The following is a 144,179-nucleotide window of genomic DNA, read 5'->3' as shown; positions in this document are numbered from 1 at the left end:
GCTGTCTGTTAGGTACTTAAACACAAAATACAAATGTTTTACGCTATTGTTTTTTATTTCTATTTTTATAGTTTAGTATTTTTGTTGTTGTGAAGGTTATATTTTCTATTTATACTGTTCGAAGTTACGGCCAATGTATCCCCAATATCCCCAAGAGAAGTTATACATACATGGATTTATGGTCAGATCTGTACCATTGATGGTGGTGTGACGTGCATTGATAAATATATGTTTTGCCAATATTTATAGTGTTATAGTGCATTTGACAAGGAGAACTACAATTAACTACAATGGAAAAAGTCGCTATTATAAACCTTTTAAGATCGTGTAGCAAAGACTATTCCTTAGTATTGAGACTAGTTTTGATCATAGATCATAGTTGTAGATTACGTTGCAGTCGAATTGATATACATTGTTAGTTATCATTTGAGATGTTTTCGATAGACTTCTATCAGGGGCAATGGCAGAGGGAGATAGGAGCTTCACAGCAATATTACATAGATAAACTGTGTGATTTGTGATGTCACTTCCTTTGGAGGTATTGGGTTGCCATTCATTTATTTCCTTGTCACCACCATATTTATTACCATCATCATCCATTATATGCAAATGTGTATGTCTTGTGTCAACATAGCTTAATTAAGGTTTTTTTTATTACATTTTTATAATAGGAATGATATTTTACCATAAATTGGAGGAAGACAATTTTACATAGGAAATAAGTATAGATTCACTTTTTCAACTAATCTAAATTTCATTGCTCCTAGAAAGCATGAAGTGTAAACGTGTGTCGACAACTTGTGTTACCTTTTTCAAAATAAGGTACTGTCACAAAATGGCAGACAGAGCAAACATATAACACTATATAGTGACAGTTGTGGTATTTATCAGTGTGTTACGATAAAGACAGAATGAGAGTTAAAAATATTAAAATATCCCTCACACGGAAAACAAATGTTTCTAGCTGACTTTATCCATTTCAGCAGACCTGTGTCACGTATGTACACATTGAACATATATCTGTTTCATCCACTTTATTTTGGAGAATCATTCTCAATATGTAACCGTGTATTTTACATTATATTTATTGTTAAAACCTTGGCAGACAATTGAAATGAAAGGAATGGCATGTGTGTAGATATATTGTCAGTATGGCAGTGCGCTCTGGGTTCATAGTTAGCTTGTATTGCTGCACTGGCTAGCTTTGTATACAGAGCAAATGAGTAGAGAAACTGTAAGATATTGGACAAGTCAATAATGTTGTTAAATCGAGTTAGATACGTTTATGCAAATAGGCTCATCCAAAGTAACTAGAGGATGACAGTTCAAATACCTTACTTAAGTAAATTAAGTGGATCGTCAGAGTACAGTAAAACATCATCAGTTAAGTGTAACGTGGGTTAGGAAAGTCTTACGTGGGTTAGGAAAGTCTTACGGGGGTTAGGAAAGTCTTACGTGGGTTAGGAAAGTCTTACGTGGGTTAGGAAAGTCTTACGTGGGTTAGGAAAGTGCTTCAAGACCAATGCTACAAGAATTCAAGCCTATTTTCAGTCAATTTCAAAGCCAGAATTATTGAATTTCATACTTAACACTGTTTTAATCAAATGCCTGTATAGACATCATGTGTGCCTACATGTTTATATTTAATTGTATATATTGAGTCACAAGAATAAAGGAAATTATGCATTTAACACGGCACTTGTCCTTTTATTAAACCCTATTTGTGTACATGTTTTTGTCTTGATATGAAAATGAATGTTCCATGTATGAGTATGAACGCTACACTATTGGAATACTACACCATTGACCTCAATCTCATGGAAGCAAATGTTCATTGCTAGTGCCAATATTCTACAGCTTACAGGCAGACTAAGTCAGTAAAATAGGATAATACGTTAAAAAAAAAGAAAACTGGGTCAAAAGGTACTGAAAACAGAGACCATTATTAATCACTGAACTGCTAAAACATGAACTGACCTAGACAATATCTATCAAAGCAACTTGATGGGGACATTGTTGTTTTACCTAGGCAGGTCAGTTTAGAACAATTTCTTATTTTCAATAGTGGCCTAACTGCCTTGTTCAGGGGCAGAATGCCGGATTTTTACCTTGTCGGCTCAGGGATTCGATTTTGCAACCTTTCAGTTACAAGTCCAATGCTCTAACCACTAGGCTACCTGCCGCCCCAAATTTTGTTAAGTAATAGAAGTAATGGAAGCTTTTTGTTGCTCTCTGTAAAGTGTGCAACCTTTGAAAATCCCTCCCTCAGTTTTTAGTTTTTTTTACCTGACCTCACTTGGGAAAAGTTCTACTGTTGACTTAGATTTGAGTTCATCACTGTTACTGTTCTCAAACAACCAGCATCTCAGAGTACAAGTGCCAGTCTAGGGCCATGTCATCCCATGTCCATATAAATCTTATTCATTATGATCTCAAAGGCCGAACACTTGATTCTAGATCAACACTCCTACTCTGAGATGCTTTATGAATATGGACCTTGAACCTTGTGGAGATATCTCCATACTTCTTACCGTTCTCACAAACCATGTTACCAGCGGTCAGATGATGACCAGCTAGCCATTTTCCTGCGTGTCCCCAATTGAAAGAGGCAGTTAATTACCGTACTGCATTTAGCCCTGGGAACAGGAGGAGAGCAATAGACACTGAAGTGAGCAGGCAGCAGGAACAGCTGCAGTACTGCCATGGTTTGGTTTGATTGTGTGTGTGTGTGTGTGTGTGTGTGTGTGTGTGTGTGTGTGTGTGTGTGTGTGTGTGTGTGTGTGTGTGTGTGTGTGTGTGTGTGTGTGTGTGTGTGTGTGTGTGTGTGTGTGTGTGTGTGTGTGTGTGTGTGTGTGTGTGTGTGTGTGTGTGTGTGTGTGTGTGTGTGTGTGTGCGTGCGTGGACATGTTTAACTATTCTTGGGACCAGAAGTCACCACAAGAATAGTAAACAAACCACAATTTGACCAACTGGGGACATTTTGTTAGTCCCCAAGAGGTCAAATGGTATTTCTAAGGGGTTTAAGGTTAAGGTTAGAATTCATGTTAGGGTTGGAATTATGTTAAAGGTTGGTTGTTAGGAGCTAGGGTTAGTTTTAGGGTTAGGAGCTAGGGTTAGGGTTAAGGTTAGGTTTTTGGGTTAAGTTTAGGGTTAAGGTTATGGTTAGGGTAAGAGTACGGGTTAGGGTTAGGGAAAATAGGATTTTGAATGGGACTGAATTCTGTGTCCCCACAAGGTTAGCTGTACAATTTAGTTTGTGTGTGTGTGTGTTTGCGTGTGTTTGTGTGTGTGTGTAATCAGAGAGCGAGGGTCATTACAGCAAAGTGAAGTGCCTATGAGGATATAATGGAACACCTGCCAGCACCAAGTGCTTATGCCTGTATTGTGGTGGCCGCTTGGCAGGCAGAATGGGCCACTTTATGTTGGGGAAATGCTAATGCTATGCTAACCCTCTCAGATGGCTCAATATAAGCTATTTGCTGCAGTACAGTAGGTTTTCAATGTGTCCTGATGAAGGGAGAGGAATGAGTGTGTACTACTGATACTGATAAGGTTTTCTATCTGCTTTTGCACGCCCTTGAAAGGAATTGAATGGAACAGCCTTACGAAATGGTTCAATTCACAGTCATTCCAACGGACAACTAACAGAAAAAACATGCCGTTGCTCAATTCAAGATCTATGTATGGTGTTATACTATCTGAAAGTGTCAATCTAAAATGGAATACGTCACTTCCACATCTCAGCTGTTCAAATCAACTCAGGTACACTGACTCGCCATGATTTGATTGTAGTCACATGATCATTTCCTGCCCATGTCTGCATTCAATTCTACATCAATGATTAGGCCCTCATGGTGCTCAGCATACAAACAACAGTCTGGTGTCTAGTGTCTCAAACTGTCTGGTGTCTAGTGTCTCAAACAACAGTCTGGTGTCTAGTGTCTCAAACTGTCTGGTGTCTAGTGTCTCAAACTGTCTGGTGTCTAGTGCCTCAAACTGTCTGGTGTCTAGTGTCTCAAACAACAGTCTGGTGTCTAGTGTCTCAAACTGTCTGGTGCCTAGTGTCTCAAACAACAGTCTGGTGTCTAGTGTCTCAAACTGTCTGGTGTCTAGTGCCTCAAACAACAGTCTGGTGTCTAGTGTCTCAAACAACAGTCTGGTGTCTAGTGTCTCAAACTGTCTGGTGTCTAGTGCCTCAAACAACAGTCTGGTGTCTAGTGTCTCAAACTGTCTGGTGTCTAGTGCCTCAAACTGTCTGGTGTCTAGTGTCTCAAACAACAGTCTAGTGTCTCAAACAACAGTCTGGTGTCTAGTGTCTCAAACTGTCTAGTGTCTAGTGTCTCAAACTGTCTGGTGTCTAGTGTCTCAAACTGTCTGGTGTCTAGTGCCTCAAACAACAGTCTGGTGTCTAGTGCCTCAAACAACAGTCTGGTGTCTAGTGTCTCAAACTGTCTGGTGTCTCAAACTGTCTGGTGTCTAGTGTCTCAAACTGTCTGGTGTCTAGTGTCTCAAACTGTCTGGTGTCTAGTGTCTCAAACTGTCTGGTGTCTAGTGTCTCAAACTGTCTGGTGTCTAGTGTCTCAAACTGTCTGGTGTCTAGTGTCTCAAACAACTGTCTGGTGTCTAGTGTCTCAAACAGTCCTGTGTGGCTCAGTTGGTAGAGCATGGTGTTTGCAACGCCAGGGTTGTGGGTTTGATTCCCACGGGGGACCAGTATGAAAAAAATAGAAAAAAAGAAAAAAAATGTATGAAATGTATGCATTCACTACTGTAAGTCGCTCTGGATAAGAGCGTCTGCTAAATGACTAAAATGTAGAAGAAAAAAAATGTAGTGTCTCAAACAACTGTCTAGTGTCTCAAACAACAGTCTGGTGTCTAGTGTCTCAAACAACAGCCTGGTGTCTAGTGTCTCAAACTGTCTGGTGTCTAGTGTCTCAAACAACAGCCTGGTGTCTAGTGTCTCAAACAGCAGCCTGTTGTCTAGTGTCTCAAACAGCAGCCTGGTGCCTAGTGTCTCAAACAACAGCCTGGTGTCTAGTGTCTCAAACAACAGCCTGGTGTCTAGTGTGTCAGTGATGTATATCTCCAGATGCTTGTCTGGCCACTCGGGTATGTCAAAGCAATGAGACGAGCGTTTGATCATTTTTTGCCTTTCTTCACTCACTCCCGTTTAATTTGATTTGAATAATTCAAGGCAGAGACTGTTTCCCCCCATGGTTACGTAAGTAGATGACTGTGTCAGTGCATACTGAATCATAAGCCTGCGTGTATTGACCTTCAGTGATTGTGTATGAAGGTGAGATTTATTTAGGCTATATTTACTTGTTCTCCTGGGGGGGGGGGATTCCTGCTATCAAAATGTCCGCTACGCCTTTTTTTGTGTGTCCAAGGACAACGTTTGTTATAAGGAAGTTTTTATTGCTTTTGATGTTGGCTCTAAAAAGCAGGAACTGTTTTATTTGTGAAGCTGTTGAGGTTTAGTTTGAGATACATTTCAGCTCATTGATGGTACATTTTCTCATAAAGTCTAAGTTTATCGTAGGTGAGTTGTTTACCTGCAATACAAATAATCCTTCAAAATACTTTTGAATTAGTTTTATTTTAATAAAATTATTTTTTTGAAATAGTTTAATTTTCATCTTCATTTAACCATGATAAAATTCCTTGAGGTTAAAAACCTATTTTCCAAGGAGACCTGGCAATATATAGAAGGAGAATGCGGCATAAAATACAGTGTACATGGCATCAATTATCTCGACACATGGCTTAGATGAGATCAGATTACCAAACAACCCTATGTTGTCTACAGAGGATCAGCTGTGAGCTCTGACGTCCCAGCCATAGCACTCGGCTGACATCGCTATGGCTAATTTCTGAATCCTGCCCACTCTGTCTGTTGCACAGGAAGCGCTAGCTAGCTCGCTCACAGGCGTACAAGGCAGCCAGGACCAAGGGCGAGGCCAAACCCAGATGGAGATTAAGAATGACCATGGAGACCAGTGTGTCCATGCTTCTGGCAGCTCAGAAGGAGAAAGTCATTGGGTAATGTCAGCGGGAGGAGAGCTAGTGACTCAGCCAGTGGTGGTGGTCACTGGTCACACACACAAACAGAAGGAGAAGGCTAAGAGGTTCCCATGCTGCTAGTTGGCAGATGGTCTCAACATGTTATTGCCTTTCTTGGAGCCCCAGAGGAACAGAGGCAAAGCTAATAGATAAAAGCTAGCCATGCAACTAGTCGGCAGATGGTCTAGGAATTTATAATATTTCTTTGACTCTCGTCATATATTCCCTATGCTGAAAAGAGGAATAATTACTACAAGGGAACCTTATATTGGCCCTGTGTGACAGTCAGATCCTCTCCTTTGTGTGATGGAAAACAACTTGAATCTATGCTAATCACACAGCGAGCTGGTTTACTGCTGGGTTACTGCAGTCTAGTGTATCTGTGTAATTCCAGCCACAAAGTAAAGTGATATTTCTCAAACGCTTTAAAAAGATTTGTCAGGGGATTGAGCCCACCCCATTCCTGTGTTAGAACTAACACAAAAATAGAGCAGAGAGCCTGTGACGATCTTCCTCGTTAACTCTTTAATTAGCCTACAGAAGGCAATGCCCACAACAAAAATACATATTTTGTTTTACTTCTTAAAAGGTGCAATTGAATACACTTTAAGCAATTCACTTATGTAGTAGGCACATTGATACAGTACAACCTCTGTAACCGTCTTAAGTGGACATTGCCTTTCAATGAGATGCATATTGTGGGTGGCATATTGATCGGCTTTTGAGTTTAAAGCCGAAATAGCAGTCTTTCTGTGGATGTGATATGAGTATGTGGGAGAGGCTTAATTGTTTCACTCGTTACGGTAAGCAGACTACCGTCTCATTCTACTTTAAGCATCTGAAGAAACCCAAGAGGACAGCAGTACGGTGTGTGAGCTGGAAGTGTACATCACAAGCAAAGTGACGTAACAAGTACATATCCACAACCGCAATTGATAATTGCCCTCAGGTATTAGGGGGGGTAGGTAGACTAGTGGTTAGAGCATTGGGCCAGTGAACAAAAGGTTGCTGGATTCGATCCCTGAGTTGACAAGGTAGAAAATCTGTTGTTCTTCCCCTAAGCAAGGCTGTTGCCGTGGATGTCGATTAAGGCAGCCCTCTGCACCTCTCTTATTCAGAGGGTTTGGGTTAAATGTGGAAGACACCTTTTAGTTGAATGCATTCAGTTGTACAACTGACTAGGTATCCCCTACAGCAGTGGTTCCCAAACCTTTTATAGTCCCGTACCCCTTCAAACATTCAACCTCCAGCTGCGTACCCCCTCTAGCACCAGGGTCAGCGCACTCTTAAATGTAGTTTTTTTGCCGTCATTGTAAGCCTGCCACACACAGACTATACAATACATTTATTAAACATAAGAATGAGTGTGAGTTTTTGTCACAACCCGGCTTGTGGGAAGTGACAAAGAGCTCTTATAGGACCAGGGCACAAATAATAATATAATAATAATCAATAATTTTGCTCTTATTTAACCATCTTACATATAAAACCTTATTTGTTCATCAAAAATTGTGAATAACTCCCCACAGGTTAATGAGAAAGGTGTGCTTGAAAGGATGCACATAACTCTGCAATGTCAGGTTGTATTGGAGAGAGTCTCAGTCTTAAATCATTTTCCACACACAGTGTGTACCTATATTTAGTTTTCATGCTAGTGAGGGCCGAGAATCCACTCTCACGTAGGTATTGGTTGCAAAGAGCATCATTATCTTAACAGCGCGATTTGCCAAGGCAGGATACTCTGAGCGCAGCCCAATCCATAAATCTGTCAGTGGCTTCTGATTAAATAACATTTTCACAGAACCGCTTGTTGCAATTTCGATGAGGCTCTCTTGTTCAGATATCGGTAAGTGGACTGGAGGCAGGGCATGAAAGGGATAACGAATCCAGTTGTTGGTGTCATCCGTTTCGGGATATTACCTGTGTTATTTCACAAACCAACTCACTCAAGTGCTTCGCTATATCACATTTGACAGTGTCCGTAAGCTTGAGTTCATTTGCACACAAAAAAAATCATACAATGATGGAAAGACCTGTGTGTTGTCCTTGTTAATGCAGACAGAGAAGAGCTCCAACTTCTTATTCATAGCCTCAATTTTCAGGTGAGAAAAAACATCACCCAGATAGGCCAGTCGTGTGAGAAACTTGTCATCATGCAAGCTGTCAGACAAGTGAAAATTATGGTCAGTGAAGAAAACTTTAAGCTTGTCTCTCAAATTAAAAAACGTGTCAATACTTTGCCCCTTGATAACCAGCGCACTTCTGTATGTTGTAAAAGCGTTATATGGCCGCTGCCCATATCATTGCATAGTGCAGAAAATACACAAGAGTTCAGGGGCCTTGCTTTAACAAAGTTAACCATTTTCACTGTAGTGTCCAAAACATCTTTCAAGCTGTCAGGCATTCCCTTGGCAGCAAGAGCCTCTCGGTAGATGCTGCAGTGTACCCAAGTGGCGTCGGGAGCAACTACTTGCACGTGCGTTACCACTCCACTATGTCCCCCTGTCATGGCTTTTGCACCATCAGTACAGATACCAACATGAACAGCAGCTACGTTTGGCTACATACAGACCGTTAGTGGAATTCTCGCGAGAGAGTAACAGTTAATGTGATTGGATGTTAATTATTTTATTTTTGCCAGTGAAACGAGGCGACTCAGGCGAGAAAAAAACTCACCCAAATGTATAGCCCCGACGGAAAATATAAATGGACTGTTTGAAATGTTTATAAAAAAAAATAATTCTATCATGTTTTTATTTGGCGTACCCCCGACAGCATTGCATGTACCCCTGGGTGGGAATACCTACCCTACAATAGTGGTCTGCCCAACGCATCACCGGGGGCAAACTACCAGCCCTCCTGTACACCTACATGCACCTGATGTCACAGGAAGGCCAAAAAGATAATCAAGGACACGGCCTGTTCACCCCGCTATCATCCAGAAGGTGAGGTCAGTACAGGTGCATCAAAGCTGGGACTGAGAGACTAAAAAACAGCTTCTATCTTTAAGGCCATCAGACTGTTAAATAGCCATCACTAGCCAGCTTACACCTGGTAACGTAACCCTGCACCTTAGAGGCTGCTGCCCTATATACATAGACTTGGAATCACTGGCCACTTTTAATAATGGAACACTAGTCACTTTAATAATGTTTAAATAAAGTTTACATACTGCTTTACTCATCTCATATTTATATACTGTATTCTATTCTACTGTATTTTAGTCAATGCCACCCGACATTGCTCAATCTAATATTTATCTATTTCTTAATTATTTTACTTTTAGATTTGTGTGTATTGTTGTGAATCGTTTTTTACATACTACTGCACTGTTAGATACTACTGCACTGTTGGAACTAGGAACACAAGCATTTCGCTACACCCGCAATAACATCTGCTAAATATGTGTATGTGACCAATAAAACTTCATTTGATTTCATGTCCTACGGTACAAGCATAATAACTCTTCAAGCTCCCCCAAGGACTACTGGGTATATCTGTCTACTCTTTTGTAGACAGCTACAGGTATTTGGAGAACAGAAAAATAAATCACCTGCTGTTCTCTAAAACCTTTTCCCGATCACGTCTGTAACCTTGTTCAGCTTCTCTCATATGGCTTGTCACTGATCAATAAGTCCTACTGGACTAGAAAAGTGGCTCCATAGCTCAGCTTTTTGTGGACTCTATTTCTCAACCTGTCACTCAAGGTTATGCCAGATGTGAGGAGTCAGCTTGAGATTCTGGTGTCCCGCAAGGGTCGGTGTTGAGACCAATTATTTTTGCCAAAAGATCATCAAGTGGCCAGATCATCAAGTGATGGAGGTGCATTCCATTGTTGGATGTCTACATCCAAATAGCCTTTTAAACCTGGTGCTTTGAATATAGGTCACTGCTTGAAAAAGTTCCAGAACAAAGCTTGGACTGCTGATTCAAATGAGCAGACAAATAGAGTCAAATTGATTGATATGATACAACACAGACGACTGTTCCAACAACAGCCCTATTATTATGACTAAGTACATATTCCTCTTTATGATAACCTAAAAAAGGGATGTTTGAAAATATGAAAAAACCAAGGAAACAGATGGCAGACTGAGCATGCTTCACTGTCAATAAGCACTGGTTTTAAATGAGAGATAAGTGAATTTAGACTGAACCTGTTCTCGAGGATCAACTGAGGGGGCTGGAAAAACATTGTTATTCTGTGGGAGTCATTATCTATTTCTTTCTCTCTAGTCTCTTTTAAATGTTGAACACAGGAGACCTCTAAAATGGCTTGCATGGGATATTAACCTAAGGAAAGAGAAAAAGAGTGCCCCTCTCCTCTTCAGCTGGCTATTTATATATCGCCCATCTACAGTAGCGGCACAGCGGGTTCTGAGCTTTGGCCTTGGGGCTGAAACAATGCACATACACATCACCCCCTCCACAAATAAACTCATCACTGGCCTCCGTGTGTATTCCAAACCCCTGTCCTAACTGCTTCTGGTCAGCTCAGATAAAGAAGGGGTCAGAACAAGAGTCTATCTCTGGCTTTAGAACAACATAGACAGGGAACACAATGGATTCCTGTCAAAGCACCTGACATCCCTGCCCGCTCGATTGCGTCACTCTTTAATTGCCAGAGCAACACCGATGGCAAGGTGATATTTTTATCTGGTGTGATGCACGCTGTGGCGTACTGTACGAGCACAGATCACCGGGTATCGACACTACAGACCAGGGCCAGCGCAATTTAAAATGACACCCGTCCATTCAGAAAATCAACGGCATTCAGTCCATGAAAACAGAGTTCATGTTATTGGTAGTCCTACTAGTTATTTGTGTCCTTTCATAGGAAGGAGTAAACCATTTCACATAATGACAACAGTAGCAGAGATATTGTTTGCTGGCATGTTTCTCATGATTGTGGTTATTATCAGGTAGCTTATGAGGCCGGTATCCTGATAACAGACCATTATCATTTAGGTTGGAAATAAAAGCGAGTAATTCATTGACTGGTATAAGGACAACTTTTGGATATCTGTGATAGTTTTTACATAATGATGTAACCCTGGGCTACTGTACAGTACTTCATTGAAATTCTGAAAGCACAGCCTGACATCATGGAAATTCGTAAGATTTGGCATGTCAATTTGTTTCTCTCCATTTAGTATGATATATTCCGTTACGTTAGGCTACATTATGAATGAAAAATATAGCTTGTACAATATCAAATGAATTAGAGGACATATAGTATCAGTATCATATGTCTTACGCGTTCGTACAATATCAAATGGATTCGATGATGTAACCGAGCGAACGTACATTATTACACGTCTTTCTCTGAGACCAGGCTGCTTGTTGCACAGTAACAGCAGAGGAGTTAGGAGAACAAACCACAAAGGTTAGGAGAATTTATTGTAAAGGTTAGGAGAACTAACAACAAAGGTTAGGAGAATGTACATAGCAGGTTAGGTGAATTAGATTAAGGTTAGGAAAAGGGTTATAGAGGAAGGGTTAGCGAAAATGTTACAGTTGTATGTCCCCCTGATGCGACCTGAACACGCAACCTTTGGATTGCTAGACAGTCGTGGTACACAACTTTAAAAAAAATCTTTATTTAACTAAGCAAATCAGTTAAGAACAACTTCTTATTTACAATGACGGCCTACCCCGGCCAAACCCTAACCCGGACGACACTGGGCCAATTGTGCACCGCCCTATGGGACTCCCAATCACAGCCGTTTGTGATACAGCCTGGAATTGAACCAGGACTGTAGTGATGCCTCTAGCACTGAGATGCAATGCCTTAGACTGCTGTGCCACTCGGGAGCCCCCCCCCCCCCCCCAGTGAGTCCAGTCTGGAAATCAATGTCCACCTGTAGTAGCCTACATGAATAGCCCATTCATACAACTAAATCGGATATATTATTGCTAGCTATATACCTAGATTTTTTTTCCACAGCAAACTCGAAACGTTGGATGAATTATTTGCTGCTATACAGTAAATCGTGGTCTCTTCATTGTGTTTATTTCCTGATAGTTTGCCCTTCCCTCCCCCATAATGTTTCTTTCCCTACCTCCCTTATTCTCTCTCTCCCTCGCTCTTTCTATTCCCTGAGTGGATGCAATAATGATGATACATCCAAAAACTCCTGGTGCTCCTGTGAGAGAGAGAGAGCGAGAGAGAGAGCGAGAGAGAGAGAGAGCGAGAGAGAGAGAGAGAGAGAGAGAGAGAGAGAGAGAGCGAGAGCGAGAGCGAGAGCGAGAGAGCGAGAGAGCGAGAGAGATAGAGAGAGAGCGAGAGCGAGAGAGAGCGAGAGCGAGAGCGAGAGAGAGAGCGAGAGAGAGAGAGAAAGAGAGAGGGGTTTGGTTGTCATGGGGATGTCAGCGAATGGAGACGACCGGCTACACCGTGACTCATACTGTTTGCATCGGCTTCACTTGAAACCGGCGAATGGAGAGGGAATGTCATACACCTGGACCTGGATTGTCTTTTACAACATGTTTTGCATTTCATCACCATATTCATGAGCCGCCTATATAGAGGGTAAATGACCCCTGTCTCTCAGTGTGAGACTGAATAAATTCAAAGTTTGGTTTTAATGACAGACTCTGGTTTCTCGTCGGGGGGGTTTGTTGTGGCTTTCATAAACAACACATCCTGTCCTCTTGTTGAACATGTCTCTCGATTCGTTAGAGATTAATTCATGCTTGCATTAGCAATAACATCTATGAATGTGAATGAGTTTTCTCTAATTTCTCTATAGCACGACAGTGCATATTATGTCTCACATTTGTCACATATGCATGTGACAAAACTTGTATCACATTCTTTTTAAAAACATAGTATTCTTTTTTTTTCTTTCAGTAGGGTGAATTCAGAAAAAGTAGGATTTCATATAAACTGGGACAGCTTAATGCTAATGTGTTTATTTCTTGGTGTGACAAGTGAAAATCAAAACTATTGCTACTAAACCCTTGCAGAGAAACCACATCCCTTCATAGAGGTGGGGCATAGCATGCTTCAAACAGGAAGCTCATCCTAAAAAGCACACAGTAACGGCCGAGATCCTTTTAATGTATACATTCGGATAGCCACGCTTGCTAGAGCCATGCATTGCGGAGTATTTGAATTAGGTTCAGCTTATTCCAAATTTGGTTCCGCCCTGTTCATGTCCTTTGCCCATGCTAGCATCACCCAACGGTCCTCCCGCCCACTTCGCTTCCAACATTGAAAATGAACAGGCTTCCGTTGTTTCATTAAGGGATAATGCTCTCGAAGCCGGTGTTTGGAGGATATATTGGCACGGTGTTGTTAAACCGTGCCAAAATATCCTCCAAACACCAGCTTCGAGGGCATTATCACTTTTATAAAACGGGTTACCAACATATTCAAATAATGATTGACATATTTTCATTAAAATCTTTATTCTGATTAATTTAATCATACTATTTCACCCTTCCACAAGATATAGTCCCAACACAAATCTAGGGTTGCTACCCAGGCCTGCTGGTCGTTCGTTCTATCGGTTCGGTTGCCAGAGACGTGACCCAGTCGTTCAGTCTTTATGTTCTGTATCTATGGACGTGACCCAGTCGTTCAGTCTTTATGTTCTGTATCTATGGACGCGACCCAGTCGTTCGTTCTAAATGTTCCATTGCCATACTGGCTGGCAACGTTTGTATCCCTTGCTTGCTAGCTAGCCAACTACGGCTAACTTACAGTCACGTCAAAAAAGGGCAGCCAGAATAACAGCAAAGTAGCTGCATTTGTTTACGCTGTTTTCTAGTGACATTTATTTGGATACACCCATAACAATGAGCTGAGGAGCGATTTCTCCTGGCATAGAACATGTGCTCACTCGTCAGGACACTGTTGTTCAGAGGAGCTAGCCAACAACACAGCTAACACAATCACTTCAAACTGAAGCTGGAAAGACTGCAAACTACCTGCACTTCATTTCATTTGACCTTTTTTCAGTTTACATTTCTATGTATATATCCATAAAAATGATGCCAGCTGATTCAGGATTTTGACTGGCAGACTGCCTGTCTGTCTTGTCCCGACTCCCGACACATTCATTACTTTCGGACAGCTGGAGATCGAATTTCAATATTGAAAGAATGTTGCAAATGTCGGAGAGACAGACCGCAAGGTCGCAAGGTCTTTAAAACTAAATGTTAGTCTTAAAGAAATGTGAGATAATGTCTAGATGCTTTTTATAGTGGAGATCAAGTTTATAAATTGCCTGGCTGGGCTGATGAGACAGGGTCAGATGGAACAGGGTAAATAGGCATTTTAACATCATACATTAGATTTAGCCGGTGGTAATTTATCGAATAGAAACTGTCTGGAATGCGGTTAAAACACATCAGTATTCAGGATTAGACCCACCCATTGTATAATTGCCCACAACTTGCTATGTGTATCTCTTGTGTGAGATCTGTGACCACTGCCACGTTCATATGCAATCGGAGTTATCGGAAGCTCTTAGTTCACAGTGGGAGATTTCACTTGAACGACCCTCCAAATCGGAATTACAAGTGGGAACCTGAGAAAATGTTGTTACCTTGAGTTGCGTTGTTTTACTGCCAACCTTCTACTTTTTCAACCAATGACAACAACTGTTTTACCATTACAAACGTATCAATATGGAGAATGTAGCTACTCTGACCATACGTCAATGTTAAGCAAGTTAGCTAACTGTACTTTTAGCCGTATTAGCTAGCTTATCAAGCTAGCTAATTGTTTTCTTTTTTTCTGTTTTGATGTTAAGGTTATTAAACTGTCATCACTAATGCACTGTTCAAATTGTGATGTAAATGTGCTGGTGCATCAAAATAAATTCCAAAAAGTTGCCAATATTATGTTGACATTTTGTTGTCCTGCTTTACCAACCATAGCTAACTAAAGTAGGACATCATGGAGTAGCTAAAGTGGGACAGTCTTATAGGCTTTTCCAATGGAGGAAAGACATCCAGTTTACATTAGGGACCCCCCCGTACTTAGGTTAGGTAGGACTCCTGTTCTTGTAGTACTGTTATCCTGTTTTAATTACATGTATTCCAGAGTACAATGGTACTGTACCAAATAGAACTATAGTAGTACTGTTATCCTGTTTAAATGACATGTATTCCAGAGTACAATGGTACTGTACCAAATAGAACTATAGTAGGGTGAATTCAGTTTTTTCCTTTTTTTACACTTTTTGCATTTCCGTCTTCTGTAACCTCTTTCAACATCTATCCAACATGTTATCCTAACACATGATACATTTCTGATACATTTATTATCAAGATGATAATGTAACAACAAAGTGTGAATTTAATTGTCATCGGGGTACAATTAGGACTATAATAATGGTGTCCCAGTTTATCTATCTAACCTGATGTCCCAGTTTACCAAACGTGAACTGAAAATATGGTTTTGGCTCAATGTGTGTGTAATGCCTCCTGTGAATATGATATAATAATTTGTCCCATTTGTGTGATTTAGGAAACATCTTGAATATTTCAGAAATGTGTTGTTGGGCTAATATGTTGGAAAGATGTCAAAAGAGGTTACAGGAGATGGAAATGAAAAAAGTGTCCCACGTTTTTTTTGGCATGGTGGGAGTCTGTCAACGTGCCCTTGAGCAGGGCATTGACCCTGGATGCTTCTGTGTGTCGCTCTGAGTGGGAGTCTGTTGGATGACTGGTATGATGTAGTGGTTGAGAGGCTTCACTGCAAGTATATTGTATGTTTCGGATATAATATATATATATATATATATATATATATATATATAAAGTGTCCCACTTTTTCTGAATTCACCCTACATTTCATACTGTATCTATGTGCAGTAACCTAGAGGGGTGGTAGGCTAACACACTAAGAGTAGTCTTGACATATGGCCAATTACACTGCTCTGGGAGTGTTAGTGTTGCTAGCGTCTCTCTAACATTGCCTTGCCCTGAGAGAACTCTTTCATATCTAATTGTGCCCATTCATAGAGATGTATCTCGTCTGCATGAACGTCGTTCGTTGTTCTCGTTAACACATCCTCAGAGTGATTAATTAACGCTCCAATTGACTTCCCCACTTTTATTGATGACCCTTTTTTGGCAATTTGATTGCATAAGCTGATCAAACCCAGACGGCAGCCTAACAGGGCATCACTGAAGCTCCATTAGCTTTGACCTTGATGTGTCTGGCCCGTCTTTTACGTTCTACAACATGGCAGAGAGGGTGACCTTTTCAAATAATGTCAACTGCCGCCTTGAGCTTTTGTCACAAGAAATGCCCATTGAAGGCAATGACGCCAGAGCTGTCAGTATCCCAGAGCACAATGATTAAAATAAAAAAATGTTACACTACAATAGCAAAATAAAGTGGAGTGGGCAGTCAAAAGCTAACAAATGAGAATGGGTGTTGGTACAGTTACAATATTTATAAAAAAAAGTGCTTTAGCTGTAAAAGGATAATTGAATAGCAAGTGGACTCATCTTGTGTTAGACTCTGCTCTGCCACCAACATGGTGAAATAAAAATAGACTAGGTTATGCACAGCCACATGCATATTTTGATAGTCCAACACTAAGCAAATGAATGCCTGTTAAGCATTATTACCCGATAGGCATTATTACCTGTTAGGCATTATTACTTAGACATTATTACCTGTTAGACATTATTACCTGTTAGACATTATTACCTGATAGGCATTATTACTTAGACATTATTACCTGATAGACATTATTACCTGTTAGTCATTATTACCTGTTAGACATGATTACCTGTTAGGCATTATTACCTGTTAGACATTATTACCTGTTAGACATTATTACCTGTTAGACATTATTACCTGGTAGACATTATTATCTGTTAGGCATTATTACTTAGACATTATTACCTGATAGACATTATTACCTGTTAGTCATTATTACCTGTTAGACATGATTACCTGTTAGGCATTATTACCTGTTAGACATTATTACCTGTTAGACATTATTACCTGTTAGACATTATTACCCGATAGGCATTATTACCTGTTAGGCATTATTACTTAGACATTATTACCTGTTAGACATTATTACCTGTTAGACATTATTACCTGATAGACATTAATACCTGTTAGTCATTATTACCTGTTAGACATGATTACCTGTTAGGCATTATTACCTGTTAGACATTATTACCTGTTAGACATTATTACCTGGTAGACATTATTACCTGTTAGACATTATTACCTGTTAGGCATTATTACCTGGTAGACATTATTACCTGTTAGGCATTATTACCTGATAGACATTATTACCTGTTAGACATTATTACCTGATATACATTATTACCTGTTAGACATTATTACCTGTTAGTCATTATTACCTGTTAGACATTATTACCTGTTAGACATTATTACCTGTTAGACATTATTACCTGATAGGCATTATTACTTAGACATTATTACCTGATAGACATTATTACCTGTTAGTCATTATTACCTGTTAGACATGATTACCTGTTAGGCATTATTACCTGTTAGACATGATTACCTGTTAGGCATTACTACCTGTTAGACATTATTACCTGTTAGACATTATTACCTGTTAGGCATTATTACCTGTTAGACATTATTACCTGTTAGACATGATTACCTGTTAGGCATTATTACCTGTTAGACATTATTACCTGTTAGACATTATTACCTGTTAGGCATTATTACCTGTTAGACATTATTACCTGTTAGACATGATTACCTGTTAGACATTATTACCTGTTAGACATTATTACCTGTTAGCCATGATTACCTGTTAGGCATTATTACCTGTTAGACATGATTACCTGTTAGGCATTATTACCTGTTAGTCATTATTACCTGTTAGGCATTATTACCTGATAGGCATTATTACCCGATAGGCATTATTACCTGTTAGACATTATTACCTGTTAGACATGATTACCTGTTAGACATTATTACCTGTTAGGCATTATTACCTGTTAGTCATTATTACCTGTTAGTCATTATTACCTGTTAGTCATTATTACCTGTTAGGCATTATTACCTGATAGGCATTATTACCTGTTAGGCATTATTACCTGATAGGCATTATTACCCGATAGGCTACATATATTACCTTGAGTCCAGCTGTTCAGCTGTACTGTATCTTACCTCTATTCACAATTCATTATTCGGGCTACCTGTTAGAGTTCAGCCTAATAGAGACAGAGGATCATAATTCTTGACATAATTAGCAATAGTAAATGCCTTATACCTGCAGAGTACCCGCATATGTTTTTGGAAAAAATCCAATTACCACTTCATTTTCTCCTCCTGTGAACTCGCAAGTAATTACTTTGCTTTTTAAGCCCCTTGTGCTATTTAGGGAAGAAGGAAAATTAGCTTGCTCTTCTCAGCCTCTGTATATTTACCACCATCTCCTCTTACATTCCTCTTTAAAGGAGCAATTTGGGATTCAAACAACAACTTTTTGGGGGGCAGCTGAGGTATGGGGCTGGAGAAACGTAACCACTCTCAAATTCATAGACGGAGCTATGGATACTGACCATCCATGAGATCAAAATGATAGTTTAAACCATATTTTGAAGCTATACAGTACTTATATTTTGGGTTCTGATGGAGTAAGACATTTGAAATAAGCTCATTAAGCATTTATGTTATATTCTTCTAGAATCAATAGCTATGAGTAAATCATTCTTTTAAAAGTCTAAAAGGATGTCCCAATTGCAGATTGCCTCCTTTTTAAGGTTTATTTATACCCCTTTTCCTTTGCACGAGCTTGCCACAGCCAATAACCAACAACATCAGAGAAAAGTGGCAGACTGGTAAGACGTTATTTTTCGATTGAAGTATGGAGCTATTTTTGGTCTCGGCAGCAGGCGTAGCGTGCTGGGATTTTAGATGGTGTTTGTTCATGAAAATTAGTGGGAGGTGCTTGAGAGCCCCAGCTGCCCCCATCGTGATGTCAATCTGCTCAACCAAGGAGTCTCTGGCTGAGAGCCCTCCTCATAACTGAGGAGTCTCTGGCTGAGAGCCCTCCTCATTTCGGGTCTCCTGGTGTGGAATATATTTTGTTGACAACGTTATCACCTGTCCTGCTCTACAGAATTCCTGCTATAAGAGCATTATTAAAGCAGAGACCTTGTATCTCATCCTCAACTTGATTGTGTTACTATGCTGAAGAAGTATTAGTTACAATGTTCCAGTACATCAATGTAAAACATGGATGACTTCATATCAGTCATCCTAAATATATATATTTGCATGTTACCGAACCTAGCAGGGCTCAACAACATCTCTGAGAGAGAGAAGTCGGAGACTAAAGTCTTCGATCCCAGGTTTGATAGAGCACATGCATAATATATTTGGCACCATGCTGCCCAAATATCATCAATAAGTAATTCACCATGTGATTCACCATGTTTTCTCCTTTAAATACAATGTCATGCTTGTTATTGTAGCTCGGGGTTACAATTAGGACAATGCTTTATTCCTATCTGCAAAGCCCCATCTGCATCCCAAATGGCACCCTATTCCCTATATAGTGCACTACCTTTAACCAGAGCCCTATGGCACCCTATTCCCTATATAGTGCACTACCTTTAACCAGAGCCCTATGGCACCCTATTCCCTATATAGTGCACTACCTTTAACCAGAGCCCTATGGCACCCTATTCCCTATATAGTGCACTACCTTTCGACTAGGGCTCTGGGACGCACAACCGATTGGAAATGTCAGGTCACCTGCTGGAGGCTTAGCTGAGAACTGTTGGAGATTTTGCCCCTGAAGCTACTCTCGCTGTTCATTTGATCTTGTGATTGGTGGGAGTGTGTGTTCAACATCATGTTCAGTTGCCAATGCTGTTTAATGAGACTAATACTGCAGGGGAGCAACCAAGGCATCTGTGTTTAGTATCATGAAATTATAATGTCCATATAGTGTCCAATACAGTATTATTTTACTGACCAAAACTGACCACTTTTATTGAACTGTTTGTCATAAAAGTCCTATGTTTGTCATAAACATGACAACAAATATGTCTTGTCACTGAGTGTCAAGTGACAAGACAGACATTTGTTATGTTTATGACAATATTGGGAAGCTGTTAAGATGTACAGTTCAAATAAAGTGATAACAAACAAATACCAAACCACTGAACTGTGGAACATGATCTGTTCTTAATATAGTGGGTAGCTGGGTTTTATGTTTGTACGTTTTAGTACTATTTTGAGGCAAAACAAAAACTTTGAAACCTGACTATTGCTTTCCGGTGCGTGAAACATGAATTACTTCCACATGCGGTGATGAGTAAGGCTCTCATTGGCCTCGTGAAGGTCAAGGTTCTCCGTCTAGCTTCAGTAGTTATATGATGTGAACATGTTTAGTCAAACCGGCATTCTATGCAAACAGTGTGTTTATCACCGCCAATCACAATAGTCACCCCATAATACATCATTGAATGAGACAGAATTCTATTAGATTCTTAGAATGTTCTATTTCTGTATCTTCTAATAGGACATTAATTACCAGAGACATCGCTAACCAGCTACAGCCTCCTAAGCACGTACATTTCCCTAGGCATGTCATATTATGTAAGGGGTTAATTACTGAGTTTGTACAATTAGTTATTATACTATTTTTAAACATCGCCCTAATCTCAATCCATCTGTTCAATTTGCTGAGGGAGTGGGGGTAGAGGCCGCATTATTGGGGGGAGTTCTTGGTTTGCCCGGCAATACAAACATAATTTGTCTTCCAAAGGAACATGGCGTAATCAATAAAACATATGGAAATATCAGTGTAACAGAGCTCGACTCAAATCTAATTTCTGAGGAAAAATGACCCGAACAGAGTATTACGAGGAGAAACAAGGACATGAATATTAAAGGAATGACCATATATATTTTCAACCGAGCACTACATTCACCCAAGCTAAATTACATCTTGGGAACAGCCATTTGTATCATAGTGAGGTTCATTGTGTTAGTGTTAGTTTGACCAATATAAATCACTGTCAGCAGATCTGGGATCAGATGAAACAGTAGACCGCCGTACCGTAATGCACTCCACAAAAACACTCCCTTCCCAACATCTCTTAAAAGGTCACCATTTCCATGCACATATTTATCAATGAATCAATTGAGAGAGAAGCCTCTATACTACTAGTAAGCACAAGTAGCCCTCTTAAAACACATTCCTTTTTCAAAACAACTTCAAAAACAGAGCAGCTTTATTACAACATAGCACATAATATAATAATCTACTCCCTCAGGGATGTACAGATGGCAGCGGACGTGTTCTGAAAGTGTGCCATACGGCCCCAGTTAGGTGTGGTGTGTGTGTGTGTGTGTGTGCGTGTGTGTGCGTGTGTGTGTGCGTGTGCGTGTGCGTGTGCGTGTGTGCGTGCGTGCGTGCGTGCGCGTGCGTGTGCGCGTGTGTGTGTGGTGCAGTTGGAGCCGTGAAAATACCATGGAGCTGCAGAGAGGGCGGCAGGTAGCCTAACGGTTAGCGGTTAAGAGCTTTGAGCCAGTAACCGAAAGGTGTGCTGGTTCGAATCCCTGCGCTGACTAGGTGAAAGAAATCTGTTATGGTCTTGAACAAAGCATTTAACCCTAATTGCTCCTGTAAGTGGCTCTGGATAAGAGCATCTGCTAAATGACAAAACATTTAAATGTAAGCTATGCACAGCCAGCAGATTGGCTCAATGTTTGGGGACCCCTCAGGGGTCGCGACTTTGGTGGCCATTTAGGAACATGTGATGTTTGGACCAATAGGGGTTCAGGCTGACATGACAGTGACACACACAGACACACACACACACACACACACACACACACACACATACACACGCAAAGACACACATATATACACACACACACAGACAGACAGACAGACACACATATACACACAGACACAAAGAAACACACACACACAGGCAGACACACACACACACACACACACACACACACACACACACACACACACACACACAGCAGACAGACAGACACACAGACACACAGACACAGACGACACACACACACAGACACACACACACACAGACACACACACACACACACACACACAGGCAGACAGACACACACACACACACACACACACAATAGAACAGACACACATTCACCCCAACACAAACACACACACACACACATATACAGACACACACACACACACACATATACAGACACACACACAGGCAGACAGACACACACACACACACACACACACACACACAATAAGACAGACACACACCCCCCAACACACACACATTTCATCTCGTCGCTGCAGTGCTGATCGCACAGGGGAGAGAGGGGCTTACAAGCTTTTGACACAGCCTCTGAAAGCTGACGTTGATCTGAAACACCTAGTGCTCATTAACTGAATCCAATAGAAATTAAGGCAATGTCGAGTCAGTCCCAAATGGCACCCTATTCCCTACATAGTGCACTACTTTGTACCAGACCACTATGGGTCCTGGTTAAAAGTAGTGCACTACATAGGGAATAGGGTTCCATTTGGGATGCAATCCTTGACACTATGGAGCTGTGGGGCAGGCTGGAGAGGAACAGGAAGTGGAGAGGGGGAAAGGGGAGGGGGCAGGCAAGCAATCGCATCAGGGCAGAATTAATCTATTTTCGTCTGCATAAGCATAAATGAGCGCTGCGAAGTACATCTTTTCTTAAACTGTCACACCCTGATCTGTTTCACCTGTCCTTATACTTGTCTCCACCCCCTCTAGGTGTCGCCCATCTTCCCCACTTATCCCCTTTGTATTTATACCTGTGTTTTCTGTTTGTCTGTTGCGAGTTCGTCTTGTTTGTCAAGCTTACCAGCGTTTGTCCTGTCAGCTCCTGTCTTTTTCCCTGCCTCGCTTTTTCTCGTCCTCCTGGTTTATGACCCTTGCCTGTCCTGACCTTGTACCCACCCACCTGACCACTCTGCCTGTCCCGGACCCTGACCCTGAGCCTGCCGTCCTGTACCTTTGTCCGACCTCTGGATTATTGACCTCTGCCTACCCTGACCCTGACCCTGACCCTGACCCTGAGCCTGCCGTCCTGCACCTTTGTCCCACCTCTGGATTACTGACCTCTGCCTACCCTGACCCTGACCCTGAGCCTGCCTGCCTGCCTTGATCTGCTGTTTCCTGCCCTTGGTGTTACAATAAACATTGTTACTTCACACGGTCTTCACTTGGGTCTTACCTTGATTCCTGATTCTTGGAACAATTCTGTCGATTATCAAAAGAGTTCACAAGACACCAAAATCTGTGGTCTTTTGCAAAACAGTAAATGTAGTTGCCTTCTCAAAACATAAATACATTCATCAAAATAGATATAATCAAAAGAACACGACTGTCTGCAAAAAGATTAACACAACCATACCTATCTCGAGTCCAAGCAGACAAAACAACCATACTTATCTCTTGAGTCCAAGCAGACAAAACAACCATACTTATCTCTTGAGTCCAAGCAGACAAAACAACCATACTTATCTCTTGAGTCCAAGCAGACAAAACAACCATACTTATCTCTTGAGTCCAAGCAGACAAAACAGCCATACCTATCTCTTGAGTCCAAGCAGACAAAACAACCATACCTATCTCTTGAGTCCAAGCAGACAAAACAACCATACCTATCTCTTGAGTCCAAGCAGACAAAACAGCCATACCTATCTCTTGAGTCCAAGCAGACAAAACAGCCATACCTATCTCTTGAGTCCAAGCAGACAAAACAGAAATGTGTCTGTCTTTTAAAAATGCCAGTAGATCCACTAAACATTTGCAGTCACTAAATCATGACGATCAAAATTGGAAGTAAAACTATCCAAAGGTGCAGAATTATTACTTTCCTTCTATGCATATTTCACCAGACAATTTCATACTCATCAAATCAAATATTATTCCTAAAAAATAGGAATTTTTGTGTAGGATTAATTCTTTGGTATCATCACAATCCAAGTCCATGTATTCAAGACATAGGCTGGTTTATTCATTGTTTTGTAGACGTTCGATTGGCGCACAGAAACACAATCCCACAATATAATTTTTTATTCACTAATGACATTTATATTTAAAGTTTTGCAAAAGGTGGTCTAAGATATGCAAGTCAAGTACTAAGGCAAAAGAAAAAATGATCAGAAGTTCTGTAAATGCATTTGAGCGTTGCTGTCCCTGCTATAGATACGTTTCAACACAGATCCAAAATTGCTTGTACGAGAAACGGTAATATGGCTGTTATTTGCTTGGCTGTCACCGGGCTTCTGGCAAGAGAGTTGAGCAGATAAAACAGTCAGCTCAGAAAGAAAAGTTGATTCTCCAATGGCACCCTATTCCCTACATATTGCACTACTGTTGAACAGAATGGCACCCTATTCCCTACATAGTGCACTACTGTTGACCAGGGCCCATAGGGAATATAAAGGGAATAGGTGCCATTCGGTAAGTGATGGAGAGTGAGTGATGGTTGCCAAAGTAATTCCATCCAAAACGGCTTCAGGTGTAATCAGTGAACAAACAGCTCTTCGCCTCCTCTTGTAATTAGCTTTAGGAGCCTTAGGTTGGCGTCAAGCTAGCCAGAGTTTCCAATGGGGTACTACAAAAAGGTTGTGAAGTAATCAGTGTTGGGGAAGCTTCTCTGAAAATATAGCTTACCAAGCGACCAATTACGTCACACTGGAAGAAGTTCAGTTACACTAAAGCTAGCCTTTAATTTTATTTAACTAAAGTTACTTTGAAAAAAGTAGTTCACTACATCCAAACTATTTCGTAAAACATTATCATATCTAAATCTGAAATGTTATAGATGACAAATTGCAAGAACAGGTCACTTTGGGGTCATATGTTAACAGAATGTGTAATTTAGCATATTAAACACAAAAATTATGTTTCAATTGAGAATAAAGCAGGTCTGATGACAAAACAGAAAGGAAATTCTTGCCTACTTCAACCATATTTTATTATATTTTTGCAAAGAAAATTGTGTGTAATTCCAGTATTTAGCTACACCACTACATGGGAAAAAAAGTAATTAACTACTGTAAACAGTACCTAGATTTAAATTTAGTTCAACGACCACCAAGCTACTGCAAAATGGAGTTAAAATACTAGTTGAACTACATGTAGAAAGCAATTAGAGTTTGACCATTCCAAGAATATCAGCAGTCATGGACATCAAAATATTATTACATAGACACTGTATCCAGCCCTAAAGTGAATTTCAGATCAATACATTCCTTCTATATAGTGCAGTACATATGACCAGGACCCATAGGGTGTATATGACCCATAGGGTGCATTTGGGACACAGTCACAGATCCTATGAGAGAGGTCTCCTGTGTACATCATGTTTTTTTTAGCTGCAATGTGAATATCTGTAATGCCATTCTCTGTGGAGGTAATGTATTAGTTCACATTTAGAGTTCATTTCATATCTTTAATCCCGTTGAGTGTGCAATTTGGCAGCAGACCTTGAACACAATCTCTTATTTGCCAACGCAGTTTGCGGCTCTGCAATCTCAGCCCTAATGGCCTAAATGGTTTCCACCGACTCTACTTAAACCCTCGAAATGATGCCAAGCGAGATATGTTATATATTTATACAAGAAAAGCATGAATGTCATCATTTCTAACAAACACACTGTCTGTTGTCAACCTTTCTGGAGCACAGAGGCATTAGATTCTGCGATTCAAAAGACAACAGACCGGCTGCCCCGCCGCTTGTTTTGGTTATCACTCTCAAATTCATAGAAAGGACTGACCATCCATGAGCTCCAAATTATAGTTAAAAATGTTTTTTTTGAAGCTATACAGTGTTTGTTTATAATTTCATTGTTTACAAACAATGGAGTAAAACAAATGTATATTTTGGGTTCGGTTAATAACTAAGCTCATGAGGCATTTACAAGTTATATTCTTCAAGAATCAATGGCTATATATCATTTTTCCAAGCAGCATAAAAATATCCCCACAAGCTGTATAGCAACAGTCTGAAGGCATTCATCTCTAAGATCTCTGCATCTGATTACTCCAACGCAATCCAAATTTAATCAGATGTAAAGCTGGGGTCCTTGATCAAATCAGAGGCTGTACCCTTCTGAGAAACATCTCAGCTCCCAGCATCCATCCCAGCAGAACCATTTACACTTAACAGCTGTGGAGACCCGGTTATACATTAGCTGTGCTTGATATCGAGCTTGCCTGACACAATAGAGATAATGGAATAGTCTCAAAAAGTGCAAACCCCACCCCATCTGGCACTCAGGCACGCTCGAGCAAATGCTTAACATATTAGAAAGATTTCTTCTAATCCTCTGAGTAGGAATGCTGATATAGGATATATTTTGCATCACAATGATTCAGATGATATAGAAAAGGAGGATCTGGTACTAGATCAGCACTCCTACTCCAAGAATATAGAAAAGTAGGATCTGGTACTAGATCAGCACTCCTACTCCAATAATATAGACAAGGAGGATCTGGTACTAGATCAGCACTGCTACTCACAGAATATAGACAAGGAGGATATGGTACTAGATCAGCACTGCTACTCCAAGAATATAGACAAGGAGGATATGGTACTAGATCAGCACTGCTACTCCAAGAATGTAGACAAGGAGGATATGGTACTAGATCAGCACTGCTACTCCAAGAATGTAGACAAGGAGGATATGGTACTAGATCAGCACTGCTACTCCAAGAATATAGACAAGGAGGATATGGTACTAGATCAGCACTGCTACTCCAAGAATATAGACAAGGAGGAAATGGTACTAGATCAGCACTGCAACTCCAAGACGCTTTTTGAATATGGACACAGGAGCGGACTGGGACCAGAAATAGGCCCGGGCATTTCTAACACACTGGGACATTTTTGTCCTTGAGGCCCCCACACTGGCCCATTTTTTCCTTGAGGCGCCGGAGGGGATGGCTGCCGTTTTATGGGCTCCTAACCAACTGTGCTATTTTGTGTGTTTTTTTGTACAGAATGTTGCTGCTACCGCCTCTTATGACCAAAAAGAGCTTCTGGATATCAGAACAGCGATTACTCACCTCTAACTGGACTAATATTTTTTCTTTAATGAGTCCAACGCAAAGGATTGTCACGTCCTGACCATAGTAAGATGTTATTTTCTATGGTAGAGTAGGTCAGGGCGTGACAGGGCGTGTTTTGTGTTTTGTTCTATGTTTTCTATATCTATGTTGAGTTCTAGTTTTCTATTTCTATGTTGTTGTTTTTTTGGGTTGATCTCCAATTGGAGGCAGCTGATCCTCGTTGTCTCTAATTGGAGATCATATTTAAGTAGGGGTTTTTCTTCCTGGGTTTTGTGGGTTATTATATTTTGAGTAGTGTTTGTTTCTCTCTGCGTCATGGGTTTGTTGTTTTGTCATTTCAGTTATTTATGTATTGCAATGTTTCACGGATTAAATAAAAATGTGGAACTACAACCACACTGCACTTTGGTCTGCTCCTTTCGACAGCCGTGACAAGGATATAGTGCTTCTCCTAGACCGAAAAATTCCTGTAATTCACGTGAAGAAAAGATGGAAATACAGGTGACGGAGATCGGGGTGTCTTGTGAGAATTCGTTGGAGAGTGGGTAAAATGCCTCTACCATCCATTCTATTGGCCAACGTGCAATCGCTGGAAAATAAACTGAATGATCTTCGTTCGAGACTATCCTACCAACAGGACATTAAAAACTGTAATATCTTATGTTTCACCGAGTCGTGGCTGAACGACGACACAAATAATATACCGTTTGCTGGGTTTACCGTGCATCGGCAGGACAGAACAGCTACTTCTGGTAAGACAAGGGGTGGGCATGTATGTCTATTTGTCAATAACAGCTGCTGCTCGATGTCTAATATTAAGGAAGTCTCAAGGTATTGCTCGCCTGTGGTAGAGTACCTCATGATAAACTGTACATTACACTATCAACCAAGAGTTTTCATCTAGGTTTTTCGTAGCCATCTATTTATCACCACAAACAGATGCTGGCACTAAGACCGCACTCAACGAGCTGTATAAGGAAATAAGCAAACAAGAAAATGCTAATCCAGTCGTGGCTGGGGACTTTTATGCAGGCAAACAAATCCATTTTACCTCATTTCTACAAGCATGTCACGTGCAACCAGATGGAAAAAACTCTAGACCACCTTTACACCACACACAGAGACGGTTACAAAGCTCTCCCTCACCCTCCATTTGACAAATCTGACTATAATTCTATCCTCCTGATTCCTGGTTACAAGCAAAAACTAAAGCAGGAAGTACCAGTGACTCGCTCAATACGGAAGTGGACAGATGAAGCGGATGCTATGCTAGAGGACTGTTTTGCTAGCGCAGACTAGAATATGTTCCAGGTTTCATCCAATGGCATTGAGGAGTATACCACCTCAGTCACCGGCTTCATCAATAAGGGTATCGATGACGTCGCCCCCGTACATATCCCAACCAGAAACCATGGATTACAGGCAACATCCGCACCGAGCTAAAGGCTAGATCTGCTGGTTTCAAGGAGTGGGACACTATTCCGGACGCTTATAAGAATCCCACTATGACATCAGACAAACCATCAAACAGGCAAAATGGCAATACAGGACTAAGATTGAATCGTACTTCACCAGCACTGACACTCGTCGGATGTAGCAGGGCTTGCAAACTATTACAGCCTTCCCTGAGGCATTCCCTGTGGCTCAGTGGGTAGAGCATGGCATTTGCAACGCCAGGGTTGTGGGTTTGATTCCCACGGAGGGCCAGTACGAAAACAAAAAAACAACAACAACAAAAATGTATGAAATGAAATGTATGTATTCACTACTGTAAGTCGCTCTGGATAAGAGCGTCTGCTAAATGACTAAAATGTAAAAAAATGTAAATAAAGGGAAACCCAGCTGTGAGCTGCCCAGCTGCGAGCCTACCAGAAGAGCTAAATTGCTTTGTGGCAAGCAACACTGAAGCCTGAATGAAAGCACCAGCTGTTCTGGACGACTGTGTTATCACGCTCACCGTAGCTGATGTGAGTAAGACCTTTAACCGGGTCAACATTCACATGGCCGCGGGGCCAGACGGATTACCAGGACGTGTACTCAGAGTATGCGTGTCTTCACTGACATTTTCATCCGCTCCCTGACTGAGTCTGTAATACCTAGCACTCACGTCGGTAGCCATAAAGTGCTTTGAAAGGCTCATCATGGCTCATTATCCTGGAAACCCTAGACGCACTCAAATTTACATACCACCCCAACAGATCCACAGATGACACAATCTCAGTCGCACTCAACACTGCCCTTTCCTACATGGGCAAAAGGAACACCTATGTGAGAATGCTGTTCATTGACTACAGCTCAGCGTTCAACACATTAGTGCCCACAAAGCTCATCACTAAGCAAAGGACCCTGGGACTAAACACCTCCCTCTGCAACTGGATCCTGGACGTCCTGACGGGTCGCCCCCAGGTGGTAACGGTAGGTAAGAACACATCTGTCTCCTGTACTCCCTGCTCACCCACGACTGTGTGGCCAAGCATGACTCCAACACCATCATTAAGTTTGCTGACGACACAACAGTGGTAGGCCTGATCACCAACAATGATGAGACAGCCTATAGGGAGGAGGTCAGAGACCTGGCAGTGTGGTGCCAGGACAACAACCTCTCCCTGAACGTAAGCAAGACAAAGGAGATGATCATGGACCACAGGAAAAGGAGGGCCGAAACACACCCCCATTCACATCGACAGGGCTGTAGTTGAGCGGGTTGAGAGTTTCAAGTGACCACATCACCAACAAACTATCATGGTCTAAACACACCAAGACAGTCGTGAAGAGGGCATGACAACACCTTTTCCTCCTCAGGAGACTGAAAAGATTTGGCATGGGTCCCCAGATCCTCAAAAAGTTATACAGCTGACCGGTTGCATCACCGCCTGGTATGGCAACTGCTCGGCATCCAACCGCACGGCGCTACAGAGGGTAGTGCGTATGGCCCAGTACATCACTGGAACCAAGCTTCCTGCCATCCAGGACCTCTATACCAGGTGGTGTCAGAGGAAGGCCCCAAAAATTGTCCCCAAAGACTCCAGTCACCAAAGTCATAGACTGTTCTCTCTGCTACCGCACGGCAAGTGGTACCGGAGCGCCAAGTCTAGGTCCAAAATGCTCCTTAACAGCTTCTACCCCGAATCCACAAGACTGCTGAACAATTAATCAAATGGCCACCCAGACTATTTACATTTACCCCCCCCCCCCCCTTGTGTTTACACAGCTGCTAGTCGCTGTTTATTATCTATGCATAGTCACTTCACCCCTACCTACATGTACAAATTACCTCAACTAAACTGTATCCCTGCACACTGACTCAATACGGTACCCCCTGTATATAGCCTAGTTATTGTTATTTTATTGTCTTACTTCTTATTACATTTTTTTACTTTTGTTCATTTAGTAAATAATTTCTTAACTCTATTTCTTGAACTGCGTTGTTGTTTAAAGGCTTGTAAGTAAGCATTTCACAGTAAGGTCTACTACACCTGTTGTTTTCGGAAAACATGTGACAAATAAAATGTAGATTTGATTAGATTTTTATTAGACAAATAACGATCATTGCCCTCTGGACTAAAGATGGACCAGCCCATCTGGCATTTATTGGCAGTCCGTTTCTGCAGGCCCTGGTCTGCAACTGTGGAGCCATTTCGGAGTTTGTCCTCCAGAGCTCCCCACACATGGAGTGTGAATGAAATGTAATTAGCATTGATGACACAGCTGCAGGGTGTCTGTTGGAGTGTTAAACACATTCTGATGAAGTTACAGCCTTTCTTTGTTCACTTCTCACAGCCAAACTGCACGCTTTGGTTTGGAGCTCACATTACTGTGGGTACTACATAAAATCGTCTTAGGCCGCTAACAAGTTGAATAAACGTTGTCTCCGTGCTATTATGGTTACACTGATGGGATTATGTTGAATCATTGGAAAAATGAATAGTTCATACATTTTATTTGGGTCTGGTTTTAACCTAGATCCTAACTACACTGCTCAAAAAAATAAAGGGAACACTTAAACAACACAATGTAACTCCAAGTCAATCACACTTCTGTGAAATCAAACTGTCCACTTAGGAAGCAACACTGATTGACAATACATTTCACATGCTGTTGTGCAAATGGAATAGACAACAGGTGGAAATTATAGGCAATTAGCAAGACACCCCCAATAAAGGAGTGGTTCTGCAGGTGGGGACCACAGACCACTTCTCAGTTCCTATGCTTCCTGGCTGATGTTTTGGTCACTTTTGAATGCTGGCGGTGCTTTCACTCTAGTGGTAGCATGAGACGGAGTCTACAACCCACACAAGTGGCTCAGGTAGTGCAGCTCATCCAGGATGGCACATCAATTCGAGCTGTGACAAGAAGGTTTGCTGTGTCTGTCAGCGTAGTGTCCAGAGCATGGAAGCGCTACCAGGAGACAGGCCAGTACATCAGGAGACGTGGAGGAGGCCGTAGGAGGGCAACAACCCAGCAGCAGGACCGCTACCTCCGCCTTTGTGCAAGGAGGAGCAGGAGGAGCACTGCCAGAGCCCTGCAAAATGACCTCCAGCAAGCCACAAATGTGCATGTGTCTGCTCAAACGGTCAGAAACAGACTCCATGAGGGTGGTATGAGGGCCCGACGTCCACAGGTGGGGGTTGTGCTTACAGCCCAACACCGTGCAGGATGTTTGGCATTTGCCAGAGAACACCAAGATTTGCAAATTCGCCACTGGCGCCCTGTGCTCTTCACAGATGAAAGCAGGTTCACACTGAGCACATGTGACAGACGTGACAGTCTGGAGACGCCGTGGAGAACGTTCTGCTGCCTGCAACATCCTCCAGCATGACCGGTTTGGCGGTGGGTCAGTCATGGTGTGGGGTGGCATTTCTTTGGGGGGCCGCACAGCCCTCCATGTGCTCGCCAGAGGTAGCCTGACTGCCATTAGGTACCGAGATGAGATCCTCAGACCCCTTGTGAGACCATATGCTGGTGCGGTTGGCCCTGGGTTCCTCCTAATGCAAGACAATGCTAGACCTCATGTGGCTGGAGTGTGTCAGCAGTTCCTGCAAGAGGAAAGCATTGATGCTATGGACTGGCCCAGACCTGAATCCAATTGAGCACATCTGGGACATCATGTCTCGCTCCATCCACCAACGCCACGCACCACAGACTGTCCAGGAGTTGGCGGATGCTTTAGTCCAGGTCTGGGAGGAGATCCCTCAGGAGACCATCCGGCACCTCATCAGGAGCATGCCCAGGCGTTGTAGGGAGGTCATACAGGCACGTGGAGGCCACACACACTACTGAGCCTCATTTTGACATGTTTTAAGGACATTACATCAAAGTTGGATCGGCCTGTAGTGTGGTTTTCCACTTTAATTTTGAGTGTGACTCCAAATCCAGACCTCCATGGGTTGATAAATTGGATTTCCATTGATTATTTTTATGTGATTTTCTTGTCAGCACATTCAACTATGTAAAGAAAAAAGTATTTAATAAGATTATCTCTTTCATTCAGATCTAGGATGTGTTGTTTAAGTGTTCCCTTTATTTTTTTGAGCAGTATATATTTCAGTCAATGTATAGTTCACAACATTCCTATCAACATTAAAATTGGACGTTGTACTGACGTCTCTAATTGGAGGTGGAAGAGTTTTAGCCACTTTATGTGATGTGCTTTGCTGACATTTAATAATACACATATACTGTAGTTGATAGTGATGCCCAGAGACGGACTGGCCATAGGGCAGTTCTGGCAAATGCCCAGTGGGCCTTTCTAAATTGGGGGTTTTGCACAGAATGATCATCATGCTTTGGCTAATGTGGGACACAATGGAAAAAAATGTTCCTGAAGATGCCTGTGTCAAGCAATCTGATCTTCTCGCCGTCAGGAAGCTGACAAGATGATGACACTAGCTGTTGAACTGTTAGCATGGAATGCTTAACATCTAGTCCCTGTGTAAAGATCTTTGTATTAGCTGACAAAGTGTTAGCACCGTTGTGACTTGACAGGAGCTTAAATAACTTATACGCTTGAGGTGACCGACAAATCTGCATAGCACAGCCGACCACCTTCTGCTGCTGCCGCATCGATGCACCATGAGAAACTATAGTTCTAATGTAACAAAAAATGTACAGTATAATGTATTATTACTGGTTATAAGGATGTATGAGACCTTGTGATGTTTTAATGATCTTTTCTATGTGGAAATGTTTCAATGAACTCAAAACAGCTGATGTTAACTTGTTAACGAGACATTATAAGGGGGGTCTTATGAATATGATGCATTATAACAGTGTTATAGCTGTTGGCCTGCAGTGCGTGTGCAACCCGGCACTCTAACAAGTTTTGAGGGGTCGTGCAATTGGCATGCTGACTGCAGGAATGTCTACCAGAGCTGTTGACAGAGAACTGACCATAAGCTACCTTCAACTACCATATGCCATCTCCAACGTCATTTTAGAGAATTTGGCAGTACGTACAACTGGCCTCACAACCGCAGTCCACGTGTAACCACGCCTCCACATCCGGCTTCTGCACCTTCAGGATTTTCTGAGGGGGTGCTGAGTAGTATTTCTGTCTGTAATAAAGCCCAATTGTGTGGAAAAAAATAATTCTGATTGGCTGGGCCTGGCTCCCAAGTGGGCCCTCCCAGGCCCACCCATGGCTGCGCCCTTGTCCAGTCATGTGAAATCCATAGATTAGGGCCTAATGAGTTAAATTTCAATTGACTGATTTCCTTATATGAACTGTAACTCAGTAAAATCTTTGAAATTGTTGCATGTTGCATTTATATTTTTGTTCAGTATATATTCTATAGGACATACAGTAACTCAGCTGGCTTTAAACTTACTCTTGATAGTAATAGTAGAATGCACAAGGTGTAATTTTGAAATCGGTTGGTGCATCATCAGTTCACCTTGTCATATTAGTCATTGTATACCTTCGAGAGCTATTTATAACTTGTTCAGAAAAGTCCAGATCAACTAGCCCATGTCAGCTAACGTTTTTTTATTTCATTTTCTTTTGACCATAAGTATTATTGTAATTTTTTTGTTGTCACTCAAATATTACGAATACACATTAGACATGGCAAAATGTATAGAATTGCAGGAAATAAGCCTGCACCAACAAGAGGGGTGTGAACAGTTTGTGTCATGAAAAGTGCTTGTGCCCATAGAAATAGACATGGCGCGTGGAAGCGCATGCAGATGGGTTACGGGATGTTCCCCAATGCTGGAATGGGGGCCCAGAGGGAAAATGTTTGGGAACCTCTTGCTTAGAACTATGGCTTAGAACTATGGCTTAGAGATTCGGCATAGAGCTATGGCTTAGAGATATGACTTAGAGATATGGCTTAGAACTATGGCTTTGTGATTCGGCATAGAGCTATGGCTTAGAGATTCGGCGTAGAGCTATGGCTTAGAGCTATGGCTTAGAGCTATGGCTTAGAGCTATGGCTTTGAGTTATGGCCTATAGCTTAGAGCTATAGCTTAGAGCTATGGCTTAGAGCTATGGCTTAGAACTATGGCTTAGAGCTATGGCTTAGAACTATGGCTTAGAGCTATGGCTTGGAGATTTGGCGTAGAGCAATGGCTTAGAGCTATGGCCTATGGCTTAGAGATTCGGCGTAGAGCTTTGGCTTAGAACTATGGCTTAGAGCTATGGCTTTGAGTTATGGCTTAGAGCTATGGCCTATGGCTTAGAGATTCGGTGTAGAGCTATGGCTTAGAGATTCGGCTTAGAACTATGGTTTAGAGCTATGGCTTAGAGCTATGGCCTATGGCTTAGAGCTCCGGCTTAGAGCTATGGCCTATGGCTTAGAGATTCTGCATAGAACTATGGCTTAGAGCCATGGCGTAGAGCCCTGGCTTAGAGCTCTGGCTTAGAGCTTCGGTTTAGAGCTATGGCCTAGACTTAGAACTATGGCTTAGAGCTCCAGCTTAGAGCTATGGCCTAGACTTAGAGCTAATGCATATGGAACAACAGACAGCAAATATTGACTCATCGCGGCAAACAAGCTGACACACGACGGCCTCATGGGGAAAGAAAGTGAGACCACAAAAACAAGTGCATCACAAAGACACATCATCACTTACACAGGAACCAAACCAGAGCTGCTGACGACTCGGGGACCAGCAGAGGCCTTTCATTCACAGCATCAGAATGTTCACAGCGTATACATTTAAACACCAGCCCTGATCAAAAAGGAATGCACTGTAGAGGGAATAGGAGGTCATTTGGGACTCAGACGTAGTACCTGCAGATCACACAAGAACCTGATTACATAGTCATTATTTTTTAAACCAAACCAGGGAATTTAATCAATCAACGAGTGTCCCTCTCCCATTTATGGTATATTTTTTAAACCGAGACTGTCTGAGTAAGAGCTTCCACAACTGCCCTGCTTTGACCTGGGTTATGATCATTAGGGAACGAAGCAGTGGAAAACATTTAAACGAGTCCCTCCTTGTTTGGCTCCCTCTTTTCTTCCGTTAGGTTCCCAATGAACACGACCCAGGACTGTACCGAACATACGGCTAGAGAGAAACCGGTTCCAACTGCTCGGCTCCATGCTGGCAGGTGGAAAAAGTGAGTGATGAGGGAACAAAGCACTCAGCAGCTGGGTGATGGACTGTGCTCTGACGTCTCTCCATCAAGCAAATGTTTTATGTAACACGAGAATGTAAAATCCAAGGAGAGGGGCTCTTTATTTTATGTAACATGAGAGCATACGCCAATTACAATCCAAGGAGAGGGGCTCTTTTATACTTTCTCTTTCATTATTGGCACTGGAGATGCTGAGTAAATGTTTGCCTTTGATGATGTTTATAATGGGCCTATCATCTCTCTATGGTTGGCTGACACACACACACACACACACACACACACACACACACACACACACACACACACACACACACACACACACACACACACACACACACACACACACACACACACACACACATACATACACACATACAGACACACTTAAAGCCAGGTGCTGCGCAGTCTGTGTGTTCAAAAACATTAACAGAGACATTGGTCATGAGGGAGAGTACTCTAAGCTTTAAGCATTAAAAAGATTCTTGAAAATCATTCGAAATAAATGGTTTATTGGTATCAAGTCGTTAAGAATTAGGACAAACTAACATACTCTTGGGATTCTTTCTAGAAATAGGGGATTCTGATACATGGATTATTAGTACAAGTAGCCCTTTCAACAGTACATGTTCAGAAATATTATCTCAAAACAAAGTAAAGTAAGTAAGACTTGTCCAAGCCAGAATGGCCCATAGGGCAGAATCTTATCTCCTGTTTCTGTAGTGTTTGAGGCAACTTGATGTACAAATACATCTCCAAGTACACCTTCTACATCTGCATTGGGTTTCTGTACAGCACTTTGTGACATCTGCTGATGCAAAAAACGGGCTAAATAAATACATTTTACTGGTTGATTGATTACACCTACAAGTACATCCACAAGTACATCTCCAAGTACACCTACAATTACATCTAAAAGTACATCTCCACACACATCTACAAGTACATCTCCATGTTTACCTACAATTACATCTAAAAGTACATCTCCAAGTACACCTACAAGTACATCTCCAAGTACACCTACACGTACATCTCTAAGTACACCTACAAGTACATCTTCAAATACACCTACAAGTACACCTCCAAGTACATCTTCAAATACACTACAAGTACATCTACAAGTACACCGACAAATACATCTTCAAATACACCTACAAGTACATCTCCAAGTACACCTACAAGTACATCTCTAAGTACACCTACAAGTACATCTCTAAATACACCTACAAGTACATCTACAAGTACATCTCCAAGTACACCTCCAAGTACACCTCCAAGTACACCTACAAGTACAACTCCTGGACAGAACCTCAGAACTACTAAGGCATTACCCTGGATTTCACAAGCACATTCATCGACTTCCGTGATCTAGATCGCCGGTCCTGGAGATCTACTGCCTGTGCATGGTTTTGTTTCAGCCCAGCACTAGTCAAGGTCTTGATGGACATTTACTCAGTGGAAGCAGGCCAGTCATTCAGTGCTGGGCCGGAACAAAAGCCTGCGCACACTCTGCAGCTCTCCAGGATCAGGGATATATGAATTGGCCACTGAAATGGCTTTGTTCCAATATCCACTTTAACATTACCCCAGCATGAAGCATGGGTATGCATTCTAATAATGTGAAGCTAGTGTGGACAGCAGAACATAGCCTCCATTCCAGTCCTCAAGGGCAGTAGCATTGTCAGCCGGTTAGCATCCATCCCCTTTAATCAGTGACTTCTTTCACCTTGGGGAAACTTCTGGAAAACGAGTGTGGAACTTCTATCATTGTTCTATTGTGTGCCAGGGAAGAAGAGAAAACTACAAGGTGCACTGGAGGACTGAAGAACTGAAGAGGTTGTAAAGATCTGTCAATGTGGACTATAAAACAAGTCTAATGGATGTAGTGGAAGGCAGCTAGTCGAAGCTAGTTTAGACTTGCCCAGTGAGAGACAGTGAGGCTTGCTGGTTGAATAGGAGGACTAATGGTTTTATGGTGTTATGTTGAGTGGTACTGATGGTTGCTGAGGAGGGATGAGTGCAGAGTGCTGTTGGGAACGTCCCGTCTTATTGAATCTCGGTAGATAGGGTAGGTACCACACATGCTACACACAGACTTCAAAACATCTGTTTGAAACCGAAAATGTTTCACACAAAGCATTGACTACACAGAGATTTTGTGTCCGAAAAAAATATGGACAATTATCGAAAATGAACACAGGTTACATTTCGATCTGAATGTGCAAATAGTCAGGAATGATTTGCAAGGAAGGTGGATCCTTGTGAATATGAAAGTGGACAAAAAAGAGATTTGGCTCATTAATATATATGGTCCAAATCAGGATGATCCACACTTCTTCGAAAACATTTATACCAATTTATCGAACTTACAGGCAACGAATGATCTAATCATTATGGTAGGAGACTATAACACAGTGTTAAGTACCTCAATGGACCATAAAGGTAATCACTCTACAAACTATCATCACCGTGCCCTTAAGGAAATCACAAATATTATGGACACATTAAAAATAGTGGATATTTGGAGACTAAAAAACCCCGACCTAGTGAGATATACATGGAGGAGACTTAATTAAGCTAGTCGTCTTGACTACTTTCTTGTCTCTTTCTATCTTGCATCAAAGGTTAAAAAAGTTTTAATAGGAGACAGAATGCGATCGGATCATCGTCTAATTGGCATTCACATAACTCTTATAGATTTTCCACGTGGACGGGGATATTGGAAATTTTATCAAAGTTTACTGGAGGACAACTTATTTTTAACTAAGACAAAAGAATTTATAACTGAATTTTTCCAGTATAATATAGGTTCAGCAAATCCCCTTATTGTTTGGGTTACCTTTAAATGTACCATCAGGGTTAATTCAATTCAATATTCATCAATAATAAAAAAGCAGTTTCTGGCTAAAGAGACGAGACTAACAAGGGAAATACATGAACTAATAGTACAGGTAGATAGCAATAAAAATGATACTACAGAGATACAAAATAAGTTACAGGAAAAACAAAAAGAACTTGAGGAACTTATTCAAGAATGATCTAATGTAATCTATTACAAAAATAAAGCAAACTGGATGGAATATGGAGAAAAATCCACAAAATTCTTCCTGAATCTCCAATACAGGAACGCTAACAAAAATAATTTGCAGAAACTCGTTACTGAAGACGGAGTCATCTATGATTCTCCGAATGATATTTTAAAAGAGGAAGCTAATTATTTTAGGCAGATGTTCTCTTTTCCGTCTCATCCTTTCCCACTGAATGAAGATTATGGTAAGGAATTCTTTCCAAATAATATAAAACATGGAAAATTAACAAATGTACAGAAAGATCAGTGCGAAGGCCAAATTACAGAGGAAAAACTTTTTGAGGCTATTAAATCCTTTCAGTCTGGAAAAACCCAGGGCTTGATGGCATACCGGTAGAGGTATATCAAGCATTTTTTGATATACTAAAAGCTCCTTTGTTAGATTGTTTTAACTACTCCTATAGAAATGGTAGTCTGTCAGGTACACAGCAGGAAGGTGTGATTTCTCTATTAATATAACAAGACCCAGATGGCAAATATAAAGACCCAGTCTATCTAAAAAACTGGAGGCCCCTTACACTTCAACATTGTGATGCAAAAATACTAGAAAAATGCATCGCACTCAGAATTAAAAGGGTTTATGGAGATGGAAATGGAGAGGTATTGTTCAACCTGATCAGACAGGTTTTTTACATGAACGATACATTGGAGATAATATATGACATCTACTAGAAATAATAGAACATCATGAAACATATAAGAAGCCAGGAATGGTATTTAAAGTGGATTTTGAAAAGGCATTTGATAAAGTAAGACTGGATTTTATTTATAAACGCCTGGATTTCTTACATTTCGGTAATTCTCTTATAAAAGGGGTAAAAATAATGTATAGCAACGCCAGGTGTAAAAAAGTAAATAACGGCTACTTCTCAGAGAGTTTTAAATTGTCATTAGGAGTTAAACAAGGGTGTCCGCTGTCACCATATATATTCGTTATGGCCATCGAAATGCTAACTATTAAAATCAGATCCAATAACAACATTAGAGGATTAGAAATCCAAGGCTTAAAAACAAAGGTGTCCATGTATGCCGATGACTCAAGTTTTATATTAAGTCCGCAAGCTAGATCCCTGCTATGTCTCATTAAAGATCGAGATAACTTTTCTGTACTCTCTGGACTAAAACCTAATTATGATAAGTGTACAATATTACATATTGGATCCTTAAAAAATAAAACTTTTACATTACCCTCCAGTTTACCTATAAAATGGGCTGATGGTGAAGTAGACATACTCGGTATTCATATCACAAAATATATAAATAAGCTCTCCACAACGAATTTCAATAGAAAACTTGTAAAATAGACAAGATCCAGCAACCATGGAGAGGTAAATACCTGTATTTTTATGGAAAAATGGCCCTGATTAACTCCTTAGTCATATCTCAGTTTACTCACTTACTTATGGTGCTGCCTACTCCTGATGATTCGTTTTTCAAATCATATGAGCAAAAAATATTTTTCTTTATCTGGGACACTAAACCAGACAAAATAAAATGTGCCTATCTATATAATGAATATGAATTGGGTGGGTTGAGATTATTAAATATAAAAACACTAAACAACTACAATCTATATTTATATTGGGCAGACAGACCAGTTCCCTACCACCTCCCGCTGCCACCCGCCTCCTCCATTTTTGGGGCAATGCTGTAATCAATTGGTTGTACTCTTGGATTGAGCAGACCTTTCCGTACAATTCTGATAACTCCATGAAGGACATAACTCTACCATTCCAATTTACAATATAATTTAAGAACTGAGAGATTTTTGATGTACCGATTCCATGGTGCAGGGTGTATGAGTTGATATATAAAACAACGCAAGATTCAAGACTTCGTGCTTTTCAATGAAAATTATTATATAGAATTCTTGCCACCAACAAAATGTTGAATATTTGGGGCATAAAATCATCAAAGCTCTGCAGATTTTGTTGTGAGGATACAGAATCAATAAACCATTTATTTTGGTATTGCCCTCAGGTAGCCTGTTTCTGGTCTCAGGTTCAGGAATGGCTGACAATGCATAGCGTTGATCTAAAATTGACCCTAGAAATAGTACTGTTAGGAGATCTGGAGAGACCGGGTCAGTCAATTACTAATATACTAATACTCTTAGTAAAAGTATTTATCTTCAACTCGCAATCTGTGGATTCTATTCGATTAGATAGATTGAAATTGTACGTTAAACATCACAGCATAGTTGAAAGATATGTGTTGCGTAGAAACCCGAAGTGGGTGGCCAGCAGAGATAGATGGGATGGGCTGAGGGAAGCTGAGGGTTGGTTTGTGGAATTGGAGACAAGTGGGAGTGGAGTTGCTGTGTGAGAGAGAATGACGGTCAAAGATAAAAGTCAAAAAGAAAAAAAGTCAAAATAAATCATGATAAAAAGTACATTTGAATGACACTAAGTGGCAGTGTTTTTACAACTTACGCCGGTTAGCCTGAGGCTGATGCCGTGCAGGTTGTTGTCCACATGCATATACAGTCGTGGCCAAAAGTTTTGAGAATTACATAAGAATACATTTTCACAAAGTCTGCTGCCTCAGTTTGTATGATGACAATTTGCATATACTCCAGAATGTTATGAAGAGTGATCAGATGAATTACAATTAATTGCAAAGTCCCTCTTTGCCATGCAAATGAACTGAATCCCCCAAAAACATTTCTGCTGCATTTCAGCCCTGCCACCAAAGGACCAGCTGACATCATGTCTGTGATTCTCTCGTTAACACAGGTGTGAGTGTTGATGAGGACAAGGCTGGAGATCACTCTGTCATGCTGATTGAGTTTGAATAACAGACTGGAAGCTTCAAAAGGAGGGTGGTGCTTGGAATCATTGTTCTTCCTCTGTCAACCATGGTTACCTGCAAGGAAACACGTGCTGCCATCATTGCTTTGCACAAAAAGGGCTTCACAGGCAAGGATATTGCTGCCAGTAAGATTGCACCTAAATCAACCATTTATCGGATCATCAACAACTTCAAGGAGAGCGGTTCAATTGTTGTGAAGAAGGCTTCAGGGCGCCCAAGAAAGTCCAGCAAGCGCCAGGACCGTCTCCTAAAGTTGATTCAGCTGCGGGATTGGGGCACCACCAGTACAGAGCTTGCTCAGGAATGACAGCAGGCAGGTGTGAGTGCATATGCACGCACAGTGAGGCGAAGGATTTTGGAGGATGCCCTGGTGTCAAGAAGGGAAGCAAAGAAGCCACTTCTCTCCAGGAAAAACATCAGGGACAGACTGATATTCTGCAAAAGGTACAGGGATTGGACTGCTGAGGACTGGGGTAAAGTCATTTTCTCTGATGAATCCCCTTTCCGATTGTTTGGGCATGCGGAAAAAATCTTGTCCGGAGAAGACAAGGTGAGCGCTACCATCAGTCCTGTGTCATGCCAACAGTAAAGCATCCTGAGACCATTCATGCGTGGGGTTGCTTCTCAGCCAAGGGAGTGGGCTCACTCACAATTTTGCATAAGAACACAGCCATGAATAAAGAATGGTACCAACACATCCTCCGAGAGCAACTTCTCCCAACCATCCAGGAACAGTTTAGTGATGAACAATGCCTTTTCCAGCCTTGGAGCACCTTGCCATAAGGCAAAAGTGATAACTAAGTGGCTCGGGGAACAAAACATTGACATTTTGGGTCCATGGCCAGGAAACTCCCCAGACCTTAATCCCATTGAGAACTTGTGGTCAATCGTCAAGAGGCGGGTGGACAAACAAAAACCCACAAATTCTGACAAACTCCAAGCATTGATTATGCAAGAATGGGCTGCCAGTCAGTCAGGATGTGGCCCAGAAGTTAATTGACAGCATGCCAGGGCGGATTGCAGAGGTCTTGAAAAAGAAGGGTCAACACTGCAAATATTGACTCTTTGCATCAACTTCATGTAATTGTCAATAAAAGCCTTTGACACTTATGAAATGCTTGTAATTATACTTCAGTATTCCATAGTAACATCTGACAAAAATATCTAAAGACTGAAGCAGCAAACTTAGTGAAAATTTATATTTGTGTAATACTCAAAACTTTTGGCCACGACTGTACACACACCCTCATTCAAATAAACACATACAGAACACACACATACATGTAATAGTGCCAGACATGCACACAAACATATACAGTTGGCATTGCTGTTATGATTTTAGTTGTCCTTGATGTCATTTGTTTTAAATGTATTATTATTATAATTATATATATTTTTTGCCATTGTTGTTTGCTGTTTTCTTCTGTCTTTTCCTTTTTTCTCTTTAGTTCATTCTCTTGGTTGTTGGTGCATTGGGGGGTTCTTGGGGGGGATGGAATTAATTGTTGTTGTTTTTTTCCTGGGGGGACTGTGGGAGGGGTCTCGAATGGTTGAGGGACAGCTATTGGGGAACTGTGGGGGGATCTTGGAGGGTTCGGGTTCATGTTTTTTGGCCTGGTGGTAGATTGGTCAACATGTCCTTGAGCAGGGCATTGACCCTGGATGCTTCTGTGTGTCGCTCTGAATGGGAATCTGTTGGATGACTGGTATGATGTAGTTGTTGAGTGGCTTCACTGAAAGTATATTGTATGTTTAGAATATTCAATAAATAATAATAAATAAATAAATAAATAAATAAAATAAAAATATAAAAATAACACAGGTTACTAATACTAATTTCCTTAACACAGGTTACATCTGCATGGCTAGGAGGGCATCCTTTGGCCACTCTTGTCAAATATACAACAGGGGAATGAATAACTGAAACACAATCATCCTTGGTGTGGTGGAGATTCGAGCTCGTTCTCGATTTATGCCCACTTGTTTGTTTAAAGCGAGCCGGCGGAGCGAGAAAGAGGGAGAGAGGCCAGACGACTGGAAACTGAAAATGGCACTGGAGAAGTTGTACTCTCAGGTCTGCTCCCTCTCCGTTTGGCGCCGGTCATTACCTCTGATTTAATTATGTGGTGGGTTTGGTGTTGCGGGCGGATGCGGAAGCCACTGAAGGCGGCGTGTTCATAAATTCATCAAGCGCCATTGACAGCTTGATGGAGCTCCGGAGATGGTGTAGAAGTAATATGAAAGGGATCCCTGAGCTCTCTGGATAATATTTCACAAAAGATGAGTGAAGTACGCTGGAGAGGCCCGGTGAACTTGGCGAGAGAGAGAGGGCCCGGGGGCCGCGAGAGGAGAGTGGAGAAGCACAAAGAAGAGCGAGAGAGGGGGAAGAGAAGTCAGAGAAGGAGGGGAGGAGGAGGAGGGGAGGAGAAGTTGGGGAGGAAAAGGACAGACAAAGGGCATAATGTGAATATTTTTTCCCCCAACTCTGTGTCCTGTTTGTAAAGGAGCTTTTCCTTAGTGTAGCCTAGTACGCAAGTCCACTTTCTAACGACAAAGCAGAGGCCGTTTCAGGTTGTAACCTCAGGTGGTGTTGAAGCACTTCCTGGCTTTCATTTGTATGTGATTTACTGTGCCTCCTCTTTCACCTCTCCATCATCTGTTATCTGGTTCATTACCAACGGTTGGTGGGTGAGCAGGAAAGAGGACCCTCATTTCAATTACTAGCATATTTTCTCCATTGTTTTCCCAGCATTACCTTAGTCTTGTTTACTGTAGCAGCATTTAGCCAGCGCTACACTAGGTGGTTGGATATTTATTTTACAAGTAGAGTATTTTGGGAGATAAATGATTCTATACACTCAAAATCGATTCGCTCCGGAAGCACAGCTATTTCAAACTGTTCGATCAGACTGTCAGAGGGGTTGGGTTAAATGCAGAAGACACATTTCAGTTGAATGCATTCAGTTGTACAACTGACTCCCCCTTTCCCTTTCCATTTTGCTGATAGAACAATTTCTATCAAAATACAGCCAATGTATAACAAATGAAGCTACCGCAGCTACCATGTCTATCACAGCTACTACAGCTACCGCTGCTACCATATCTACCGCAACTACCACCGCAGGTACCATGTCTACCGCAGCTACAGCAGCTACCGCAGCTACCACAGCTACCACAGCTACCATGTCTACCACAGCTACCACAGCTCCACAGCTACCACAACTACCACAACCACTGCAGCTACCACAACTACTGTAGCTACCACAGCTATCCCAGCTACCACAACTACTGTAGCTACTACAACTAATGCAGCTACCACAACTACAGCAGCTACAGCAGCTACCACAGCTACCACAGCTACCACAACAACTGCAGCTACCACAGCTACCGCAGCTACCACAGCTACTGCAGCTACTGCAGCTACCACAGCTACCACAGCTACCACAACAACTGCAGCTACCACAGCTACCGCAGCTACCACAGCTACCACAGCTACCGCAGCTACCGCAGCTACCACAGCTACTGCAGCTACCACAACTACTGCAGCTACCACAACTAATGCAGCTACCACAGCTACCACAGCTACCATAGCTACCACAGATACTGCAGCTACCACAGCTACCACAGCTACTGCAGCTACCACAGCTACCGCAGCTACCACAGCTACCGCAGCTACCGCAGCTACTGCAGCTACCACAACTACTGCAGCTACCACAACTACTGCAGCTACCACAACTAATGCAGCTACCACAGCTACCACAGCTACCACAGCTACCGCAGCTACCACAGCTACCGCAACTACCACAGCTACTGCAGCTACCACAACTACTGCAGCTACTGCAGCTACCACAACTACAGCAGCTACCACAACTACTGCAGCTACCACAACTACTGCAGCTACCACAACTACTGCAGCTACCACAACTACCGCAGCTACCACAACTACTGCAGCTACCGCAGCTACCACAGCTACCACAGCTACCACAGCTACTGCAGCTATCACAACTACTGCAGCTACCACAACTACCGCAGCTACCACAACTACTGCAGCTACCGCAGCTACCACAGCTACTGCAGCTACCATGTCTACCACAGCTACCATGTCTACCACAGCTACCATGTCTACCACAGCTACTGCAGCTACCACAACTACCGCAGCTACCACAACTACCGCAGCTACCACAACTACTGCAGCTACCGCAGCTACCACAGCTACGACAGCTACCACAGCTACTGCAGCGCTTGCAGCTACCACAGCTACCATGTCTACCACAGCTACCATGTCTACCACAGCTACTGCAGCTACCACAGCTACCACAACTCATGACTATAAGTGGATTTTACTGAATAAATTCTCAGTCAACCAGACTTGATGGTAACTGCATTGATCACTGAACCCAATCTGCTAACTCATTACACTAAAACGACCCAAGCTCTTTCAATTTGTCAACCGTGAAAGAAATCACGTTGCTCGCTCCAAACCCATTACTGTAATAACACAATATTGATGACACCAACAAGGTCTTCTCGCTCTCTGTCAGCTCTCCCATAGTGCACCAGCAGTCAGTTATGCCTAGATAGGTCAGGCTTCCCTAACTGGCAGAAATCAGCTCCAAGTGATTTTAATTTAAGAAATCTGTTCCCAAGTATTCCCACGCATAAAAGAGAGACGTGATCGTATACACACGTAAGCAAGGCTTGAAATGATTATGTTTTAGTCAAACATATCTGTTTGAGCTTCTTGAGGTCAATTTGTAGTCTACAAATGATTTGTAATTGTATTCCGGCCCCCCCGACCATCCGCTCAAGAAAAAAATGGCCCACGGCTGAATCTAGTTGATGATCCCTGGGCTATAAGTCTTCTATCAGCCCTGGATCATTGGTGACAGAAAGATAAACGGTTCAGATCCCACTGCCTTTGATTCTGGACTTGGCCTCGTTACCTCTCTGCAGCTATTACTGAGGATCGGCTCCTACTTCATGAGCTCTCAATCAATTCACCACTCCAGCTATTTCTGCACAGCCAATGCCAAACACTATCACAGCTTACGGTGAAATAGACACAAATTACTTATTCAAAATTCATGACAGGCATAGGAAGTCCAGTACACAATTTTTGCATACGGTGCATTTCACTCACAGATAAAAACAGTAGGTTACTTAAGACAGAAACGATAGGGTCGTGAAGGTCTAGCAACCCAAACGTTGCATGTTCAAATCAAATCAAATTTTATTTGTCACTTACGCCGAATACAACAGGTGTAGACCTTGCAGTAAAATGCTTACTTACAAGCCCTTAACCAACAATGCTTTAAGAAGATAAGAAGAAAAACGTGTTAAGTAAAAAATAGATAAGTAAAAAATAGAAAATAAAAGTAACAGATAATTAAAGAGCAGCAGTAAAATAACAAGCAAGGCTATATATAGGGGGTACCGGTACAGAGTCAATGTGCGGGGGCACCGGGTTTTCAAGGTAATTGAGGTGATATGTACATGTATGTAGAGTTAAAGTGACCATGCGTAGATAATAAACAGAGAGTAGCAGCAGCGTAAAAGAGCGGTCTGGGTAGTCATTTGATTAACTGTTCAGGAGTCTTATGGCTTGGGGGTAGAAGCTGTTAAGAAGCCTTTTGGACCTAGACTTGGCGCTCTGGTACCGCTTGCCGTGGGGTAGCAGAGAGAACAGTCTATGACTAGGGTGGCTGGAGTCTTTGACAATTTTTAGTGACTTCCTCTGACACCACCTGGTATAGAGGTCCTGGATGGTGGTAAGCTTGGCCTCAGTGATGTACTGGGCCGTACGCACTACCATCTGTAGTGCCTTGCGGTCGGAGGCCGAGCAGTTGCCATACCAGGCAGTGATGCAACCAGTCATGATGCTCTCGATGGTGCAGCTGTAGAACCTTTTGAGGACCTGAGGACCCATCTGAGGACCCATGCCAAATATTTTCAGTCTCTTGAGGGGGAATAGGCTTTGCTGTGCCCTCTTCATGACAGTTTTAGTATGTTTGGGCCATGACAGTTTGTTGGTGATGTGGACACCAAGGAACTTGAAGTTCTCAACCTGCTCCACTGCAGCCTCATCGATGGGAATTGGGGCGTGCTCAGTCCTCCTTTTCCTGTCGTTCAAATCAAATCAAATACGTTTACTGGTCGCGTACACAGTTTAGCAGGTGTTCAAATCACATCATGGACAACTTTAGCATTATAGCAAATGAGCAACTTTGCAACTACTTACCAATGCTACTTTTTAACTACTTAGCCAGCATGTTAGCTAACCATAACCTTAACCATTTAACTACTTAGGTAGCATTTTCCCTAACCCTAACCTTAACCATAACCCATAACCCTAACCCCTAACCCCTAACCCTAACTTTAACCCCTTGCCTAGCTAACATTAGAAACCTAGCTAACGTTAGCCACAACAAATTGGAATTTGTAAGACAATTTTGTAATGTAGACAAATATGTTCTGATGAAAATTGTGTACTGGACACGAAATAAAATACTTTTTGCTGTGCCTGTCACAAATTTCAGATAAGTAATTTGTGTTTATTTCACAATAAGCTGTGATAGTGTTTGCAACCCAACCTGTGTTCTGCAGGAGTGGATGGAGGACTTAATTCATCTTGCAGTGTTGCTATTTAGATGTGTACTAGTTGAAGAAGACTGTATTACAGTTGAAGAAGGCTGTATTACAGTTGAAGAAGGCTGTATTACAGTTGAAGAAGGCTGTATTACTAGTTGAAGAAGGTTGTATTACAGTTGAAGAAGGCTGTATTACAGTTGAAGAAGGCTGTATTACAGTTGAAGAAGGCTGTATTACTAGTTGAAGAAGGCTGTATTACAGTTATAGAAGGCTGTATTACAGTTGAAGAAGGCTGTATTACAGTTGTAGAAGGCTGTATTACAGTTGAAGAAGGCTGTATTACAGTTGAAGAAGGCTGTATTACAGTTGAAGAAGGCTGTATTACAGTTGCAGAAGGCTGTATTACAGTTATAGAAGGCTGTATTACTAGTTGAAGAAGGCTGTATTACAGTTGAAGAAGGCTGTATTACAGTTGAAGAAGGCTGTGTAACAGTGCCGTATACGGCTAGAGTTCCTATGTTTCGGGGATTTCTCCTATTATCTTACATATTAAATAGAGATCAGATATTTCATTACAGGTTGCTGCAGCATTTCAAGATTATTATGTAGCAATAGTGATAGCAATGATGTAATTATCAGTTATTACTTAGTAATAGAGGTATTGTTATGTTACCTGATATAGCTAGTAAAGTAATTATTATGTAGTTTTGAACATGTTAATTTACCTTAACACTACATTACTGTAATTTACATACTGTACTATATTGTCTAGATGTGTACATAAAGATGGTTGTTTGAACGTTTCAGCACCTGTTTTATAAAAGGTGAGCAGTGGTTGACATAGATTGATACATCGTTGTCACAGTGTGTTTAGTACTATAGCACTAATTGCACCTTGTTGACAGTTAACCATTGTGGTGTCCGGAACCCAACATAACAAGATACTGAATATCTTTCTCTATGACTCAAATTTCACTGTGCAAAATACTATTTGGTAGTGAACACGTCAAGACATATTTTGTGTATGGTGTTTTATGACTGCACATTCCCCAACAGTTCCTCTTAGCATGCTATTTGAATAATGTATATGTAATGGCTATATACTGCTGTCATTAATACAATGGACACCAGATCATGTCATAAAACAAAACACCGGTTCAGAGCTTTAGTGAAGTGGTAACACTCCCCAGCACAAGTCACATATAGTATATGTAAAATTCCCTGCCTGGTGTTTTGGCCTGCCTGGTGACATCGCCAGGGGGTACATTTGTTAATAGACCAACAAGAATGAGAGTTCCAAACTGCTCTGCCAGTAACAACTCATTTTCAGTTTTCCCCTCTCCACAAACCACTCCCAGACAGTGCTAGCTAAATTCTTGCTTGAGAACTTGCTATTGTTGATTATTTTTGACCGTTTTAATTTAAACCAATCACAGTAAGATACTTAATTGTTAGCAAGAAATGATTTGATATTGAGATAAAAATGGCTGCATTCGATCTTTAACAACAACAAAAGAACTGAAAATGTTCAAGTGCATGTTCCATTTTTCGTAAAACTAATAATGCATTGTCCTAATATTACACTTAAGAGACTTATAATTACTAATATAACTTATTTGAAAACAGATTTGAGTTTTGTTTTTTTAATTAAGGTGGTCTTTGAAAACACCAGCTCGACCTAGCTTCTTTACAAATACCCACAATGCAACACTTTCTAATGTCAAGCAGAGAAAGATTTTGAATGTTAGCAAGCAAGTCTCTGTTGGAACACAGAGCTAGCAAGCATCTTAGTTGCTAGCTGTTGCCAGTCAAAGCTAGTAGTAGGCCCTGTAATAGTACTAGAAGTAAAAAGTCGAACAACATGCAGCACTGAACTCTCTCCTTAGTTTTGAGGTTTATCCCTATATCATCCATAATGTTTCTGTAGTGCAATTTAGAGTGTAACATATGCTATGTAGTTTGTTTATTGTTGACTCTCTTTCCCTATTGACTCTGTCCCGGCTTGAATCCTCCTGCACCTGTTATACTGTTCCCACGTTCCCACCTCAGCCATGTTACCACCTCAGCCATGTTACCACCTCAGCCATGTTACCACCTCAGCCATGTTACCACCTCAGCCATGTTACCACCCCAGCCATGTTACCACCTCAGCCATGTTCCCACCCCAGCCATGTTCCCATGATCCCACCCAGCCATGTTACCACCGCAGCCATGTTACCACCTCAGCCATGTTACCACCTCAGCCATGTTACCACCTCAGCCATGTTACCACCTCAGCCATGTTCCCACCCCAGCCATGTTCCCATGATCCCACCCAGCCATGTTACCACCTCAGCCATCATACCAACCCAGCCATGTTACCACCTCAGCCATGTTCCCACCTCAGCCATGTTCCCACCCCAGCCATGTTACCACCTCAGCCATGTTCCCACCCCAGCCATGTTACCACCTCAGCCATGTTACTACCCCAGCCATGTTCCCATGATCCCACCCCAGCCATGTTCCCATGTTCCCACCCCAGCCATGTTACACCCCAGCCATGTTACCATGTTCCCACCTCAGCCATGTTACCACCCCAGTCATGTTACCACCCCAGCCATGTTACCACCCCAGCCATGTTACCACCCCAGCCATGTTGCCACCCCAGCCATGTTACCACCCCAGCCATGTTGCCACCCCAGCCATGCTCTCACGTTCCCACCCCAGCCATGTTACACCCCAGCCATGTTACCACATTCCCACCCTCGCAATGTTACCACCTCAGCCATGTTACCACCTCAGCCATGTTACCACCCCAGCCATGTTCCCACCCCAGCCATGTTCCCACCTCAGCCATGTTACCACCCCAGCCATGTTACACCCCAGACATGTTACCATGTTCCCACCCCAGCCATGTTACCACCTCAGCCATGTTCCCACCTCAGCCATGTTCCCACCTCAGCCATGTTACCACCCCAGCCATGTTACCACCCCAGCCATGTTCCCACTTCAGCCATGTTCCCACCTCAGCCATGTTACCACCCCAGCCATGTTCCCACCTCAGCCATGTTACCACCTCAGCCATGTTACCACCTCAGCCATGTTCCCACCTCAGCCATGTTCCCACCCCAGCCATGTTCCCACCTCAGCCATGTTCCCGCCTCAGCCATGTTCCCACCTTAGCCACGTTACCACCCCAGCCATGTTCCCACCTCAGCCATGTTCCCACCCCAGCCATGTTCCCACCTCAGCCATGTTCCCGCCTCAGCCATGTTCCCACCTCAGCCATGTTCTCACCTCAGCCATGTTTCCACACTCCCCCTCTAACTAGCAGCCTGGCTTGCTAGTAGCAGCAATTGCTCACTAATTGACAGCTCCTGCACCCACAGCTAACCTCCAAGTCTCAGTTGGCCATTTCATCCTCAATAATGTTCGGTCTAATTTCAGTGTCTAGTTAAAAATGCTCACGCACCAATACGTATCTGTCTGCTTTTCTTTATATCTTGGGATTGCTTTAACCTTTGAGCCCCTGCAAAGTCAGAATTCTTCACAGAGAGGGCCTATAGTTACAGTAACATTGTCTTCTTGTTAATTTTAAAGCTTTTGAAACACTCATTACATCTATTTTCCTTCAATTACTTACTTGCAATACTATTTTGGTATAATAACACATAGTTGATCTGTGTTCACTAAGTTATATATTTATATATAATGCAAAACCTCTGATATTGTCACGACTTCCGCCGAAGTTGGTCCCTCTCCTTGTTCGGACAGCGTTCGGCGGTCGACGTCACCGACCTTCTAGCCATCTGTAACGATCGTCCAAAGGATTTGACCAAAGTGCAGCGTGGAATATGTCCATCTTGTGATTTATTTACTCAGAACGCGATAAAAAGTAAAGAACAAAGAAAATACGACCGTCACGTGCTGTAGGCACACAAAGCACTACAAAAATAAGATCCCACAAACACAGGAGGAAAAAAGGCTGCCTAAGTATGGTTCATAATTAGAGACAACAATAGACAGCTGCCTCTGGTTAGGAACCATACTCGGCCCAACACAAAGAAATACAAAACATAGAATGCCCACCCCACACCCTGACCTAACCACATAGAGAAACAAACCCTCTCTCTCAGGTCAGGGCGTGACAGTACCCCCCCCCCCCAAAGGTGCGGACTCCCGGCCGCAAACCTGAACCTGTAGGGGAGGGTCCGGGTGGGCATCTATACTTGGCGGCGGCTCTGGTTCGGGGCGTAGCCCCCACACCGCCCGCTGATCCCACCGCTTCTGTGTCGCCGGAGGAACCAGACCGTGGATCAGCGCCGAAGGCTCTGAACTGCCGACCGCCGCTGAAGACTCTGGGCTGCAGGCCGCCGCTAAAGACTCTGGGCTGCAGACCGTCGCTGAAGACTCGGGGCTGCAGACCGTCGCTGAAGACTCAGGGCTGCAGACCGCCGCTGAAGACTCTGAACTGCCGACCGCCGCTGAAGACTCTGGGCTGCAGGCCGCCGCTAAAGACTCTGGGCTGCAGACCGCCGCTAAAGACTCTGGGCTGCAGACCGTCGCTGAAGACTCGGGGCTGCAGACCGTCGCTGGAGGCTCCGGACTGGGGAGCATCGCTGGAAGCTCCGGACTGGGGAGCGTCGCTGGAGGCTCCGGGCTGAGGAGCGTCGCTGGAGGCTCCGGACTGGGGAGCGTCGCTGGAGGCTCCGGACTGGGGAGCGTCGCTGGAGGCTCCGGACTGAGGAGCGTCGCTGGAGGCTCCGGACTGGGGAGCGTCGCCCTTAGTTTAGGGATCCCCATTGTTCCCGTGGCTGTGCCCTTCCCCGTTCACACTTTAGATAGTCGACCATTAGGGTCAGGTTTGATCAGGGAGGCCACCGCTCCTCTGGGCATGGTGACGCAGGGGGGGCACAAGGAGAGAATTAGTCTCTTCCTTATTGACTCTCCTGCATTTCCCGTGGTGCTAGGTCTACCCTGGTTAGTTAGTCATGACCCCACTGTTTCTTGGCCATAGATGGCTCTCACGGGGTGGTCGCGGGAGTGCTCAGGGAGGTGTGTAGGGGTTTCCGTTGGTGCTACTATGGTGGAAAGTCCAGACCAGGTCTCCACCGTGCGCATTCCCCCCGAATATGTCGATTTGGCTCTCGCCTTCTCTAAAAAGAAGGTGACTCAATTACCACCCCATCGACGGGGAGATTGTGAAATAAATCTCCTGGTAGACGCTGCACTTCCCAGGAGTCACGTGTATCCCCTCTCACAGGCGGAGACGGAGGCTATGGAAACATATGTCTCCGAATCCCTGCGTCAGGGGTACATTCGGTCCTCCACTTCACTCGTCTCCTCGGGTTTCTTTTTTGTGAAGAAGAAGGAGGGAGGTCTGCGCCCGTGTATTGACTATCGGGGTCTGAACCAGATCACTGTGAGGTATAGTTACCCGCTACCACTCATAGCCACAGCGATTGAGTCAATGCATGCGGCGCGCTTCTTCACCAAACTAGATCTCAGGCGCGCTTACAACCTGGTGCATATCCGAGAGGGAGACGAGTGGAAGACGGCTTTTAGTACCACCTCAGGGCACTATGAGTACCTTGTCATGCCGTACGGGTTGATGAATGCGCCATCAGTCTTCCAAGCCTTTGTAGACGAGATTTTCAGGGACCTGCACGGGCAGGGTGTAGTTGTGTATATTGATGACATTCTGATATACTCCGCTACACGCGCCGAGCATGTGTCCCTGGTGCACAGGTTGCTTGGTCGCTTGTTGGAGCATGACCTGTACGTCAAGGCTGAGAAATGCTTGTTTTTCCAGCAATCTGTCTCCTTCCTAGGGTATCGCATTTCCACCTCAGTGGTGGAGATGGAGAGTGACCACATTTCAGCCGTGCGTAATTGGCCAACTCCCACCACGGTAAAGGAGGTGCAGCGGTTCTTAGGGTTTGCCAACTACTATCGGAGGTTTATCCGAGGTTTTGGTCAGGTAGCGGCTCCCATTACCTCACTGCTGAAGGGGGCCCGGTGCATTGGTAGAGCATGGTGGTTGCAACGCCAAGGTTGTGGGTTCAATTCCCACGGGGGACCAGTACGGGGGAAAAAAGAACGTATGAAATGTATGCATTCACTACTGTAAGTCGCTCTGGATAAGAGCGTCTGCTAAATGACTAAAATGTAAATGTAATGCGTTGACAGTGGTCGGCTGAGGCGGACAGGGCTTTTAGTCACCTGAGGGCTCTGTTTACCTCGACTCCCGTGCTGGCCCATCCGGATACATCTTTGGCGTTCATAGTGGAGGTGGACGCATCCAAGGCTGGGATAGGAGCGGTGCTCTCTCAGCACTCGGGTACGCCACCGAAGCTCCGCCCCGTGCCTTCTTCTCGAAGAAGCTCAGCCCGGCGGAGCGAAACTATGACGTGGGGGACCGGGAGCTGTTGGCTGTCGTCAAGGCCTTGAAGGCGTGGAGACATTGGCTTGAGGGGGCTAGACACCCTTTTCTCATCTGAACTGACCACCGCAATCTGGAATACATCCGGGCAGCAAGGAGACTGAACCCTCGCCAGCCAAGTTGGCCATGTTTTTCACCCGTTTTGTGTTTACCCTTTCCTACAGACCAGGCTCCCAGAACGTAAAGGCAGACGCATTGTCCCGGCTGTATGACACAGAGGAGCGGCCCGTGGATCCCATTCCCATACTCCCCGCCTCCTGCCTGGTGGCGCCGGTAGTGTGGGAGCTGGACACAGACATAGAGCAGGTGTTACGTGCAGAGCTCGCTCCCGTCCAGTGTCCCGCTGGGCGTCTGTACGTCCCGTCTGCTGTTCGTGACCGGTTGATCTATTGGGCCCACACGTCACCCTCCTCTGGTCATCCTGGGATCGGTCGGACAGTGCGCTGTTTGGGCGGGAGGTACTGGTGGCCTACCTTGGCTAAGGACATGGGGGTTTATGTTTCCTCCTGCTTGGTGTGAGCCCAGTGTAAGGCTCCGAGGCACCTGCCCAGAGGTAAGCTACACCCCTTACCCATTCCACATCGGCCTTGGTCGCTCCTGTCGGTGGATTTTCTGACTGATCTTCCACTCTCACAGGGTAACACCGCGATTCTGGTTGTTGTGGATTGTTTCTCTAAGTCCTGTCGTCTCCTCCCTCTGCCCGGTCTCCCTACGGCCCTACAGACTGCGGCCTTGTTTACACACGTCTTCCGGCACTACGGGGTGACTGAGGATATAGTGTCTTATCGAGGTCCCCAGTTCATGTCTAGGGTCTGGAAGGCGTTCATGGAACGTCTGGGGGTCTCGATCAGCCTTACTTCAGGGTTTCACCCCGAGAGTAATGGGCAGGTGGAGAGAGTGAACCAGGATGTGGGTAGGTTTCCGCAGTCCTATTGCCAGGACTGGCCGGGAGAGTGGGCGGCGTTCGTGCCCTGGGCCGAGATGGCACAGAACTCGCTCCGCCACTCCTCCACTAACCTCTCTCCCTTCCAGTGCGTACTGGGGTACCAGCCGGTTCTGGCGCCTTGGCATCAGAGTCAGACCGAGGTTCCTGCGGTGGACGACTGGTTCAGGCGCACGGAGGAGACATGGGAAGCCGTGTCCACCTTCAGCAGGCTGTGACGCGCCAAAACAAGAACGCAGATCGCCACCGCAGTGAGACCACGGTGTTTGCAATGGGGGACCGGGTCTGGCTCTCGACCCGAAACCTGCCCCTCCGCCTGCCCTGCCGGAAGCTGGGTCCGCGGTTTGTGGGGCCATTTAAAGTCCTGAGGAGAGTGAACAAGGTTTGTTATAGGTTACAGCTTCCACCCGATTACCGTATTAACCCCCCATTCCATGTGTCTCTCCTCAGGCCGGTGGTGGCTGGCCCGCTCCAGGAGTCTGAGGTGCGGGAGGTTCCTCCACTCCCCCTGGACATCGGGGGGGCCCCGCCGTACTCCGTTCGCTCCATACTGGATTCGAGGCGTCGGGCTAGGGGCCTTCAGTATCTCGTGGAGTGGGAGGGGTACGGTCCGGAGGAGAGGTGCTGGGTTCCGGTCGAGGATGTGTTGGACCCTTCAATGCTGCAGGAGTTCCACCGTCTTCGTCCGGCTCGCCCTGCGCCTCGCCCTCCGGGTCGTCCCCGAGGCTGGTGTCAACTCGCTGCTGGAGCCGCGCATCAAGGGGGGGGGGGGGGTACTGTCACGAGTTCCGCCAAAGTTGGTCCCTCTCCTTGTTCGGGCGACGTTCGGTGGTCGACGTCACCGACCTTCTAGCCATCGCCGATCCACTTTTCATTTTTCCATTGGTTTTGTCTTGTCTTCCATCACACCTGGTTCCAATTCCATCAATCACATGTTGTGTATTTAACCCTCTGTTTCCCCCAATGTCCTTGTCCGTAATTGTTTGTTGTAGTGCTTGTGCACGGTATGCTGGTATTGACCGGGTTTTGTTTGACCCATTTATTGCATTATTCTGTTGACGGTGGTTAATAGAGCCTGACTTCTCTGCCGCCAGTAGCATCGCATTACAGATATACCAGGACCTCTATTGTTTATCATGAGGAGATACCCCATAATGTGTAGATGACCATGAATATTTTAAATGTAATATATTCAACTTTTATTATAAGTGGAAGAATACAACTTAAAGGTACATTCCTTTAAGATAACATATTGCTAAAGTCATTTGAATAATATGACACATAGAAGGCTTATGAAAGATGTCAGACAGAGATCCTTTAGTGCCAAAACATTATATTCATGCACATGAATGTGGTTTTTTTTTCTTCCACATTACAATTTAGAATCCAGACACAGAATAAAGATATACTGTTTAGTGGATACAGAGCTCTAACATCAGAAGTAAAATCCTGTGTCTGCTCTATAAATTATACAGCTATCTGCCAGTGCCACCCGATACGTTGTTTCAAACAGGAAACGGTATGGACTGTGCCTTTAAGACGCCATACATGATTTAGCTTGTATTTCTGGCCTGATTTGAAACTGAAAGCTCTTGACTCTACAGGAAGTGAAAGGCCCCTTGTGCAAGTTGCTTTCTATGTCAGAGACTGTGGCCAGAGAAAAAGGAAGGGGAGGGAGAACAGCACGGTGGTTGATGTGAGAGATCAGTGGAGCGTCTAAAAGTCACCTCCCACAGACACACACACACACACACACACACACACACACACACACACACACATGCACGCACGCACAAACACAGCACTTGGAGAGAGCACAGCACCACAGGAACCTCGACTGATTTCTTTTCTCCCACCCGCAGATGCAAAAACGACAGGTTTTGAGTCAGACCTCTCATTCAGTCCAGAAGAATTAGTGACGGCAGCTAACCACATGGTTGCTAGAGTGCCTGCATCAAAGCGCCATGTGGTGCTATTTGAATAGTGATGATTATCTCCTGTCTAAAAGCAGTTTTTTGTATTCATACAGACCAAGGGCAGCGATTATTCGTTGTCAACTCCGATTACAGTCTGTCATCGGCGTCACTTCAATGCGTCATCACCGTCACTGAGCTGATGGTAATGACAATGCCACAGAGTGGTAATATCGCATGCATAAGGCCTTACCTTGGGTCTCCCGATCCAGCTCGCTGTGCTCCCCTGGCCTACATCTGGAAATCTGATGCATATATCTGAAGCCTCCTCGTTGTGTGGAGCTAGGCTAGCGTTTCTGTCTCGGGGGGCTTTGTGGCTGGGCTATAATTGGATAGCGGCACGTTTCGTGCTTTGGAGCACTCTGATTTGCAAGGCATTGCTATCAAGTGACTATCTTGTGCTATCATGTGTGCCTGCAAAGGCAGATCCATTTTGTGTGAGGTTGGAAATGATGCGTGCTGCCATTTCCTCCCTGTTGGATGGGTTGTAATTTTACCCAGTGGGGGGTGTCATTCAAGTGTCCCAAGCCACCTGAGTGTTGACGATGCAGGAATGAGTCAGACGATAATGATGCCAGTGCATAGAACAAGGAAAAGACAGATGGTACATTTGGGCAGATTGTAGAAGATTAAAATAATGATTGAACACAAAGCCTACTGTTGTACACATGAAATAGCTCTGTCTCCATTGTAGTGTTGAGTCGACTCCCTGACTTTGCTGCTACATTTAGTCGATTTTCTCTGTTACAAATTCTCTCCTGAGATTGGAGCCTCAAACCTGTTGTTGTCCAAGTGTAACAAAAAACCCGCGGCTGGGTTTCTACTAAGCTAACATATGGAATTTGTAAGATGGTCACACCAAGGATCATTTAGCTGTTTGATTTAGATTATTAGGACCCCTGTAGGTATCCCCAAAAATATTTTTAAAAGTATTTGTTGGAACATGGAATTTGGCCTTACTGCTATTAGCCCATAGAAACACTATGAATAACATATTCATGCATGACAAAACAGATGAAGAGGGAGCAGCAGGTAGCTGACTAGTAGTGGCTATTTTTTATGTTATTATGCTATGCTATTATGCTATGTTATTATTCTATGTTATTATGCTATGTTATTATGCTATGTTATTATGATATGTTATTATGCTATGTTATTATGCTATGCTATTATTCTATGTTATTATGCTATGTTATTATGATATGTTATTATGCTATGTTATTATGATATGTTATTATGCTATGTTATTATGCTATGTTATTATGCTATGCTATTATTCTATGTTATTATGCTATGTTATTATGATATGTTATTATGCTATGCTATTATGCTATGTTATTATGCTATGTTACTATGCTATATTATTATGATATTAAATGATTATGCTATTATGGTATGCTATTGCCATCTATACTGATGGTCTGGGGGTAGAAGCTCCCTGATGATCTTCTTGGCCTTCCTGCGACACCTGGTGTTGTAGGTGTCATGGAGGGCAGGCAGTGAGCACCCAATGGCTGAGCGTACCACCCTCTGTAATGCCTTACGATGCGCAGCAGTGGAGTAGCCATACCAGGCTGTGATGTAGCCTGGCAGGATGCTCTCGATGGTGCTCCTGTAGAACACTGTGAGGGCCCTCGGGGACAGGCTGAATTTCTTTTGCATCCTGAGGTTTAAGAGTCGCTGTTGTTCCTTCTTAACCCACGGGGTCCGTGTGGTTTGACCGTTCAGCTTATCTGAGATGTCAACGACGAATAAGTCGTTTTTGACCGTCTCCACGGCGACCCCGTTGCTGACGATGTGGCGTGCCCAGCCTGGTTCCTCCTGAAGTCCACAATCAGCTCCTTTGTTTTGCCAGTCGTTGAGGGAGAGGTTGTTTCCTCAGCACCACGTGTCACAGTGCCTACCTCCTCCTGTAGGCGTTCTTGGTAATCAGACCTACTACACTCTTAGAAAAAAAGGTTCCAAAAGGTTTCAGCTGTCCCCATAGGAGAACCCTTTTTAGTTCCAGGTAGAACCCTCTGTGAAAAGTGTTCTACATATAAGCCAAAAGAGTTCTACCTGGAACCAAAAAGGGTTCTTCAAAGGGTTGTCCTATGGGGACATTCCGAAGAACGCTTTTAGGTTCTAGAGTGTACTGTCGTGTCGTCAGCAAACTTAACGATGGAGTTGGAACTGTGAGAGGCCACGCAGTCGTGGGTATACAGGGTGTACAGGAGGGAACTGAGGACTCACGCTTGTGGGGCCCCTCGTGTTGAGAATCAGTGTCGAGGAGCTAATGTTGCCTACCTTCACCATCTGGGGGAGGCCCATCAGGAAGTCCAGGACCCAGTTGCATTGGGAGGAGCTCAGTCCCAGGGGTGTGTGTGTGTGTGTGTGTGTGTGTGTGTGTGTGTGTGTGTGTGTGTGTGTGTGTGTGTGTGTGTGTGTGTGTGTGTGGTGTGTGTGTGTGTGTGTGTGTGGTGTGTTGTGTGTGGTTGGAAGGGAGTAAACAGCATCAACCTCTCTGTCTTTAATCCCATTAGTGATCGGACCCAAGGAGCATTCAGCTGAAAACAGTCTAAGACAATGATTGTGTGTTGGCTATTATGCAACCATGGCTTTGAAAGAGTTAATATAAATGATAAAAGTCTTCCACGGGGGAAGGAGGCCATGGTTTTCAAACCAAAAAATCACTAGTAAGATAAACAACTACATATTTCACAGTTAAACCCTGTTTTAAATATTTCACAGTTAAACCTGGTTTTACATATTTCACAATTAAACCTGGTTTTACATATTTCACAGTTAAACCCTGTTTTACATATATCTCCGTTAAACCTTGTTTGACATATTTCACAGTTAAACTGTACAGCACTTTGAGATATCAGCTGATGTAAGAAGGGCTTTATAAATACATTTGATATGATTTGATTTGAAACCATGTTTTACATATTTCACAGTTAATCCCTGTTTTACATATTTTACATTTAAACCCTGTTTTAAATATTTCACATTTAAACCCTGTTTTAAATATATCTCAGTTAAACCCTGTTTTACATATTTTACAGTTAAACTCTGTTTTACATATTTCACAGTTAATTTCCAATCAGAGCTAGATTTGTGTTTACATTGTGCCTCGTTCAACCATCTGGAAAATCTTGAGAGCTTACATCCTGTTTTGCTACATGGATTAATAGCTCAGTGGTCATCAGTTCGGTGATATGTGGCTACACATAAACTCAATGGAATAAAGTAAACCAGATCCTGCAGGGAGCAGGGAGCGTCCTGCAGAGAGCGTCCTGCAGGGAGCGTCCTGCAGGGAGCGTCCTGCAGGGAGCGTCCTGCAGGGAGCGTCCTGCAGGGCAGGGAGCGTCCTGCAGGGAGCGTCCTGCAGAGAGCACACACTGTGAGGAAGTTAGGTGCTGGTAGTTAAAACACACCCTGGTGGAGGGACACAGTACTCTAGCTGTGAAGAAGTTATGTGCTGGTAGATAGAACACACCCTGGTGGAGGGACACAGTACTCTAGCTGTGAAGAAGTTATGTGCTGGTAGTTAAAACACACCCTGGTGGAGGGACACAGTACTCTAGCTGGGAAGAAGTTAGGTGCTGGTAGTTAAAACACACCCTGGTGGAGGGACACAGTACTCTAGCTGTGAAGAAGTTATGTGCTGGTAGTTAAAACACACCCTGGTGGAGGGACACAGTACTCTAGCTGGGAAGAAGTTATGTGCTGGTAGATAGAACACACCCTGGTGGAGGGACACAGTACTCTAGCTGTGAAGAAGTTATGTGCTGGTAGATAGAACACACCCTGGTGGAGGGACACAGTACTCTAGCTGGGAAGAAGTTAGGTGCTGGTAGATAGAACACACCCTGGTGGAGGGACACAGTACTCTAGCTGTGAAGAAGTTATGTGCTGGTAGATAGAACACACCCTGGTGGAGGGACACAGTACTCTAGCTGTGAAGAAGTTAGGTGCTGGTAGTTAGAACGTACTTGTATGCCAGTTGGTAGAGCATTGCGCTTGCAATACCAGAGTAGTGGGTTTGATTCCCGGGACCACCTGTGTATAAACTGTAGGTAGACATGACTGTAAGTCGCTTTTGAATTTTTAGCTGACATGTTTAATGCAACGCTTCTAGCTCTCTCTAACATTGGTTGTAGGGATACAGAGATTGAGTCCTAAATGGCACCCTATTCCCTTTTGAGTGCACTAGTTTTGACCATGGTCCATCAAAAGTAGTGCACTATGTAGGTATTAGGGTGTCATTTGGGACACAGAGTGGCTCTCTGAATGTTACACAGATTCTCAGCTTTCTCCTCACATGAGAAAGAGAAGGAAACCATTGAAGGTGGCGAATGACGGCTAACCGACAACATGAGCGTGTGAGACTGTATCTCCCTCCTCCATCTTCAAAGTGGCTGAATCGGTCGTTACATCATCTCCAACAGAAGACACGAGTAGCAATTTGTACACCGTTCTTATACAGAGCAACATTCATACTTGTGCTGTTCCTCTTATAGCAGCTGAAGGTAAAGCAGCTGAAGATAAAGCAGCTGAAGGTAAAGCAGCTGAGGGTAAAGCAGCTGAGGGTAAAGCAGCTGAGGGTAAAGCAGCTGAAGATAAAGCAGCTGAGGGTAAAGCAGCTGAAGATAAAGCAGCTGAGGGTAGAGCAGCTGAGGGTAAAGCAGCTGAGGGTAAAGCAGCTGAGGGTAAAGCAGCTGAGGGTAAAGCAGCTGAGGGTAAAGCAGCTGAAGGTAAAGCAGCTGGGGGTAAAGCAGCTGAGGGTAAAGCAGCTGGGTATAAGGGAGAAAAGCACGTACTGAAACATGTTTGTACCTACGGGGACCTATTGTTCACAAGGAGGAGACAATTGCATGAGGTGACTATTTATCATATTCAGCACCAAAATATTTTTTGAATTTATAGCAGCAGTAACCATAAACTTTTAGTTTTCTCTTTAACTTTTGAATTGTATTTATTGTGCGTACTGTACCTTGACAGAATTTCAGCAACTTGTCTAGCTGATTTCAGCCTTACTGCTTGAGCATGTATTGATATGAAGAGCAGAAGTTAAAAGGGAAGTTACTTTATCCAACGCTAGCTAAATATAAAAGGAAGTGATAGTTGATTTCAGTTGATTTGGTCGTTTTTCTGCTGGTACCAAGATTAAGTTGTAAATACTGAACTTCCCCTTTAAGAACTGTTCAACCCTAATAAAATTTGTGCAAGTCAAGGTCGAAAAATATAATAATAATTCATATATTTTTTTATTCATATTTTTCAGGGGATGCTGCAGCACCTCAGCACCCCTACTTTCTGCGGTAATAATTGGGCCCATTGACACAGGCAAAAGAGCCCAGCAACATAGCCATTAGGAGTGCCATTCTGCTATCGTTCTTTGTTTTCTTTGCTGTTGCAGTGTTTCCACTTGCTTTTTTTATACATGCTGACTTCTAAAAAATAATCTCTGAGAATTAGGGAACCATCAGCCATGTCAATTTTACCGGCAGTATGAAGGTTTAATCAGCCTCATCGGGTTACTGACTAATCATAGTTCAACATTTGGTCTGCGATTCAAACCATATCCTAACCTGTACGTGCACACTCATTTAGTGTTAGGATCAGGCACAAATGGAGCCATTTATGGAGACCACATTGCCAGAGTAATACTGTAAAATCTCCCAGTCCGTAGACCCCAACCTGCTCCAAATAGGGTTAACCGTTTTGTGGGAGATCGTAACAGGCCTTCCTGGCAAGGTTAAACTTTGCGTCCCCATAGATTATTATAAAAAGTCCTTCACGTTTGCACGTGGCTATTCTACCCTGTAGGTCTTGAACTACGGACTCAGAGTGAACACAACGTCATGTTATTTCAAAAAGAACTCACACTATATGCCACGTCCTGGCCAGTATAAGGGGTTATTTGTTATTGTAGTTTGGTCAGGACGTGGCAGAGGGTATTTGTTTTATGTGGTTCGGGGTGGTGTTTTCGTAGAAGGGTATTTGATTTATGTATTCCGGGGTTTTTTGGGCACTGTTCTATGTTTATGTATTTCTATGTTTAGTCTAGTTAGTTGTATTTCTATGGTTTGGTTAATGGGGGGTTGGACTCTCAATTGGAGGCAGGTGCTTTCTCGTTGCCTCTGATTGAGAGTCCTATATATGGGTATGTGCTTGGTTTAGTGTTTGTGGGAGATTGTTTCTTGTTTTGCCTGTGTGAGCCTTACAAGACTGTTTTGTTGTTCGTGAGTTCGTCGTTGTTTATTATTTTGGTGTTCACTTTATTTTATAAATAAATCAAGATGAGCATCCACATTCCTGCTGAGTTTTGGTCCTCCATTCCAGACGACAACCGTGACACTATATATGATGGCCCAATTGAATTCAAATCTCAGTTTCCAGGGTGATGAAAAATAACACTCGTCTTCCACTGTTTGGATTAATATATTTAATCAAACGATGCTTACTGTGTGAAAACATAAACTTAACAGGACTTATATTGTCAAAAACACAGCTTAGTCACTGTATAAGTACAACCAATCCCCTGCCTCCGTTTCAGAGTTGAGCGGCTACAGGTGTGTTGTTTCAAAGAACTTAACGGCCTGCCATAGTCTCTCTGTCTGTGAGAGACTCCATTTAATCAGAGTTTAATAAAGTGAGGTCAGTTGCACTCAGTATGTAAATCACTCATCCGTATGCATTACAAAAGCTCCCAGTGTCTTGGTCATAAACGGCCGAGGACCCCTGAGCTAGAGCAAATGGCATCCTGGGATATTTTGCTTCTGAACCCATGCCTATCCTCTCCTCATTTGAAACCACTACAGGATGGCTGAGGGTGTCCAACATGTGTTCTAATGTATTTTCCCCCGGGTCCCACTTTGAAATTTAACTTCACTTTTATAGACACTGTCTTTTTTCTTACTTTTACATGTGTTGTGTATTTGAGAGGGGTTACATTTTCCCAGCCTCATTCCTTAGCTGTAAAACTAAATGGTGATTTTTTTATATTTTTTATTGCAGACTGTAGCTTTAAGGCATTGTAAAGCCTGTTTATAGTATTTTTTTATTTTATTTGATTTATTTGACAGTTTAAAAACACAGTGCAGATACAATGCTTTTAAATTATAGAGGATAACACAAAAAAGTTGTAACTTATTTCCATTTTGGTTAGATTGTATTGTCCGGCAGGCTTCATTGATAGAGATATTTACACTAGATTATAAATGCATGACAACAAACAAAAAGCATCACTCATCAATAGGAAGAAAACAGTCAAAGAAATAAATAGATGACAAAGTAGCATTCATGAGAACGTTCAAAAGACCTGTATAGAAGCCTCAGAAATCAATCATAAGCAAATGCCATTTCTCTCTCTATTTCTCTATGTCTCTCTCTCTCCTGTTATGGCCATCGGTAGCCTTCCTTCCTGCTCGTTTGAAGGAGACAGTAATAGGGGCCATCAATCATTGTGTCTATCAAATGCAAACATTGCTGTCCCGTTCTCAATCACAGTGAGACAAAGGTGATGTTCCCACTTTACCTGCGATTAGAGACAGCGATTCATCTACTGGCTGCTCATTAGACAGCCATAGGTGACATCCATTACGGGACGGCGTGTCTGTGTGTGTGTGTGTGTGTGGTGTGTGTGTGTTGTGTGTGTGGTGTGTGTGTGTGTGTGTGTGTGTGGTGTGTGTGTGTGTGTGTGTGTGTGTGTGTGTGTGCATGTTTGTGGTGCTATGCAAACATTACAGAAATTGATGTGCTACTACTTCTAGAAGAGAATATATTGTAGTTCATTGTTGGACATTAAACTATTTTCACCAAATAGCATGTTTCTCTCTAATGTACCATAATAACGTAGCATGATAAACGGAAATAAGCAAGTTTCTCTCATAGTCGGTCCTTCATTCCAAGATAGTGACTAACCAATCTCCATGGTCAGTCCTTCAGTCCAAGATAGTGACTAACCAATCTCCATGGTCAGTCCTTCAGTCCAAGATAGTGACTAACCAATCTCCATGGTAAGTCCTTCAGTCCAAGATAGTGACTAACCAATCTCCATGGTCAGTCCTTCAGTCCAAGATAGTGACTAACCAATCTCCATGGTCAGTCCTTCAGTCCAAGATAGTGACTATAGTCACTTCACCCCTACCTACATGTACAAATTACCTCAACTAACCTGTACCCCCACACACTGACTCGGTACCGGTGCCCCCTGTATATAGCCTCGTTACTAACCTGTACCCCTGCACACTGACTCGGTACCGGTACCCCCTGTATATAGCCTCGTTACTAACCTGTACCCCCGCACACTGACTCAGTACCGGTGCCCCCTGTATATAGCCTCGTTACTAACCTGTACCCCTGCACACTGACTTGGTACCGGTACCCCTGTATATAGCCTCGTTACTAACCTGTACCCCTGCACACTGACTCAGTACCGGTACCCCCTGTATATAGCCTCGTTACTAACCTGTACCCCTGCACACTGACTCGGTACCAGTACCCCTGTACATAGCCTCGTTACTAACCTGTACCCCTGCACACTGACTCAGTACCGGTACCCCCTGTATATAGCCTCGTTACTAACCTGTACCCCTGCACACTGACTCAGTACCGGTACCCCCTGTATATAGCCTCGTTACTAACCTGTACCCCTGCACACTGACTCAGTACCGGTACCCCCTGTATATAGCCTCGTTACTAACCTGTACCCCTGCACACTGACTCAGTACCGGTACCCCCTGTATATAGCCTCGTTACTAACCTGTACCCCTGCACACTGACTCGGTACCGGTACCCCCTGTATATAGCCTCATTATTGTTATTCTTATTGTGTTATTTTTTATTTTTACTTTTTATTTTAGTCTACTTGATAAATATTTTCTTCACTCTTCTTGAGCTGCACTGTTGGTAAAGGGCTTGTAAGTAAGCATTTCACGGTAAAGTCTACACTTGTTGTATTCGGCGCATGTGACAAATACAGTTTGATTTGATTTGATTTGACTGACCAACTTTCATGCATGTCTCCTATCTACAATATATCTCCAGGAAATAGGTCCCTAAGGATCAACTGACACTAATGGAAATATCCACAATCTTGCCTGGGAGTACTGTATGGCATGATACGTTTCTATATCAGTCCCCAGGGTGTGCAAATCCACCCAGTACTCCACCAAAAGAACATTGTGTATCGTGTGTCTGTGTCTGTCAGAACAGTGGAACATTGTGTACCGTGTGTCTCTGTGTCTGTCAGAACAGTGGAACATTGTGTACCGTGTGTCTCTGTGTCTGTCAGAACAGTGGAACATTGTGTACCGTGTGTCTCTGTGTCTGTCAGAACAGTGGAACATTGTGTACCGTGTGTCTCTGTGTCTGTCAGAACAGTGGAACATTGTGTACCGTGTGTCTCCGTGTCTGTCAGAACAGTGGAACATTGTGTACCGTGTGTCTCTGTGTCTGTCAGAACAGTGGAACATTGTGTATCATGTGTCTCTGTGTCTGTCAGAACAGTGGAACATTGTGTATCGTGTGTCTCTGTGTCTGTCAGCACAGTGGAACATTGTGTACCGTGTGTCTCTGTGTCTGTCAGAGCAGTGGAACATTGTGTACCGTGTGTCTCTGTGTCTGTCAGAAAAGTGGAACATTGTGTACCGTGTGTCTCTGTGTCTGTCAGAACAGTGGAACATTGTGTACTGTGTGTCTCTGTGTCTGTCAGAACAGTGGAACATTGTGTATCGTGTGTCTCTGTGTCTGTCAGAACAGTGGAACATTGTGTACTGTGTGTCTCTGTGTCTGTCAGAACAGTGGAACATTGTGTATCGTGTGTCTCTGTGTCTGTCAGAACAGTGGAACATTGTGTACCGTGTGTCTCTGTGTCTGTCAGAACAGTGGAACATTGTGTCCGTGGTCCTGTGTCTGTCAGAACAGTGGAACATTGTGTACCGTGTGTCTCTGTGTCTGTCAGAACAGTGGAACATTGTGTACCGTGTGTCTCTGTGTCTGTCAGAGCAGTGGAACAGAGTGTACCGTGCGTCTCTGTGTCTGTCAGAACAGTGGAACATTGTGTACCGTGTGTCTCTGTGTCTGTCAGAACAGTGGAACATTGTGTACCGTGTGTCTCTGTGTCTGTCAGAACAGTGGAACAGAGTGTACCGTGTGTCTCTGTGTCTGTCAGAACAGTGGAACAGAGTAGCGTGTGTCTCTGTGTCTGTCAGAACAGTGGAACAGAGTAGCGTGTGTCTCTGTGTCTGTCAGAACAGTGGAACAGAGTGTACCGTGTGTCTCTGTGTCTGTCAGAACAGTGGAACATTGTGTACCGTGTGTCTCTGTGTCTGTCAGAACAGTGGAACAGAGTGTACCGTGTGTCTCTGTGTCTGTCAGAACAGTGGAACAGAGTAGCGTGTGTCTCTGTGTCTGTCAGAACAGTGGAACAGAGTAGCGTGTGTCTCTGTGTCTGTCAGAACAGTGGAACATTGTGTACCGTGTGTCTCTGTGTCTGTCAGAGCAGTGGAACATTGTGTACCGTGTGTCTCTGTGTCTGTCAGAACAGTGGAACATTGTGTACCGTGTGTCTCTGTGTCTGTCAGAGCAGTGGAACATTGTGTACCGTGTGTCTCTGTGTCTGTCAGAGCAGTGGAACATTGTGTACCGTGTGTCTCTGTGTCTGTCAGAGCAGTGGAACATTGTGTACCGTGTGTCTCTGTGTCTGTCAGAGCGTGGACATTGTGTACCGTTGTTCTCGTGTCTGTCAGAGCAGTGAACATTGTGTACCGTGTGTCTCTGTGTCTGTCAGAACAGTGGAACATTGTGTACGTGTGTCTCTGTGTCTGTCAGACAGTGGAACATTGGTTACCGTGGTGTCTCTGTGTCTGTCAGAACAGTGGAACAGAGTAGCGTGTGTCTCTGTGTCTGTCAGAACAGTGGAAACTTGTGTACCGTGTGTCTCTGTGTCTGTCAGAACAGTGGAACAGAGTACCGTGTGTCTCTGTGTCTGTCAGAACAGTGGAACAGAGTACCGTGTGTCTCTGTGTCTGTCAGAACAGTGGAACATTGTGTACCGTGTGTCTCTGTGTCTGTCAGAACAGTGGAACAGAGTACCGTGTGTCTCTGTGTCTGTCAGAACAGTGGAACAGAGTAGCGTGTGTCTCTGTGTCTGTCAGAACAGTGGAACATTGTGTACCGTGTGTCTCTGTGTCTGTCAGAACAGTGGAACATTGTGTACCGTGTGTCTCTGTGTCTGTCAGAACAGTGGAACATTGTGTACCGTGTGTCTCTGTGTCTGTCAGAACAGTGGAACAGAGTACCGTGTGTCTCTGTGTCTGTCAGAGCAGTGGAACATTGTGTACCGTGTGTCTCTGTGTCTGTCAGAACAGTGGAACATTGTGTACCGTGTGTCTCTGTGTCTGTTCAGAACATGGAACAGAGTACCGTGTGTCTACTGTGTCTGTCAGAACAGTGGAACAGAGGTAAGCGTGGGTGTCTCTGTGTCCTGTCAGAACAGTGGAACAGAGTAGCAGCACTTCATCAGTCCTACATTGGATCATCACCCTGTTATGGGTTTCCACAGCATGAGTATCAGGTATCAAATTAAAATAATAGTTGTTTCATACATAAATATTAGTTTTTTACCTAGTCCATGTCATTTGTTAATCTTCGATTGTGAAGATATGAGCTATGAAATATTTGTTTTGTTAACATTTGTTGTATGTTTTTTTTTTTTTTAAATGTGAGATTGTTCATCCACATTTTTCAATACGTTTCTAATTCACCTAAAATCGCTGCTTAATCACAATCTAGATATATTCATTACAAAAATTTTCTAGTTATTGATGTCGCTCTTTGCTGCTGGTGATTCTCTGATCCACCTCTACGCCATTCTGTATACTTCTGGCCCTTCTTTGGACACTGTGTTAACTAACCCCCAGACGAGCTTCATGCCATACAACTCTCCTTTCGTGGCCTCCAACTGCTCTTAATACAAGTAAAACTAAATGCATGCTCTTCAACTGATCACTGCCCGCACCTGCCCGCACGTCCAGCATCACTATTCTGGACGGTTCTGACTTAGAATATGTGGACAAATACAAATACCTACTCACATTAAGCATCTCCAATCCAAAATTAAATCTAGAATCAGCTTCCTATTTCGCAACAAAGCATCCTTCACTCATGCTGCCAAACATACTGTCACGTCCTGACCAGTAAAAGGGGTTATTTGTCATTGTAGTCTGGTCAGGGCGTGGCAGGGGGTGTTTGTTTTGTGTGTTTTGGTGTTTTTGGTTTAGGTTCTATGTTTTCTATGTTTAAATCTAGTTTCTATTTCTATGTTGGGTTTTGGTAGGACCTCCAATTAGAGGCAGCTGGTTGTCGTTGTCCCTAATTGGAGGCCATATTTAGTTGAGGTTTGTTTCACATGTGTTTTGTGGGTGGTTATTTCCTGTATAGTCTGTGCACCTTATGGGACTGTTTCAGCGTTTGTTTCTTTTGTTTAAGTGTTATTTCTAATAAATTAAGAAGATGAGCACTTTACCCGCTGCGCCTTGGTCCTATCCATGACACATATCCTCGTAAAACTGACCATCCTACCGATCCTTGACTTTGGCGATGTCCTTTACAAAATAGCCTCCAATACCCTACTCAATAAATTGGATGCAGTCTATCACAGTGCCATCCGTTTTGTCACCAAAGCCCCATATACTACCCACCACTGCGACCTGTACACTCTCGTTGGCTGGCCCTCGCTTCATACTCGTCGCCACAACCCACTGGCTCCAGGTCATCTACAAGTCTCTGCTAGGTAAAGTTCCCCCTTATCTCAGCTCACTGATCACCATAGCAGCACCCACTCGTAGCACGCGCTCCAGCAGGTATATCTCACTGGTCACCCCCAAATCCTCCTTTGGCCGCCTCTCCTTCCAGTTCTCTGCTGCCAATGACTGGAACAAACTGCAAAAATCACTGAAGCTGGAGACTCATATCTCCCTCTCTATCTTTAAGCACCAGCTGTCAGAGCAGCTCACAGATCACTGCACCTGTAAACAGCCCATCCAACTACCTCATCCCCATACTGTATTTATTTATTTATCTTGCTCCTTTGCACCCCATTATCTCTACTTGCACATTCATCTTCTGCACATCTACCATTCCAGTGTTTAATTACTATATTGTAATTACTTCGCCACCATGGCATATTTATTGCCTTAACTCCCATATCTTACCTCATTTGCACTCACTGTATATAGACTTTTTGTTTTCTTTGTTTCTACTGTATTATTGACTGTATGTTTGTTTTACTCCATGTGTAACTGTGTGTTGTTGTATGTGTCGAACTGCTATGCTTTATCTTGGCCAGGTCACAGTTGCAAATGAGAACTTGTTCTCAACTAGCCTACCTGGTTAAATAAAGGTGATATATATATATATATATATATATATATATATATATATATATATATATTTTAAATGTGTTCATTTTAGAAGGGAAAGCAATAGTATAAGAATTGTATTCTGAAAGAGCCAAAGTTTAAGAGGTAGGAGGTTTAAACATGTTGTACTGTTTACACATTAACATGTTAGGAGGTTTAAATATGTTGTACTGTTTACACATTAACATGTTAGAAGGTTTAAACATGTTGTACTGTTTACACATTAACATGCTAGGAGGTTTAAACATGTTGTACTGTTTACACATGAACATGCTAGGAGGTTTAAACATGTTGTACTGTTTACACATTAACATGCTAGGAGGTTTAAACATGTTGTACTGTTTACACATGAACATGCTAGGAGGTTTAAATATGTACTGTTAACACATGAACATGCTAGGAGGTTTAAACATTTTACTGTTTACACATTAACATGTTAGGAGGTTTAAATATGTTGTACAGTTTACATAATAACATAAGACATTTGTTACATAACAGTGTGTTTCTATCAAGGACAACGGTAACAAGAACACAGTGGCCATACAGATACACAGTTGTTATGCAAATAGAAGATTTGGTAGCATAGCATCCTTCAGGAAATGTCTGCATGTTATGGAATCTCTTACGTAACCTACAGTACTGTAGCATCTCTCACAACAATCCCCTCAGACATCATCAAGTCAAACTATGTTTCTCTTCACTCTCCATTCAAACAAACTCTGAATTCACAAAAAAAAATGGGGGGGGGGGGGGGGGCGAATCTTAACTTCCACTAGTAAAATGTTCACAGTCATGCATCAATGTCAATGGATGTGTCCCAAATGGCACCCTATATAGTGCACTACTTTTAACCAGGGCAGATAGGGCTATGGTCAAAAGTAGTACACTATATAGGAAATAGGGTTACATTTGGTACACAGGATTTGCCCCATAATGAACAGATGCTCTCTCATGCTCTCTCTACTTCCTGAAAACATGACACTGGACGCATGATCATTTTTTTCTAATCTATTCTCTAACTAGCAGACGTTTATCCGTGAAGCCCTAAACTTAGGAGTGTCGCAAAAGGCATCCTATTCCCTATGTAAAGTGGTGCACTACTTTTGACACAAGGTGCCATTTGGGATGCAAACTCATTATAATTGTGTCAATCTAAACTCAGAAAAACAAGAAATGTTCCTTTTTCAGGACCCTGGTCTTTCAAAGATAATTCGTAAAAATCCAAATAACTTCACAGATCTTCATTGTAAAGGGTTTAAACACTGTTTAACCACATGCTTGTTCAATGAACCATAAACAATTAATGAACATGCACCTGTGGAACGGTCGTTGAGACACTAACAGCTTACAGATGATAGGCAATTAAGGCCACAGTTATGAACACTTAGGACACTAAAGAGGCCTTTCTACTGACTCTGAAAAACACCAAAAGAAAGATGCCCAGGATCCCTGCTAATCTGCGTGAATGTGCCTTAGGCATGCTGCAAGGAGGCATGAGGACAGCAGATGTGGCCAGGGCAATAAATTGCAACGGCAGTACTGTGAGACGCCTAAGACAGCGCTACAGGGAGACAGGATGGACAGTTGATCGTCCTCGCAGTGACAGACCATGTATAACAACATCTGCACAGGATCGGTACATCCGAACATCACACCTGCGGGACAGGTACAGGATAGTAACAACAACAGTCCGAGTTACACCAGGAACGCACAATCCTTCCATCAGTGCTCAGAATGTCTGCAATAGGCTGAGAGAGGCTGGACTGAGGGCTTGTAGGCCTGTTGTAAGGCAGGTCCTCACCAGACATCACCGGCAACGACGTCGCTAATGGGCACAAACCCACCACTGCTGGACCAGACAGGACCTGCAAAAAGTGCCATTCACTGACGAGTTGCGGTTTTGTCTCACCAGGGGTGATGGTCGGATTCGCGTTTATCGTCAAAGGAATGAGCGTTATACTGAGGCCTGTACTCTGGAGCGGGATCGATTTGGAGGTGGAGGGTGCGTCATGGTCTGGGGCAGTGTGTCACAGCATCATCAGACTGAGCTTGTTGTCATTGCAGGCAATCTCAACGCTGTGCGTTACAGGGAAGACATCCTCCTCCCTCATGTGGTACCCTTCCTGCAGGCTCATCCTGACATGACCCTCCAGCATGACAATGCCACCAGCCATACTCCTCGTTCTGTGCGTGATTTCCTGCAAGACAGGAATGTCAGTGTTCTGCCATGGCCAGCGAAGAGCCCGGATCTCAATCCCATTGAGCACGTCTGGGACCTGTTGGATCGGAGGGTAAGGGCTAGGGCCATTCCCCCCAGAAATGTCCGGGAACTTGCAGGTGCCTTGGTGGAAGAGTGGGGTAACATCTCACAGGAAGAACCGGCAAATCTTCTGCAGTCCATGAGGAGGAGATGCACTGCAGTACTTAGTGCAGCTGGTGGCCACACCAGATACTGACTGTTACTTTTGATATTGACCCCCCCTTTGTTCAGGGAAACATTATTCCATTTCTGTTAGTCACATGTCTGTGGAACTTGTTCAGTTTATGTCTCAGTTGTTGAATCTTGTTATGTTCATACAAATTTTTACACATGTCAAGTTTGCTGAAAATAAACGCAGTTGACAGTGAGAGGACGTTTCTTTTTTTGCTGAGTTTACATCGTCTAATTGTAGGCAGACAACAACAGACACATCTTCCTGGGTTAGGGGAACCATCTCCAGATGGTTTTGAAATGGTAATTGGCAAATAATCTGCCTCTTGAACACCTGTTGTTTTTGCATAAGAGGCCTGTGACACTAATTGATCACTAATTGCCTGGGTGACATCCCTTCACTTATAGTCTATGAGAGATGGAGTGGCGGAGAGATCTCTGTTTGTGTCAATGACTCTCGGGCCACTCGTTGTCCTGACTAACACTTGACCCTAAACCCTATTTGAAGAAAGACTTTGTCTGTTTTGTATACCAGTCAGTGAACGCTTTTACTTAAAGCCGACAGGTATAATCCTTTACGACTTGTTATAAGCATGTATAAGCTGCTATAATGTCTTATTATGAAGCATATAATTTATTTAGCGAAAACTGTGCATAGCTTTTATTTAGTCAGGATAATTGAGATGATACAGTAATAAGACGTTATAAGGGGTTGTATGCTTATGACAAGTCTTGCAATTCAATATAACCACATCATAATGCATTATATCGATCTGCGTTAAGCGTTTCCTTCATTTGTTTTTGAGAAGGGTCCGTTGAGAACAAATACATGACATCAACATAAACATTTATAAATGCTGACACTTACAACAGCAAAGTGGTGAAATATTTTACAACCTATCTTACTACACTACACTTTCAACGTGGCACCGTCATGGAATGCCACCTTTCCAACAAGTCAGTTCATCAAATGTTTGCCCTGCTAGAGCTGCCCTGGTCAACTGTAAGTGCTATTATTGTGAATTGAAACATCTAGGAGCAACAACGGCTCAGCTGCGAAATGGTAGGCCACACAAGCTCATAGAACGGGACTGCCAAGCCCTGAGGCGCGTTTTGCGTAAAAATCGTCGGTCCTCAGTTGCATCACTCACTATCGAGTTCCAAACGGCCTCTGGAAGCAACGTCAGCACAAGAACTGTTCGTTGGTAGCTTCATGAAACAGGTTTCCATGGCCGGGCAGACACACACAAGCCAAAGATCACCATGCGCCATGCCAAGCGTCGGCTGGAATGGTGTAAAGCTCGCTGCCATAGGAATCTGGAGTAGTAGAAACATGTGCACAATGCGAGGTCCATACAGAAATGGTTTGTCGAGATCGGGTTTGGAAGAATGTGACTGGCCTGCACAGAGCCCTGACCTCAACCCCATCGAACACCTTTGGGATGAATTGGAACACCGACTGCGAGCCAGGCCTAATCGCCCAACATCAGTGCCCGACCTCACTAATGCTCTTGTGGCTGAATGGAAGCAAGTGCCCGCAGCAATGTTCCAACATCCAGTGGAAAGCCTTCCAAGAAGAGTGGAGGCTGTTATAGCAGCAATGGGGGGACCCACTTCACACCAACGCCCATGATTCTGGAATGAGATGTGTCCACATCATTTTGGCCATGCAGTGTATGTCAACCTGTGTATTGTTGACATAAGCAAATGTATGTGTGCTATAGTGCTTGCAAGGGTTCTTACATTGTAAATTATTATGGTACTACCCCCCCATAACATCTCATAGTGTTAGTTATTATGGTACTAACCCCCCCCATAACATCTCATACTGTTAGTTATTATGGTACTAAACCCCCCATAACATCTCATAGTGTTAGTTATTATGGTACTAACCCCCATAACATCTCATAATGTTAGTTATTATGGTACTAACCCCCATAACATCTCATAATGTTAGTTATTATGGTACTAAACCCCCATAACATCTCATAGTGTTAGTTATTATGGTACTAACCCCCCCATAACATCTCATACTGTTAGTTATTATGGTACTAAACCCCCATAACATCTCATAGTGTTAGTTATTATGGTACTAACCCCCCCCATAACATCTCATACTGTTAGTTATTATGGTACTAACCCCCATAACATCTCATAGTGTTAGTTATTATGGTACTAACCCCCCCATAACATCTCATAATGTTAGTTATTATGGTACTACCCCCCATAACATCTCATAATGTTAGTTATTATGGTACTAACCCCCCATAACATATCATAATGTTAGTTATTATGGTACTAAACCCCCCATAACATCTCATAATGTTAGCTATTATGATACTAAACCCCCATAACATCTCATACTGTTAGTTATTATGGTACTAAACCCCCATAACATCTCATAATGTTAGTTATTATGGTACTAAACCCCCCATAACATCTGAAAATGTTAGTTATTATGGTACTACCCCCCCATAACATCTCATAATGTTAGTTATTATGGTACTAAACCCCCCATAACATCTCATAATGTTAGTTATTATGGTACAAACCCCCATAACATCTCATACTGTTAGTTATTATGGTACTAAACCGCCATAACATCTCATAATGTTAGTTATTATGGTACTAACCCCCCCATAACATCCCATAATGTTAGTTATTATGGTACTAAACCCCCCATAACATCTCTAATTTTAGTTATTATGGTACTAAACCCCCCATAACATCTCATAATGTTAGTTATTATGGTACTAAACCCCCATAACATCTCACAATGTTAGTTATTATGGTACTAAACCCCCATAACATCTCATAATGTTAGTTATTATGGTACTAAACTCCCCATAACATCTCATAATGTTAGTTATTATGGTACTAACCCCCCATAACATATCATACTGTTAGTTATTATGTTAGTTATCATAACATTTTGCTCATCTGTTATCCTGATGGTGGACATTTTGTGTTCGTCCCAAATGGCACCCTACTCCCTATATAGTGGAATACTTTTGACCAGAGCTCTATGTGTCTGTGGTCAAACTGTGTAGGGAATAAGGATACCATTTGGGACGCAATGTTGCAGCATTAACCTTGTAGGGGTCACATTAGTAATGGTCCGATTGATATTCTGAAGTAGCCTAATATTTAGATCCGTGGAATCAGATGGTCAGCGTTGAGATGAAATGGTCTATTAATAATGTACTGATTGGCTCACATAAACAGCATCAGTTTTTTTAATCAACACATTGGACTGTTCTCTCTCTCTGCTTGTCCTGTGGTAGCAGAGTGAACAGTCTGTGACTTGGATGGCTGGGAGTCTTTGACAATTTTTAGGGCATTCATTTACATTTACATTTACATTACATTTAAGTCATTTAGCAGACGCTCTTATCCAGAGCGACTTACAAATTGGTGCATTCACCTTATGATATCCAGTGGAACAACCACTTTACAATAGTGCATCTAAATCTTTTAGGGGGGGGTAGAAGGATTACTTTATCCTATCCCAGGTATTCCTTAAAGAGGTGGGGTTTCAGGTGTCTCCGGAAGGTGGTGATTGACTCCGCTGTCCTGGCGTCGTGAGGGAGCTTGTTCCACCATTGGGGTGCCAGAGCAGCGAACAGTTTTGACTGGGCTGAGCGGGAACTGTGCTTCCTCAGAGGTAGGGAGGCGAGCAGGCCAGAGGTGGATGAACGCAGTGCCCTTGTTTGGGTGTAGGGCCTGATCAGAGCCTGAAGGTACGGAGGTGCCGTTCCCCTCACAGCTCCGTAGGCAAGCACCATGGACTTGTAGCGGATGCGAGCTTCAACTGGAAGCCAGTGGAGAGAGCGGAGGAGCGGGGTGACGTGAGAGAACTTGGGAAGGTTGAACACCAGACGGGCTGCGGCGTTCTGGATGAGTTGTAGGGGTTTAATGGCACAGGCAGGGAGCCCAGCCAACAGCGAGTTGCAGTAATCCAGACGGGAGATGACAAGTGCCTGGACTAGGACCTGCGCCGCTTCCTGTGTGAGGCAGGGTCGTACTCTGCGAATGTTGTAGAGCATGAACCTACAGGATCGGGTCACCGCCTTGATGTTAGTGGAGAACGACAGGGTGTTGTCCAGGGTCACGCCAAGGTTCTTAGCACTCTGGGAGGAGGACACAAGGGAGTTGTCAACCGTGATGGCGAGATCATGGAACGGGCAGTCCTTCCCCGGGAGGAAGAGCAGCTCCGTCTTGCCGAGGTTCAGCTTGAGGTGGTGATCCGTCATCCACACTGATATGTCTGCCAGACATGCAGAGATGCGATTCGCCACCTGGTTATCAGAAGGGGGAAAGGAGAAGATTAATTGTGTGTCGTCTGCATAGCAATGATAGGAGAGACCATGTGAGGATATGACAGAGCCAAGTGACTTGGTGTATAGTGAGAATAGGAGAGGGCCTAGAACAGAGCCCTGGGGGACACCAGTGGTGAGAGCACGTGGTGCGGAGACAGATTCTCGCCACGCCACCTGGTAGGAGCGACCTGTCAGGTAGGACGCAATCCAAGCGTAGGCCGCGCCGGAGATGCCCAGCTCGGAGAGGGTGGAGAGGAGGATCTGATGGTTCACAGTATCAAAGGCAGCAGATAGGTCTAGAAGGATGAGAGCAGAGGAGAGAGAGTTAGCTTTAGCAGTGCGGAGAGCCTCCGTGACAGAGAAGAGCAGTCTCAATTGAATGCCCAGTCTTGAAACCTGACTGATTAGGATCAAGAAGGTCATTCTGAGAGAGATAGCAGGAGAGCTGGCCAAGGACGGCACGTTCAAGAGTTTTGGAGAGAAAAGAAAGAAGGGATACTGGTCTGTAGTTGTTGACATCGGAGGGATCGAGTGTAGGTTTTTTCAGAAGGGGTGCAACTCTCGCTCTCTTGAAGACGGAAGGGACGTAGCCAGCGGTCAAGGATGAGTTGATGAGCGAGGTGAGGTAGGGCAGAAGGTCTCCGGAAATGGTCTGGAGAAGAGAGGAGGGGATAGGGTCAAGTGGGCAGGTTGTTGGGCGGCCGGCCGTCACAAGACGCGAGATTTCATCTGGAGAGAGAGGGGAGAAAGAGGTCAAAGCACAGGGTAGGGCAGTGTGAGCAGGACCAGCGGTGTCGTTTGACTTAGCAAACGAGGATCGGATGTCATCAACATTCTTTTCAAAATGGTTGACGAAGTCATCCGCAGAGAGGGAGGAGGGGGGGGGGGGGGGGGGAGGGGGAGGAGGATTCAGGAGGGAGGAGAAGGTAGCAAAGAGCTTCCTAGGGTTAGAGGCAGATGCTTGGAATTTAGAGTGGTAGAAAGTGGCTTTAGCAGCAGAGACAGAAGAGGAAAATGTAGAGAGGAGGGAGTGAAAGGATGCCAGGTCCGCAGGGAGGCGAGTTTTCCTCCATTTCCGCTCGGCTGCCCGGAGCCCTGTTCTGTGAGCTGGAGGGGAGGACCGAGCAGGCCTGGAGGATAGGGGACAGAGAAAATCAAAGGATGCAGAAAGGGAGGAGAGGAGGGTTGAGGAGGCAGAATCAGGAGATAGGTTGGAGAAGGTTTGAGCAGAGGGAAGAGATGATAGGATGGAAGAGGAGAGAGTAGCGGGAGAGAGAGAGCGAAGGTTGGGACGGCGCAATACCATCCGAGTAGGGGCAGAGTGAGAAGTGTTGGATGAGAGCAAGAGGGAAAAGGATACAAGGTAGTGGTCGGAGACTTGGAGGGGAGTTGCAATGAGATTAGTGGAAGAACAGCATCTAGTAAAGATGAGGTCAAGCGTATTGCCTGCCTTGTGAGTAGGGGGGGAAGGTGAGAGGGTGAGGTCAAAAGAGGAGAGAAGTGGAAAGAAGGAGGCAGAGAGGAATGAGTCAAAGGTAGACGTGGGGAGGTTAAAGTCACCCAGAACTGTGAGAGGTGAGCCATCCTCAGGAAAGGAACCTATCAAGGCGTCAAGCTCATTGATGAACTCTCCAAGGGAACCTGGAGGGCGATAAATGATAAGGATGTTATGCTTGAAAGGGCTGGTAACTGTGACAGCATGGAAATCAAATGAGGAGATAGACAGATGGGTCAGGGGAGAAAGAGAGAATGTCCACTTGGGAGAGATGAGGATTCCAGTGCCACCACCCCACTGGCTCGATGCTCTAGGGGTATGCGAGAACACGTGGGCAGACGAGGAGAGAGCAGTAGGAGTAGCAGTGTTATCTGTGGTAATCCATGTTTCCGTCAGCGCCAGGAAGTCTAGGGACTGGAGGGTAGCATAGGCTGAGATGAACTCAGCCTTGTTGGCCGCAGACCGGCAGTTCCAGAGGCTGCCGGAGACCTGGAACTCCACGTGGGTCGTGCGCGCTGGGACCACCAGGTTAGAGTGGCAGCGGCCACGCGGTGTGAAGCGTTTGTATGGCCTGTGCAGAGGGGAGAGAACAGGGATAGACAGACACATAGTTGACAAGCTACAGAAGAGGTTACGCTAATGCAAAGGAGATTGGAATGACAAGTGGACTACACGTCTCGAATGTTCAGAAAGTTAAGCTTACGTTGCGAAAATCTTATTGACTAAAATGACGAAAATGATACAGTACTGCTGGCTGGTGGAGTAGGCTAGCTAGCAGTGGCTGCGTTGTTGACTTTGTTTGAACGTGTAGCTGGCTAGGTAACCTCGATAGTTTCAGTACTACACCTTGTCATGATAGAAAAGCAACTTTGTAGCTAGCTAACATAACACTAATCAAGACGTTCCTTTGTAATGTATTTAGTTTCTACAATGCTGCTCATCGGTAATAGTTGGCTAGGTATGGAACAATGGCGTCGCGGGGGACGGAAATAGCTGGCTAGCTAACCTCGATAATTACTAAACTACACAATTATCAAGCTATGACAAAGACAACTATGTAGCTAGCTAGCTAACACTGCACTAGTCAAATCGTTCCGTTGTAATGTATTAGTATCTACAGCGCTGCTAGTCGGTAACGGTTGGCTAGCTAGCAAACCCACTAGCTAGCAGTGGGTTTGATGACTAGGTGTGTTGACTAAGTCTGGAGTCTGGACAAGGCGTCGCGTCGCGGCTGGCTAGCTAACCTCGATAATTACTCTAAACTACACAATTATCTTAGATACAAAGACAGCAAAGACAACTATGTAGCTAGCTAACTAACACTAACACTACACTAATCAAGTCGTTCCGTTGTAATGTAATAGTTTCTACAGTGCTGCTAGTCGGTAGAGGTTGGCTAGCTAGCAGTGTTGACTAGCTAGCAGCTAGCAGTGTTGACTACGTTAGGAGGATGAAAAAATAGCTAGCCTCGATAATTACTCTAATTACTCTAAACTACACAATTATCTTTGATAGCTAAGAAAAATTGCTCAGATCAAACAAACCAAACCGTTGTAATGTAATGAAGTGTAATATTACCTGTGGAGCGAAGCGAAGTGCGACTGCTCGCTCCGGACCGGAAGTGTGTATTCCACTGACACCGCCAGGTATAGAAGTCCTGGATAGCAGGGAGCTCCGCCCCAGTGATGTACTGGGCTGTACGCACTACCCTCTGTAGCGCCTTGCGGTCGGATGCCAAACAGTTTCCATACCAAGCGGTGATGCAACCATTCAAGATGCTCTCAAAGGTGCAGCTGTAGAACTTTATGAGGATCCCATGCCAAATCTTTTCAGCCTTCTGAGTGGGAATAGATGTTGTCGTGCCCTCTTCACGACAATGTTGGTGTGTGTGGACCATGATAGATCCTTAGTGATGTGGACACCAAGGAACTCGAAGCTCTCGATCCACTCCGCTACAGCCCTGTCAATGTGAATGGGGGCGTGCTCGGCCCTCCATTTCCTGTAGTCCACGATCAGTTCCTGTGTCTTGCTGACGATGACGGAGAGGTATAGCTTCAAAACATGATTACCACTATTATTTTGATCTCATGGATTTTTTGCGATTTTTTTTTAACCAGGTAAGTCACTGAGAACACGTTCTCTTTTACAGTAACGACCTGAACATTGCTGGTGGTCAGTCCTTAAATCCATAGCTCTGTCTATGAATTTGTGAGTGCACTCCAGCCCAAACAGTAGCGGGAGGTCTCCGCTTGGTTGTTTGTTTTGTAAATTGCCCCTTTTATGTTCACTCAGTATTCAGTAAATTCAATTTGACACTTACTATTCAATGTCATCTAGATGACTGTATTCATGCACGCATAATATTAATATGGTACACATCTATATGTAAATAATCCAATATGCAATAATCATCCAATATAACAATATAATATAATATATAGTATATTCACCTATATGCACATATAAAGTAAATATACTGAACAAAAATATAAATGCAACATGAAACAATTTCAAAGATTTTATTGAGATACAGTTCATATAAGGAAATCAGTCAATTGAAATAAATGAATTAGGCCCTAATCTATGCATTTCACATGACTGGGCAGGGGTGCAGTCATGGGTGGGCCTTGGAGGGAATAGGCCCACCCACTTAGCAGTCATGCCCACCCAGTTCACCTGCAGATGATCCCGAATGTGAAGAAGCCAGATGTGGAGGTCCTGGGCTGGCATGGTCTGCGGTTGTGAGGCCGGTTGGACGTACTGCCAAATTCTCTAAAACGATGCTGGAGGCAGCTTATGGTAGAGATATGAACATTCAGTTCTCTGCCAACAGCTCCTGTAGACATTCCTGCAGTCAGCATGCCAATTGTACGCTCCCTCAAAACTTGAGAAATCTGTGGCATTGTGTTGTGTGACAAAATTGCACAGTTTTAAAGTGGATTATATTGTCCCCAGCACAAGCAGCTGCGGTCATCCCCCTCTTCAAAGGGGGGGACACTCTTGACCCAAACTACTACAGACCTATATCTATCTATCCTACCCTGCCTTTCTAAGGTCTTCGAAAGCCAAGTCAACAAACAGATTACCGACCATTTCGAATCTCACCGCACCTTCTCCGCTATGCAATCTAGTTTCAGAGCTGGTCATGGGTGCACCTCTGCCACGCTCAAGGTCCTAAACGATATCTTAACTGCCATCGATAAGAAACAATACTGTGCAGCCGTATTCATTGACCTGGCAAAGGCTTTCGACTCTGTCAATCACCACATCCTCATCGGCAGACTCAATAGTCTTGGTTTCTCAAATGATTGCCTCGCCTGGTTCACCAACCACTTCTCTGATAGAGTTCAGTGTGTCAAATCGGAGAGCCTGTTGTCCGGGCCTCTGGCAGTCTCTATGGGGGTGCCACAGGGTTCAATTCTTGGACCGACTCTCTTCTCTGTATACATCAATGCTGTATACATCAACGCTCTTGCTGCTGGTGAGTCTCTGATCCACCTCTACGCAGACGACACCATTCTGTATACTTCTGGCCCTTCTTTGGACACTGTGTTAACAACCCTCCAGACGAGCTTCAATGCCATACAACTCTCCTTCCGTGGCCTCCAACTGCTCTTAAATACAAGTAAAACTAAATGCATGCTCTTCAACCGATCGCTGCCTGCACCTGCCCACTCGTCCAGCATCACTACTCTGGACGGTTCTGACTTAGAATATGTGGACAACTACAAATACCTAGGTGTCTGGTTAGACTGTAAACTCTCCTTCCAGACTCACATCAAACATCTCCAATTCAAAGTTAAATCTAGAATTGGCTTCCTATTTCGCAACAAAGCATCCTTCACTCATGCTGCCAAACATACCCTCGTAAAACTGACCATCCTACCGATCCTCGACTTCAGCGATGTCATTTATAAAATAGCATCCAATACCCTACTCAATAAATTGGATGCAGTCTATCACAGTGCCATCCGTTTTGTCACCAAAGCCCCATGTACTACCCACCACTGCGACCTGTACACTCTCGTTGGCTGGCCCTCGCTTCATACTCGTCGCCAAACCCACTGGCTCCAGGTCATCTACAAGACCCTGCTAGGTAAAGTCTCCCCTTACCTCAGCTCGCTGGTCACCATAGCAGCACCCACCTGTAGCACGCGCTCCGGCAGGTATATCTCTCTGGTCACCCCCAAAGACAATTCCTCCTTCGGCCGCCTCTCCTTCCAGTTCTCTGCTGCCAATGACTGGAATGAACTACAAAAATCTCTGAAACTGGAAACACTTATCTTCCTCACTAGCTTTAAGCACCAGCTGTCAGAGCAGCTCACATATTATTGCACCTGTACATAGCCCATCTATAATTTAGCCCTAACAACTACCTCTTCCCCTACTGTATTTATTTATTTATTTATTTTGCTCCTTTGCACCCCATTATTTCTATTTCTACTTTGCACTTTCTTCCACTGCAAATCTACCATTCCAGTGTTTTACTGGCTATATTGTATGTACTTCGCCACCATGGCCTTTTTTGCCTTTACCTCCCTTAGCTCACCTCATTTGCTCACGTTGTATATAGACTTATTTTTCTACTGTATTATTGACTGTATGTTTGTTTTACTCCATGTGTACAGTGAGTGTAATGGGCGTCGTAAGGATTGGACCAAGGTGCAGCGGGAACGTGTATACGCATCTTCTTTATTCAATTTAAAAGAAGGAAAAACAAACAAATCACGTACACAAAAACAACGACCGACATAAAACAGTCCTGTCATGTGCACAGACACACAACAGGAGACAACTACCCACAAATCCCATAGAAAAAACACCCCTCTTCAATAAGACCTTCAATTAGAAGCAACGAGGAGTAGCTGCTTCCAATTGAAGGTCAACGCCATTAATTAAACATAGACATAGAAAGACTAGAACTAACATAGAAATAAACTAACAAGAACATAGCCCAACAAACCCCGAAACACTCTAAACAAACACCCCTCTTACACAGTACATAGCCCAACAAACCCCGAACCACATAAAACAAACACCCCCTGCCACGTCCTGACCAAACTACAATAACAAATAACCCCTTTACTGGTCAGAACGTGACAGTGAGGGGAAAAAAGTATTTGCCCACGGCCAAAGAAATGATCAGTCTATAATTTTAATGGTAGGTTTATTTGAACAGTGAGAGTGTCACGTCCTGACCAGTAAAGGGGTTATTTGTTATTGTAGTTTGGTCAGGACGTGGCAGGGGGGTGTTTGTTTTATGTGGTTCGGGGTTTTTTGGGATATGTGTTTATGTAGAGGGGTGTTCGTTTAGAGTATTCCGTGGTTTTTGGTTATGTTCTATGTTTTGTATTTCTATGATCTGTCTGTTGTGTATTTCTTTGTGTTGGCCTCGTATGGCTCTCAATCAGGAACAGCTGTACATCGTTGTTGCTGATTGGGAGTCATACTTAGGTAGCCCTGTTTTCACATGTCCATTGTGGGAAGTTGTTTCTGCACTGCTGTGTTTAGCCTGTAATACTGTGCGTTCGTTCGTTTTCTTGTTTTATCATTTAAGTGTTCTAATAAACGTTAAAATGAGCACTCAACCCGCTGTGCCTTGGTCCACTATATACAACGACCGTTACAGAGAGACAGAATAACAACAAAAAAATCCAGAAAAACGCATGTCAAAAATGTTATAAATTGATTTGCATTTTAATGTGGGAAATAAGTATTTGACCCCTCTGCAAAACATGACTCAGTACTTCGTGGCAAAACCCTTTTTGGCAATCACAGAGGTCAGACGTTTCTTGTAGTTGGCCACCAGGTTTGCACTCATTTCAGGAGGGATTTTGTCCCACTCCTCTTTGCAGATCTTCTCCAAGTTATTAAGGTTTCGAGGCTGACGTTTGGCAACTCGAACCTTCAGCTCCCTCCACAGATTTTCTATGGGATTAAGGTCTGGAGACTGGTTAGGCCACTCCAGGACCTTAATGTGCTTCTTCTTGAGCCTCTCCTTTGTTGCCTTGGCCGTGTGTTTTGGGTCATTGTCATGCTGGAATACCCATCCACGACTCATTTTCAATGCCCTGGCTGAGGGAAGGAGGTTCTCACCCAAGATTTGACGGTACATGGCCCGTCCATCGTCCCTTTGATGCGGTGAAGTTGTCCTGTCCCCTTAGCACAAAAACACCCCCAAAGGATAATGTTTCCACCTCCATGTTTGACGGTGGGGATGGTGTTCTTGGGGTCATAGGCAGCATTCCTCCTCCTACAAACACGGCGAGTTGAGTTGATGCCAAAGAGCTCCATTTTGGTCTAATCTAACCACAACACTTTCACCCAGTTGTCCTCTGAATCATTCAGATGTTCATTGGCAAACTTCAGACGGGCATGTATATGTGCTTTCTTGAGCAGAGGAACCTTGCGGGCGCTGCAGGATTTCAGTCCTTCACGGCGTAGTGTGTTACCAATTGTTTTCTTGGTGACTATGTTCCCAGCTGCCTTGAGATCATTGACAAGATCCTCCTGTGTAGTTCTGGGCTGATTCCTCACCGTTCTCATGATCATTACAACTCCACGAGGTGAGATCTTGCATGGAGCCCCAGGCCGAGGGAGATTGACAGGTCTTTTGTGTTTCTTCCATTTGCGAATAATCGCACCAACTGTTGTCACCTTCTCACCAAGCTGCTTGGCAATGGTCTTGTAGCCCATTCCAGCCTTGTGTAGGTGTCATAGGAATTTTCTATCCTAATGATATTAATTAACAATCAATAAGCCTTGACTAATTTCCAAGGTTTGTAAGACAATGGGTTAATAATTAGGCAAGGACTCAGCTTTCTGCAAAAGGTCTGTACAGTTTATTCAGAGAACGTTCTGCCCAACATACACAAAGAACTTAATTTTATCCTCTCTCTCCGCTTACGCACACACCAACAGTAGATTACCTACGCACACACATACACACAAACAGTAGGTGAACAGTATCTCTCCCTTGACTTCCCACCACTGTTAATCACTATCCAGCGCTGCCTGTGCTTTCCCTCGAGATTAGGAGAACCTTGAAGTCTACTCCCATATTTGCCTCCAAAGCCTCTCAAAGTTGCTAGGTCAGGTAGAACAAATGTCTACAGTCCTCTTAGGTCCATTAATACACACACACATTTCTCTCCCTCTCCAGCCTCTACTAGACCTTTATGGGACTTACGTTCAGTACTTTAACTATTCATTATACATGCTACATAACTACTAATTAATAATGGATTATTGATTCATTTACCGTTATTAGATAATTCTCTTATCAGTAGGTCTACAATCTTGGCCCTGACATCCTTGGAGAGCTCTTTGGTCTTGGCCATGGTGGAGAGTTTGGAATCTGATTGATTGATTGCTTCTGTGGACAGGTGTCTTTTATACAGGTAACAAACTGAGATTAGGAGCACTGAGATTAGGTGTGCTCCTAATCTCAGCTCGTTACCTGTATAAAAGACACCTGGGAGCCAGAAATCTTTCTGATTGAGAGGGGGTCAAATACTTATTTCCCTCATTAAAATGCAAATAAATTTATAACATTTTTGACATGCGTTTTTCTGGATTTTTTTGTTGTTATTCTGTCTCTCACTGTTCAAATAAACCTACCATTAAAATTATATCCCCTCTCTCTTCTCTCTCTCTCCCCTCTCTCCCCTCTCTCTCCCCTTGCTCTCACCTTTCTCTCCCCTCTCTCCACTCTCTCTCCCCTATCTCTTTCTCTCTCTCCCCTTTCCTGCCCCTCTCTCTTCCCTCTCTCCCCTCTCTCTTCTCTCTCTCCCCTCTCTCCCTTTCTCTCCCCTTTCTCTCCCCTCTCTCTCCCCTCTCTTCCCTCTCTTCCCTCTATGCCCTTTCTCTTCCCTCTCTCCCCTCTCTCTTACCTCCCTCTTCCCTCCCCCCTCTCTCCCCTCTCTCTTCCTCCTCTCTCCCCTTTCTCTCCCCTCTCTCTCCCCTCTCTTCCCTCTATGCCCTTTCTCTCCCCTCTCTCCCCTCTCTCTTGCCTATCTCTTCCCTCCCCCCTCTCTCCCCTCTCTCTTCCTCCTCTCTCTCCTTTCTCTTCCCTCTCTCTCTTTGTCTCCTCTCTCCCCTTTCTCTTTATCTCCCCTCTCTCTCCCCTTTCTTTTCTCTCTCTTTCTCTCCCTTCTCTCTCCCCTTTCTCTCCTCTCTTTCCCATTTCTTTATCCTCTATCTCTCCCTCCCCTACCCTCTCTCTCCCATTTCTCTCCCCTCTCTCTTCCCTCTCTCTCTCCTCTTTCCCCGCTCTTCCCGCTCTCTCCACTTTCTCTCCCATCTCATCCCTCTCTCCCCTTTCTCTTTCTCTCCTCTCTCTCTTCCCTCTCTCTTCCCCAGCTCTTCCCTCTCTCTCCCCTTTCTCTTTCTCTCCCCTATATCTTTCTCTCCCCTCTCTCTTCCCTCTCTCTTCCTTTCTCTCCTCTTTCTATCCCACTTTCTCTAATCCCTCTCTCTTCCTTTCTCTCCGCTCTCTTCCCTCTCCCTCCACTCTCTCTCTCTCTCTCTCTCTCCAGTATGTCTTCGCCCAGTCCTCCTCTTGATGTAGACAGATGGGAATTTACTGCAAATCCCGCAGTGATAAGAGGTCACATGACCTGTGTGCAGGAAGTGTGACGTCTGTCTGTTGCCGTTTCTCTGCTTTTATCTAGCTGCCCCAGCTCTGATGGCTAGGGGAAATGATGCAGAATGGCTGCCGGTGAACGACCCCACCCTCGCAGAAGAAATACATTTTGTGTGGTTCACTTCAGATGAACAAAATTAGTCCCCAAAAGTGATATGTCAGTCTATGAATGACAGCCATGCTAATTGTTCTCCTAGGATAGACGTGACACAATGCTCCACCAATGGGAGAGAGGGTTCTGACTGCACAATAGGCTGAGAGAAAGTGCAGTGTATAGGTTTTCTACCTGGGGTCTAAGATTTACTGTAGTCCTATATAAACAGGTCAGAAAGGACTTAATAATTATCTCCTGATCCTGGCAGCTCTGAGCTGAGCCCCAGACTGTTAGCTTATAGGGCGCGCGTGTGTGCGTGTGCGTGCGTGCGTGTGACCAGATGCAAGGCTTTCAGAGACACAAGACATGATTTCAGAAGCAGCCATGTGGAACGTTCCTCAATTTATTTCTGTCTATCTGGAAACCCCAGTATAAGCCTGATCCAGACAGCCTCTTTGTCTGTCTATCTATTTATCAGGAAACCCCAGTATAAGCCTGATCCAGACATGCACAACCTGTCTGTCTGTCTGTCTGTCTGTCTGTCTGTCTGTCTGTCTGACTAGCTGTCTCACTGTCTTCTGTCTGTCTGTATCTGTCTGTCTATCTTCTGTCTGTCTGTCTATCTGTCTATCTGTATCTGTCTGTCTATCTGACTAGCTGTCTGTCTATCTGTCTCCTGTCTGTCATCTGTCTGTCATCTGTCTGTCTATCTGCCTCCTGTCTGTCTCTCTCACTGTCTTCTGTCTGTCTATCTGTCTGTCTCTCTCACTGTCTGTATCTGTCTGTCTGTATCTGTCTGTCTGTCTGTCTGTCTGTCTGTCTGTCTGTCTGTCTGTCTGTCTGTCTGTCTGTCTGTCTGTCTGTCTGTCTGTCTGTATCTGGCTATCTGACTAGCTGTCTGTCTGTCTGTCTTTTTCTTTTTTCGTCTCTCTCTCTCTCTCTCTCTTTCTCTCGCTCACTCCCTCTGTCACTCTCTCTCGCAGGTTGACATTTATTGTCATGAGTCTTGTCCTGGAAGCAGAACTGAGTGATTTCCCCTTAGGTAGGCTAGCTGCAAAGTCAACATTGACTATATTGTAAAAAGTCATGAAAGCAAAAATGTGCTTTTTGATTTTAATTTAAGATTAGGGTTAGGCATTAAGGTTAGCAGTGTGGTTAACGTTAGGGTTAAAATACAATTTCATGACTGTGTGGCTGTGCCAGCTGGTGACCACTCTGCAGAGCTGCCTCCAGAACAACATTCAGGACAAAAAAAAACGCTAACTTGCCCCTCCCTCCCCATCTCTCTTTTGTTGGCAGTCCCAGGTGATGCAGCTATACCAGGCAGTGCTCCAGATGGGGCAGGTGTGTGGGTTTTTAGCCGCGGTGCCCCCCACTCAGACTGGCTGTTTGACCCCCCTCCCCACTAATGTAGGCCAGCTCCATTAGGAGCTGGGAGCCCACGGCCATTTACCAGGGGTCTAGATTAAGAAAACACGTGGATGGCCTGGATGATGAATTATTTCTAGTCCAGCCTGTATGCTGAGCAAACAGGCCTTTCCTATTTATACAATGGACACATGCGCACACACACACACACACACACACACACATGTGTGCACACACACACACACGCACACACATACACACACACACACACACTCACATGCACATCTGCATGCAAGTAGACACAAACATACAGACGTAGAGTAGGGCATGTGTAACCTTGACAAAGACTTTGGTATGTCTCTATGCATCCTCTCCTACTCCACTCTCAGTGATTACAGATATTTATAATGTCACCTACTAATATGATGTACATTATAATGTCTTGTCTTGAAATAATATTATTTCCTTTTTCTGAACGAGAAACAAATGAACACTCCAAAAATCTAACATACTAACTACCACTAGTTAGCAACTAGCATACTAACTACCGCTAGTTAACACCTAGCATACTAACTACCACTAGTCAACACCTAACATACTAACTACCACTAGTTAACACCTAGCATACTAACTAATGCTAGTTAACACTTAACATACTAACTACTACTAGTTAACACCTAGCATACTAACTACCACTAGTTAACACCTAACATACTAACTACTGATAGTTAACACTTAACATACTAACTACCATTAGTTAACACCTAACATACTAACTACGATAGTTAACACTTAACATACTAACTTCCATTAGTTAACACCTAACATACTAACTACTGCTAGTTAACACCTACATACTAACTACCACTAGTTAACACCTAGCATACTAACTAATGCTAGTTAACACTTAACATACTAACTACCATTAGTTAACACCTAACATACTAACTACTACTAGTTAACACCTAGCATACTAACTACCACTAGTTAACACTTAACATACTAACTACCATTAGTTAACACCTAGCATACTAACTACCACTAGTCAACACCTAACACACTAACTACTGATAGTTAACACCTAACATACTAACTGCCGCTAGTTACCACCTAACATACTAACTATCACTAGTTAACACATAACATACTAACTACCACTAGTTAACACCTAACATACCAACTACTTATAGTTAACACTTAACATACTAACTACCATTAGTTAACACCTAACATACTAACTACTGCTAGTTAACACCTAACATACTAACTACCACTAGTTAACACCTAGCATACTAACTAATGCTAGTTAACACTTAACATACTAACTACCATTAGTTAACACCTAACATACTAACTACTACTAGTTAACACCTAGCATACTAACTACCACTAGTTAACACTTACCATACTAACTACCATTAGTTAACACCTAGCATACTAACTACCACTAGTCAACACCGAACATACTAACTACCACTAGTTAACACCTAGCATACTAACTAATGCTAGTTAACACTTAACCTGCTACCTACCATTAGTTAACACCTAACATACTAACTACTGCTAGTTAACACCTACATACTAACTACTACTAGTTAACACCTAGCATACTAACTACTACTAGTTAACACCTAGCATACTAACTACCACTAGTTAACACTTACCATACTAACTACCATTAGTTAACACCTAGCATACTAACTACCACTAGTCAACACCTAACATACTAACTACCACTAGTTAACACCTAGCATACTAACTAATGCTAGTTAACACTTAACCTGCTACCTACCATTAGTTAACACCTAACATACTAACTACTGCTAGTTAACACCTACATACTAACTACTGATAGTTAACACCTAACATACTAACTAATGCTAGTTAACACCTAGCATACTAACTACCACTAGTTAACACCTAGCATACTAACTACTACTAGTTAACACCTAACATACTAACTACCGCTTGTTAACACCTAGCATACTAACTACCACTAGTCAACACCTAACATACTAACTACCACTAGTTAGCAACTAGCATACTAACTACCGCTAGTCAACACCTAACATACTAACTACCACTAGTTAGCAACTAGCATACTAACTACCGCTAGTTAACACCTAGCATACTAACTACCGCTAGTCAACACCTAACGTACTAACTACCGCTAGTTAGCAACTAGCATACTAATTACCGCTAGTTAACACCTCTAGTTAACACCTAACATACTAACTATTGCTAGTTAACACCTAACATACTAACTGCCACTAGTCAACACCTAACATACTAACTACTGCTAGTCAACACTTAACATACTAACTACTGCTAGTTAACACATAACATACTAACTACCGCTAGTTAACACATAACATACTAACTTCTGCTAGTTAACACCTAACATACTTACTACCACTAGTTAACACCTAACATACTAACTATCACTAGTTAACACCTTGCATACTAACTACCGCTAGTTAACACATAACATACTAACTAATGCTAGTTAACACCTAACATACTAACTACCACTAGTTAACACCTAACATACTAACTACTGCTAGTTAACACCTAACATACTAACTAGTCATACAGTCAAATCCAAAAGAAAAGGTCTGAGCACCTGGTTGTTGTGGTCATTAGCAACAGAGAATGGTCTAAGCACCTGGTTGTTGTAGTCATTAGCAACAGAGAATGGTCTGAGAACCTGGTTGTTGTGGTCATTAGCAACAGAGAATGGTCTGAGCACCTGGTTGTTGTAGTCATTAGCAACAGAGAATGGTCTGAGAACCTGGTTGTTGTGGTCATTAGCAACAGAGAATGGTCTGAGCACCTGGTTGTTGTAGTCATTAGCAACAGAGAATGGTCTGAGCACCTGGTTGTTGTAGTCATTAGCAACAGAGAAGGGTCTAAGCACCTGGTTGTTGTAGTCATTAGCAACAGAGAATGGTCTGAGCACCTGGTTGTTGTAGTCATTAGCAACAGAGAATGGTCTAAGCACCTGTTTGTTGTAGTTATCAGAAAGCTCCCCACATTTCTCATTCTTAGATTAGTCCAGTCAGGCTAGAACACACGGTGTGTTTGTGTTTCCATTCCACTGTGAAGAGAGATGACGGGGGAAATCAGGCGATGCCGCATGTGTGTTGTATGGGATGGGATGGGGCGATTTATCTGACGGGCAGTTCTCAGAATGCCTTGATTCATGTCGCCATCTGCTGGACAAAAGAAAGAACTACAGCCTTGGACAACAAAGGCATACAGCCATTGGTGCTATTGCTTTTGTAGGTCTACTTTTACTTGCCTGATCCACCATCTTAATCACTGCGCTCTTTTTTGAGTAACAGAATGTAAGCTACCGTGTTTAGGATGGTGGAATGAGGCTATACTTATACTTATACTTATACTAATGTTTTTTTAAATTGTTTTTATTGTGTCAACCCACCACTTGTTTTGGTAAACAACAGCAGAGGGATGTGTTTGCAGAAATGTGACAATTTTCACATTTTTAGACAAAGCTATGGATGCAAGGACTTACCATCCATGAGATCAACATTTTTCTGGGCTATACTTGGCCTTGTCTCAGGATGGTAAGTTGGTGATCGAAGATATCCCTCTAGTGGTGTGGGGGCTGTGCTTTGGCAAAGCAGGTGGGGTTATATCCTGCCTGTTTGGCCCTGTCCGAGGGTATCATCGGATGGGGCCACAGTATCTCCTGACCCCTCCTGTCTCAGCCTCCAGTATTTATGCTGCAGTAGTTTGTGTCGGGGGGCTTGGGTCAGTCTGTAAGATCTGGAGTATTTCTCCTGTCTTATCCAGTGTCCTGTGTGAATTTAAGTATGCTCTCTCTAATTCTCTCTTTCTCTCTTTCTTTCTTTCTCTCTCTCGGAGGACCTGAGCCCTAGGACCATGCCTCAGGACTACCTGGCATGATGACTCCTTGTTGTCCCCAGTCCACCTGGCCGTGCTGCTGCTCCAGTTTTAACTGTTCTGCCTGCGGCTATGGAACCCTGACCTGTTCACTGTGATTACTATTATTTGACCATGCTGGTCATTTATGAACATTTAAACATGTTGGCCATGTTCTGTTATAATCTCCACCCGGCACAGCCAGAAGAGGACTGGCCACCCCTCATAGCCTGGTTCCTCTCTAGGTTTCTTCCTAAGTTTTGGCCTTTCTAGGGAGTTTTTCCTAGCCACCGTGCTTCTACACCTGCATTGCTTGCTGTTTGGGGTTTTAGGCTGGGTTTCTGTACAGCACTTTGATATATATATCTTCTGATGTAAGAAGGGCTATATAAATAAATTTCATTTGATTTGAAAATGATTTGTTTTGAAGATATACAGTTGATCTAATATCATAATGCATTTAAAAGTTATATTCATCAAGAATTTACCATTCATCCAGGATAAGTCCAATCCAGGATAGCTCCTTTAAATGCACAGTATATAAAGTTTGATTTAGTATGTCATTTAGTTTTGTAAAATGAGGACCTGATAATGTGGCCTCCAGTTTTGTATCATATGTAGTTGTGTTCCAATTTGAATTACAGTGGTTCATTAAATCTCCAGACTTTGAAAAACACTAAATGAATTTAGCAGAACAACTGTAATAACTGTGGTTCAGTCACTGGATGGATTATCACTGTCAAAGTTGGTCGTTTTGTAATTTGGTTTACATAAAGGTGTCTGCTGATCATATCTTAACTGAAGTGTATCAGCCAGAGGCTTGAATGACCATGTTCCTGATTGTTTATGACCCAAATATATTCTACAGAGAAATGTTTGAAGCAGGTTTTCTCTCCCCACTCACCAGTATTTAAAACCCATTATTCCATATAAAGCGATATTGTTAGCAGGAAGACAAATATAGAATATACATGTATTGAAAATGTTGTATTGAAAGGGGCTTTGGGTTGGATGTAGGTTCTGGGTGGAATTCCTTTTTTAATCAATCAACTCATTTATATTTGAAGAGTTTATTTACAAAAATCTATAGACCAGGTGGAAAGTGACTCCACTGACATGTTCAATCTCTCCTTTTCCCAGTCGGTAATCCCAACATGTTTCAAACTGACCACCATTGTCCCTGTTCCCAAGAGCACTCAAGGTAACATGCCTAAATGACTATCACCCTGTTGCACTCACATCTGTAATTATGAATTTGAAAGGCTGGTCATGACACACATCAATACCATCATCCCAGAGACAATGGACCCACAGCAATTCACATACCGCCCCAACAGATCCACAGATGGCTCATCCCACTGCCCTCTCCCACCTGGACAAGAGGGGAAATAACCGTCAGAATGTTGTCCATAGAATAAAGTTCAGCCTTCAGCACCATGGTACCCTCCAAGCTTATCACCAAGTTGGGGACCCTTGGACTGAACACCTCCCTTTGCAACTGGATCCTGGACTTCCTGACGGGCCGGCCACAGGTCTGCTGACGACACGACAGTGGTAGGCCTGATTGCCGATGCCGATGACAGCCTACAGGGAGGAGGTCAAAGACTTGCCAGGACAACGATCTCTCCCTCAACATCAGTTAGACCAAGGAGCTGATCGTGGACTACAGGAAAAAGAGGGAAGATCAAGCACCCATCCACATCGATGGGACTGTAGTGGAGCGATTTGAAAGCTTCAAGTTACTTGGCGTCCACATCACTAAGAACTTAACATAATCTCATCATCGTGATATCTTGACTGACTGCATCACTGCTTGGTATGGAAAATGCAATCAATCACAAAATCCTACAGAGTGTGGTGCAGACAGCCCTGTACATCACTGGAGCCGAGCTCCCTGCCATTCTGGACTTCAATATCAGGCGGCGATGAAAGCCCGAAAAATGACCATAGACTTCAGCCACCCAAGCCATAGACTGTTCATTCTGCTACAGTCGGGCAAACGGTACCAGAGCATCGGCTCTCCGTCCAAAATACTCAGAGAAATCTTCTAACCCCCAAGCCATAAGACTGCTAAATGGTTAACTAAATGGTTACCCGGACTATTTTCACTGACCCTATGCACACTCACAAGACTATATACTGTATACACACCACATACACACTCACACACATTACAGTGACACTACACTTGTGATATAATGGTGCCGGAGGAGATGGCTGCTGTTTTATGGGCTCCTAACCAACTGTGCTATTTTGTTTTTTTCCACATTGTTTGTAACTCATTTTGTACATAAAGTTGCTGCTACCGCCTCTTATGACCGAAAAGAGCTTCTGGACATCAGAACAGCGATTACTCACCTCGAACTGGACAAAGATTTTTTTTCTTTAATGAGTCTGATGAAAAGGATATACTGCTTCCCGAAGACCAGGCCCAAATCCCCATCATTCGTGTGAAGAAAAGACGGAGATAAAGGGGGCAAAGATCGGGGTGCCTTGTGAGGATTCGTAGGCGAGTGAGAAAATCACCACTACCATCGGTTGTATTGGCCAACGTGCAACAGTGAAGAGGCGCCTCCGGGATGCTGGCCTTCTAGGCAGAGTTGCAAAGAAAAAGCCATATCTCAGACTGGCCAATAAAAATAAAATATTAAGATGGGCTAAAGATCACAGACACTGGACAGAAGAACTCTGCCTAGAAGGCCAGCATCCCGGAGGCGCCTCTTCACTGTTGATGTTGAGACTGGTGTTTTGCGGGTACTACTTAATGAAGCTGCCAGTTGAGGACCTGTGAGGCGTCTGTTTCTCAAACTAGACACTCTAATGTACTTGTCCTCTTGCTCAGTTGTGCACCGGGGCCTCCCACTCCTCTTTCTATTCTGGTTAGAGCCAGTTTGCGCTGTTCTGTGTAGGGAGTAGTACACAGAGTTGTTCAGTTTCTTGGCAATTTCTCGCATGGAATAGCCTTCATTTCTCAGAACAAGAATAGGCTGATGAGTTTCAGAAGAAAGTGCTTTGTTTCTGGCCATTTTGAGCCTATAATCAAACCCACAAATGCTGAAGCTCCAGATACTCAACTAGTCTAAAGAAGGTCAGTTTTATTGCTTCTTTAACCAGAACAACAGTTTTCAGCTGTGCTAACATAATTGCAAAAGGGTTTTCTAATGATCAATTAGCCTTTTAAAATAATAAACTTGGATTAGCTAAAACAACATGCCATTGGAACACAGGAGTGATGGTTGCTGATAATGGGCCTCTACAACTATGTAGATATTCCATAAAAAAATCTGCCGTTTCCAGCTACAATAGTAATTTACAACATTAACAATGTCTACACTGTATTTCTGATCAATTTGATGTTATTTTAATGGACAAAATAATTTGTTTTTCTTTAAAAAACTATGAATTCTAAGTTACCCCAAACTTTTGAACGGTAGTGTATGTTTAGAACTCAGTTATTCACTGGTGAGCTCTGCAATGGTCACAAGGCTGCAATAACTTCCTATTTATGTCTGTTGACTTGTCGAGACTGGACTAGAGCCAATCAACGACCTTACCCTCAACTAGCCCTAGTCATGAATCTGACCCCAAAGTTGATGTTTCCCACATTCATTAACCACCATAAATCTGATTAGTCCTGATCTGTCCAGTTTAAATGAAAAGTTTCAGCTTCTACGTGTGATAGTCCTCTTTTATTAACGATGTGATTCCGTAGACAAAGGCTACTGAATAGACTTCAGCTTCACACTGACATCACAAGTGGTTCATGAGATTACATGCATTAAGCTGCTTTAGCTGCAGGAATAGAAACATTAAGAAGTGGAGCGGTCTTAGGTGCACGGGTCATGTGGCGTCTTTGTGAAAGATATGCCCTGTATGACTAACGTTCTTCAACTTGACAGACTATTCTAAAAGAGGAAAAAAATATCCCCTTTCTGGACATATTCATTCAGGGGTAAGTCAGAGCCTTTACTTGGTTGTTCATTGCATCGGAGTCTCTGAGATATAGGTTGTGTATGCCAGGAATGCATATAGCTCACCTGAGAATGTAATGGAAGGCATTGAAAATGGTCACGGAGAATAAAATGGAGTGTTTTGGGAATCTTGGATTCTAGAGGAAATGTGTTTCTTACCATTAAAATGAATAACTGATTCAGTAAAGCATGCAAAATGTTACCGTGTATAAGGGTTGGGGTCAATTGCAATTGAATTAAATTCTTGAATTCACTTATTAGTTGGAAAATGTACGTTGAATTCAATTTTACATTTTACAAATCTTCATGTTATGGAATTGAATTGGAATTGTAAAAACATAAAATCTTTGGAATTGAATTGAATTGTAATTCAATATTTTTACATTTCACATTTAAAGGAATTAGTGCACATAGTATCAAAAATGTATTGTAGGATGTGTTTTTAATCATATTAACCTGTATCACTATATTTTCAGTATAGCTAGGCTGTCTGAAGTGACATGATCAGCCTGAAAGCCTGAAGGAATTGAATTTGATTTTGTGGAATTGTTGGGGATAATTTAAATATTTGGAATTGACCTAACATTGGAATTCAGAAGACTTAACTTATATCTGAATTCAAAGACTGACCTGGAATTGAATTCAATGGAATTTACAGGGAGAGAGAATTGAATTAGAATTGAATTTGTGGAATTGACCCCAACCATGCTGTGTGTGCCAGGTCATTTGGAAATAGTGATAATATATATTTCCAGGTAAGTATGAAATGTACATATGGGTGGCGAAGGTTATCTGTTCTTTCCTGGTGTTGGCTAATTCTACTCAATGGATTACGTTTAATTAAATTATTTTTTTATCTGAAAATGAGTCAACATTTTATATGCATTTTTGGTTGTATCACTATCGACACTACATCCTTATCTGATGCTGACATTACATTACATTCATATCAAGCAGTTTGACCTAAATTAAGCCAATTTATCTTAAAAACATTTTTTTATAAATGTATGGTACGTCAACTCTTTGCATCAATTGTGATGCTTTTTTAAATTCTGGGCTCATTCAGTGGTTGAATAAATCTGTCATTTTGGACCTGAGCATAATCAGGGAAATGGATACCTATTTCCTATGCCAGCACCAGAGAGTGGACATTAAGCCTCAATTTAAGACGACAGTAGGATCTCACACCAACTATCACATATCTATATGCAACATGATCACATCAGAAAACTGTTTTCTGTCCGTTTCCTACAGCTCTATAATGATCTATTGGTGTGGAAATTGTCGGCCTACCATTTTATCAAGAACCGTACCAACGCTACAGTTGCTGTAGATGTGCCACTGTTTTTTGAGAGCCAATTCTAATCAAACACTCAGATATTGGTATGTTGCATGCATCATAATCAATATTTTGGCAAACTTAACCCAACACCTAGCGAGCTTGTCAATCTGTTCAGATTAATTTTTTGTTGCTTAATGGCTAAGGTGTGGGTTGACAGCCACTGGATCTGGGTTCGACTCCCGGTCAGGGCTATCCCTAGAATTCACTACAGTATATAAACACTGTTCATTCTGTTATTACTTTTAATCCTATCAGTCCTTAGACCCCAGCAATTTTCATTTATTTGACTTAAATGTATATTTTATATAGCCCTTATATTTAGCTGTACAATGAAGTGTTTTTACCATTTTATTTTCAGAACAACCAGGACTAGAACACAAATACAATTTGACATAAACAAATGTCAATAAAAAAAAAAACAAGGTCAGCCAAAGCAAAAACGTGATAGAAATGCATTTATACTGAAGTTGTTTGCACAGTGGGAAATTAATAACCAACTAGTCAGTAACAACTGTGTGGAGTTTGGAGATTTGTGACAGCTTATTACAGTATTATAGACATTATGTCCTAGGGATTCTATCATCTTCGATGTGTAGAAAAACCCCTTACCTTCTAGCGACATTTGTGTAGCTTGTGAGCTTTAATAGAGCAAAACATATTACATGTGCCATTCGAACTCCACGGACGATTATGTAAAAAAAAAACCTGATCCCGGGCCATTTCGGGAACTGCCCTTGTCTCACAAACACCGCTCCAGCTCAACCCTCTTTAATCACACAGACTAATGGTCGGTACGGATGCAGAAGAAATAGACGAATCCGAAAGGTACAACCCAGAAGTCAAACACACAAAGTCCAAATCACACCGGCATCACGGTGTGAATAATTGGGTTAAACAGCTAATGAACAATAAAGTTGTTCATGATTTTGTAATCGTCTGTTGCAGTGTATGGGAGATTGGAAGCTGAGGCCTAGGGAAGAATGAGTCGTCGCGGGAGCAGGAGGAGGAACAGTCGGAGGAGGAAGAGCCCCACCAGCAGTAAACGTGAGTGGAGGTTATTGGGGCGGATCCTTTAGAGAAATGGGGTTAATCCTGTCATGGCTGGCTGAGTCACGCCCGGCCCATCCACCCACACCTTCACTATTAAGCCTGCCAATGTTTGGCCAATCGGAGCAGGTGAGGATTACTGTGGTCTCGTCTATGTAACCACAGCTAATGGACAAGAGCCAAGAGGCTCCATCTTGGAATGAATCCCACACATTGTGATAAGGTACCATTTTGCTTGAGAGAAATGCTTCACAGAAATGCTTCACAGAAAAGGGTCAGTAGTGTATATGAGGATGGCTCAGCAGCCACGAGGCCTATAAGGTTTATACCAAATGCAAGAGTTGGAAAATATTCAACCACAATCCTCACTACAATGTGTTAATCAATTCAATCTCAGGGTACATAGAAGGGATCAAACTTTTAGATACCTTTTGAGAGATTTAGTTCCTCAGTCTCATAGCTTGTCTTGAGCAGTGATATCCATGCTATGGCATTGCGGCCGTACAGTGGTCTTAATAGTTGTTGTTGTAGTTTTTGATGTAGGCTACCTGGTATTTCTATCTCTGCATTCCTAAAATGTTAAGGTGTATTCATTTTTGTCTTCCTTACAGAGAGTGCCTCTCAATGCGTTTTTCAAAAACAAAACAAAAGTAACAGTGTGGTTTGCCAGGATGATATCACTGAGAAAGGAGAAATTGAATCATTACGTAAAGAAAATATTTTGTCAGACTCTGATGAAGAGGGAAAATACAGTGAGATTCCAAGCAAAGAGAAAAAAGTCAGGCGAGACAGTCAAGGGGAGTCCTCTCGAAACAAAAGGCCACCTAGCATTGCAAAGCAAGAGAACATAGACAGGGGGGTGAAATTCACAACTTTGGTAACCATTGACGATTTGCAACCATCATCTTCAAAAATCATCTTTCAGCACTCTCGTATTGGCTCGAACATGAAGTTTGAAATTCAAGAAATTCTACAGTCCGATAACTCAGGGATCAAGACAGTATATGTGTTCGAAAGTCAACAGGGGGCTACTGGAGAGCCTTGTGTCCAGAGTCAACGTGAGAAGAGACTCAGTCCAAATAATGACTTAATTCAGCAGTCATGGACTCTAAACCCAAATGTAAACATCACAGTGCACAGTCAAAACAGGAAGCACAACTATGAATTTAGCATTCCAGAAAGCAGCAAGGATGCAAGGGTCACAGCAAGACATAGCATTGCTTCAAGGTGTTGTGGGGAATTGGCCTGCCGCAAAAGCTGCTGTGATGATCAATTTGCTTTTCACCGTTCGCCCAGCAACAATGACACTGACTTCACATTGGCAGGTGGGTCCTCCAGCCCATCCCCTTTGCCTGACTTCTGGAAAAGCACAGATGCACTGTGTGACATTCCCCCACCATGTGAGTTTTCCGACCGTAAATATGAACCCCTGGCAGACCTTACCGAAGACATAGCTTCCTGTCAGATTGGAGCTTGTTGTACTATGGACAAACAGCAATGGGTATTCAGTCCACCACCCTCCATGAGGCACCATAAAGACTCTGGTTGCCCCTACTCACTTGATGGTGAAGACAGTGCCCATTTGGCATCTTTCTTCGACAGCGTATCGGAATCAGACAACTATGAACCCATGTTCATGAGACCACCATTGTCAGTGAGCAGGTCCAGTTACACCAAAGACTTCGTCCAAAACCACGAGATGAAGACCCAGATGCGTAACAATAGCATAGCTACCGTAGAATGCAAAACCTGCTTGTCGTCCAGTTATCTACAAAAGCCGACGAAGAGGCGGCGGACTTTCCCAGGAGTGAAAGAAGAACCAAGTCAAATGCAGGAGGGCCTACCTTCGTGGGAGGGAAGGGAGTCCTTTTCGTCTGGCACCATCTCCTCTTACATGATGGAGTCCCTTCCGCTCCAAGCAGAGAGACTAAGGAGACTGACAGCAGACCACCAGGAAGATGAGAGGCTTTGTCCCTTTAGTGCATTGAGTTGTAAATCCTCCCAAAGCAGCTGCAGTTACAGACCCAGCTCCAGCAATGTAAACAGCCACCTCGAGCCACAGCAACAACTGATCAATCCGTCATACGCATCTACGTCCGAGGAGGCTGTACAGGAGATCTTCCAGTTACCAGAGCCAAGGCACCTACCATGTGAAGAACCCAGAGGACCCGACATGGACTTCGGAGGGAATGCATTGGCGGACATGGCTTTTGGAGTGGAGCAAATCGAAGTGGCAGAGAGCGGCTTTGATGAAGACATGGGGGAAGTGGAGGACCACAGCCTAGATCCCACGATGGAGGAGCTCACTCAGAGGGACCTGCTCGTTCAGGTCTTCCCTCCCTCCCCTTCCAAACTGTCATCCCAAGAGAATTCAGTTTCCGATCTTCAATCCATGCGGCGAAGAGGATCAGTCATGGCCATAACAACAGGGGGCACTGAGCAAAGTTTCTTGCAGAGTGTCTCCAAACTAGCAGAGAGCGCAGCTCTGAATAGTCCCCACTGGGACGCCTTCAACGTAATCCCAGAGGCACGGTCTGTGTTCCCCATACTGGACATGGAGATGGACTCAAGAATCACAAGTAAAGCTACAGAGGAAGTTAGATTTAGCCCGAAAAGGTCTCTTACTGTAAGAGCTAGCATCTCCAGCCCTACTCTTTCACAGATTGAGGAGGGGAAAGAACCTCCTTCAAAATACAAGATTGTAGAGGATTCAGGCATGGAAATTGCAGAGGCACCCAGTCCAGATCATGAATCTCAAGACCAAGAGACAGAAAGCAAGTGGAAGCCCAAGCTATATCAGTCAGATTCTACAGCGGAAAAACAAAGTGTGTCCAAATGTGAGTTGTACCAATCTCACGTTTTTCACTAATCATAGCCTAAGACATTGATTCCAAATCCTCACTTGTCCCAGAGGGACCACGAGTTTCAATCATTTGGTTTAGAGGATATAGGGCGGGTCAGAAAGTGTTCTCATATGGGTATCCTTTATTTATTTTCTGAAGCCTCCTTAGAGGTCAAGGACAACGGCCCCGAGCACTGGGCTAAGAGACGGAATCTCTTCAAGGACAGCAAGCAATGGAGCTCTGTAGGAGGAAGCTCCATAACCAGCAGCATCAATGAGGAGTCAGGTAGGCACGCTAATGTCCCCTAATCTACAACCAGACACAGCTTTAATTTCTTGGTCTATAACCAGCCACAACACAGATATTGAGTGGTATGCCTTTATTGCTATGACCAGACATAACAAGGCAATCAGAACTGTATGAACAGGAGGTAGAATATGATATAAGTTGTATTTTAGGCGTGTCAGCGATACCATAGGTTTTCACAATTGGGGTGATTGGGGTTTAGTCATTGTAAATCTATTGTAGGTATTGCAGAAAAGGGAAGGCAATGGCATCTCCCATAAATAAGCACAACAACGCTTTAACTTCATGCTCTTTTTTATTTCAAAAAAGCTTATTGTTTTGACTTTTGTCAGCAGGTGCAATCTGGAAAAAAACACAACAACAATTCCACCTACTTTACTATTTGTTGTTTTTCAGATTGCACCTGCTGACGGAAGGTCTACGTTCCCACAAAGAAAGGTGCCCAACACCCCTCCCCCCCCAAAAAAGCAAGCTTTGACGAAGTCGAATGTCGAAATGCGCCCACTTTTTAAAAATAAAACAGAACTCCGTGAACTAAACATGTTGTTGTTGTTGTGGTTATTTATGGCAGACGCTATCACTTTGACTTTTCTGGAATACCGGAACCAATGATGTATAAGTCATTAACAGAAAACTTGTTTCTGAAAACTAGTAATGGAATGTCATGTCATGTCATTCTATGTGTGCTTATGTCACTGTGTAGGAATTTCAGAAGACAGTCGTTCTGTTGACATGGCAGCAAGGGACCTTGGAGATAAGGGTTTCTACACAGAAACCTTCCACTGTGCGTCATGGATTTACAGTGGAGACGAAGTCAGTCCGACTGCTGGGCCAGTTCCTCCTGGTCTCCAACCTCGAACTGTCACAAGTAGGACACCTTTCTACATTTCTTACATCACGGTGTTGGGGCCTTCTCCAATAAAGTCAGTCAGTTCAGAGATTGAAAATCAGTTAACAAATAAAAATCTTCTATAAGAAAATAATCTACGTGCAAGAGTTTGGCGTAGCGTTCTAAGCTCCCAACTCTGGCCGATGTATACCACCTGGCGACAGAGGTTTGAGCCCTGTGTCGGCCACCCTATATCTATGGCCATACTATTCGTCTCCCTCTCTACCTTTCCCGCTGTACTGTCAAGAAAATGTTACTAAAATATCTAAGGAGGTCCTGTAAAACAAATACAACTACTACCACTACTGATGTTACTTCTACGTGTACATGCTAGTCATTTAGCAGACGCTCTTATCCAGAGCGATTTGCAATAGTGAGTGCATACATTTTCATATTTTTACTACTACTACTACTACTCCTACCACCACCAATGTTCTTTATGTTATCAACAATTTAATAGATCTCATGAAGGTGAAAACATAGATGGACCATTCTTACTTAATTGGTTCTTCTCTCTGCAGTTCGTGAGAGGACGGTCAAGATTTGGAAAGGAATGGGAGAGTACCCCTGGGGGTTCAGAATACAGTTTTCCAAACCCATTGTGGTCACAGAGGTCGACACAAGTAAGTCCACTTGTGTACCGTATTTGTACTATGTGCAACTTATCATGCTAATAAATGCACAGCAACGGTTACTCAGACAATATTTTCAATTGTATTGTTTGCTTGATAAAGATGCAGTTTGCTCAACAAAGAATTTGCTATCCTTTTAAAAGAGACTGATTAGTATATTTTTCATTTTAAGGCGGACATTTTGTGTCACTGCAGAAATTGTCAAGCAGTTTGATGTTTTTGACAGATATTATCACTGCTGCAAGTGTCCGTTGTCAGTATCTAGCAAACCACACTGCTAGCTCAGCTGTAAGCCAAGCTCCTCCCTTCTGGTTTCAGATGGAGCAGCCGAGGAGGCGGGGCTATTGGTGGGAGATTTCGTCATGGCCGTCAATGGGATCGATGTCACCAGTATCCCCCACTCTGAGGCAGCTGACCTGGCAAGACAAGGTAAGAATAATATAGGCCAACATGTTAACTGTTAGATCATGGTACTGCACATGTATGTAGTTAGAATTTGCTATAAAGGATAATGCACCACAGGAGGTTGGTGATACCTTAATTTGGGAGGACAGGCTCGTGGTAATGGCTGGAGCGGAATCTCTGGAATGGTTCTGAAATACATGCCATTCCATTCGCTCCGTTGCAGCCATTACTTTGAGCCGTCCTCCCTTCAGCAGCCTCCTGTGGAGTGCCCATCAGGTACCTCTTCCCAAGCCAAAATTGATTTAAGGACAGCATGTCTTGACAAACACTTTGCTATCATGTTTAGTTGTTTTAGTATGTGATTGAGAATGGGATCCCCTATTATTTGGTTTTTGATAGGCCCAGACCTCCTGACTATGACCATTGGCTCAGACATCGGTCGAGGCCCCAACACCCCCAGACCTACCTGCCGGGGCTACCTCCATAAACGCACCCAGTCTGGCCTGATTAAGGGTTGGAGAAGGAGGTGGTTCGTGCTCAGACATGACTGCTGCCTGTACTACTACAGACATAAAAAGGTGAGCACAGCATCCTGGTAACTCGTCGCGTGCCTTTAGAGAAACTACACTACTGTGTTTTGGATCTAAAAGACACATTTCAAATTCAAAGTTTGTCAGACATTTTGCATACCTCATAATTGCTCTTCAGTCAAGCAGTTTTATATTCCACACTATGTGTCGTGTAAATGCCCCTGTAGGACAACATTACATATGAGGTGAACTATCCCTACTTTCTTCCACAACAATATTCTCCCAGAAGTTTCATTTAGAAAAGGTGAATTGGGCCTGGAAATCAATTAACAGGAAGTCACGTAGGATGTTAGTTTTCTTTGAAGGGCCTACGGTAACTATGACATGTGTGGATTGTGGTATTCTCTTTAAGTGGATGAAAGAGTGTCCAGATAAACATGGCTTAACAGTCATCCTCAAGACACCACTCCTTCACTCTAACAGTCATCCTCAAGACACCACTCCTTCACTCTAACAGTCATCCTCAAGACACCACTCCTTCACTCTAACAGTCATCCTCAAGACACCACTCCTTCACTCTAACAGTCATCCTCAAAGCACCACTCCTTCACTCTAACAGTCATCCTCAAGACACCACTCCTTCACTCTAACAGTCATCCTCAAGACACCACTCCTTCAATCTAACAGTCATCCTCAAGACACCACTCCTTCACTCTAACAGTCATCCTCAAGACACCACTCCTTCACTTTAATAGTCATCCTCAAGACACCACTCCTTCACTCTAACAGTCATCCTCAAGACACCACTCCTTCAATCTAACAGTCATCCTCAAGACACGACTCCTTCACTCTAACAGTCATCCTCAAGACACCACTCCTTCACTCTAACAGTCATCCTCAAGACACCACTCCTTCACTCTAACAGTCATCCTCAAGACACCACTCCTTCACTCTAACAGTCATCCTCAAGACACCACTCCTTCACTCTAACAGTCATCCTCAAGACACCACTCCTTCACTCTAACAGTCATCCTCAAGACACCACTCCTTCACTCTAACAGTCATCCTCAAGACACCACTCTAACAGTCATCATCAAGACACCAACTATTCACTTACAATCTCCACTGACAGCCAGTGTATTTCTGTTGCAGGATGAGGGGAGGAAGCGAGCTCTGTCATCTTTTAAGCTAGAGGGAGCAGATGTTGCAGGGGACCCCTCGCTGGGGAAACCCTTTGTGTTCAAGTGCTGCCCCCTGTCTGCCAACCGAGTGTACTACTTCTCTGCTACATCCAACCTGGAGATGAAAAGGTATCGATAAAGTAGTAGTCCTTGCATAGTGTTCATTGCATTTGTATGTAGTTTTGTGTATGACCAGACTGATTTCAGATAGAAATGCATGTCATAGATCTATCATTCATTCTCATTAAAAGAAAGTATGATAAGGTGCTAGATCTATTCTATGTGCCGTATTTCTACGCTTCTTCTCAATTCCTTTTTTTGGTTTATTTTTACTTTCGGTTTTTGTACATCAGCTACAACAGCTGAAAATACAATATTTGGGGTTATTGAAAATATTTTTCACAGTGGTTTAGACGGTACCATGATTCTCTACGGCTATGCTATACATTGCTTGTAGTCACAAACTGAAATTAGATTTGAAACATTTTAGAATTGTAGAAACCAGGAAATAGCAGAGCACTAAATTGTACATACAACGCCAATAACAAGTTATTTATTGAAATAAATATCTGTGATATTGCTCACCTGCTGTTTTTCATTATTTTAGGTGGTTAGATGCCATGGACAGAGCTGTTCATCCTGTAACACAGGTAAGGATTGTTGTCAAACACTGAACACATGTCGAATTTATATCCAGTTATTCTTACAAGCTAATCTAAAATAAAATATACAATCTTTCTTGAAATTCTGTCTCGCTACAATACACTATTACATTCCATCATGCATATTTTTAACCGTGGTGGATATAATCAAAGTTGGTTTTCAGGGGGAATGATTCAGATAAATGAGGCATGTTGTTGTCCATGCTGAGACTATAGCCTATAGAACTAATCCCTGCCCTGACCTCTCATGTGGCAGAATCACGTGTGGGTGGATGTGACTCGCCACAACGCCAGCCTCCCGCCACTGGCCGTGAAGAACCCAGAGTGTCTGGGCCTGCTTCACCAGATAGACAGGAATAACAAGGACACATGGGTGCAGCACTACTGTACACTGAAGGACGGCTGTCTCTACTTCTACGCAGGCATCCGCTCAACTCACGCTCTGGGTATGTTGTGATGGCATGGCTCACATTGATTATTTTATTACATTTTACCTTTATTTAACTAGGCAAGTCAGTTAAGAACAAATTCATATTTTCAATGACGGCCTAGGAACAGTGGGTTAACTGCCTTGTTCAGGGAACGACAGATTTGTACCTTGTCAGCTCGGGGATTCAATCTTGCAACCTTTCGGTTACTAGTCCAACACTCTAACCACTAGGCTACCTGCTGGTTACTAGTACAACACTCTAACCACTAGGCTACCTGCTGGTTACTAGTCCAACACTCTAACCACTAGGCTACCTGCTGGTTACTAGTCTAACACTCTAACCACTAGGCTACCTGCTGGTTACTAGTCCAACACTCTAACCACTAGGCTACCTGCTGGTTACTAGTCTAACACTCTAACCACTAGGCTACCTGCTGGTTACTAGTCCAACACTCTAACCACTAGGCTACCTGCTGGTTTCTAGTCCAACACTCTAACCACTAGGCTACCTGCTGGTTACTAGTCCAACACTCTAACCACTAGGCTACCTGCTGGTTACTAGTCCAACACTCTAACCACTAGGCTACCTGCTGGTTACTAGTCCAACACTCGAACCACTAGGCTACCTGCTGGTTACTAGTCCAACACTCTAACCACTAGGCTACCTGCTGGTTACTAGTCCAACACTCTAACCACTAGGCTACCTGCTGGTTACTAGTCCAACACTCTAACCACTAGGCTACCTGCTGGTTACTAGTCCAACATTCTAACCACTAGGCTACCTGCTGGTTACTAGTCCAACACTCTAACCACTAGGCTACCTGCTGGTTACTAGTCCAACACTCTAACCACTAGGCTACCTGCTGGTTACTAGTCCAACACTCTAACCACTAGGCTACCTGCTGGTTACTAGTCCAACACTCTAACCACTAGGCTACCTGCTGGTTACTAGTCCAACACTCTAACCACTAGGCTACCTGCCGCCATAATGTTGACACTGAGGAGACTATCTGTCTAGGAAAATTGCTTAGGAGTTATTGATGAAAAAGATAAATTATAAATGTATGATGATATGATAATTAGATGACAAACCATATTCTGTTTAACCCATATGTCAATGAATGGATATCAATGTCAGAGATCATAATTAGTTTGAGGTTTTTCGTTGTCAATAACTTATTAGCAAGGTTCTGTTTTTTAATCGATTACATGACATTATTTGCACTCCTTGGAGAAGCCTCCTCTGCTAAATACTGTAATATACAGTATCTGACTGCCTCTAGAAGCCTCCTCTGCTAAATACTGTAATATACCGTATCTGACTGCCTCTAGAAGCCTCCTCTGCTAAATACTATAAAATATATATGACTCCCTCCAGGGGGGATCTACTTACATGGGTACACTGTGAGGGAACAGTCCTTGGGATCCAAGAAATCCACCATTGAACTGAAACCCCCTTCGGAAGAGTACAAAACCTTCTATCTCTGTGCTGAAAACCCCATGGAAAATAAACGGTGAGATGTTCACACATTTTACACATGTTGGCACATTTTAAGTAAGCATTTCACTGTACTGTTTACACCTGTTCCCACTGGGCACAGACAACATTTCAATGTCCAGTTTTGATTTACTTTTGGTTGATTTGTCAACTAATGTGAATTCAACGTGAAATCAACCAAAAAGTTCACCATGTCATTGGATTTAGGTTAAAAGTTGGTTGAAAAAAAGAAAAAAACGTACTTACGTTGAGGACTTTTTGCAAATCCAAACAATTTTCCACTTTGATTCAAGTTTTCTGTTGTTGAAATTGGAAACAATGTTGATTTACCCTGTTTTTGCCCAGTGGGTTTTACATTTTACATTTACATTTGTCATTTAGCAGACGCTCTTATCCAGAGCGACTTACAGTAGTGAATGCATACATTTTCATACATTTTATTTTTCCTCCGTACTGGCCCCCCGTGGGAATCGAACCCACAACCTTGGCGTTGCAAACACCATGCTCTACCAACTGAGCCTGTGCACGTGATAAATAAACTTTTGACACATTTTACACAAAGTAGACTCTTATTGCATTGATTTAGGAAGGAATAGAGGCACAGCTTTTTAACATTACATAATACTGTATGCTTGGAAATACCTTTGCGATAATTAATCAATTCAGAAGTTCATGTTCACAGATGGATCTTGTCTATAAAAGCATCCGCCAAAAAATGGCTACCATACCATCAGGCCGTTCAGGACTACATGAATCGACCACCAGAGGAGACCAGAATGTGAGCTCGATGGATACTCCTCGCATCGCAACCAACCTTTACTGTCCTAGCTTCTGGTTTGGTTTAACCAAAAGCATGTTAAAGGATCACTTTACTCAAAAACTTGTTATGATGCAAAACATATCATCGTCATCATCACAGTTTTTTACTCTGTACTGAAAACTTGACAACTGACATTCACAATGGGATTTTGGGGGGGGGATTGTATTAACAGTGAACTTATGATCAAAATACTAAAATATATAGTTTTTGAGTGACCTATCCCTTTAATAATGGTTATGTTTGACTTTCCTTGAAGGATTCCATGTAAAGCTGAAAATTGAATGGGAATTTGAGTATTTCAATGCAGTTTAACTTCAGGTCGCTTTACTCTACCCTGAGTGTCAGTCAGTTTACGTTATCATGCAAGAGTCCAAACACACAGATCTGGGACCAGTCTTACCCTTGTTGGACGACCAGCTGTTCAAGGCATTTACAGTATGTTCACTTCAGAAACATTATTACCGGCACTTTGGGAAAACTACTCTTTAACTAACAGTGTACTTTGAAGATGTCCATAGTCTTTATTTTTTAATTTTTTGGGGGAAAATATATTTTTTCTTTTAAATAGACCTTGGGAGTATTGTAGAGTATGTTGGAAAAGAAGATAGAATGTTTTTCACAGATCCATTCACATTTTGAAGTAATTGCTGCTGCTATTCGTAGGCTTTTTCAACAATTTCTCCAGAGTCTCACTGAACAGTCTGCAAGTATTTGGTAATTGAATGAGTTTCTGGCATTATGCATTTTATACGCATTTGTAAACATATGATATGGATGGAGTTGTCTGGAGGATTTTGAATTGTTGCTATGGGCTTGCTGTATGTTTTGATACTGTTAGCTTCCTTAGCGATCCTGCACTACACCATTTCAGAGATGAGGATGTTGGCTGAATAATAAATACATAATAAATTACAGTTTGACTATAATAAGACAATTCTATCATCTATCATTGCTACACAACACCAACAACAAATAAAACATGAACTTGTTTTATTTTTATGGGTAAGCATGTTGAGCTGTTTACTGATTTGACATGAAGTAATATTATACACTATATATGATGATACATTTGATACAAAAAAACCTGATTATTTGTGATTTACTCTGTATTATAAAATGGGTGGTTCGAGCCCTGAATGGTGATTGGCCGTGGTATACCACAGGTACGACAAAACATGTATTTGTAGTGCTCTAATTACGTCAGTAACCAGTTTATAACAGCAATAAGGCACCTCGGGGGTTTGTGGTATGTTGCCAACATACCACGGCTAAGGGCTGTATCCAGGCACTCAGCGTTGCGTCGTGCGTAAGAACTGCTCTTAGCCGTGGTATATTGGCCATATAACACACCCCCTCGTTCCTTATTGCTTAAATCTAAAATGTATCAATATGTGAAAATGTACTAGTTAAAGCTGCAGATACTGATGGATAGTACAGAATGGATCCATCCTATTAGTTAAGTCTGCTTCAGAATGGGCTGAGAAGTGTTCAGCTGCTCCAGTATGGTCTTAGACCCCGCAGCCGTCCACGTAGGGCCTCAGGTCCTGATTCTGACAGTGAAGGCGCCAAGCCACCCTAAAACGTACACACACCATCATGTTGATATTTGATATATAGACATTAAATATCAGATATAAGACAACAGAACATCATGTGGAATTGAAGGATGATAGAAGACTTGGAAACGGTTTACAGTACGTAGGCAATCATTCAGGGTCATTTTAAGGGAGTATATCAGGTAGATAATCACCATGTACAGGCAGTCCTTACCATTTAAGTTCTTCTAAAAGGCGAGAGCTAATTTGTTACAGGTTATCCCATTTATACATAGCCTTGTAGAGTGATATTGGGCTACAGGTAACATAAAGTATGGCTAATTATTTTGTAACTTAAATGTTTTTGTAACATAGTACTTTCAGGGAAACCTGCCACCTTACCATGCCCCGATTCCGTTCGGGTCCAACACCACACGCTTGGCACAACTGACCGCCACTGTGATGTCATCAGTTAGCAGCTCTGTCAGAAGAAAGAGGAAGAGAAACCTTTAGTCATAGTACCGTCCGGGAAACAGGAGGAACCGAAAGCTAAGAAAACAACAAGAACAAAAGCAGATTACTGTACAATGAAACAATGCAGGTATGTTGGTTCAGGGTTTATGATAGAGAAGTAGGCCCCAGTGTCTGTTTATTCTCATTTTGACTGTATTCAAATGTAACATCAGAATTATGTAAGATCAACATTATAGTGCCTTCAGAAAGTATTAATACCCCTTGACCTATTACACATTTTGTTGTGTTACAGCCTAAATTCAAAATTGATTATATAGATTTTTTTTCTCACCCATCTACAGACAATAGCGAAAACATGTTTTTAGAAATTTGTGCAAATTTATTGAAAATGAAATACAGACGTATCTAATTTACATAAGTATTATTAACCTTGATTGTACAACATTTGCACATTATTCTTTGTTTATTAAGTTGGATGTTGATCATTGCGAGATTTTTGAAGTCATTTTCAAGTCTTGTCATGAATATTCATGTTGATTTAAGTCAAAACTGTATAACTATGTCTCTCAGGAAAATTCACTGTCTTCTTGGTAAGCAACTCCGGTGTATATTTGGGCTTGTGTTTTAGGTTATTGTCCTGCTGAAAGGTATATTTGTCTCCCAGTATACGTTGGGAGTCAGAAAGCAGGTGCAGAAGGTGAGTTTAATACGGAACAGATACAAAAGAACAAACATGGGAAGCGTACTGAACGTGAGAGACAATCTAAGGACTGATGAACACAGAGGGCTAAATAAAGAGGGCTAAATAAAGAGGAAGTAATCAGGGAAGTGATTAGGATTTTCCTTCAGGCTTAGCTCTATTCCGTTTCTTTTTATCCTAAAAAAAACTCCCTAGTCCTTGCCAAAGACAAGCATACCCATAACATGATGGAACATGAATTCAAACTTCCTGAACCAGCTTTGAACTACATTATTGCCTAATGCTTGACAATATTGTCATAATACACAAGCATTAAGCCACTGACAGGCAGACTAAATATGGATTGCTCATTTATTTTGTCTAATTTATAATGTATCACCCTTATGCCAAATGCTAAGGATCATGCCATTCATTTGTTACTTGGGAAAAGTATTTCTATTTTTATAGTCGGTGGAGCCATCACCATGCTTGAAAATATGAAGAGTGGTACTCAGTGATGTGTTGTGTTGGATTTGCCCCAAACATAACGCTTTGTATTCAGGGCATAAAGTTAATTATTTTCCACATTTTAGTATTACTTTAGTGCCTTATTGCAAACAGGATGCATGTTTTAGAATATTTGTATTCTGTACAGACTTCCTTCTTTTCATTCTGTCATTTAGGTTAGTATTGTGGAGTAACTACAATGTTGTTGATTCATCCTCAGTTTTCACAGCCATTATTAAACTCTGTAACTTTTTAAAGTCACCATTGGACTCATTGAGCGGTTTCCTTCCTCTCTGGCAACTGAGTTAGGAAGGACGCCTGTATCTTTGTAGTGAATGGGTGTATTGATACACAATCCAACGCATAATTAATAACTTCCCCATGTTAAAAGGGTTATTCCATGTCTGCTTTTTTAAATTTTTTAACCATCTACCAATAGGTGCCCTTCTTTGCAAGGCATTGGAAAACCTTCCTGGTGTTTGTGGTTGAATCTGTATTTGAAATTCGCTGGTCAACTGAAGGACCTTACAGAGATGAGGTAGTTATTCAAAAATCATGTTAAACACTATTATTGCACACAACATATGTGACTTGTTAAGCATATTTGCACTCCAGAATTTGTAAAAATGTCTTAAAACATAACTCCACTTTGACATTATGGGGTATTGTGTGTGTAGGCCAGTGACACTAAATCTGTATTTAATCCATTTTAAATTCAGGCTGTAACACAACAAAATAAGTGGAATAAGTCAAGGGGTATGAATACTTTCTGAAGCCACTGTTTCTAGTTCACGTTACTGCCCCTGCCTCTCAATAAAACACAATTTCTCATCCTCGGACGAACCTCCTCTAACCTCTCATACAGTTACACTGCCAATAGCCCTCAACCCGGAACATTTCTCAGGTCAAAAGTAATGCACTATGTATGCGATGCCATTCGGTATGCAGGCTACTCACGGCTGCAGCGGATACCACAGACGTTCTTAGCCCCCGGGGTACGTCCGTCGTCACACCAGTAGCGGCTGTTAATCTGGAAGATGCCATAGTCGGTGGAGCCGTCGGTGTTGCGGTTGGTGGCCTGGGTATTGTAGCTCGACTCCCATTTAGACAGGCACACCCCTTAGAGGACAGATAGTCACACGGTGGATGTCAACATTAACCTCAGTGTAAGGTTAGCTATGGTAACATATTTTTGGAGCTCAGAAACATACAACGATATGCACACACACACACACATCCTCAAAGACCACGATCAAGAATATTATCACTCACAGTTGGGCAGGCTGTTTCCAGCGTAGCCATCCATTCCGTATGCCTTCAGCGCTCTGGCCAGCTCACATCTGTCATACACCTTAGCACTGGCCACAGCCACAAGCAGGAGAACAACAACAGCTCTCATTCTGAACAGATAGACAGCTATGTCTAATGGTTTGGATGAAAATAAGGCCTGTGTCTCTAAAAGTGTGATCAAGTCAACTTCAGCTTTCCTTATAAAGGCTCAGGTTGAAAGAGACAATTGATAACACACTATTTACACAATAGATATGTCCCAACAACTTCTGTAAAAAGTAGTGGTTGTGAAACTGAGGGTTTTCCCATTTAACCTTTTGTTAGGCAGACTTTTTTTGCTTGGTGGTTGCTTGCTTACTTAAAGGACACTCAAAGATATGACAGTCCCAAAATGTCATAACATATGATTTAGATACAGTATTAAATGCATAGTGGGTAGATTTTAGGTACTGTATTTTTCAGTATCATCATTATGCCCAATAGATCAAATCAAATAAATGTTTATTGGTAGTATACACCGATTTGCAGATGTCATCGCAGGTTCAGTGAAATGCTTGTGTTTCTAGCTCCAACAGTGCAGTAATACCTAGCAATACAAAACATTTAAAAAACAATACACACATAATCCACAAAAATCATACATTCTGATATATCAGAATGAGAAATATCAGAGACCGGAATAGAGATATATGTACACATAATGGCAGGTAGTCTAGCGGTTATGAGTGTTGGGCCAGTAACTGAAAGGTCGCTGGTTCGAATCACTGAGCCGACTTGGTAAAACATCTGCCGAGATGCCCTTGAGCAAGGCACTTAACCCTAATTGCTCTGGATAAGAGCATCTGTTAAATACAGTATATGAATAGAAAAGGTGTGTACAGCAGTAGTTATACAGGAAAAGCCATGATTAGAATACAGTATATACATATAAAAAGTTGATAAAACAGAACATAAATATTATTAAAGTAACCAGTGTTCATAGATTTTTTTGCTCTATAACCTGTTAGTTCATATGCCTTGCAGACTAGTAAACAACTATTGATTTAGAACCACGGACAGTTACTGCAAGTCACAAAGAAAACAGGAGCTGCCTCCACTATTCCAGCACCATTTCAACATCATCAAATCACCTCTGCTTAGTATAATACAGTGACAACAAAAAAATACCAAAAGCAATTTAGTCCAATCAATGTATGCTAAATATGATGTGGCTGTTCATGGTTCTGATTTCTGTGTGTCTGTGTGTGGAAGTAGAAAAAAAATGCCATCCTCCTTTCTTTCATGTTAACGAAACGGTCAATGACACTGTCATACAGTACACGCTTTTATTTTTTGTTGCCCTAGGCTACCTGGGTAAAATGCTTGCTCTCTAGCCTAACTTCCTTTCATGGCAACGTTAGCTAGTTAACATTAGCCTTCTACATCTAGCTACATATTGAACTTCCATCCCCTCAGTCCAGAGGAACAATGTATTTTATGGTTAGATCAGAATCGTCTTTATCATCTCCAGCACGGAGAATAAAGTAAAATCACAAGTCCAAATCCCTATCTCCATCTATGGCTAATTTAGGAAAGGGACTTTTTGCTATCTAGCTTGCTACCAGAGGACAAGAACACAACAAGATGCAACAATTGAAGTTGTTTCTGTCGATGACATATTTATCTGTGATAGGAGTGAAGCTAAATCGAAACTGGCTTCCCTTGACACTTGTTTTTGGCGCGCTAGGACCATTCACAGTTGAGCTTGCTCAGTTTAGCTCAAAGCTGATTAACTATTATTTTATACTTTTTATCAAGGGAGGCCAAATGCTTGCTGGCTTCCCATGCATTCAATGCTACGGGTGGCAACAATGTCATACTCTTCATGACCAGACCTCATCAGATACAGTGGCCTGCATGTAGAGAGACAGAGGGGCGCTGTTTCTCTCACTTGGATACTTTCGCTGGTGAGATACATTCAGCCTCCTCCCAATTGAAAGACAATTATGACAACACAGAGACGAAAGTTTCATTATTTAATGTCTTTTTTTTGTTCCAGCCGCGGTGTCTTTGTGAGACGCAGAGTAGGTGAACGGATGATCTCCGCATGTGTGGTTCCCACCGTGAAGCATGGAGGTGGTGTGATGGTGTGGGGGTGCTTTGCTGGTGACACTTAAACAGCATGGCTAGCACAGCATTCTGCAGCGATACGCCATCCCATCTGGTTTGCGCTTAGTGGGACTATCATTTGTTTTTCAACAGGACAATGAATCAAAACACACCTATAGGCTGTGTACGGGCTATTTGACCAAGGAGAGTGATGGAGTGCTGCATCAGGTGACAAGGCTTACACAATCACACAACCTCAACCCAATTGAGATTGTTTGGGATGAGTTGGACTGCAGAGTAAAGGAAAAGCAGCCAACAAGTGCTCAGCATATGTGGGGACTCCTTCAAGACTGTTTGTAAAGCATTCCTCATGAAGCTGGTTGAGAGAATGCCAAGAGTGTGCAAAGCTGTCATCAAGGGAAAGGTTGGCTACTTTGAAGAATCTCAAATATAAAATGATTACTACATGTTATTTCATAGTTTTGATGTCTTCACTATTATTCTACAATGTAGAAAATAGTAGAATAAAGAAAAACGCTGGAATGAGTAGGTATGTCCAAACTTTTGACTGGTACCGTATGTGAATGTTTTCCCTTTGTCATTATGGGGTATTGTGTGTTGATGGGTGAAAGTTTTATTTATTTAATACATTTTAAATTCAGGCTGTAACACATCAAAACTGTATAAGTCAAAGGGTATGAATACTTTCTGAAGGCACTATATATAAAGTGTGTAAAACAGTATGTATAAATTATTAAAGTGAGGTATGTTTCACCTCTCTGTGTTGTCATCATTTTCCTTCAATTCGAAAGAGGCTGAATGTATCTCACCGGCAAAAACATCCGAGTGAGGGAAACAACGCCCCTCTGTCTCTGTATGTGTAGACCATCAATCTGATGCGTTCTGGTCATAAAGAGTATGACATTTTTGCCGCCAGTAGCATTGAATGCAAGTGAAGCCAGAGAGCATTTGGCCTCCCTTGATAAAAAGAAAGTATAAAATAATAGCCAATCAGTGTTGAGCTAAACTGAGCGAGCTCAACTGTAGCTCTCTATTTACCACCACAAACCGATGCTGGCACTAAGACCGCAGTCAACGAGCTGTATAGGGCCATAAGCAAACAAGAAAATACTCATCCAGGGAGCTCCTAGTGGCCGGAGATTTTAATTTAGGAACCTAAAATCAATTTGACCTAATCTCTACAAGCATGTCACCTGTGCAACTAGAGAAGACAAAACTCTATCACCTTTACTCCACACACAGAAAGGTATACAAAGTTCTCCCTCGTACTCCATTTGTAAAATCTGACCACAAGTCTATCCCCCTGATTCCTGCTAACACGTGGTCCGATTTAGCGGATGCTAAGCTACAGGACTGTTTTCTATCAAAGACTGGAATATGTTCCGCGATTCATCCGATGGCATTTAAGAGTTTACCACTTTAGTCACCAGCTTCAATAATAAGTGCATCGATGACGTCGTCCCCACAGTGACCGTACTCACATATCCCAACCAGAAGCCATGGAATACAGGCAACATCCGCACAGAGATAAAGGCTACAGCTGCCGATTTCAAGGAGCGGGAAACTAATCCGGACATGTATAAGAAATCCCGCTGTGACCTCTGACAAGTCATCAAACAGGCAAAGCATCAATACAGTACTAAGATCAAATCCTACTACGCCGGCTCTGAAGCTCATCGGATGTGGCAGGGCTTGCAAACTATCACGGATTACAAAGGGAAAACCAGTGACGTGAGCCTACCAGACGAGCCTTCTATTCTTGCTTTGAAGCAAGCAACACTGAACCATGCATGAGAGCACCAGCTGTTCCAGACGGCTGTGCGATCACGTTCTCCGTAGTCAATGTGAGTAAGACCTTTAAACAGGTTAACAAGTTAACATTGGATCCTAGACTTCCTGAAGTGCCGCCCCCAGGTGGTGAGGGTAGGCAACAACACATCTGCCACACTGACCTTCAACATAGGGGCCCCGCAGGTGCATGCATAGTCCCCTACTGTACTCCCTGTTCACTCACTACTGCATGGCAGCACACGACTCCAACACCATCATTAAGTTTGCTGACAACACGACATTGGTAGGCCTGATTACCGACAACAACGAGCCTATAGGGAGGAGTTCACAGACCGGGCAATGTGGTGGCAGGATACAACCTCTCCTTCAACGTTAGCAAGACAAATGAGCTGATTGTGGACTACAGGAAACGACGGGGTTGTAGTGAAGTGGGTCGAGAGCTTCAAGTTCCTCAGTATCCACATCGCTAAGGATCTATCATGGTCCACACACACCAACACAGTTGTGAAGAGGGCACGCCAATGCCTCTTCTCCCTCAGGAGGCTGAAAAAATTTGTCATGGACCCTCAGGTCCTCAAAAAGTTCTACAGATGCACCATTGAGAGCATCTTGACTGGCTGCATCACCGCTTGATATGGCAACTGCTTGGCATCCGACCGCAAGGTGCTACAGAGGGTAGTGCATACTGGGACCGAGCTCCTTGCCATCTAGGACTTCTATGCCAGGCGGTGTCAGAGGAAGGCCCTAAAAATTGTCAGACTCCAGCAACCCAAGTTATACATTGTACCAGATTGTGGAACCAACAGGACCCTGAACAGCTTCTACCCTCAAGCCATAAGACTGCTAAATAGGTAGTTCAGTAGCTACCCTGACTATCTGCATTGACCCTTTTTGCACTAACTTTTTTGACTCATCACATACGACGCTGCTGTTTATTATCTATCCTGTTGCAGTCACTAAGTTATATGTAGGGAAGAACCAGGGCGAAAATGTAACACTTTTAGTATTTTCCCTAATTACTCGATAGAGCTAGAGACACCATATATTATGACAAACAATATGTCCTCTACCATTAGCAACTGTAATTTCCTTCCTAGGGTAAATTTGTTTAAATTAAATAGACAGAGAACAGACCTACCGCAACCTTACTTTGTACCTGACGGTGGGGCGGGAGTAACATGTGCGAGAAGTGCACAATATCTGTCTTATCTCTACGTTTCTGGTTTGTAATGCTCGTTACTTTCAACAAACGTTCTATCAGACATCATTTCATTTGTGTGTCGATTTGAATAATGAGGTTGGAAATTATTATATATTTCTTTACCTTTATTTAACTAGGCAAGTCAGTTAAGAACAAATTCTTATTTACAATGACGGCCTACCGGGGAACAGTGGGATAACTGCCTTGTTCAGGGGCAGAACGACAGATTTTTACCCTGTCAGCTCGGGGGCTCGATCCAGCAACCTTTCGGTTACTGGCCCAGGTCACTAGTTTATATTGTGTGACCTTCGTCCCACCCGTCTCTCCTGTAACTTCTCCTAGGGACACACCCAAGACTAGTTAGCGTGATACTTGAAACCGATTCTGTAATAAAGTCAATAGATGTGTTCAGACAACAACATATGTTTGGAACCTTAAATAACTAAACACAACTCTACAACCAAAAAAACACTTCCGGGTACGTTTTTTTTAACTTACATCGCTCAAAACCACTTTTTGTTGATAACTCTGAGAAACATGGTCAGACTGGGCTCTTTTTTGGCAGGGAGGTCATCCTCCACATTTGGAACATGCTGACTTCACTACAACATTCTAGCTTCTGTGTTATCTGAGAAAATGGGCATGTTACTTTCACCCTGTGTTACTTTCGTCCCGGCTCTCCCCTACATATCTATCCATTGTGACAAAGCTCTTAAAAGAAAAGGAGAAAAAATAACAGAGAATGGACTTTACCTACCGTGCATTCAGAAAGTATTCAGAGCCCTTGACCTTCTCAAAATGTTGCTACATTACAGCTTTGTTCTAAAATTGATTAAATACATTTTTTCCCTCATAAATTTACACACAATACCCCATAATGACAAAGCAAATACGGGTTTTTAGAAATTTTGCAAATGTATTAAAAATAAAAAACTTCAATAATTATTTACATAAGTATTCAGACACTTTGCTATGAAACTCAAAATTGAGCTCATGTGCATCCTGTTTCCATTGATCATCCTTGAGATGTTTCTACAACTTGGAGTTCACCTGTGGTAAATTCAATTGATTGATTGGAAATGATTTAGAGTTCCTCTGTGGAGATGAGAGAATCTTCCAGAAGGACAACCATCTCTGCAGCACTCCACCAATCAGGCATTTATGGTAGACTGGCCAGACGGAAGCCACTCCTCAGTAAAAGGCACATGACACCAGACTTGGAGTTTGCCAAAAGGCACCTAAAGATTCAGACCATGAGAAACAAGATTCTATGGCCTGAATGCCAAGTGTCATGTCTGGAGGAAACCTGGCACCATCCCTATGGTGAAGCATGGTGGTGGCATCATCATGCTGTGGGGATGTTTTTCAGCAGCAGGGACTGGGAGACTAGCCAGGATAGAGGGAAAGATGAACGGAGCAAAGCACAGAGAGATCCTTGATGAAAACCTGCTTCAGAGTGCTCAGGACCTCTGACTGGGGTGAAGGTTCACCTTTCAACAGGACAACGACCCTAAGCACACAGCCAAGACAATGCAGGAGTGGCTTCGGGACAAGTCTCTGAATGTCCTTGAGTGGCCCAGCCAGAGCCCAGACTTGAACCTGATCGACCATCTCTGTAGAGACCTGAAAATAGCTGTGCAGCGACACTCCCCATCCAACCTGACAGAGCTTGAGAGGATCTGCAGAGAAGAATGGGAAAAACTCCCCAAATACAGGTGTGCCAAGCTTGTAGCGTTATACCCAAGAAGACTCGAGGGTGTAATCGCTGCCAAAGGTGCTTCAACAAAGTGTTGAGTAACGGGTCTGAATACTTATGCAAATGTGATATTTGAGTTTTGTATTTTTTTTTATAAATTTGCACACAAAAACAAGGTTTTTGCTTTGTCATTAAGGGGTATTGTGTGTAGATTGATGAGGGGAAAAAAACTATCGACTCCATTTTAGAATAAAAAAATATATATATTAAATGTAACCTTTATTTAACTAGGCAAGTCAGTTATTCGAACTAGGGTGTCTGTAGTGACGCCGCTAGCACTGAGACACAATGCCTTGGACCGCTGCGCCACTCGGGAGCCCAGAATAAGGCTGTAACGTAACAAAATGTGGAAAAAGTCAAGGGGTCTGAATACTTTCCGAATGCACTGTGTATTTATCTTATTGTTTTTACCAATAAAAACTCCACTTTGTCCATGACAGCCAACATAACACACCCCTTCTTACATGTGTCTCTTGGGTCAATCCAGGTGAACTGATACCCCGTCTATATAGCCAAGTTATCGTTACTCGTTGTGTACGTTTATTATTATTTATTATTACTTTTATTATTACCTGTTATTAGCAAGCATGTGACGAATAGAATATGATTTGATTTTGGAAAGTGTGGTGACAACCTGACCCCGGTGCAGCTCTCTAATGCTGATTAATTCAGAGAAAAAAACGAATTGTCCATGCCCCCAAGACGCTGATCTTGGACCAGTTTTGCATTTTCCCTACCAATGATTAAGTTTAGGATTGGGCCTTCAATCTGGACCCTTCTTCATCGGATTAAAAAGGAATAACAGTGAAAAGTGATAAAGTAAGAGACAGACAACACTTTTTCACAAATACAGGGGTTGCATACCAAACGGCACCCTTTTCCATATGTAGTGCACTACTTTTGACCAGAGGCCTATATGGGCCCTTGACAAAAGTGTGCAATATTTAGGGAATAGGGTGCCATTTGGGATGCAAATTGAGGCACAAGTTTGTCTTTGAGGAGGAACACCTTGTTGAGCTCGCTCATAAGACCTTGTACAACTATCCCATTATGGGATTAATTGCTAATCAGGGGTGCGTTCAGTTCGCTTGAACGTTTGAAGAACAGTTTGTACTGAACGACACGTTTTCTCAAAACATTCTTGAACAGACCGAGATACGTTTGCTCCGTTCAGTGGGTACGCCGGGGAGTGGCTTGAAGCAACGAGGGACATTTTTAAAGGGGTAGCGGTGCATTTTTTTTTACCCTAACCCCACCCCGTTTTTCAACTGGTCGTTCAGAACAGCACCGTTTCCGCTCAATTTAACGTTCTATGACATTTTTCTGTACTGAACGCAGCCTAGGTGATTTTCTGGGGTAAAGTACCACTGGCCAGAAATCAGTGATTTCAAATAGTATTTGAACCCAGGTCTGCTGGACACATAGTTCTCCATTCAACACATGACAGTAAAGAGCACCATCTCATGACTATACAATTCTGGTCTTTCTCAATACTGTAATTCACCAAGCGACCAAAAATTGTGACATTTTTGGAAAGGTCACTTTCTTTTCTTCCAGACATGCAAAACTACAGCTACACAGGGTATTGGTCCAGACAATACATTTACACTGAGTGTACAAAATATTAAGAACACCTTTCTAATATTGAGTTGCACCCCCTTTTGCCCTCAGAACAGTCTCAATTAGTCGGGGCATGGACTCTAGAAGGTGTCAAAAGCGTTCCACAGGGATGCTGGCCCATGTTGACTCCAATGCTTCCCACAGTTGCGTCAAGTTGGCTGGATGTCCTTTGGGTGGTGGACCATTCTTGATACACACGTGAAACTGTTGAGCGTGGAAAAACCCTGCAGCGTTGCAGTTCCTGACCCAAACCGGTGCATCTGGCACCTACTACCATACCCCGTTCAAAGGCACTTAAATCCTTTGTCTTGCCCATTCACCCTTTCAATGGCACACATACACAATCCATGTCTCGATTGTCTCAAGGCTTAAAAGTCCTTCTTTAACCTGTGACCTCCACTTCATCTACACTGATTGAAGTGGATTTTACAAGTGACATCAATAAGGGATCATAGCTTTCACCTGGGTTCACCTGGACAGTCTATGTAATGAAAGACCAGATGTTCTTAATGTTTTGTACAGTCAGTGTAGATCCTCTACTTCCAACTTGTTTAAATTTAGAAACATCATATATGGAAGTAGTTTAGTGCCTAAAAAAAAGGGGCAAATTAAAATTTAAAAAAAAATTGTTTTTTATAATAATCCTGATCTATCTTATATCTCTCAGATATTGGACAGACACTTCAAAACAAAGTTCTGTATTTTTTTTTGTTTTGACTATCTGTTATTAAATGTATTAATCTGTTACTCAATGTATTAATCTGTTATTAAATGTATTAATCTGTTATTCAATGTATTAATCTGTTATTCAATGTATTTCTAAGGGATAATAGCAGTAAGGCCAAATTCAATGTTTCATTCCGCCCATTGTTTTTTTGTATACATAAAGGGGTCCTAAAAATCTAAATCAAAAAGCTAAATGATCCTTGGTGTGACCATCTTAAAACAAATCCCTTTGTTAGCTTAGTAGAACATCGGCGGATGTAATGGATTGAGACACAGCCCATGCAAAAAAAAACTGATATCTTTAGCTTAAACAGATTTTTAAAATGATTATACTAATTAGATTTTCGTGGGGCACGGCCAACGACTTTAGGGGGTTAAAGTCAATGTTGAACAGAAATTAGCATTATAAGGAAACTGAGAGATCTTAACATTCACACTACATGACCAAAAGTATGTGGACACCTGCTCATCGAACATCTCATTCCAAAATCATGGGCATTAATATGGAGTTGGTCTCCCCTTTGCTGCTATAACAGCCTCCACTCTTCTGGGAAGGCTTTCCACCAGATTTCTGAACATTACTGCTGGGACTTGCTTCCATTCAGCCATGAGCATTGCTGAGATCGCTCACTGATGTTGGGTGATTACGCAGTCGGCTTTGCAATTAATCCCAAAGGTGTTCGAAGGGACTGAGGTCAGGGCTCTGTGCAGGCCAGTCAAGTTCTTCCACACCAATCTCAACAAACCATTTCTGTATGGACCTCACTTTGTGCATGGGGACATTGTCATGCTGAAACAGGAAAGGGCCTTTCCCAAACTGTTGCCACAGAGTTGGAAGCATAGAATGGTCTAAAATGTCATTGTAAGCTATAGAGTTAAGATTTCCCTTCCCTGGATCTAAGGGGCCTAGTCCGAACCATAAAAAAATGCCCCAGACCATTATTCCTCCTCCACCAAACTGTACAGTTGCATGGCTTTGTGCTCGATTTTATACACTTGTCAGCAACGGGTGTGGCTGAAATAGCTGAATCCACTAATTTGAAGGGCTGTCCACATAGTTTGTATATATAGTGTATGTAAAGAAACAAGATGGTGTAGGGTGGTTTCACCTAGACACTGATCTTGAGTCAGTTTGGCATTTCCCTCACTAATGATTAAGGTTAGGATTAGGGGAGGGGAAGCTGATGCTAGATTCTCACCTAGAGTGAACTTCCCCCGAGAGCTGAAACATTTCTCCCTCTTGTGGAAATATGGAGGAGCTCAGAACACAAAGAGCAGATACTGTAACACAAGCCACCTATCAGCAGTCTGTAACACAAGCCACCTATCAGCAGTCTGTAACACAGGCCACCTATCAGCAGTCTGTAACACAGGCCACCTATCAGCAGTCTGTAACACAGGCCACCTATCAGCAGTCTGTAACACAGGCCACCTATCAGCAGTCTGTAACACAGGCCACCTATCAGCCGTCTGTAACACAGGCCACCTATCAGCAGTCTGTAACACAGGCCACCTATCAGCAGTCTGTCCGTCATTTAATTTGACCTCTCGTCAGAGACCAAATTTGACATCATCACGTGGTTTGACACTACTAATGTCTCTCAAGACGTGCTCTATAAGTACCTTCTCCGTCATGTTCCATTAGGGTTTAAATGATTACAACTGATTTATCTACAAATACAGTCAAAAGAGTTGAATTTAGCAAATAGTGCTTTTCACTGGCAGACACAAAGCTTGTATGATTTAAGAAAAAGACATTACAGAAAACATAATGCTGGGGAAAGCATCTTTATAAAACATTCTAGGGAACAAACGTTTAATCTGTCACATCCCATATGTGAAGGAAGGAAAAATTACAGCACTTTGAAACAATCTTACGGATCCCGTCCCGATGACATTTGAGAACTGTTTCTTATTTGCTCATAAAAAATTGAGTCACACACATCCTAGCGTAGTAGTGTTTTAATAACAATGTCAAGTGAAAGATAATAAAACTTAAGTCAGTGGCATTGCAGGGCATAAATAGACACAGTAGAAAACAAAACAAATGCTTTTAGGTAGCTAAACTACAGTATACAAGCTGCTTGAAAGATTTGACCAGAAAGTCAAAATGACAATAAACCTTTTGTAGGAATAAAATGACAAAGTTCCACACAAGCCTATGAACACTAAATCAAAATGAGTCACTGAAAAGCACTGTGACCTGCGATGCAACTTTCTTGTTCCATTGCTGTGGATAATGGTCATGCAGGAAAATAGCACATTTCAACCCACATTGTAATTATGAAGACAATGCTTTACTGTGAACATTGAGGGCCTGTTTCCAGGTCACAGATTAAGAACAGTCCTGGCCTAAAAACCATGTTCAATGAAGATTCTCTATTAAACGGGCATCTCAGTCCAGAATTACTGTAGTCTATTATTAATTCCCATAATGCATTGGGTATTCCTGTTTAGAACGGCCACAGTCTTACAATATTACATTTTTTCTTGAATTGTATAGCATATTAAAACGTGTGTTGTTCAAGTAGCATTTTTCCTTCATGACGGCCAAAGTAAAACTTTTCATTTCTACTGTATACTATTAACATGATGCGGTACGAACACTGATAAGGTTTAACTGTTAAATCAACACATTCTAAACATTACAACTAAGAAGCCACCAAAAATTCACTGCAAACACAGTCACATCTGTGAGCAAATCGTTGACGGTTATTGATAATACCGAATATATTTCACCAGAGAACATTTCCAAGTGTTTGGTGAAAACATATCACCGTTACTCAGAGACAGATTGTTCAAATGAATGAGTTTTCATCTGTAGCTGCTGTTGTGATCTGCACCCTTAAATAACTACACTTCACCGTTCATACGTCGGGTTAAGGTGCCTTTAAGTGTCCACTCCAGGTAAACATAGCCTATATGCAACATACTGCCATTTTTATATTAAACCAATAACGATGTCTTCCATGACTTCAGATAAATTAATTAATAAACTATATTAAAAAAAAAATTGATATCAAAAATAATAATTTTAAATGGAAATACAGATTAAGCAATTTCTGTGAACCCATTTAGAGTGAAGACAGACAGGTGACTGACCCTAAACCATGAACCATCTAGAAGGGAATGTGTGATCCAATAACCTTTTACTGAAAATACACAGACACAAACACAATGGAGAAGACACAGAGGAGATGGATGCAGTTCCTAACTTTGAAAATATTTCCTTGGATGTTTTTTGGAGGTTATTTTCTTGTACTATGACACAATGAGGTTAGCGTGGAAAAGAGAAGCATGATGAAAAAGAGCTTAAACTCATAGTAGAATTTGAAAGTCACACCAAACCATATAAAGCATGAAAAGACATCTTTATACACTGAGTGAGCAAAACATTAAGAACACCTGGTCTTTCATTACATAGACTGACCAGGTGAACCCAGGTGAAAGCTATGATCCCTTATTGATGTCACTTGTTAAATCCACTTCAAATCAGTGTAGATGAAGGGGAGGAGACAGGTTAAAGAAGGATTTTTAAGCCTTGAGACAATTGAGGAATGGATTGTGTATGTGTGCCATTGAAAGGGTGAATGGGCAAGACAAAATATTTAAGTGCCTTTGAATGGGGTATGGTAGTAGGTGCCAGGTGCACCGGTTTGGGTCAGGAACTGCAACGCTGCTGGGTTTTTAACGCTCAACAGTTTCACGTGTGTATCAAAAATGGTCCACCACCCAAAGGACATCCAGCCAACTTGACACAACTGTGGGAAGCATTGGAGTCAACATGGGCCAGCATCCCTGTGGAACGCTTTTGACACCTTCTAGAGTCCATGCCCCGACTAATTGAGACTGTTCTGAGGGCAAAAGGGGGTGCAACTCAATACTAGAAAGGTGTTCTTAATATTTTGTACACTCAGTGTAAATGTACTGTCTGGACCAATACCCTGTCTAGCTGTAGTTTTGCATGTCTGGAGGAAAAGAAGGTGACCTTTCCAAAAATGTCACAATTTTTGGTCGCTTGGTGAATTACAGTATTGAGAAAGACCAGAATTGTATAGTCATGAGATGGTGCTCTTTACTGTCATGTGTTGACAACTCAAAATTAGTAGTGTCCTTAATGTTTCATTCACTCAGTGTATAGTTACCATTACATGTCATATGGCTTATAATAGGTCAATTGTCAATGGTAAGAGACTATCAGAGAATTTATATCACGCAAATGATTTTGTTATGAGGGCATTAGGTCAGGGCTACTTCAAGTAAGGTGTTCTCCAAGATCACTCCTCAAAATGATTGTCACATGTCCTACGAAACCCCAAATAGATCTTATTACAGAAACAATGTGGTCAAGTTTTCCTAGGGCACCCCAAAATAATCCTCCTTTGGTTTCCATAGCTATGGTACGTGTTTCAGGTGCTCTACATACCTTTATGAAGGGGAGGCAAAAACACAAAACTAAATTGATAACCTTTTACCTAGGCTAAAATACCCATCCCTCCCATTCAGGAAATGAAAAGAATGACTGGGATTCAGAATGATGGACACAACGTCTAGATGCAGAAAATCTGGAATCTCCTAATTCAACCCCTCACCCCTGCTGAGGATTCAGTCTGACTGGGAGAAATGGAGTGAGGGGATTAATTCTGTATATAAGGAGCTAATCTCACCTCAGGCACTCTGACGGTAAGCCTCTCCCCCACAAATCCTCTTAGAGCAGCAATCAGCAGTTGAAGCAATAACAAAGCGTTTTCCCCGCCCCCGTTTCGGTAAAAAGCTGAGGGATGGGGCTGCAGAAATGTAACCACACTCAAATTCATAGATATGGATGCAAGGACTGACCACCAATGATAGGAAAATGATAGTTTTAACCATGTTTTGAGGCTATATTGTTTATATTTACTGTTTACAAACAGTGGAGTAAAACAAGCATATATTTTGAGTTCTGATGGGCTACGACATGTGGCATTTAAATGTTATATTCTTCAAGAATCAATGGGTATCATAAATGTATAAGTCCAAAAATGGATGTAGTAACTGCAGATTGCCCCTTTACAGGATTCTGTTTTAAATAACCTTTTGATTGTGTAACAGTCAGTGGTTTACATTAAACCCACATTTCCCTGGTGCTTAGCAAGAGCAAAGTAGTAGTGTAGCTGAGTGAGCATTCACATTTTTTATTTTTATTTAACCTTTATTTAACTAGGCAAGTCAGTTAAGAAACAAATTCTTATTTACAATGATGGCCTAGGAACAGTTGGCTTAACTGTCTAGTTCAGGGGCAGAATGACAGATTTTTTACCTTGTCAGCTCGGGGATTCGATCTAGCAACCTTTCGGTTACTGGTCCAACACACCACCACTAGGCTACCTGCCGCCCCTATACATCCACACACATACAGACATACAGTAGCTTACATACAGTACTGCTGGGGCTAATGCTAATTGCTATGGATGTATAGTGCAGTATTGTTTTGGCTAATGCTAATTGCTATGGACGTATAGTACAGTACTGCTGGGGCTAATGCTAATTGATATGGATGTAAAGTGCAGTACTGCTGGGGATAATGCTAATTGGTATGGACGTAAAGTGCAGTACTGCTGAGGGTAATGCTAATTGCTATGGATGTATAGTGCAGTACTGCTGGGGCTAATGCTAATTGCTATGGATGTATAGTGCAGTACTGCTGGGGCTAATGCTAATTGCTATGGATGTAGAGTGCAGTGCTGCTGGGGCTAATGCTAATTGCTATGGATGTAGAGTGTAGTACTGCTGGGGCTAATGCTAATTGGCATGGATGTAAAGTGCAGTACTGCTGAGGGTAATGCTAATTGCTATGGATGTAGAGTGCAGTGCTGCTGGGGCTAATGCTAATTGCTATGGATGTATAGTGCAGTACTGCTGGGGCTAATGCTAATTGCTATGGATGTATAGTGGTTAAAAAGTAAAGGTGTGCTGTAGTTGAGGATGCAAGGTCTGTAAAAACATCAGATGTCTAACAGTGCAGTCCAATGCAGAAAAAAAGGGGCCGGTTTGAGAGGCATTGGTTACACATCCCTTACCATTTTTAAAAAGGTGCGCGCACACACACACACACACACACACACACACACACATACACGCACACACACAAACATTGTCAATAAATACGTTTACCAGTTATTGCTAATCCTGACGAACTTCACATTTTTGTATCTAAACAACCCCCGTTTTCAGTGTACTAACTTAACAATTTGTGTTCACTGGATTTTTACGTATACGTTAGCATGCGTCTCATTTCGTCAAGAGACCCGCTTAGTTTGTCACCCTCGCTTCATAATAATAACAAGATTAGTGGTCTCCGCAAGTGTCCCCTTAAAGGACTATCCTATGATCTGAGTAGGGAGAGAAACGCACAGCCGGAAATAGCACCCAAATCCCATGGGAGTGGATGATGGAACAGGGGAGTGACTCTGGTGTTGCTTCATGTCTTGTTCCTGGTGAACATGCGCTCGCTCCGTAGCGTCAGGTGCTGGAGCTGGAACTGCAGCACCTCTGTGTCGGCCGGAGGCTCCTTGACACTCATTTTGTCCAGGTTGAGGTAGTCCAGGGACTTGGACTGGGCCCTCTTCCCCTTGAGAAGGCAGAGGGGCAGGGGGCCGTGGTGCAGGGCCCTCCCTGGGCCACCCTCCCCCTGGGACAGGGGCCTGAGGTAGGGGTCACCTGAGCTGGGCATGCGCCTCCTCCGGCGCCCGTTGACCACGGGGATGTCGTATGGCTGGTAGTAGCGGTTTTTGGCTTTGTAGATCCGCGACGCCCGGTGGATGCCCAGGTCCATGGGTTTGGGGACAGAACTGGGCAAGGCCTCTGATGCTGTTGACGTTGTGGTAGTCGGTGTGGTGATAAGGGTCTTCTCTGGGTTGGGAGACCACTTGTGGGCTAGTTTTAGCAGCTCCTCGCCGGTGGTGAAGCCGACTAGGTAGTTGGAGTCCATGTGGAGGATCTGGAAGCCTGAAACAGTACTTTTGATGGGGGAGCAGGGGGTGCTGGCACAGCGGGGCCTGTCCCCCATATCGGGTTTCAGCATGGCTTTGACCTCTGCAGCAGCAGGTAGAACAGAGATGGGTGTCCTGGACACGCCACTGACATCCATTTCCATCTTTACCGACATGACCTGACGAGAGAAATAAATAAATAAATATATATATATATATATATATATATATATATGAGAGAGAGAGAGACAGAGAGAGAGAGAGAGAGACGGGGATGGGCAAAAACAAAATAATAACTACAAAAGTCATCCTCTTTTGTAAAATATATAATTCATCATTCAAATATTTCAAACCATTCTCAGAGACATGGTCCACACAGTGACACTTTGTAACAGATTTTTTTTATCAAAATTTATTCAAGGAATTAATTGTTAGTGATTGGCCATGGTGGCAATGGTTTGATCCTTCAGATTAATGTAATAACACTTTGACCTTCCTTTGACCTTGTGGAATTCTCCCAGATGTGAATTAGTCTGACAAATCACATACTGTAGGTCTTTCCATTCATTAACATTTAGAGGAGATCCCATCCACATCTCTTAACCCTCGTACCTTTAAAAAGGTGATGACGGAGGCCATCACCTAAAGCTAGCGCTAAATCCAATGTGTAGCAGCCCAGCCCTACTAGCTTAAAATGAACATATGGTAATGTGATATTGGTTGAGAGAACAGGAGATTGAAATCAGCAGCAGAGCGAATGAAAAAAAATACCTTTCAGTCCTTGAGATGAAAACAAAACCTGGAGCAACAACAGTATCCAGATATGGGTCCTAGTGAGCACAATATCTGGAGCAACAACAGTATCCAGATATGGGTCCTAGTGAGCACAATATCTGGAGCAACAACAGTATCCAGATATGGGTCCTAGTGAGCACAATATCTGGAGCAACAACAGTATCCAGATATGGGTCCTAGTGAGCACAATATCTGGAGCAACAACAGTATCCAGATATGGGTCCTAGTGAGCACAATATCTGGAGCAACAGTAGTATCCAGACATCAAAAACAGAAACAAATGCCTGGAAAGCATTAGACTTAGACTGTTGAGTGCTGTCCAGGAATGTGGGAAGGGCACAACAAACATATTTAACAAACTACTTGGTGAGGAAAACAATACTTAATGTAGCTTAATGTTCTAAAACGAATATGTACAAACACTTGCAGTGAAAATCTACAGTGGTATCCATTCACATAATTTGTAATATTCATTTTCTTGCATGTGTAATTTCACTCATGCATATTAGATATCATTGGGAAGAGTATGTGCTTGATATTGATCATTTGGAGGCAGGCAGACCTACAATACAATTACAGTGCAGGTACACATGTTTACAATGCATTGGTGTGATAGCACATTGTGTTTTGGTGCTTGCTTGCACATTGAAATGACCTGCAGCTTTCCACATAGTAGAACCATCACACTAACACTACAGTATATTTGACACATCTCTCAAGGTGTGCAAGCAACATCCAGATAACAGTTATAAGTGACCTACTCGTTAATGTCACTGTACCTCCCACTGTAATAACCATGTAAATACATGTTTCTAGGGACAATTCCGTTTATATTAAGTGATAATGCCCGAGAAGCCGGTGTTTGGAGGATATATTGGCACGGTGTTGTTTAGGCCCGAGACGAAGTCAAGGTAGCACGAGGGCCGGCAAACCGTGCCAATATATCATCCAAACACCGGCTTCCAGCTGAGGTATACATCACAATATATACAACCATGCATGCAACTGTGTTTACACTCCAGGCCTTACTCCAAAATACATTTAACATAATTGTGAACTAAGTTCATTTCTCATCCCCTTAACACTATTGTGACATTTATGTCTAGGGAAAAAAGATAAGCATTTGATAGGCCTTTAGGCTCGTCTGTTTACACACAGTAGATTTTTTTATGGTAATGACAGGCTATTTATAATATCACTAATGCACAGCTTGTGGTGGTTGATGCGCCTCATTCAATCAGATGAAAGGAGGCCCATCCTAAAAAAAAAACTCGAGACAAATAATACTATTGCGTCATGCTTGGCATCTTCATTTTCCTTTCAAATGAGGCCCACGCCCTTCCCTGTATGAATTATGGAATTCTACGTTCAAGGCCGTTTAAATGTCAGCGGATAGCAAACTGTCATTTATGTTGGCGTCGCAAATTATATAGACATTATTGCAACGTAAATGTTTCCAAGTCATAAATAGATGTCCGTCTGTGCATCCCGTCTCACACACCTGTCATCTGAAATCCTACATCTGAAATCCATACGCGCTCTCAATAGAATATAGGCTACGAAAGGGCTTCGGACTAATACATTTTTTAATGATCATTTGACGCAGTATTATGAATAAAATACGTTAATTTAAGCTTTAATATAATTATAGAGATATATTTAAACAGCTTTCCCACAACAAAACCATTCGACACAGGCCGGTTTTATCCTGTTTTTCCCTGCTGGCAGGCTGGGAGGAAAATATTAGGCAAGAAAGACCACCATGGAACAAAATCAACATGGAGAGATAACATGGAGTTCGTTTTCAACCGTATGCATGGACAAAAAAAAGCAATCTGCAAAAGCAATCGTAACATGAATACTAATAAAACTGGTGTTATTCTTTCCGGGTAGAGAGCAGTCTGTTGTCCACCATTACAATATGGTGCCATTAAATATGACTATTCGGTTGATTAAATGTAGTCTATTGAAACAACATTTTTAAATATAGGTGTTTAATTCGAATAATACATCTCCAAACATGCTAGAACGATATAACAAGAGAAACAAACCTGTTCAACAGCGAAGCCACCCGACGTTCACGCCTCTTCTTATTTGAGCCAAATCGGAGAGGAAGAGGCAACACGAGAGGATTTACTCCGCCCAAAATCTCTCCACGTTCAGCAAATAATTAATTATTAAGCAAGTGAAGAGTTTTTGTATGGGAGACATTTAGTGTCGAATTTATTCAATATAAACAAATGCATTTATATTTTGATACGTGAGGCTTATTTGATCTAATAGAAGTTTCGTAATGCTTAAGCTGTTGGGGGAGAGCCGCACATTTTCAGCAAAATAAAATAAATATATTTTTTGGGGCTTGCCTATTTTAAATGTTATTTTGGCATTAATACGTGTCACATATCACTTCTCAAACAATGTAAAAAAAATCTATATATATACAATTGAGTTAATAAAGCCACATGCAAACAGGTGTTTCAGCCTAGCTCAGAGCTTTCTGTGGTGGTGGGGCAAGCCAGAAGAAAATAGGAGCATTGAGCTGTGATTGGCTCAGTGTTCTGTCACTCATGGGGACAATACGTCACAGGCCAAGTCTAAATCCTTAGTAAGGGTAGACATCAAACATTTAAGCCCTTTGGGTCCTGCCATAGAGGAATGCTCAAGGTCATTGGCCACAGATAAAATGACATCAAATCATGTTATATGTACAGTAGCATTGATTGGACTGATCATGTGAAAAATATTAGCTAGCAGTCATCAGGAATCAAGTCAACAATCTGCTAGCAAATCCTTTATAATCCTTGTCATATGAAGATAAATAATGAAGAGAAATTATAGATAAAACGTATCGGTGCTCATTGGCAATTGGACATAAACATTACACAACAAGTTGGAAATCGCAAATTCAACAATGAGTGGTTTGGAAGGAATCAGTGGCTAACTGCATGCATTGCAAAGCAACCACTAGCCTGCTATTCAGTGGAGTGGCTGTGTGGATTTTTTCCAAGTTCCTACTATAAATCCAGAGAATGCCAGACTTTGATGACAAAGTTTGATGACAACATTTGCCCACAAAGGACTGCTCTGCCACCTTCCTGTTTAAGTGAGCACAGCACAAGATGAGTCCAAAAATGTCTTGTAACTGTCACAAACTAGGTTAATCATTTTTTATTTATGATAACCGGCAACAAAACAATAAAGAGTAACCAACGAAACGTACAGCCTTGTAGGGCTCAACAGCAACAATACAAAATCACAAGATCCCACAAACAACAGGTGGGAAAAGGCTGCCTAAATATGATCCCCAATCAGAGACAACAATAGACAGCTGCCTCTGATTGGGAACCATACCAGGCCAACATAGAAATACAAAAAACTAGAGTACCCACCCTAGTCACACCCTGACCTAACCAAAATAGAGAATAAAAAGGCTCTCTAAGGTCAGAGCGTGACAGTAACGTTATGCCGCTGCATAAATGTAATATTCAAGGGTGATATATATACTGTGGCTAAGAAAGTAATAGTAAGTGTATGTTGTGTAGTAAGCTGTTAGTAGCCCATGTGCCTCACCTTAATAATTTGGTCTATTTTCACCAACGCGGTACTGTAAACACATTGTTTGTGGCCGGTGTGTGCTTGTTTGCAGACTTTTTTTGTACAGCTTTGACAGTGTTACTGATAGTAGTGGTGACGCTTGGCTTGCACATGCAAATTCAGCACACACAACATTCTATAATAGAATTGTGTTATTTGACGTGTCAAATTAAAAGCTTATTTAACGCGTCAAATAGTGTTTTTTGACGTGTATCTTTTTTTGACACGCAAAGATCCAAACGGCGTTCAATGTGCCTCACCCTAATAATTTAGTCTATTTTCATCTCTTAATTTCGCCTACTGCTCTAACTTGGTGGTGCACATATAGCCTATAACCTGTTTTAGAGAAATGTAATCATCAAATATTGTAAGAGCTTTCATTGTCTGCTTATATGCCCCTTCTATTTATCCTACGGTTCTGACTTGGTGTACAGGGAGTACACTGTAAGAACGGCCCATGTTCTCAATTCTGTCGCTGTACATTTCAAAAGTGCTGAACAAATAGTTATTTTGAGTATGTCCGTCGTCGCTCGCTCATTACTGTCTTAATCGAAATTATAGGTTGCCTCTTATCCGCTTGTCGTCCCCTTATATCATAGTTTGTACTTCTCAATTGTCAGTAGAACCACATTTGTTTAAGCAAGTCAGCCATATCAGCTATGTTTTTTTAAAAGGCAGTAAATGAGGCTGGATGAACTGTTTTGCTGCCAGACAAGGCTCCGCTGATAGCCAGGTGCAGCAGTGGTAAGATGTTTGGACTGCTGTTGGGACTCTGCTGTTGGGACAGCTTTATGTAGGCCCTAACAGTTTTTGGGCACCATTTGTCACCGTTATAGTGCATTTAGTGTAGTGTAGTGGCTTTGCTGGCATGCATCCCACTTCTTTTTTTGTTGTTGGTCCCACCAAGATTTACATACTAAAATCGCCACTGCAGGTGGCATCCCACAAAAACCACTTTATCCACCAATCCGAAGAGAGGAATAGGAGGGAATTTGGCCCGCGGCTGGTTTTATTTGGCCCCCCAAGTTTTCTGAGCCAAAAAAGAGTGTATTTTTTTCTAATGTTCATCGTTTTACATAAAAAAAACAGTAAAAACACCAGGAAATCAGCTTCAAGTGATTTTAATTTTGGTAATCTGTTCCAAAGTATTCCCACGCATAATAGAGAGACAAACAAATAATATTAATAATACATAATAATTGATTGGATTTATATATCACTTTACTACCAACTGAGGTACTCAAAGTGCTTTACATAGTAGGGGGAAACTCACATCATCCACCATCAATGTGTAGCACCCACCTCAGTGATGCACGACGACCATTTTTGGGCCAGAACGTTCACCACACATCAGCTCTCAGGTGGAGAGGTGAGGAGTGATATATGCCAATTAGGAATGAGGGGGATGATTAGGTGACCATGATGGAATGTGGCCAGGATGGGAATTTATGGATGCCTGATGAAGACGTAAGGGTTGAAACGTTGTTATAAATAAATATCACCTGGGAGCATGAGCAGCAGTGTGCAGCGTTTTCCTTTCTGTTTTCCACAGGTTGGGAATTTAGCCTTGACACCGGAGTGAACACCCCTACTCTTACAACAAGTGCCATGGGAATTTGAATGGCCACTGAGAGCTAGGACACCCGTTTTAACGTCCCATCCAAAAGACAGCACCCACCATGTAGGTCAATGTCCCCAAATGTAATCAAGGTTTGAAATTATTATATTTTAGTCCAATATTATATCTGTTTGGGCTTCTTGCGGTCAATTTTCAGTCTACATTTTTAAAAATTATATTCCTGCCCAACGACCATCCGCTCCAGAAAAAAATGGCCCGCGGCTGAATCTAGTTGATGATCCCTGGGATACAGCTTTTGTCAAATTGATGTCATTATATATATATATTGTTAATTGTTTTGTTTTTTCTATTTCAAGGTAGCACATTAGCACGTAGGGCACACCGATTGCATGTGTTACACCTGTGCTGGCTTGTCCGTCCTGTGCTAGCCCAGCTGATATTTAAGAGCGACTGGCCCAGGTGATATTTAAAACCTCTTAAGGATTACCCCCCTTTTTTTGAATTTTCACCTCAAATGACATACCCAAATCTAACTGCCTGTAGCTCAGGCCCTGAAGCAAGGATATGCATATTCTTGGTACCATTTGAAAGGAAACACTTTGAAGTTTGTGGAAATGCGAAAGGAATGTAGTAGAATATAACACAATATATATTTTAGTTTAGTTTAGTTTATTAATTCGACCATTTTAAAAAACAAGCACACATAAAACTTGAAAAAGCCATACATGCACATGAATAAAATCATGGAGGACAACACACAATACAGTCTGGGACTTATTTCCATTGTGGTCCTCTTGAGACAAGATGGCTAGACAAGATCGAACACATTATGGCAGTGAAATAATAAAACAAAAACACAGAGAAGAACAACATCTATCTCATCATTGCAGTTACATCATAGGGGTTATTCATATGGCTACAGAAGACATGAAACTTATTTTTACTTTATTTTTTAAAGCTGCCCAGAGAGAATGTTGTTTTTATTGGCAACTGCCCTTTCTGAGGCTCCAGTATACAAGAAAGTACCTTTCCCAGCATTACTCCTGAACCTGTATAAGCACACATCAACAACACCTGATCTGGTGCTGTGATTGTGTGCATCCCTAACAGGAGGATAGTAATCACTTAGATATCTGGGCGCAGGACCATAAATACTCCTGTAAACCAAACCTAGTCTAATCTGGGACATCCTAGCCTCAACAGGCAGCCAGTTTAGTTCCTGAAAGCAGCTCCTGCCTATGTGAGTACGTGGACTCACCTTCAATACTACCCTGATCAGCTTATTCTGGGCTATCTTAAGCTTCCCCTTCAAGAGTTTAGATAAGCCCCCAAACCAGGAAGTACTAGCATAGTCAAAATGGCATTGAATGAGGGAAGTAGCAAGCACTTTCATGGAGTCGTTATCAAGCAGCTTGGACTTTCTAGCCAAAAACTTTGTCCTGGCATTAACCTTCCCTAGCACCTTATTGGCCATGCTCACACCTCCCAAGCTTCCATCAAGGATACATCCCAAGTAGCTAACAGAGGTTTTAGTAGTCAGCACCTCACCCCCTAACTCCACTCTGATTTCAGACGACCTACACAATTTAGGTCTGGATCCCAAAATAATTGCTTCAGTTTCCCTAAGTGCAGAGGTAGCTTATTATCTCCAAGACATTTGATAATGTTAGTAAGCTCTGTGATAAGTATGCTCTCCAACATAGTTTTACTTTTGTGAGACACCAGAAGTGTAGAGTCATCTGCATAAAGAAAAAGATGGCAAGAACAAGCATCTTTCATATCGTTAACATACAATAAAAACAGGCCCAAGCACGCTCCCCTGCGGATCGCCACAACTCATTGGTTTTGCCTGTGACAGTGAACCATTAACCTCTACTACTTGTGTCGTGGAAAATTGTCTTAAAAACATAATACTCTTACAAGAACTTTGTGAATTCAATATAGACTTTAATACAGAGTAGCAAAGCCGAGCCCTTCCATGGAAGGATCCTATTACACACGTAACAGAGCCAAGCCCCTCCATGGAAAAGACTAAATTCTCATATTACAGAGTCCTATCTTTATAGGATTCTGTCTTTGCATAACGTATAGAGTCCCCTCCCTCTATATGAAAATAGCTTCCCTTGACCGTTCTTTACCATTATCTCTCCATATCAGTTGTTGCTTATTAACGCCCACATCTGACAGCTGCATAGGTTATAATGTACAACTTAGCTTGTTTCATGTCCCTAGGAAAGGTACCTTGTTCAAGAGAGAGATTAACGATATGCGTAATACAAGGGCCAATTTGCTCAGCTGAATCTATAACAAACCTTGCAGGAATATTATCCAGGCCTGTGTCTTTGGAGCATTTAAGCTCTGCCAGCATACTGACTATTTTGGCTGTTGCTACCTTTGCAAAAGAAAAAGAGTTTGGCTGAACCCCTAACTCTACATAATACTTCTTGACTTGGTTGCTTCCATACAAACTAGAACTGGTGGGCATCTTGCTAACCAGCTTGCTGGCAACAGAAGTAAAAAAGAGAGTTGAATTCATTGGCAACCTCTGCTTTTTCATATGCCATATCTCCCCCTTGACGTTCAGTCCAATACTGTTTAGTTTGTTTTTGGTAGTACTACTACAGCCTAGTTCCTTAAATGATTTCCAAAGCTTTTTAGGGTCATTTTTGTTCTAAATTATTTTCTCAGCAAAGTAACCCCTCTTAGCTTCATCCATCCTGCTCTGTGCTTCATTTCTGTGACGTTTATATGGGACAAAATCAGGCTGCTCTTGGGAGTTCTTACATTTTTTAAAGGCCTTATTCCTTGCTTGGATAGATTCTAGAATCTCATGATTAAACCAAGGGCTAGACCTCTACTTTACCCTGACCCGTCTAATGGGAGCCATCACATTCACCACATCAAGGAATCTACATTTAAAGACTTCCCAGGCACTGTCTACCCCTACACTATCTAGCACAGGTGACCATTCAATTTTACCCACTTCCTCCCTAAACTTTTCAACAAAGTATTTTTTGAGTCCTCTGATTCTAACGGTTTTGTGACACTTAAATATATCTTTAAAAATCCTCCTTTTGCAAAACGTAATAAAATGATCACTGATTCCATATACTATTACTCCACTCTGCGATATTTTAGATTTATCAGACACCAATATTAAGTCAGTCGTACTTTGCACTGTTTCACATATCCTGGTGGGATCTTTTATCATTTGGGTCAGAGCAAGTGAACTACAAAAGTGCATAAATACATTGTGGGTTGGGCTATTCTTTTTGCAGACATCAGTATTGAAATCCCCTAACAAAATTATTTCCTCAACAGGGAATCATTACAGTTTGACAACACAATTTCAAGACCTTCATAGAATGCATTCTGCTTGGGCGGCCTATAACACACCCCCAACAAAATCGGCTTGGTTTTGGGAAGGCAGATATCCAGCCAGACAATCTCCAGATCAGCGCTTAAATTCGATCCGATCTTACAAATACACCTATCCCCCCACCGTTCCGATTCCGATCCTTCCTGACAACAGAGTAATTACCCATCTCAATTTCTGAGTCACAAACAGATGAATCCAACCATGTCTCAGTAAAACATAAGACACCCACCTCTGATTTGCAAACCAACAGGCATATCTCCTCGATCTTCAGTAGTAGGCTTTGGACGTTTAAGTGCACAAAATGTAATCTGGTAAAAGATAATACAAAGAAAAAAAACAACCGTTCTTTTGTACAATTATCTTTGAAATGCAAGAGAAAGGCCATAATGTATTATTCCAACCCAGGTGCAATTTCGATTTTTAGCCACTAGATGGCATCAGTGTATGTGCAAAGTTTTAGACTGATCCAATGAACCATTGTAATTCTGTTCAAAATGTTTTATCAAGACTGCCCAAATGTGACTAATTTGTTTATTAAGAACTTTCATGTTCAAAATTGTGCACTCTCCTCAAACAATTGCATGGTATTCGTTCACTGTAATAGCTACTGATAATTGGACAGTGCAGTTAGAGTAACAAGAATTTAAGCTTTCTGCCAATATCAGATATGTCTATGTCCTGGGAAATGTTCTTGTTACTTACAACCTCATGCTAATCGCATTAGCCTACGTTAGCTCAACCGTCTCGTGGAAGGGACACCGATTCCGAAAAAGTCACAAGAGGCTGGCCCAGGTGTAATTTATGAGTGGCTGGCCCAGGTGATATTTAAGAGTGCCTGGCCCAGGTGATATTTAAGAGTGACTGGCCCAGGTGATATTTAAGAGTGGCTGGCCCAGGTGAATTTAAGAGTGGCTGGCCCAGGTGATATTTAAGAGTGGCTGGCCCAGGTGATATTTAAGAGTGGCTGGCCCAGGTGATATTTAAGTGTGGCTGGCCCAGGTGATATTTAAGTGTGGCTGGCCCAGGTGATATTTAAGAGTGGCTGGCCCAGGTGATATTTAAGAGTGGCTGGCCCAGGTGATATTTAAGAGTGGCTGGCCCAGGTGATATTTAAGTGTGGCTGGCCCAGGTGATATTTAAGTGTGGCTGGCCCAGGTGATATTTAAGAGTGGCTGGCCCAGGTGATATTTAAGACTGGCTGGCCCAGGTGATATTTAAGTGTGGCTGGCCCAGGTGATATTTAAGATTGGCTGATATTTAAGAGTGGCTGGCCCAGGTGATATTTAAGTGTGGCTGGCCCAGGTGATATTTAAGTGTGGCTGGCCCAGGTGATATTTAAGAGTGGCTGGCCCAGGTGATATTTAAGAGTGGCTGGCCCAGGTGATATTTAAGAGTGGCTGGCCCAGGTGATATTTAAGAGTGGCTGGCCCAGTGCTCCAGTTGAGCTTGAGAGATGTTGGGAGAGCTACACTTCACGTCAGCTGAGGTATGAGTTCGAGCTCAACCTTTTAAGTTTGAAAGAAGCCTGATTTGTGGTGTTTCCCCATGTTTGTTTAGCACCATATTCTTTTTATTCCCTATCTTAAGTTGTTGTGGTTTTTTTTTTTTTTTGTGTTTTCAGAGGCAAACCTAGTGGAAACCCCTTACTAGTGGCTTTGCCAACTTTCAGTGGGCACCCACATGGGTGCCTTTCAAAACCCGTTTTGAACCCCTTTCTGTTTTGTTTTGGTTGTCAAAGTGATTTTCTTTGTTAGTTCTGTTTGTTGTGATTGACATATTGAGTTTGTCTTGTGGGAACGTAACAATATATATAGGTAACACTTCATTTTAAGAGGGGTCCTTGTTAGTGGAATTACATATGTAATTACACTTTAATAACTAATGTAATTAATTGTTATAATACATAGTTACACTGTAATAACATGTAACTGGTGGTAATTGCAACAACAACAAAGTATTCCAAAACATGCATCCTGTTTGCAATAAGGACCTAAAGTAAAACTGCAAAAAATGTGGCAAAGAAATATACTTTATGTCCAGAATACAAAGCGTTACGTTTGGGGCAAATCCAAGACAACACTGAGTACCACCCAATATTTTCAAGCATGGTGGTGGCTGCATCATGTTATGGGTATGCCTGTCATCGGCAAGGACTAGGGAGGTTTTTTTAGGATAAAAAGAAACGGAATAGAGCTAAGCACAGGCAAAATCCTAGAGGAAAACCAGGTTCAGTCTGCTTTCCAAATGACAATGGGAGACAAATCACCTTTCAGCAGGACAATAACCTAAAACACAAGGCCAAATATACATTGGCATTGCTTACCAAGACAACATTGATGAATGTTCCTGAGTGGGCTAGTTACAGTTTTGACTGAAATCTGCTTGAAAATCTATGGCAAGACTTGAAAATGTCTGTCTAGCAATGATCAACAACCAACTTGACAGAGCTTGAAGAATTGTTTTAATAATTTGCAAATATTGCACAATCCAGGTTACTTACCCAGAAAGACTCACATCTGCAATCGCTGCCAATGGTGATTCTAATATATATTGACTCAGTAGGGGTGTGAATACTTATGTAAATTATATACATTTCATTTTCAATACATTTGCAAAACTGTCTAAAAACATGTTTTCACTTTGTCATTATGGGTTACTGTGTGTAGATGGGTGAGAAAAAAATCTATTTAATCCATTTTGAATTCAGGCTATAACTCACCAAAACGTAGAATAAGTCAAGGTGTATGAAAGGCAATGCCTTTTCCATTACACATTGACATCGCTTTTGTAGAACAAACCTGGGTCAATGGAAACCTGCCTAGTATCTAGTTTTCCATCCAATTAGAGACTTTCATGCAAATATTCTAAAATCTGCATAACGAAAATATACGCATTTTCCCACCAAACGGACTTGTTGCAGATAGAAATCAGTGCGTGATGGCATAATGCACACACACAAAAAAAAAATTTGCTTAAGTTTTCATGTACCGTATAAAAATTGAATGTTCAACGTATTTCCATCGCATTTTCAACTCTACCGATAGTTTTGTCACAAACTGTTGCATTAAATAGCAAATGTGCCCATGGCGTGTATTAATGGATGTCAAGGGAAGTCAGGCTTCCTCCAAAAATATACCAAGAATCTTTTATTTTATCTGTGTTACATAATTTTCCTTCAATTCGCAAGAGACTGAATGTATCTCACTGGAGAAAGCATCCGAGCCAGCGAAACAGCGCCCCTCGGTCTCTGTATGTGTAGCCCATATTTTTTATACTGTCTGGTCAAAAAGAGTATGACAATGTTGCCGCCCGTAGCATTGAACATTAGGGAAGCCAGCAAGCATTTGGCCTTCACTGGTAAAAAAAAGGTAAAAAATAATAACCAATCAGCGTTGAGCTAAACTAAATGAGCTCAACTGTGAATGGTCCCAAAAAAATTGTCAAGGGAAGCTAGTTTGAATTTGTCTTCACACCAATCATAGCAAAAGGTCAATGACAAAACAAAAAATAAATAATTGTTGCATCTTAGCTAAAATTGTCCTTTTAGCCGTGGTTGGAGATAGGGATTTGGACTCGTACTGGCCAATGATTATAACGGCGATTCTGATCCAACCATAAATACATATACTTTGTGTCCCTGGCCTGAGAGGATGGAACTTCAATATGTAGCTAGATGTAGTAGGCTAATGTTAACTAGCTGGTTCAACGTTGCCCATGAAAGGAAGATAGGCTAGCGAGCAAGCTTTTTAGCCAGGTAGCCTAGGACAACAAAAACTAAAAGTGTGTACTGTATGCAGAGGCGAAAATCTGATATCAACTTTGGAGGGGACAATTACATGAAATTTTCTCAAGAGCAATTCCTGAGGGGGACACCAAAAGTAGTGCTGTAACACATAGCCTACATTGTAATATGGTAAATGTATATTGAGGAACCAAAGAAATAAGGTGTTTGCCGTACTCCTAACTACCGGTACCCAAAACAACACAACTAATCACAATAGCAATACCATTGCCTTTAACAAATCTTAGTTCAGTCACCAGTTTAAGTTGAGAGTGGGGGTATCCATGGCATTTTCCAATTATGTTCCTATTTTACAAGTAAAAAAATGGAGAACCTTTCATAATGTTGCCAAACAAAGACTCAACAAACTTACCTGAGACTCCCTGTCTCTGCCAGTCTGTCCCTGCATATCTGTCCCCAACTCTGCTGTCTGTGTGCCATCTGTTGCCTGCTCTGCCTAATGACATCATTGTGAAACATTTCCATTAGAATTTAATTTCTTTCTTATGAACATTTTATCAACTAGTCTTTGAGATATTAGGCTACTAAGGTTCTTACTATGCGTTTTGGTGTATTGAAAAATACTCTGATGTCCGTCTTTTATTTTTCTGCCATTTTTCTACCTGGCTGGCTGGCTGGCTACACACACAGTG

The 144,179-nt window shown here is 42.6% G+C and overlaps 4 protein-coding genes and 1 long non-coding RNA gene across 5 annotated transcripts in view; 2 read left to right on the top strand and 3 right to left on the bottom strand.

Moving 5' to 3' along the window:
* diras2 (DIRAS family GTPase 2) overlaps positions 1–1,691 on the top strand; it is a 4,592-nt gene extending 2,901 nt beyond the window's left edge. The window contains exon 2 of the mRNA XM_029710450.1: positions 1–1,691. This exon is cut by the window's left edge and continues 1,328 nt beyond it. The gene's annotated coding sequence lies outside the window, so the exon portion shown is untranslated.
* A 95,322-nt stretch (positions 1,692–97,013) lies between these two features.
* Positions 97,014–110,665, top strand: pdzph1 (PDZ and pleckstrin homology domains 1). Its single transcript, XM_029710444.1, has 13 exons — positions 97,014–97,135; positions 99,442–99,540; positions 100,155–102,380; positions 102,546–102,671; positions 103,396–103,560; positions 104,103–104,204; positions 104,532–104,642; positions 105,018–105,196; positions 106,301–106,458; positions 106,937–106,979; positions 107,248–107,437; positions 108,800–108,935; positions 109,602–110,665. Exons 2-13 carry the CDS (start codon positions 99,477–99,479, stop codon positions 109,699–109,701), a joined length of 3,600 nt encoding a protein of 1,199 aa, XP_029566304.1. The 5' UTR covers positions 97,014–97,135; positions 99,442–99,476; the 3' UTR covers positions 109,702–110,665.
* LOC115160111 (uncharacterized) lies at positions 104,022–106,431 on the bottom strand. Its single transcript, XR_003869000.1, has 2 exons — positions 106,266–106,431; positions 104,022–104,629 (listed from the first exon to the last, which is right to left on the bottom strand). It is a non-coding gene; the product is annotated as an uncharacterized LOC115160111 (long non-coding RNA).
* Positions 110,666–111,119: 454 nt separating the features above from the next.
* Positions 111,120–114,447, bottom strand: lyz (lysozyme). The gene is made up of 4 exons (XM_029710445.1): positions 114,207–114,447; positions 113,892–114,053; positions 111,677–111,755; positions 111,120–111,314 (listed from the first exon to the last, which is right to left on the bottom strand). Exons 1-4 carry the CDS (start codon positions 114,331–114,333, stop codon positions 111,248–111,250), a joined length of 435 nt encoding a protein of 144 aa, XP_029566305.1. The 5' UTR covers positions 114,334–114,447; the 3' UTR covers positions 111,120–111,247.
* Positions 114,448–127,808: 13,361 nt separating this feature from the next.
* On the bottom strand, positions 127,809–133,343 carry macir (macrophage immunometabolism regulator). Its single transcript, XM_029710443.1, has 2 exons — positions 133,245–133,343; positions 127,809–130,577 (listed from the first exon to the last, which is right to left on the bottom strand). The coding sequence occupies exon 2, from the start codon at positions 130,572–130,574 to the stop codon at positions 129,888–129,890; it is 687 nt and encodes a 228-aa protein (XP_029566303.1). The 5' UTR covers positions 130,575–130,577; positions 133,245–133,343; the 3' UTR covers positions 127,809–129,887.
* Between the last annotated feature and the right edge of the window lie 10,836 nt (positions 133,344–144,179).

This window comes from Salmo trutta, chromosome 23 (genome assembly GCF_901001165.1).
Source record: "Salmo trutta chromosome 23, fSalTru1.1, whole genome shotgun sequence".
Lineage (NCBI taxonomy): Eukaryota > Metazoa > Chordata > Actinopteri > Salmoniformes > Salmonidae > Salmo > Salmo trutta.
This window is presented reverse-complemented; position numbering and strand designations above follow the sequence as displayed.

Excerpts from the sequence above, each read along its gene's own strand:
- pdzph1 (XM_029710444.1), top strand. The coding sequence starts at position 99,477 with ATGAGTCGTCGCGGGAGCAGGAGGAGGAACAGTCGGAGGAGGAAGAGC. Across the intron at positions 104,205-104,531 it reads GGTCACAGAGGTCGACACAA|ATGGAGCAGCCGAGGAGGCG; the intron begins GTAAGTCCACTT and ends TTCTGGTTTCAG. Across the intron at positions 107,438-108,799 it reads CCGCTCAACTCACGCTCTGG|GGGGGATCTACTTACATGGG; the intron begins GTATGTTGTGAT and ends GACTCCCTCCAG.
- lyz (XM_029710445.1), bottom strand. The coding sequence starts at position 114,333 with ATGAGAGCTGTTGTTGTTCTCCTGCTTGTGGCTGTGGCCAGTGCTAAG. Across the intron at positions 111,756-113,891 it reads CTGTGGTATCCGCTGCAGCC|AGCTGCTAACTGATGACATC; the intron begins GTGAGTAGCCTG and ends TTCTTCTGACAG. Across the intron at positions 111,315-111,676 it reads CCGAACGGAATCGGGGCATG|GGTGGCTTGGCGCCTTCACT; the intron begins GTAAGGTGGCAG and ends TGTACGTTTTAG.
- macir (XM_029710443.1), bottom strand. The coding sequence starts at position 130,574 with ATGTCGGTAAAGATGGAAATGGATGTCAGTGGCGTGTCCAGGACACCC.